The 144,179-nt window shown below is 43.2% G+C and overlaps 1 protein-coding gene across 1 annotated transcript; it reads right to left on the bottom strand.

Moving 5' to 3' along the window:
- Positions 1 to 95,360: 95,360 nt before the first annotated feature.
- Positions 95,361 to 116,939, bottom strand: MTPAP (mitochondrial poly(A) polymerase). Its single transcript, XM_063450801.1, has 9 exons — positions 116,795 to 116,939; positions 115,541 to 115,707; positions 114,072 to 114,293; positions 112,863 to 113,087; positions 101,860 to 102,071; positions 97,405 to 97,631; positions 96,531 to 96,620; positions 96,376 to 96,449; positions 95,361 to 96,003 (listed from the first exon to the last, which is right to left on the bottom strand). The coding sequence occupies exons 1-9, from the start codon at positions 116,928 to 116,930 to the stop codon at positions 95,683 to 95,685; spliced, it is 1,674 nt and encodes a 557-aa protein (XP_063306871.1). The 5' UTR covers positions 116,931 to 116,939; the 3' UTR covers positions 95,361 to 95,682.
- Positions 116,940 to 144,179: the final 27,240 nt, after the last annotated feature.

The raw sequence follows: 144,179 nt of genomic DNA, 5'->3' as shown, positions 1-144,179 counted from the left end.
CGCTGACAAGACCTTGGGGGCTAAGCGGACAACAGTACACCCGAGACAGACTTGACCCTACCCTGACCCCCACATAACAAGTCCAACACCAGCTTTACTGAAGCAGACGCAGGAGGTTTGCCCTCCTCCCCCTCCCCCCGACCCTTAGGGAATGGGATGACCGACAAATTTAAATCATGGACGTGAGGGGGAACCCGGTCGAGGGTGGTGATGCCCCACAGGACTAGACGCTCCGCAGACACGACACCACACACACTGACAATCACGACTGGCGATACCGCCATATAAAGCTCCAAGTCGACCACGCTAACTATACCGACGACAACAACCACACATATTCAGCTAATGATTAGATGATGAAAATAATACTGAAATGTTTACATGCTATCGCTACGATTCACTTACTATGGCCACTTTGACCCACTCTTTTAGGGACCTCCGCGTCCCGTTGTTCATAAACGATTATGCTGTTTTCTACCGCTTTTTTATTTGTACAAAGGCAAACTGGCCAATAAACACACCCAGACCACATAGAGCGATGGCAGCCACTTTCGCTCCACATCCATCTGTATGCCTAACTGCTGTGGATCTGCGCATCCATCATGCCTATTGCTGATGTAACTTGAATGGAGACCTGGGTGTCCCACTGCTATATCGTTTGACTGCCATGTTTGCTTGTTCATTTTGTTGACAGACATTAATAAAAAGTGACTTTACAAAAAATAATGTTGTTGGTAGAAGACTAACTATAAAATGTAGTTTTAGTAAAATGCAAGTTTAACAACCCAGGTATTCCTTTTGTAAAGACAAGGGCTTGTTTCCATGGTTATCGGTAAAATGTAGTCACTAAGCAATCATTTTGCAGATAGTTGATTAATAAAAATACCAACATGTTTTCTTGGGCAACAATTGTTTTTAATGTCTACACACTGCTCACACCCACCTCCACTGGTACCGACCACCACTCAGCATTCAGTTAGTGCAGATAAGTGATGCCTAAATCAATGCAATCACACAGCACCTACTGCATCCCATCCAGATAAATATCATCACCAACCCGTTTAAAGCAAGGTGACAGCACCTTGATAAAACACCTTCTCCCATTTGACTTTTCCTACAGTTATCTCCAATTCAGTCTAATTCTATCTTGCCTTCCTTTAAAGGACTAATTTGTAAGGGATAGAATGACATATTGCCTGTTTCATAATATTTAATGGCAGTAAGTATGGATGTCAGGTAACCAGGGGTGCCATCAGAAATGTGGGGGCCCTTACACAGCTCAAGGTCTGAGCCCCCCGGGAGCCCGCCTCCAATTCTGCCCTCAGGGCTTGCCTCCAAGTCCGCCCACAAGGATGCAGTATGTATAGAGTGGAAGCAGGCAGTGTGTGTTATGGATACAGTGTGTGTAAAGTATGATAATAATAATATATACACAGACACACACACATTGTTTGTAAGCATGTTTTTGTATGGAGTATGTGTGTGAATGTTGGTGTTTGAATTCCACACACATTAAAGGGGCACTGTAGGTACCCAGACCACTTCAGCTCATTGAAATGGTCTGGGTGCCAACTCCCATCACCCTTAACCCTGCAAGTGTAATTATTGCAGTTTTTATAAACTGCAATAATTACCATGCAGGTTTAAGTCCTCCTCTAGTGGCTGTCTACCAGCTACCATAGGAAAAAATTGAATAATGCGCATTAGGTCTCCCCCGCCGGCTGATGTCGGCGGGGGAGGAGCGTGGGTGGAGCCTACGCCAAGGGACATCTGCGCTGGATTCACGTAAGTGTCTGAAGAGGTTTTAACCCCTTCAACGACATGGGATGGGGGCGGGAGGGACGGGGGCACTCCATGATTCTCTAGTGTCAGTAAAACGGGGTTGTTTTCCTGGCACTAGAGAATCCCTTTAATACACACACACTGGCACACATGTAAATACACAGACAGGTCTGGCTCTCCCTTGCTACAAAGGGTCCTGGTCGCGCTATTAAAGGTCCACAGAGCTGGTCTGACTCATGAAGACAAATGCCAATCGTGTGGCCCTAAGTGCATGGACCATTGTGTGGCCCTAAGTACATGGGTTCCATCAGCGTGCGGCTGTAAGGGCAGCAGTAAGGGCAGCTGTAAGGGCAGCAGTTCCGCAGCTACAGATTGGGAATGTGGGGCCCCTTATGTTTGTCACCCCCTGCTGGCATCCCTGCAGGTAACTACTAACCCATCAAGTGTCTGCATTTCATTTTTCTGGGCTGAAAAAGCAAAACACAAGACTGTGAATTTTAACTCCCTCGTACCCCACATCACAGTGACACACCCCACAGTGCGTTTTTATTGCTGTACTGGGGCTCTGTGATACACATACACATCAAACATAACTGAATTATATTGCTATAGAGCTCTATGGTACCCTTATGGAGACAAAAAACTTAAAGCAGCACTGTTTCTTGATGGTGACATTGCAGCATGGGGGGCAAATAAAGGTGAGTTTACGTATCTGAACATGTCCCTCACAGGCGCAGCCATCTTGATCCGGCGGTTCCTCATCGGAACCAAAGTCCCTGCTGTACTCTAGCGTATGCGCAAGAGTACAGCATTGAGGTCTATGGAGCATCCCACATAGACAAAGCCAATTGAAGGAGAAATACAGAGACAAATAAGTCCTTTGTTTCTGTCCATCTCTAGGTTGGAAGTTCAGAAAAGTTCCAACACAGTCAAAATGAGTACTTTATAAAGATTCTATCTTAGTGAAATATTCAGAGAGAGGGGGTGGAAGAGCCGCTTTAACTGTGAGTTTTCATGCTGTAGAGCTGTATGATACCCTTATGCACACAACAAATTATCTGTGAATTGTATTGCTATGGATTTCCGCAATATGCTCATGCATATAACACATTGATGTGATTTTTTTTATCTGTAAAGCTCTGTTATACTCATATACTGCACATTAAACTTTTAGAAAAAGAACACAGCGGAAAGAAGGGCAGAGGGTTTGGGGTCTAAGAAGGGCCATGGATGTGCATGTATCTCAGTAACTGCTCTCACAGCAATCTTCTTCCATTCTCATCGTAACAGAAAATGAAGAGCAAAATTTCTCACTGTCATTTATTTGGCAAGATCTGTTCCGTGCTTGTAATTCTAGCCATTTGAATTAATAAGCAAATGATTAACATTTTCTATGTATAACAGTCCACAGATGTAGCATTACATTTGCTCCTATTCTTTCCCCCATTGTTCCGTATGGCACATGTTAAATACATCATGTGTTCAACGTTGATAGAACACATGCATTTCATAAACACATTGTCCAATTATTACTTTTCAGAAATAAAAAGGCACGTAAAGTAAATTCAAAGCCAGTGTACACATAGATCGGCATTTTTTTTTCCCAATTCAAATCCTTTGCCAAATATATATTTTTTCGGATTTTTAGATAACAATAAAGACCAGATTTAGAATGCATTATATATGGTATTGTTTCCGAGCTAGTTTTTAGTCTAACTCTGCAAGGAAATTGATTGTCTAGATCTCTACCTGGGGAATTGTGCAGAACGACTGGACGGCTAGATATATAAGTTATCGAGAAGAGGAAACACCTGTATCACCATAAGGATACAAAGCAAAAACACATTGAAAGCATAACACACCTGTGTACGTCTGCTCTGAGTGCCAAAGAGGACATAGAAATCGAGTAATTGAGTCAGTTCAGAGCACGAGCAATGAGATTTAATGATTTATTGTTCCTGGGGCTCAAAACACAAGAGAAGGAAAACAAAGGGTTTTATGAAAAGGTACATAAAGAACAAAATATCCTAAAATAGTGACATTTATACAATGGCAAACACTTTCTTTGGTACACTTTTTCATTAACAGAAATCTTTTTTTTTTTTTAATTCTTTATTTTTGCTGTGCAGGTGGTTACAGGTTATTAACAGACACCACAACAGCGTATTTCAAGATGTACAATAGTTGAACAGTGGCATGAAAGTTCGCACATTTTTCTATATTTTTAGCAAGCTTGACTAAACAGCTATATTGTCCGAGTAAGATTGAATAAGATAAAATAAAATAATATATGCTTAACTTGTATAAATTGGCATTTGTGATAGGCATTTTTGTGAAGAACAGAAAAGAGAGTTTGTTGTGCCGTTAAAACAAAAGCTAAGGTCATATAAAGGCTTAATATAAAGGCTTAATAACATAAAACAAAGGCATAAGAAATCGTTTAACGTTAGCTAAATTAAGATAACCACTGGGCTATACCTTCACACCAAGACAAACATAGGGAGTCCTCAGGTCACTTAAACTACAGCCTTAGGTGGAGTAGCAAAGCCATCATAGTGAGCTCTGGAAGTAGGCTTTGCGTTAGAGGACCTGCGTGGGATTGTTTAGCCGATGCCTATTAATGGTAGGTTATTATCATTTGAGGACATAAGTCTAGTGGCCCACGTAGCTTTTCTCACGCAGCCAGGGATTAGAGCGCTTTTTCGCCGGGCCCCACATATAATCCAAGTCTGAGGAAAGTTTTCCAGCGTGTTATTGTTCCGGTCGGTGGGTACCGCCAGCGGGTTTGCGCCAGTGGTGTGGGGACTTCTGCGGTCGATCTGTGGTTTATGCCGGTGGTTGTTCCTGTAATTGCCATACCTTTTGCGGCAAAGTCCTTTACGCGGTTTCCGCTTCTTTGTTCCCACCGCCTGCCCCATGTTTAGGTTTCGCCCTGCTCGTCTCATTCGGCGTTGCGCTGCTGTGGGCGTGCGTGGAGTAAGGTTGCGTTGGCAGGGACCAGTGGGCTGCGGTAGGTCTGCACAGATGAGATGGGGGTGTGGGAGCGTGCGGCTATGCGGGTCCAAAAGTCGCTGCACACCTTGTTGAATCTTGCTTCGAATTGCCTCTGCCATTCCAGGTCTTCTGGGCAGGCTGGCTGTGATGAGGGCCGTGTTGCGGCGGCCATCTTAGGTCAGCCACGCGGTCTGTGGGTATAGCAGGTCACAGGCTTCAGGCTAATCGTTGGTGTGTCCAGTGGGGACCGGGATAACCCCCACCGGTCCAGAGGGGGGGGGGGGCAGCAGGGCTTGTATGTTCTCGTTGGACTACTTGGTCCCAGGCGGGAGATCGGCCGCTTCTCCCAACCGTCGGATCCGCAGTCTCGGTAGGCCGCCGGACCAGAATACCAGCAAAAGTCAGCTAAGTTACAAGCATTGGGGAACTTCGTTGTCCCTGTCAGTAGATGAGGCTTTTGGACTGGTTTGGGTTGCTTTTTTGCCACAATTTTGTGCAATTTGAGTGCTTTCAAGCGTTTAGCTGGCAGGAGCTCTTCGAAAGCACGTCTGGCCTGCTAGCGAGTCAGGCCCCGCCCCCGTCATTAACAGAAATCTTAACTAATTCTTTATACTTCTTTATACTACTTTATTCTTTATCTGGTTAATTCTATTAATTTTACTACAAAAGTTATAGCGTTGGCCAATTCACTTGGCCACATTATACCCCGAATCTAGTAGCTCCATACATGGCTCTTGTATACATGTTGGCTGCTGCAGTCAGCCTAATGCAAACCCGTGTGGAACATACCACGCATACCAAAAAGTAGAGTTAAGCCAAACAAAAATGTATAATAGTTGTAAAATTCAATGTATGACCAATGTGTGCTGTTTATTCACTATATAAAGCTAGATTTCTGGATCACTCATTTCCTGTGCTTTATTTATAAGAGATTGAGAAGGGGAAGGGGAGAGTATGGAAATACATTTAGGAAGACGGGGTAGCAATATAAGGAAAGAGGAAAGACTGATAGACTGATTAGTCCAATGATGAGAGGGAGAAGGTTCTTCATGCAGAAAACGTAACTATGGTGCAGGTTATCCTAAATTTAATTGAAGCTTAATTTTTGGTACTCTACTTGTATAGATTCATATAATTTTTTTATTTGATTTATTTATCAATGGCAGGGTATAACTCTATATGTTTTATTTTGTTACATTTTTAAAATTTATTTTGGGAGATCTCTTTTTAATTGAGATCGTAGTCAGTAAAAATATAATTATTTGTGTTTTAAGGTGCAATCTAACATATAAAAGCACAGTTTAACGCGGTTAATGAAGATGAAGAAATAAAGAAAACAAATCAACTTCAACTATTGCAAATCATTAAATTGTAAATCAAATTAACAATTATTTCAAAGAGACCAAGATCTATCCAACAGTTGTTTGAGAGAGAAGTTGGAACATGGTTTTGGCGATATATTTATCTCCTGCTAGCTCATCTTGGATCATGATGGAATACAATATCCCTAAAGAGAGATGTTTGGATCCTTGGGGTTCAAAGTCCATGTGAGGTTAGACTGTCTTCTTAACCATTTTTTAGGGGTATATACACTACTCATATCACATGATACTATACACATTCTGAACTTGTATTATCCACATACAATATTTACTCTGTATAAAACACTCCTTTTAATATCCAGTGTTGATAAAGTAATTTTGTTTGGAAGATATATTTTTTTCACCTTTGGTGTAAGGGTGAATTCTGACATTGTTAGCATTGCCAGGAATAACGTTAGTATGTGTTAGTAAACATAATTACTCTATTATCTAGATAAAAGGCTCATTTTTCATACAACAGAGTTGAACAAAAGGTTTGTTCTCAATGCCCCACAAGGAGAAAAAAAAATAGAGAAAAACAGATTTTCAAAAAAAGTCAGGTTTATTGTAATGTTTGTTCCAAGTACTGATTAAAACCAAACTGAATTACTAGTTACAATACATTTGGAGCATGCTTCTAAGTGGTAGAGAGTTGTGGCTGGGACCACACACAGTCCCTCGGCAGTTCAGAAGGAAGACAGTTTTATACTCTAGTTCCACAAACCCACTTTATATTATGACAGCAATCATTTGTACCCAACACTACAATGGAATAAATATTAGCTTGAACAGTGATATACTTTAAACTCTGCGAACGTAGAGCGTGATTAAACATGTCACTGTGACAGCTGCTGAAACAAAACACAATTATATCAAAACACAGTTGAATATACTGAATTATGAGGAAAATATGACACAATAAAAAAAACCACAAAGAAAGACTGAACTAAAAATATATATTGTGTTAATAGCATTCCAAACAATTTTGGATAATGTCATGTCTTGGCAATATCAGGATGCTCACCTACCATCTAAGACCTACCTGTTATTCTAGTGGGTGGCTAAAAGTTAGTAAGGGTTAGATTGATAGTTAAAGTTAGAGGTTGGGATAAATTATTTAATAAGTGTAACTTTCATAGTAGAATTTATATTGACAATAAATCTTAAGGGTAAATCTAAGCTCATCCCCAGTCTGAGTCTAATCATAAAATGTTGCTTAATCTGTCATACCAGTCATACACGGAACTGTTACGCTCATGAATTGTCCCTAATAATAACAATACTTCTCACCCCAATCCTAACTCTAACAGGGTTATTTACTAAAGTGATACTTTTTAGAAATTCAAAAGTTATTTACAATTTAAAGAAAAAGTGGCCGCACTAGAACAACCCAACCTCAGGATCTCTGTGGATCATACCTGTAAGGGAGAGCTGTTACTGCACATGAGTTCCAGAACTGAACCCAATGGTTTGTAACAAAAGATTTTGAAAACAAAAGTATAATATAATGTGGCAGGGTTTGTGAGCAGGTTGGAATTAACCTGTCTTCTTGTTGTTACATTTTGTAGTTTGCTGCAAGAAATGCAAGTAACACTATAGGGTTAGGAACACAAATAAATATTCCTGACCCCATAGTGTTAAAAACACCATCTAGCCCCCTGCTCCCCATCCCCCACTAAATATAGTAAACTCTTTATTCCAGTCTGTTGCTGCTGTCTCTGCCCCTGATCTGCCTGCTTGGCTGACATCATCATTAAGTAATTATTTCAGCCTATCACAATGTTTTCCCATAGGAAAGCTATAGTTTGGTGTCGCAATTTAAAAGGGATATTGGGCGGAAATTAGCACATTGATTGAGAGACTTGCCAGGTTTTGGGAGGGTTGTGATATGGGCTTGGAGCATTTCAGCAGGTAGCTGTCCCTTCGTGAAGCTGTGATTAAATAGAGTGGTAATATGCAGTGTCAGGATGTCCGAGAAGTTCTGATAATAGAGGTTAGTCAGTCTGTCTGGGCCGGGGAACTTGTGGGCTGGGATGTGTGTTATACCTTTTTCAGTTTCTTCAGATGTGAACAGTGCCGCCAGCAGTTCTAGATCTGCAGGTGTTATTTAGGGTAGCCCCACTGTACTCAAAAAGGTGTCTATTTGGTTGGGTGTTGGGTGGTGCGTGTTGGGGTCTTTGCTTAGGTTATAAAATTTACTGTAATATGAGGCAAACTCATTGGTTATACCTTGAGGGTCCATTACCTTGCAGCGATTTGCGGAATGAATAAAAGCAATTTTAGAGTTATATTGTCTCTCTTTTAATTTGGATGCTAGTATTGCTCCCGTTCTGTTGCCATGCGCAAAATATTAATATTGAAGTCTGTGAATAGACTGAGTTCATTCATTTCTTCTGTGTTTGTGCTTTTCTGCACCATTTCATTCATTTTGGATTTATTGGTTCGGCAGTTTAAAACTACCGAACACCGACCACCCTCCTGGCTCATTAACTCTAAAAGAACCATCTATTAAGCGCTCTCTGGGCACCGCTCATATAGCCGAATGCCACGTGGAACAGAAAATGGCGGCCATCTTGTTTGCACGAAAGGAGGCAGCGGGGGGGCATGGCCTGACAAGCGAAGGAGACAGTCGCATAGCCTCCGAGCTCCGGCCTTACCGACGACAAAACGAGAACAACAAGGTGGATCCACACCCCACAAACAAACAGGGAGACCCCAACAGACACCCAATGGGCACAAAAACAAAAAAACAAAAACCTGACAGGCCCAGGCCGGGTATGGACATCGGAGACCTCTGGTGCCAGGCCTACAGCATCCACAAGCCTAAGATGGCGTCCCTCCATGGCGGTTGCTCCGACTTCTCCGACGGAGCATCGGAGGAGGAGGATAATGTCCACTCACCACAGAAAGGGCCGCCGGCGACGCGCACAGCACCCGCTTGCCCTGCACCCGACACAACCACAGCCACATTACCCGCAATCAAGGAACTGATAACAAACCTCCAAATAAAAATCTCGGCGGATGTGGCCTTGATTAGAGAGGACCTGCAGGACGTGACATGGCGCATTGGCGCAGTGGAGAATACCTCAAGAGACCACGGACAGCAGATGACCGTGCTGAGACAGGAGGTGGACGAACTCAGACAATTGACCAAAGCACAAGAGGGCAAATTTGATGCCCTGAAAGACAAACGGAGACAGAAAAACCTGAAAATCAGAGGGGTTTCGGAGAACATACCGACAGAAGAACTCCCCCACTTCATCAGGCGCCTCCTAACAGCCATCCTGACCCCTAAACGGGCAAAGACAGTGCCACTGGATGGGATATTCAGAAACCCGAAACCGGCCAAAGCACCACCTACAGCCTCGGGAGATCTGGTGGTACAATTCCAATTTCACAACGACAAAGCAGCGCTGTTGGCCGCCATCAGGGGGCACACGCCCTACAACTTTGAGGGAATGGCCCTCGGATTCTTTGCTGACCTCTCTGGGGGAACGCTCGCCTGGAGACGAACACTCACCTCCCTCTTGCACATGAAGAACACCAGCTACCGCTGGGGCCAGGCCCGTACGCTGTTAATCCAACGAGAAGACACCACCATCACAGTACGCGACCAGCAAGATACAGCAAAGTGCCTACAAGCGTTGGGCCCCCCACCGGACTCACTAAACCAGGCTTCACAGGCTGCAGACAGCCCGAATCCACATGGCTGGGACCCCGCAGTCACCCGTGACTTTATACCCAGAGTATCAGCCTCAACTTCTGGGGCCAAAGCCATGACCTGAATGAACACTAGCCTCACCCCGCTGATGACCAGCTGGAAAGCCGCCACCTCAGTCTAAAAGAGACGCTATCCTGCCTACTGGATCCCGATATGTATCATTTTGTTTTGCCTTTTTTCTTTTGCTATCCCCATGATTTTTTTCCAAACGATCCCTAAGGGAAGCAACTAGGGGTTTAATATACACGCCACACCAAAAGGGGCTCCAGCGCATACTAACCGTCCCTCATATAACACTACCCAGCCTCTACACACACACACGGAGAGATAGGACACCACACACATCACATATATTCAGAATGTATCCCCTACTTGTATGCCGGTCTGCCCGCTGCGGACAAAAAACGCTTACTGCCAATAAGTACTGGTCTCCGACCTCCCTGGCGTTGCTTCCTACTAATTAACTTGTAGACACCAACTGTTACCGCTACTGTTATTAACTTAGTTTACTTTCTAACTCTTAAAACGCTAGATATGCATATACCCACCCGCTAACCCCCTATCTAGCTAAATCACCCACTGGGCCCCTAACGCCCATATATCACACAATAGCCAAAATATACAAGCGTTACCTATAGCGCAACTAGTCAGATAATAGACATGTTTAGCCTGGCAAGAAATGCTACAAACATATTGTCAACTCATATGATGTTTTCCTGTAATATAAAATGTGCTGTCTAACCTGCCACGCTTTGTAATAATGTGAAAACGCTGGTGGAAGCTGTCGTGGCTCCACATGCCCATTGTAAAGCTATGCACAAGAAAAATAAAGAATTTAAAAAAAAAAAAAGAAAGGAGGCAGCGGGACTTGGTCGTCGAGTGTCTGGAACTAAAATCGGACACTCGACCTCCCGAACCACCGCTGAAACTACCAAACGCCTGCTTCCTTTAGTTGCCGAACAGCCAGGAGAGCGCCATTCGGTAGTTTGGTTCATACGAACAAGGGGAGCAATCGCTCTTATGAGCCAGGAGGATCCATTCGGGACTTTATTCATTTTTATGCCATTTACTGAATTGACCGACCGCACACGCTGAATTTGTGGAACTGTTTTGGGCAGGAGACTCATGTGTGGTCGGTAACTTATGACTTCCATACTTTTTGAGAAACCCTGAACCGATCTGGGTGAAATATGGATATGTTGGTCCCCCAGATCGGGGCTATCAGGGGATATGTAATTTGTGGGGATGCCTTGTGTGTAAAGGGGTGTTCTAATTTTTGGGGAAATTGTGTGCCCTCTGCCTGGAGATAATTTAGTTATTCCTTAACTTATCTCAATATCTCCCAGGCAGAGAGAGGGTGGGTGTTACTGTAAATCTGTATGCTGATTGGTTATTGTCTTTGTTTACTGTGGGAGGTCCTCTTGCAGGAGGATTCTCATAAAAGCCAGTGTGGCCTCAATAAAAATCATTCCTGTTACACCCTTCATGAAGTCTAGGCTCATGCTTGGGGAATATTCTACTTGCTGGGGAGAATCATCTTGGAAGCTGAATGTATCTACACTATTCCTCTATCTCCTAACTGCAGTTATAATCACTTATGCTCAGCTATTGGGAAAGGAATAGAAGACTGCAGTACCATAACCCCTGCAGGTCTTAACAAAGTATTTTGAAAATGTAAGCAGTCTTAGACACTTCAAGCTCTCTAAGTTGGGATTGTAGGTTGAGAAGGCGAGAATGTGTACTTAGTGATGGATTTGCTTTATTGTCATGGGTAATATGTGTGATTTCTTTAATTTTTTGCTTTGATTAATTTTTTTCCACAGTGAGATCCACTGGCCTCCCTTTGCTTACCTTGAAAGGAAGCTGTAGTGGAACCTCATCCCTGGTGTCCAAAGGAGCAGCTGTTTGCAGGAACTCCCTTTGTACCAGCTCCACAGCTAGTTCCAGTGCAGTGTCGGAGCAGGCATCTGCTGCACTGCATCCCCGCAAGCAACATGCTCTGTGCATCCCCTGCCACCTGCCCAACTGACTCCCAACCACTGTTAGTCCCTGTTAGCTCCAGACAGTTGTGTCAGCCTTCATTGGACAATGTCACTGATGACAGTGAGCAATGGGGTTCCACTTCTGGATTACCCTTTCATCTCAGGGAAAACCTGAAAAGTTTAAAACAAACCGTGGAATGCAAGAAAGCACTTACATAGTGTGACCTTCGCAGGGTCTCCGGTCAAATCTCAAGCTAGTTTTTGTACATTTGTGGCATTACAGGGATAATCTAAACCATTTGTAAATCAGACTGATCACACCCAAAAGGCAATGTCAACTCTGAATTACTGGCAAGTTTTTTGTTTTTAATCATTTTGAGTTTTTTAATCATAACCTACGTGGGTGTTTCTTCAACAACACTTCCCCGGGGTCTGATCTGTGTCAGAGGAACTTGGGGAGGAATACCATTTTCTCCTACATTTACACATTTTTTACATATTTCGTTTTAAGCCAACAGTATATGATACACATTCCAGGATTATCTGCTTTTCACATGCTAGTAAATAGTAAGGCCATACCCCTCAAAAGACTTCGAACTCACTCGATAACAAAATTCATCATAACTAACTACAACGTACTGTAGTGGTTATGGTGCTTGGTGTGCTATTTTAACATAACTTTACCGTTCTTGAACTCCCCCTTCTAAAAAAACACCTAGATATGACCTTGATTTAATATTAATATTTTCATGTTTTAAAAAATGTTACTATTTTAATATTTTTTATATTTTTGACATATTGATATAATTTTATAAAATAATGAAAAAAGGCTTGCACTCACGGTCTTAAAGCATAAAAAAGGTTTTCTTTATTAGGAGTTATTCCATAAAATCATCAATGTTTCAGCCCTCGTCCGGGGTTTCTTCAGGATCAACCAACAATACTATTACTAATACTGATATATATTTTATATATATGATATATTTTTAAAATTTTCATATTTTGAAAAACATTTTAAAAGTTTTTTCAAAAGTATAACATTTTTTGTAAAGCTTATGAAAAATATTAAATCGAGGCCTCTATATGTTTGAGACACATTGGTTTAATTGTATGCCTTCTTTATTCTTATACTAACACATTTTATACATGTACTTGGAAGGGGGGGATGTTACTTGGCTTTGATGACCTCGGATAGCTAGGTCATTAAAACTGAACAGTAGTCTGTCTCTTTGTCGTACACCTTCTTTGTCAAAAGAAAAACACGTTTTCTCATTTTGTTTAATTTGTAATGATTCCTTCCGTTACCATACAAGAAAGCAGACCAGACACTTTAATTAAATTGAGGCTACATGCTAAAAAATCACTAATTCTATTTGCATATCAGTACATTGTTTCCACCATCATAATATACCATACAATATGCATCGATATTGCTAAAAGCCTTATGTACATGACTATGTAGTGGGTAACGTGTACTGAACTGTCTGTACGAAAAGCATGTGTTTTTGTTACCTTTGTTGATTGGAGCTCCTTAAGAACAATGTATGTCTCTCAAAGAAATGTCCATGTAATGTATAATTCCCAATGTGTTTGTAAATCACATCTTACAAAATAACATAACGATCTTAAGTTGTTTTATATTCGTTGTGGACAAAAGGTTTTTGGAAATCACCTCATTGAGTATCTGGCATTGTCATTAAACTCTCAATAGCCAGTTACTTAATACATTCTGACATACAGGAATCATTTATCATGACATGCAGTGCTAAAATAAATTGTCCAGGTGGACATTGCTAAATAGGAATAAATCTTACCTTTGCCTCAGTTCGAGCGGAACTATGTAGATGAAAAAGTGTTCCGAAGTAACTTTTCTTTTTATGGGTGCCAAAAATTCTGCAATATAACCTTTACACTGGGTACTAAAAGTGTCTGTAAGGCTCTAAAACAATCATCATCCCCTGTAATTAAGTGCTATTTGCTTTAATATTATGTAATCTATTAAATGTTATTCAGAGGTTATGAAGATAGAGAATAAGAACCAAAAAAAAGGAATATCAAAATGTATCTCTTTTGAATCTTGCGCTGGTATTTAATTTAGGCTTTCTTATTTAAATTTAATGCATGATTCTATCACTGGGCTGGACGATAAGTGTGTGTGTTGTGATTATGTGTGTTTATGTATGTGATTGTGTGTGCAGGCCTGTTATTGCATGTGTGGGTCTGTGATAGTGTGTGTGTGTTTCTGTGGTTATGTGGGTGTGTGTCTGTGTGTGGGTGTGTGTATATAAATGTGTATGTGTTTAGTAGATAGCTCCTTTATTTGGTGTCCTTAAATGTAGCAATCCCACAAAAGGATAACAAATAAGGGAGTTATCTACTAAACAACTGAAATATTCAAATTAAGAAAAGGGCTTTTTAACATTTTGATCTTTTAGCTGTTTAGTAGATAATTCACTAAATTGGTTCCCCTTTGTGAGATTTTCATATGTAAAGATACCAAATTAGGGTGCTGTTTAGCAGATAGCTCCCTTATTTGGTGTCCTTAAATATGGCAATCCCACATAAGGATAAGAAATAGGGGAGTTATCTGATAACCAAAGATTGAAGTTAAGAGAGGCAGCCCAAAACAAGAAATCTGGGGGGCTAATGTGAATTATATACAAATTAACAGCACATTAACCCATCCCCTAGTGGAACATTTTAGTGCCCCTCCCCCCCCCCCCCCAGTTTTGACTGCGGTATCTTATGTACCCCTCCACCCTTATATATTGTTCCTAGAGTCACCACTGTGTCTGCACATGTATCTGTTTGTGACTGTGTGTCTGTGTATCTGCATGTGTGTCAGTGTGTATATATGTGTATATGTGCATACATCTCATAATTTCGCCAACACTACACACAAATACACCCATGCATTTCAACACCAACACTACATACAAACCCCACCATTATATATAACCATACCACTGCTTTCAAAATCCACACTACATACAAATGCATACCTGCATTCAAAAGCCAACACCACATACAAACACACACTCTACATTCACATATACATACTCCATACAAAAAACATGCTTACATTCAAAAACACATACACTGCTTGGTGCTAAATACATTTTAAAAAATTGCTGTGTTTTTTAAAAAAAATGAAAGTTGGTGGGTGGGGGGAAGAGGTGCCAAAAATAGGACCCGTCCCAGGTACCAAATGTTCTAGGTACGCCCCTGAGCGCAGGGCTTACTTTTGAATTTGTATTTGCTATTGTATCACACAGCTATGTTACAATGCTGCCACCCACCCTATGTGGTCCTTATTAAGGGCTAATAAGTATTTAGGGGTTTAAAAAAATGCCCTTCTCTGTCTCATTAGAGATAACACCTTATAACTGAAGACAGCAAGGTGGATTGTTAGTGTAGGATTAAACAAGAGGTTTGCCTTTACGTGGCAGATAAGTGTACCCTTAAATTTCCATTGGAGTGATACTAAAAACCTCCAGTTATTTAAATATGCATAAGGATTTGGGATAGTGTGCAGGTAACTTTTAAAAGAAAAAAACAGAACAAGATGCAAACCCAGGGACACACAGTTCATTCTATTCAACCATGTACAGTTACTATCACTCCCCCTAGTGTTGGTTTGCAAATGTGCAACTCATAGTATATGATGAATGAGGTTGTTATACCAATAAATAGATTTTAAATATCTAAGAGTAAGTACAACCCATTTATCTGCAGTCATCCATAATGATTTAGACATAGCTATAATCTTGAGTGATAAATGTTTATGAACTCAAGAATCCACTTTAAAGCATGTTAAGTTTAAAGTGCTTAATTCAAATTGCCAAGCATGGGAAAATAACTTTCACTGCAGTCACTACAAGAGCAGTGTAAAGTACACCGGAAAGCTGTGTACTATAACTCCTATTTGTCTCAGGGATATACTAGGAGTTAAAGTGAATCTATGAACTAACATGTATGGTTTCCTATCAATGATCTGATGAATCCCCTTACCTTAACCTTAAAGGGATTCTCCAGTGCCAGGAAAATATATTATTTTTCCTAGCACTGCAGAACCCTGGAGTGCCCCTCTCCCTCCCACCCCCCATCCCAAGTTGCTAAAGGGGTTAAAACCCCTTCAGTGACTTACCGAAGTCCAGCATCGATGTCCCTGACGTGACGTGACCGCTGACGTCAGCTGGCGGGGGAGACTTAATGCGCATGCACAGCAATGGCGCGCACACGCGCATTAGACCTCCCGATAGGAAAGCATTATAGCATGAGGACGTCCAGCGTCGTATAACACACTTTTCGTGTTCTAAGAACACGGAAGTCCCTCTAGTGGCTGTCTGATAGAGGAGAACTTAACCCTGCAAGGTAAATATTACAGTTTATGAAAACTGCAATAATTACACTTGCAGGTTTAAGGGTAGTGGGAGTTGGCACCCAGACCACTCCAATGGGCAGAAGTGGTCTGGGTGCCTGGAGTGTGCCTTTAACCCCTTAAGGACGTAGGACGGTTCAGGACCGTCATCTGCATTTTTTCATTGCCGACCGACGACAGTCCTGAACCGTCCTAAATTTAAGATGTACTTACCCGATCGCCGTCGTTCCCCCGGCGGCGATCGGCGGTGCTCCCGTTGTGGGGAGACTGCCTGCAGCACAGACAGTCTCCCCATGGCGAATTAGGACCCCTGTTGCCATGTGATCGCCCAACAGGGCGACCACATGGTCACAATAGGTGTCCATGTGTCTGCCTGCAGGGGGACTGTCTGTGCTGACAGGCAGTCTCCCTGCATGTGTAAAATAAAAAAAAAAATTAAAGTTATAGTTAATAAAAAAAATTATTATTATATATGTGTATATATATATGATATATAGACATATATTATACCTATATACTATATGTCTATATATCATATATATAATGTCATGCTAAGTGTATTTTTATATTAATATGTACATATATTAATATAAAAATACACTTATAATTAAATTACACACGTATATATAATATATAATAACTATATATATTGTATATATATATTATTATAAAATACAAATAATAAGTAATTTAAATTAAATTAAACATGTAAAAATTATAATAAAAATTTTAAAAAAATTATATATCTATACGAAATTTTATTCTAACTGTATTTTGATATTAATATATATATATTTATATCAAAATACTCTTAGAATGAAATTGTATATTTATCTATGTATATATAAATAAATAAAAAGAATACGAACTATTCATATGTCCATATACAAATTTACATAAATAATTATATAAATATACGCGTAGACTTCAAATATATAAATATGCATATATATTTAAATTCTACGTGCGTATTTATGTAATATTTTTACATAATTAAGTTATTTTATTGATTGCAATTTAAGGGACCTGCCTGCCAACCCAGGCCAAAAGTCCAGAGAATTTAATTTGCTATCACTGTATTTTACCCTGTAACGTTCTACGACACCCTAAAACCTGTACATGGGGGGGTACTGTTTTACTCGGGAGACTTCGCTGAACACAAATATTAGTGATCCAAAACAGTAAAACATATCACAGTGATGATATTGTCAGTGAAAGTGACTTTTTTTGCATTTTTCACACACAAACAGCACTTTTACTGATGATATAATAGTTGTGATACATTTTCCAGTTTTGAAACACTAATATTTGTGTTCAGCAAAGTCTCCTGAGTATAACAGTACCCCCCATGTACAGGTTTTATAGCGTTTTTGAAAGTTACATGGTCAAATATATGGGTCAAATACTTTTACATTGAAAATGGCCAGGTTGGTTACGTTGCCTTTGAGAGCGTATGGTAGCCCAGGAATGATAATTACCCCCATGATGGCATACCATTTGCAAAAGAAGACAACCCAAGGTATTGCAAATGGGGTATGTCCAGTCTTTTTTAGTAACCACTTAGTCACAAACACTGGCCAAAATTAGCGTTCAATTTAGCTTTTTACTTTTTTCACACACAAACAAATATGAACGCTAACTTTGGCCAGTGTTTGCGACTAACTGGCTACTAAAAAAGTCTGGACATACCCCATATTGAATACCCTGGGTTGTCTACTTTAAAAAAAATATGTACATGTGGGGTGTTATTCAGCGATTTATGACAGATAATAGTGTTACAATGTCACTATTGATACATTTTAAAAATGTATGTTTTGAAACCGCAATATCCTACTTGTACTTCTAGCCCTATAACATGCAAAAAAATAGCAAAAAGCATGTAAACACTGGGTATTTTTAAACTCAGGACAAAATTTTGAATCTATTTAGCAGTTTTTTTCATTCGCTTTTGTAGATGAGTAAAAGATTTTTCACATAAAAGTAAAAAAACATGTATTTTTTTCAAATTTTCATCATATTTTTTCATTTTTAAAAAATTAAATTACATGAGATTATATAAATAATGGTATGTAAAGAAAGCCCCTTTTGTCCTGAAAAAAACAATATATAATTTGTATGGGAACAGTAAATGAGAGAGCGGAAAATTACAGCTAAATACAAACACCACAAAAGTGTAAAAAGATGCCTGGTCGCAAATGTACAACATCGCAAAAACAGTCCGGTCCTTAAGGGGTTAAGTAGACAAGCAGATTTTAGGCAGTGGAGATATATTAGAAAAAAAAAATCTCCAATCATTCTAGTTTTAAATTTTGGCATAAAATGTAAGGTTCTCACCAGTTCCCAACATTCCCAGTATAGCAGATACATTTCGATATCTCACCGAAGATCATTCATACCCTGGAGAACACTTGTTTTAGTAAGTAATTTCAATAATTATCTAGGAGATTTTGGCAGCATTATCCTCTATTCTTCTAAAGAATGAAATACAGTATTTGTTTGTTTATATGTCTTTTCTGCTCAAGTGAGCAATTAGAAATCTAAATACACAGGAAAACAGTTCCTCGCAAATAAAATAGATTTATTGTGTCTGATGATATATAAGAAGCGTGGTTGTTAAAGTTAGTTGATGTGATTGGGTTTACCTAATCTAGCTCATAGCGAAAATGTTAATTTATATATACTTAGTAACTGCTGGATTTAAAGCCACCTTAAATATATGAATGGTAATTCAATGCGATAGCTTTGGTCCCTCTAGAAGAACAAAACTGTCTGGAAAATTGCACCCCAAAGCTTATAATTATAACCTTATTAAAGCAATCAGATTGAATCTAGCAATTATACCAACAACATGCTTAGCTACTTCTAGTAATTTTGTAGACAGTGATGTTCTTTTGTAAAACCACAATATATTTTCGCTCTGTCTTAAAATAAGCCCTTCGTGCTACTCTGCTTATGTTAGATTGCTTTAATTACATACTCTATACGTAGGTCTTGCTTTCTGTTTTGTGTAAAGGCCACACAAAAATCGTACAAGAATAGTGATGTCGCGAACATGAAATTTTCCGTTCGCGAACGGGCGAACGCAAACTTCCGCAAATGTTCGCGAACGGGCGAACCCGGCGAACCGCCATAGACTTCAATAGGCAGGCGAATTTTAAAACCCACAGGGACTCTTTCTGGCCACAATAGTGATGGAAAAGTTGTTTCAAGGGGACTAACACCTAGACTGTGGCATGCCGGAGGGGGATCCATGGCAAAACTCCCATGGAAAATTACATAGTTGATGCAGAGTCTGGTTTTAATCCATAAAGGGCATAAATCACCTAACATTCCTAAATTGTTTGGAATAACGTGCTTTAAAACATCAGGTATGATGTTGTATCGATCAGGTAGTTTAAGGGTTACGCCTGCTTCACATTGACAGACCAAACTCCCCGTTTAACGCACCGCAAACAACCGCAAACAGTCCATTTGCACAACCGCAAACTCCCCATTTGCACAAGGTTGGATACCAAGCTAGCCATGTCCCGTTCCTTGTCCTCACTGATGTCATTGAAGGTCTCTTCCTCCACCCAGCCACATACAACACCAAGGATCCCCGAAAGGTGACAACAAGCCCCCTGTATTTTCTTTTTTAAATGTACACTACTGTTACACCAGATATGAGTTGCACTGGTGTGACACTGTGCCCTGGCAGGCCCTGAAACGCACACGTGTGAAGGAAACTGACTGCTATTATTTCACAGTCAAATTTCTAGATTTTTTTTTAATGTACACTACTGTTACACCAGATATGAGTTGCACTGGTGTGACACTGTGCCCTGGCAGGCCCTGAAACGCACACATGTGAAGGAAACTGACTGCTATTATATTACAGTCAAAACATTTTTTTTTAAATGCAAGCTATTGTGACACCAGATATGAGTGGTGGCACTGGGACCACCTTAAAAATATTGGATATCGCTAAAAATCATGATCACTATAAACTTTCTCTACAAACCTCTAAAACGAACCAACCTACTCATCCATCCGCTATACCATTTTATCCCACCTAGAACTAGTGCCCAGTTAAAATACTTGACTCTTACTTACCCACACTCAGTCATGCAACACACATTGCACCACTACTCTCACTGAATCCGTCTGACTACGGCTAAATTCATCTTCTACATCAGAACACTACTCCTAAGATTGGGTTGTATCCATGTCTCGGGTCTTTCATTTAGAATAGGGGCAGCTTCGGTCTCCTTCAACACTGACACTCCAGTGCATATTATTAAAAGATTGGGCAGATGGAAATCCTCAGTTTACAACCGATATATTCCTCATCCCGAGAAAGAAATTAGGAAAGCTTTTAAAAGTTTGGCTTTGTAAATTTGATGCAATAAGTGTGTTTTTCTTTAATACCTTTTCACCCTCTTTGCATGAACCCGATTTACATATATTACTAATATGTTTCTGAACATATATATTATATTATTCACTCACTCACTCTCTGGGCCGGCCTAAGACATCATGCTGCCTAGGTCCAACGATAAATGACTATGGGGAATAATGTATAATAAACACAGGTTACTGGTTGTGGAGGGATAATGTATAATAAACACAGGTTGCTGGTTGTGGGGGGATAATGTATAATAAACACAGGTTACTGGCTATGGGGGAGATAATGTATAATAAACACAGGTATGGGAGGATAATGTATAATAAACACAGGTTACTGGCTATGGGATGATAATGTATAATAAACACAGGTTACTGGCTATGGGGGAGATAATGTATAATAAGCACAGGTTGCTGGCTATGAGAGGATAATGTATAATAAACACAGGTCACTGGCTATCGGGGGATAATGTATAATAAACACAGGTTACTGGTTGTGGGGGGATAATGTATAATAAAAACAGGTTACTGGTTGTGGGGGGATAATGTATAATAAACACAGGTTACTGGTTGTGGGGGGATAATGTATAATAAACACAGGTTACTGGCTATGGAGGGATAATGTATAATAAACACAGGTTACTGGCTATGGGAGGATAATGTATAATAAACACAGGTTACTGGCTATGGGGGGATAATGTATAATAAACACAGGTTACTGGCTATGGGGAGGATAATGTATAATAAACACAGGTTACTGGCTATGGGGGGATAATGTATAATAAACACAGGTTACTGGCTATGGGAGGATAATGTATAATAAACGCAGGTTACTGGCTATGGGGGGGATAATGTATAATAAATACAGGTTACTGGCTATGGGAGGATAATGTATAATAAACACAGGTTACTGGCTATGGGAGAGATAATGTATAATAAACACAGGTTACTGGCTATCGGGGGATAATGTATAATAAACACAGGTTACTGGTTGTGGGGGATAATGTATAATAAACACAGGTTACTGGTTGTGGGGGGATAATGTATAATAAACACAGGTTACTGGTTGTGGGGGGATAATGTATAATAAACACAGGTTACTGGCTATGGAGGGATAATGTATAATAAACACAGGTTACTGGCTATGGGAGGATAATGTATAATAAACACAGGTTACTGGCTATGGGGGGATAATGTATAATAAACACAGGTTACTGGCTATGGGGAGGATAATGTATAATAAACACAGGTTACTGGTTGTGGGGGGATAATGTATAATAAACACAGGTTACTGGTTGTGGGGGGATAATGTATAATAAACACAGGTTACTGGTTGTGGGGGGATAATGTATAATAAACACAGGTTACTGGCTATGGAGGGATAATGTATAATAAACACAGGTTACTGGCTATGGAGGGATAATGTATAATAAACACAGGTTACTGGCTATGGGAGGATAATGTATAATAAACACAGGTTACTGGCTATGGGGGGATAATGTATAATAAACACAGGTTACTGGCTATGGGGAGGATAATGTATAATAAACACAGGTTACTGGCTATGGGGGGATAATGTATAATAAACACAGGTTACTGGCTATGGAGTGATAACGTATAATAAACACAGGTTACTGGCTATGGGAGGATAATGTATAATAAACGCAGGTTACTGGCTATGGGGGGGATAATGTATAATAAACACAGGTTACTGGCTATGGGGGAGATAATGTATAATAAACACAGGTTACTGGCTATGGGAGGATAATGTATAATAAACACAGGTTACTGGCTATGGGAGGATAATGTATAATAAACACAGGTTACTGGCTATGGGGGAGATAATCAGAGGCGGCTCTCTAATTAGGCGATTTAGGCGGCCGCCTAAGGCCTCGTGCTGATGGGGGCCTCGCGGCCGCCTAAATCGCCTTAGGGCAGTGTGACAGATCGGGTCCTCGGTCAGAGACCGAGGACCCGACACAGGAGGGGGCACGGCGGCTTGCCCTTAATGCCGCCGGGTGCGAGGCCCCTCCTATGCCTGCCCGGGAGAGAGCCAGCCTGTCTGCAGCTCCGCCGAGTGCAGAGCTGCAGACTGAGTGGGTCTCATGATCTCAGCCAATCAGAGCGTTCCGCAGGTTACCACGGCAACGCTCTGACTGGCTGAGATCGCGAGACTAAACTTACCACGTGGTCTGCAACTCTGCACCCGGCGGAGCCGCAGACCGTAAAGGGAGCCCACCGGACCACCAGGGAAACAGCCTGGCCGCCCACTGGACCACAGGGATCCTAAGGTATTTATGCCTCCGCTCCCCACCCTGCCCTCCTACCACCCTCTGCCCCAGCCACCCCACAACCCACCCACTGCCCCAGCCACCACTGCCCCAGCCACCCCACCACAATGCCCCAGCCACCCCACCACCACTGCGCCAGCCACCCACTGCCCCAGCCACCCCACCACCACTGCCCCAGCCACCCCACCACAGCCCCAGCCACCCCACCACCACTGCCCTAGCCACCCACTACCACTGCCTCAGCTACCCTCTGCCCCAGCCACCCCACCACCACTGCCCCAGCCACCCACTGCCCCAGCCACCCACTACCACTGACCCAGCCACCCCAGCTGCCCCAGCCACCCCGCCACTGCCCCAGCCACCCTCTGCCCCAGCCACCCCACCACCACTGCCCCAGCCACCCTCTGCCTCACCCACCCACTGCCCCAACCACCCACTACCACTGCCCCAGCCACCCCACCACAACTGCCCCAGCCACCCTCTGCCTCAGCCACCCCACCACCACTGCCCCAGCCACCCTCTGCCCCAGCCACCCCACAACCACTGCCCCAGCCACCCTCTGCCCCAGCCACCCCATCACCACTGCCCCATCCACCCCACCACCCTCTGTCCCAGCCACCCCACCACCCTCTGCCCCAGCCACCCCACCACCCTCTGCCCCAGCCACCCTACCACCACTGCCCCAGCCACCCACCACCCTCTGCCCCAGTCACCCTACCACCCTCTGCCCCAGCCTCCCTCTGCCCCAGCCACCCTACCACCACTGCCCCAGCCACCCTCTGCCTTCCTACTACCCTGTCACTGTCCTCCTGCCACCCCCTGCCCTGTCATAGCCCCACCTACCACCCCAGCCACCCTCTGCCCTCTTACCCCCACTGCCCCAGCCACCCCACCACCCCCTGCCCCAGCCACCCCACCACCCTCTGCCCCAGCCACCCTCTGTCCTCCTACCACCCCCTGCCCTGTCATAGCCCCCCTACCGCCCCAGCCACCCTCTGTCCTCCTACCACCCCCTGGCCCAGCCACCCTCTGCCCTCTTACCACCCCTGCCCCAGCCACCCTACCACCCTCTGCCCTCCTACCATCCTATGCCCCCTACCATCCCCTGCCCTATCACAGCCACCCTACCACCTTCTGCTCCCTGCCACCCCGTACCCTGTCACTGCCCTCCTGCAACCCCCTGTCACAGCCACCCTACCACCCCATACCCTGTCACTGCCGTCCTACCACCCCGTGCTTTGTCATAACCCCCCTGCCCCAGGGGCACCCTACCACCCTCTGCCCCAGCCACCCTCTGTGCTCCTACTGTCCTCCTACCACCCCACTACCCTGTCACAGCCCCCCTACCACCACCTGCCCCACCACCCCCTGCTCCAGCCCCCCGACTACCCCTTGACCTGTCAAAGTCTCCTACCCTGTCACAGTCCCCCACCACCTCCTACCCTGTCAAAGCCCCCCTACCACCCCCTACCCTGTCAAAGCCCCCCTACCACCCCCTACCCTGTCAAAGCCCCCCCTACCACCCCTACCCTGTCAAAGCCCCCCCTACCATCCCCTACCCTGTCAAAGCCCCCTACCACCCCCACTCTTTTACAGCCCCCCACCCTCTCACAGCCCCCACCCTCTCACAGCTCCTCTACCCTGTCACCCCACACCGACCCAATCACAGCCTTCCCCCACACACACACACTGTCACAGCCTTCCACCGCACACATTGTCATTCCCCACCCGTACCCTATCATTACCACACACACTGACACCCCATTCACATACACTATCACCATTCCAAAACACTTTCAGACCCCACACACTGCCGCCCCCTACACCCAGCCAAACGTACATAACCCCTCCTAATCCTGTCACTCTCACCCACTGCAACCATACAATACTCCTTGCTTTGCCACACCTACCCTATTGCATTAACCCCCCCATCAACCCTGTCTGACTCACCTTCTCTTGCACTGTCACACTCACCCCCCGACCCTGTCACTCATCCTCTATCAGTCTGTCCCACTCACCCCCTTCACCCTGCCACACTCACCCTATTACATAAACCCTTACAATCCTTGCAACACTCACCCCAAACCCTGTCACACATAGGTAGACAATGTCAGATACAGTCATATATACATACACCGGCACTTATGTATACACAACTGCAAGGCTATGTAACCATACCCCTCAGTCATGTATAAACGATTGGCATAATTGCTAATTAAATTTGTTTATTGCAAATTAAGTTAGTTTGCATATTATGCCATAACTACAGTCAGAGAGATCATAATGTGGCGGCACAGGGAGCCGCTACACTGCAAGCCTCTGAACGATGAATACAGAGACTAGCTCTCTGTATCCAGCGCTGCAAGTTCGCACCTTATATACACACAATGCAACCCCTATTTTTAACTTTAGGTGTTAGTGGGGGCCTTATGTTTGAGTTTCGCCTAAGGCCTCACAAAGTCTAGAGCCGCCACTGGAGATAATGTATAATAAACACAGGTTACTGGCTATGGGGGATAATGTATAATAAACACAGGTTACTGGCTATGGGGAGGATAATGTATAATAAACACAGGTCACTGGCTATGGGGGGATAATGTATAATAAACACAGGTTACTGGTTGTGGGGGGATAATGTATAATAAACACAGGTTACTGGTTGTGGGGGAATAATGTATAATAAACACAGGTTACTGGTTGTGGGGGGATAATGTATAATAAACACAGGTTACTGGCTATGGAGGGATAATGTATAATAAACACAGGTTACTGGCTATGGGAGGATAATGTATAATAAACACAGGTTACTGGCTATGGGGAGGATAATGTATAATAAACACAGGTTACTGGCTATGGGGGGATAATGTATAATAAACACAGGTTACTGGCTATGGAGTGATAACGTATAATAAACACAGGTTACTGGCTATGTCAGGATAATGTATAATAAACACAGGTTACTGGCTATGGGGGGGATAATGTATAATAAACACAGGTTACTGGCTATGGGGAGGATAATGTATAATAAACACAGGTTACTGGCTATGGGGGGATAATGTATAATAAGCACAGGTTACAGGTTGTGGGGGGATAATGTATAATAAACACAGGTTACTGGTTGTGGGGGGATAATGTATGATAAAAACAGGTTACTGGCTATGCGGGAGATAATGTATAATATACACAGGTTACTGGCTATGGGGGATAATGTATAATAAACACAGGTTACTGGCTATGGAGGATAATGTATAATAAACACAAAAAAAATAATAATACAAAAATAAAAAATAAAATTAATGCAGCTTCAGGATTAATCTAAATTGTATGCTGTCTAGGAGGTGGGAGGGTCTGGGAGGGAGGGTCTGCTGCTGATTGTCTGGAATGTGTCCGCTGACTGTGAGGTACAGGGTCAAAATTTACTCAATGTTGATGCATAGGGGGCGGACCGAACATCGCATATGTTCGCCATCCATGGCAAACGCGAACACGCTATGTTCGCCAGGAACTATTCGCCAGCGAAACGTTCGGGACATCACTATACAAGAACACATATGAAAATTGGATTGTCCATTTTTCTGCTAACACTCTTGAGCAGAATGTACAATACACCACTCAAATTAAAAGAAGAAACAAACCCCGACACATTTCACCGTTCACGTTTTTGAGACTCTTTTGGGGGAGCGAAGAAGTATTTCAGAAAAAAATTACTTTTGGCACACAAAATGTAATTACCACGTGGGCAAAAACGTTTAGGATAACATTTGCTCACTACATTTTTGCTGAAATGTTTTGGAAAACTGTGATGATATACAGTGATGATATAAAAATTCCTAAACCCTTCAATGAGAAAAGACGCTCCCATTGTCATCATTTTTTAAACTATATTTAGTTGCCTTCTTGCAAAAATTCTTTTTGATGTTAATGTTGTGTAGCAAGCAACGAAATAGAGGATTGCTTACCACGAGAGGTCTTCTGGTCTCCGACAGTATCTAACAAATTCTACAACTTCTTTTCACTGCAAAGCTATAATTATTACACAAGTTATTTGAATTACAGAACTGGAATCCAATGGTCAGAGACGTGTCGATCTAGGCAAACTCAAGGACATGAACAGAGCAAGTGATTACAATGTCCTACAGCACACGTCAACATTGAAAGTTGACTTCAAGCTTTTAAGGAATGGAAACAAGCCACGTCTCTAGATTAAACTAAGTATGCCATGTTTACAGTTGTCTTAATTGAGAGAAGCCAAGATCACGTGAAGGTCCAGTGTTCCATGTGACCTGATGGGCAAACTATTGCCTTGTAAACTGTTCTATTCATTCATTTACATATCTCACTAGAAACCTTTAACCCCTTAACGACCGCTGACGGTTCAGGACCGTCAGCGGTAAAACGTGCGTTTGGACCGCTGACGGTCCTGAACCGTCATAACGGTTTTGGGCTACTTACCTGATCGCCGTCGGTCCCACGGCGGCGATCAGTGCTCCACCCGGTCCAGGGGGGTTGCCTGTCTGCCCAGGCAGTCCCCCTTCGGCAGATCAGGACCCCACGGCCATGTGATCACTCGATCACATGACCGCAATAGGTGTCCATGTGTCTGCCTGCAGGGGGACTGTCTGTGCTGACAGGCAGTCTCCCTGCAAGTAAAAAATCCAAAATAAAGTGTAAAAAAAAAATCTGTGTAAAAAAAAAAAAAATATGTGTATATATATGCTATATATACATGTATTATATCTATATATACCTATATATAATATATGTATATATATCATATATATAATGTCACACTAAGTGTATTTTTATATTTATATATACGTATATAATTATAAAAATACACTTATATTTAAATTACACACGAATATATACAATATATATAATAACTATATATATGGTATATATATATTATTATAAAATACAAATAATATGTTAATAAAAATAAATAACAAAAAATAAAAATAATTTTTAATAATTAAAAAAAAATTATATATATATATTCAGTTTTATTCTAACAGTATTTTGATATTGATATATATATATTTATATCAAAATATACTTAGAATGTAATGATATATATATCTATGTATAAATAAATAAATAAAAATAATACGAAATATACATATGTCCACATACATAATTACATAAATAATTTCATAAATATACACGTAGACGTCAAATATATAAATATGTATATATATTAAAATTCTACGTGCATATTTATGTAATATTTTTACCTAATTAAGTAATTTTAATGATTGCAATTTGAGGGACCTGCCTGCCAACCCAGGCCAAAAGTACAGATAATTTAATTTGCTAGCACTGTGTTTAACCCTGTAACTTTCTATGACACCCTAAATCCTGTACATGGGGGTACTGTTTAACTCGGGAGACTTCGCTGAACACAAATATTAGTGTTTCAAAACAGTAAAACATATCACAGCGATGATATTGTCAGTGAAAGTGAAGTTTTTTGCATTTTTCACACACAAACAGCTCTTTCACTGAGGATATTATTGCTGTGATATATTTTACTGTTCTGATACACTAATATTTGTGTTCAGCGAAGTCTCCTGAGTATAACAGTACCCCACATGTAGAGGTTTTATAGTGTTTGTGAAAGTTACAGGGTCAAATATAAGGCTTGATTTTACTTTTTTTTTTTTATTGAAATTTGTCAGATTGGTTAGGTTGCCTTTGAGAGCGTATGGTAGCCAAGGAATGAGAATTAGCCCCATGATGGCATACCATTTGCGAAAGAAGACAACCCAAGGTATTGCAAATGGGGTATGTTCAGCTTTTTTTAGTAGCCACTTAGTCACAAACACCGGCCAAAGTTAGCGTTTTTTGCATTTTTAACACACAAACAAATATAAATGCTAACTTTGGCCAGTGTTTGTGACTAGGTGGCTACTAAAAAAAACTGGACATACCCCATTTTGAATACCCTGGGTTGTCTACTTTAAAAAATATGTACATGTTAGGTGTGTTTCGGGGATTTATGACAGATAACGGTGTAACAATGTCACTATTGATACATTTAAAATATATATATTGAAACAGCAATTTCCTACTTGTATTTATAGGCCTATAACTTGCAAAAAAAAGCAATAAAGCATGTAAACACTGGGTGTTTTTAAACTCGGGACAAAATTTTGAATCTATTTAGCAGTTTTTTTCATTAGCTTTTGTAGATAAGTAAAAGATTTTTCAAGTAAAAGTCCAAAAACATGTTTTTTTTTTTATTTTTCACCATATTTTATTATTTTTTTTAAATACAATATATGACATAATATATATACTGGTATGTAAAGAAAGCCCTTCTTGTCGTGAAAAAAACAGTATATAACTTGTATGGGAACCGTAAATGAGAGAGCGGAAAATTACAGCTAAACACAAACACCACAAAAGTGTTAAAACTGCTCTGGTCCTTAACGTACAAACATCGCAAAAACAGGCCGGTCCTGAAGGGGTTAATGTTTGCTACATTATACTGAATCACCCTTCACTTTCCTTCTTCACTGGAAACTGTTTAATAGTGAATTTGACTCTCCTAACTTTCGTTTAGTGGACATTATATAATATATTCTTTATCAGGACACTGTAAGTACCACCTCTCCCTTTTTAGTCTAGTAAAAAATATATATACTGACTAACCCTTTTTTTTTTTTTTTTTTTACAAACCGATAAAAATAATATTTAGGTAGTGGATTAGGAGATATTTTTTTCCATATAACAATTTGCTTGTAATCAAAAATTAATTTTGCCTGCCTGGTTTTATCCATAATACGCCAAAGCTCACTTGTAGATATCCTTAATATTCGCCTATTTTTAAGAAGTTCTTGGCACATAAATCTGGTCCTGGGAGAAGTATGAATTCCAGGCTTGATTTAGCGTTATATAACGGGCCATATTCCAAATATTTCAAATGAATGGTAATTGTGCTCACCGAGCGGCACTACCAATAGCTAATTCTTATTTTTGGGCTTTAATAAATCCAGTGAAATTTGGTGTAATCCTTTCTACATCTGTGACAGCTATTTTAATTGAGATTTGGGATTTAGGGCAATTTTAGCTTTTTACAAGTATTGTCAGATGCAAGGAAGCCTGTGATTTTTGTTTAATAGCTAAAGATCAGCAATAGCACGCCAAGCAAAAATAAAATACACTTTATATTTAATGTTAGCGTCAGGGAATATCCTGTATGTATTATATGCATTATTAGTACGTATTTCAATCTGGATAGCATGTATATAATAATGGTAATATTTTGCTCAGTAAGGAGCCAGTGCAGCATACAATACATCTCATGATATTTAGTGCCTATGTAGATATCTGTAATCCTAGATACAATTGTTACACTGTCTTAAAGAAATAAATTGCCATGTCTCTTTCTTTTTATCTGCAATAAACATTGAAACAGTTATGATCGCATGCAGTGCTCTTATTTGCCTGCAGTACTTTTAAGTGGGAGAAGGGTTACTCCAAGATTCCTAATATCAGCACATTAATAACTTAGAAAAACACCCTTTTTCATATATTGATAGGACAGTTTACGTGATTTAGTGCCATTATATTGGCATTGCCAGATTAACAGGCTACCCATATGGGTTTCTAAAGCTACTCTTCCACCCATTGTGATCTCTCAGTGGCGCCACCTACATTCCACGTGTGTAATAAAGTAATGGTACATGCCTTTTTCATCCCATAACAATTTACATGATTTAGAGTATCAAACACTATATACAATTATTTTTTTTTACTATAATTAGGTATAACTTTATACTTAAGTATATATATATATATATATATATATATATATATATATATATATATATATATATATATATATATATATATATATATATATATATAAAATTATGATGTCTTTCTTTTTATTTATTTCTTTTTGTTGTGGAGCAATACAATTAAAGCTGGCTGAGGCAATATAAATCCACACATTATTTATTTAAAAAAAAAAGTAATAACATAAAATGAGCCAGAAATCGTTATAAATAAATATGACATATAACAAAGCGGTGAAAGACTTTTGAGTAAAGTTTGACTTAAGAAGTGTCCCTAGGAGACTCAGCATAGAATATAACATTTATGGTAAAACTCGTAATTATAAGCCATCTAAACAAAAAGGAAATGAAAAGAAATTTAAAAATGTATATATGATTTAGTATGTCACAAAATGATAGAGTGCTTAGAGACTCTGGGGAGTTCTTGTGTGAGCCCATCAGCCCTAATCAAGGTGTGGTAATCCTATCAGGGAGTCTTAAGATATTCACAGCATTGCCTGGTAGGTGTTCTACAGAGGACTGTGCAAACGTAAAAGGATACAAAGATCGTCCATCATCTGCCCAACTTCTCACCTCTTGCTCCATGGAGGAGCTGTTGTCCGCTGGTGTCGCTGCTTCAATTTAAAATACTAACCCTTACCTATAAAGCTCTAAACAACTCTAACCCCTGTTATATTACTCATAGGTATGCCCCTTCTCAGTCTCTCCGCTCTGCCAGTGACCTTCTTCACCGGTCCGCTGCTCACACTCTTATTGCTCACACTCTTACTCGTGCATGTAGGACTTCTTCTGGGCAGCTCCTTTACTTTGGAACAGCCTGCTACCCTGCTAGTCTTCAATCATTTAAGAAGTCTCTCAAAACCCATCTCTCCTAAAGAACCACACTCCACTCTCACCTCCATTTCTGCTACTATTCCACCTTGTTTGTTTGCTCTCCCCCTTGATGCCCTTCCTATCGTGCCTTTATATTCCACAACTCTGGACTGTAAGCTTGTTTGAGCTGGGTCCTCTTCTATCTATAGTTCCTGTATAAATTTGTAATTCTCTTATTTATTGTACATTTTTACCCCTTCATAATATTGTATAGCGCTGCAGAATAAGTTGGTAAACACCAATAATAATAACAAGTTCAAAGCGTGTGCCATACTATTTGCAAAGGCCAGCAGAACCTCTGGACCAACTGTTTATGGAGCTCCTTGGAGGAAGAAGTATTTGTATTTGACTCCGTCCTTTGGTAAACTCTGCTAGAGGCATGTGATGCAGTAGGTCTCTCTTCGTCCTGGAGCAATCCAACTCACTAGAGCCTCACAAGTGAGTTGCAGCCTGCCAAAGGATAGTCTGATATCAGGCAGGTAGGAACCCTCCATCGATGTTTTGGGGGCTAGGGGGAAAATGTAGTTTCAGCACTGTTATTTTCTATATGCTTTATCCATGGCATAAGGCCAATTAGCCAGTAAATGGAGTCGGAGCTCCAGATCACCACATCTGTTCGGTAGCACCACTTTATATATTTTTATATGCTGACAGCAACTGCACCTACTGCTTGTTTATGGTATTTTCATGTAAGATATCTGAGAGTGAAACCACACCTTTTGGTGAACAAATGCGTACATTTCACATCAACTTATTATATTTTATGTTAACACATTGATTGTATCTTATCAGTATATGCTGTAAAAAGTATGTTTGAAAAAAGTTCTAAATGTAAACCAGTCACTATGGAACCCAGCTCAACGTTCCTGCTACTTATTCTACATACAATACTTTTTTCCTGAATTGTTCTTGCCACATTTGACAAAGTAGCATTTAATAAGGTGACACAATATAAAGGATACCGGTCATGCCTATAGCAACATATGTACTTTTGGAAGAGCATAAAATTAAGTCTATTCACCGTGTTTAGCAGGTTTGCTATTAGATGTATAGATTGGGAGAAAAGTATTAGGGGTCTCAGCAATTTGTTTTGCACCACAGTTACTATAACTCTAAAATACTATACACATTTGTATATGATTGAAGACATATTATACTGGCAGTATTTTATGTTATGCCACCTACAAAGCTGAACATTCTAAGGCAGAACATTTCTGAAAGGAGCTCCTACATTTCCACATTCAATCCGTCAAACGGCATTCCAAATACACGTGGAGCATTCCAAAGTGAAAGATAACACATCCCACTGTTCCTTTCTAAACAAGGTATGTGTGGAATTCCAAACCAGATAGTGCCAGTAGACGCCAGAGACAAATGGAACATTCCATAACGTTTGTGGCTGCATTAAAAGATGCACCTGCAAATGTGAGCTGTACCTGTATAAAATTAAAGGGATACTATAGCCTTAGCAATATAAATGTCTATCCTATAGTCTTCTGGTGGCCATTTAGGTGACTGACTCCCACCTGTAAGGAGAAGAAAAGTATTTTATTTACCCTTTCACCCTTGCAGCTCCAGTCTCTGTGGCTGGCATCATTAAGATTGACGATCCTAGCCAATCCAATGTTTTCTCATATTATTATTATTATTATTGGTATTTATATAGCCAGCTTATTTATATAGACAGCTTGGCTCTTTCCTCTGCAAAAGTAAATTACTTCAATACCCTCATAACCACACTCTCCCGCAAACCATAACGACTATTTCACACATTTAACTCTCTTCTTCGCCCTATTGTTCTTCCTCCACCTACTAACTTGACCGCCTCAGACTTTGCAATTCACTTCACTGACAAGATCTCAACAATCAGGGAAGATATCTCTCATCTTTCTTCTTCCCCTTACAATACTTCCCCTAACCTCACTCCCTCTGCTGTTCTATGTTCATTTGCACCCGCTATAGAGGAAGAGGTTTCTGCTCTGCTCCAGTCCTCCCGCCCTACCACCTGCTCCCTAGATTTAATTCCCTCGCATCTCATTCGTACTCTGTCTTCTTCTCTTTCTCTACCTCTCGCTAAAATTCTCAATCTCTCTCCTCTGGCATATTTCCATTGCCCTTCAAACATGAAACTGTAACCCCAATTCTAAAGAAGCCCAACCTTGACCCTAACTCCTGTTCCAACTTGTCCTATCACGCTACTACCTTTTGCGTCCAAGATCCTTGAAAGAGTTGCGTATGCGAGATTGACTAACTCTCTGCTAGACCCGCTTCAGTCCGGTTTCCGCGCTAAGCACTCTGAGGAAACAGCACCAACCAAAGTATCCAATGACCTACTAGCTGCAAAATCTTGTGGTCACTACTCCATCCTAATTCTCCTTGACCTTTCTGCGGCTTTTGACACTATTGATCATCAACAGCTTCTTCTCATCCTCCGCAATATCGGTCTAAAAGATATTGCTCTCTCCTGGTGCTCCTCCTACCTCTCCCAGTGCTCTTTCAGGGTTTATTTCTCTTGCTCTGCTTCTTCTCCCCAACTCCTCTCTGTTGGTGTCCCCCAAGGTTCCGTCCTTGGTCCCCTACTGTTCTCTAACTATAGTGCCTCCCTTGGTAAACTCATTAGCTCCTTTGGCTTCCAATATCATTTCTATGCAGATGACACGCAAATCTATCTGTCCTCTCCTGATCTCTCCCCATCCCTCTTGACTAGTGTCTCTGACTGCCTCTCTGCTATTTCATTCTAACTGGATGGCTGCCCTCTTCCTTAAACTCAACTTGACCCAAACTGAAATTCTGATCTTTCCTCCCTCAAGTGTTTCTACTCCTGTGTCTGTCTCCCTCCAAGTCAACAGTACTACCATCAGCTCCACCATGCAAGCTCACTGCCTAGTTGTTCTCTCTGTCATGCCTCATGTTTAGTCTATCGCCAAATCTTGCCGTTGCCATCACAAAAAACATCATGCGCATCCAACCCTACTTAAGGCCAGATGTGACTAAGGTGCTGATCCATTCCACTGTCCTTTCTCGCCTTGACTACCGTAATCCGCTTCTCTGTGGTCCAACTTGCGCCGTTACAGTCCATAATGAATGCAGCGGCGAGGCTCATCTTCCTGTCCGCCCACACCTCACACGCCTCACCCTTCTGTCAGTCCTGTAAGTTATAGGACTCAATTTAAAATTTTGGTTCTTTCTTTCAAATCTCTACATAATGCTGCTCCCACCTATCTATCCTCCCTAATACACAAGTATGTCCCATCTAGGCCCTTACGTTCTGCTGAAGACTTACGTCTATCTTCTATCCGTACTCCCACCTCTGATGCTCGCCGTCAAGACTTCTCGAGGGCTGCACCGATCCTGTGGAACTCACTTCCCGCCTTCTTTAGATGTTCACCCAGTCTCCACTCCTTCAAAAAATCATTAAAAACCCACTTCTTCATAAAAGCGTATCAATTAAACTGTTAATAGCGCCCGACTGATTCCTCTCTTGCAACTGTCATTAGTCTAATACTATCCTTACCTTTTGTGTCCTTTACCCCACTCCCTCTAGCATGTAAGCTCATTGAGCAGGGCCCTCAACCCCTCTGTTCCTGTGTGTCCAACTTGTCTGGTTACAACTACATGTTTGTTCGTCCACCCATTGTAAATTTACCAAATGAGACAATGACAAAGTGTAACAGGAACAATATTTAGTTGAGGACCCTGCTCAAACGAGATCATAGGAAAGCATTGATATGCTGTGTTAACACAATCAGAAGGACATTTTGAGACTATTTTTTTAACAGCACCTGTAGTGACAGCACTGTATTATGTTAATGTTTATTTCATGATCCTCTTTCAGCAAAATATATTGGTACTCTATTAATAATTGCAATTCTATTCTTGATTATATTTAATGTCTTAAACAAATAATGGCTAACCTGCACCCAGATGTCTATTTATGATATTTTCAATTATGTTGAACTATCCTAAATCCTAACATTTCATTAAATATTATGTAAAGAATTCACATACATCATGGATGCTACGAGTATACTTCCCCTGACAAGCCCTTGTCCTCAGTCATATGTCTTGCTACAATGTATATAAACATACTGATTAGTCTTCAGCATACAAAACACAAAGGATAATATCTATGCACCAGGGGCAGAGGCGTAACTAGAAGCCACGGGGCCCTGGTGCGAAAATTGCCTACCCCCTATACTTTTCACATATAGACACAAGTTCAGACAAACAGATACACATGCAGACACACACACACACATACAGAGACACATACATACCGACACACACACACAGACAAATACATACAAACACACACATACAGAGACACATACATACAGACACACATACAGACACATGCATGCAAACACACACATACAAACACACACATGCAGACACACATACATGCAGACACACATACATGCAGACACACATGCATGCAGACACACATACATGCAGACACTCATACAAACATACATAAATGCAAACACACACACATACAGACAAACACACATACAGAGACAGATACACATACACATACAGACACATACATACAAACAAACACACACACATGCAGACACATACATACAAACACACACATACATACAAACACATATATACAGACGCAAATACATACAAACACACACACATACAGAGACATACATACAGGCATACACACAGTGGTGTATCCTGGTTTTGTGCTGCCCTAGGCAGGACAAAACTCAGGCGCCCCCCTCCCCACGCCACCCCATCCCCCCGCCCCGCTTTCTAAATACACACACACACATTCACTGACAGATATGCATACACTAACAGAAACACACACACACTAACAGACACACACACACTAACAGACACACACACTAACAGACACACACACACACTAACAGACACACACTAACAGACACACACACACACACATACACTCACATTCACTAACAGACACACACACACACACTCACTCACATTAACACTTTTTTTTGTTTTACTTTAACCCCCCCAGCCTCCTCACCTTTGGGAATGCTGGGAGGGGTCATCTTTTTCTCCCTGGTGGTCCAGTGGCTGCTGGGCGGTCGGGCGGCGCTGGCGGGCGGCGGGCGGCTGGCGAGGGAGCACTTCCTCTGAGCTGTCTGCTCAGCTCCCTCGTGCGCCGCAGAGTGAGGCTGGGAGGCGGAGCCGGAATATGACGTCATATTCCGGCTCACAGCCTCACTCTGCGGCGCGTGAGGGAGCTGAGCAGACAGCTCAGAGGAAGTGCTCTCTCGCCAGCTGCCCGCCAGCGCCGCCCGACCGCCCAGCAGCCCGCCGGCATGTCTGTTAGCCGCAAGGCTAACAAGACATTTGCCTTGGGCATTTGGGGGGGCGGCTTTTTTTGCCGCCCCCTGTAAAATGCCGCCCAAGGCAAATGCCTTGTTTGCCTCGCGGCTAAAACGTCCCTGCATACACATGCTAAATGTTCACCATCCTGTTTCCTACCTTTTAGGTGCAAGACGGTGACTTTCCCTTGGTTCCAATGGCTGGCTCAGGCTGATAGGAGTCAAGTTCCCACTCTGACTCCTCTTCTCCTTCCTTCTCATGCGTGGCTCTCTCTGATAGCTGGGAGGAGTGACCTCTGAGTCACTTCCTCTCAGCATCTGACATCATCAGAGAGGTTGTGACGCTTTAATAGCGCGACTGGGCCCCCTGGAAATACTTTGCCATCAAGTGGCCCTAACAGCATGGGCCACCCGATTGGCCCCTGAACGCCGGGGCCAGAGGCATTGCTCGGGGAGGGCTGTGACCCCTGCGACCACGGTAATTCTGCCACTGACCAGAGGCATTGCTAGAGGAGGGCTTTAGCCCAGTATGTAGGGATGTTTAGCACCAGATCTCAATTGTTGGTGGAGGGGGCAGTTGGATATTATTGTTTTTTATTTTTTTCATTTTAAATCATACAGCTGCTTCCTAACGCAGCTGTCTATTATGAGAAGAAAGATTAGTAGTATATTGCTCTGTCAGGTCACTTAGTGGTTGATGTCTCCCAGGTGACTGTCAGGATGGGGTGCTGAGTACAGAACTTTTATGCTCATCCCTCTTTTAGCTAGGTGACATGGTGAGATTGCATTGAATATCTTACTGTGCTTGTTCCTGGCTATGATTTCATTGAGATCACAGAGAGCATCAACAGCACACTGTTCATGGATTTAGAGGACAGGACATAATATAGTAAGGCAGGGATATGTCCTGACATATCTCTACCTCTCTGTCAGTGTAGGGGACTTACAGTTTTCCTACATCCCAAATGTTTCTAGAACATAACAATACTTCTGGGACCTTAGGTTACACACTATTTCATTAGTACCTCAAATACATGCAAAGATTGTGTGTGGAGACCTGCAGATAGGGGCAATTCCATACGGTCTGGTCAACACGTCACCAACCAATGGTGATAATAACAATAAGTAAATGGGTTTAATGAATGTGAATATGGGCTGGTACACATTTTAAATATTCAAACTCTATACGTTTTTTGTTTTTTTTAAACTTAACACTGCTACCATTTTTTTAGATGATCATATTGGTAATTGCCCCAAATGTATGAGAACTAATCAACGTCAACCACTCTCACATGGTCAAGAGAACCAAGCTTCATGGAGCTCCTTGATTTTGTGTAACAAAGGCATGACTTTATCTGGTTTCTTTGGGTTTGTTTTTTGAGGAGTTATCTAATTGCCAGTTTGCGATTTAATGTCCATTGCCCTGCAAACAAAACCAAAACACCTTATTATACAAGGAAACAACTGTAATTATAATCATCCAAAGCCGGGAAACATTTTTAAAGTAAGATCAGTCTTATTTTATTCCCAGAAGAGTGACGCTCAACTCGGGACTGATATTGCAATAACAGCTGCTTATATTTTGCAGTAGTCCATCCTTGTTTAAGTATTGACCTTAATTTAACCCACATATTGTACGGGACTAAAACAACAGATGTTATTTTTATATGTAAATTGTAGTTAATCACAACTGGATTTGTTATGCTTGCATCTACTTTTGAACTGTTGCTCTATCTGGTCGGTGGTTGGGTCTTTGATCATATTGCATAAGAGCTATGCGTTTACTGTGTGTCAGCTCTGCTATCGGGAGTTCAAACACATCTTTCTTAGGGGAGATGATATGAATCAAGATGTTTTTTTGAAAAAAACAAAAGAAAATGTAGCAGACAAAAATAATTCTTATGCGTCACATGAAAAAGCAAAATCTCTTTTTATTTAACCCCTTAAGGACCAAACTTCTGGAATAAAAGGGAATCATGACGTGTCAGACATGTCATGTGTCCTTAAGGGGTTAAACCATTGGAGTACTATTTAAAAAAAAAAAAAAACAATATAAGAAAACAACATTTAGTAGAGAGACAGGTTAAAAAATATTTAAAAGAAAAAGAAAAAAGAAAATATCTTTACAATTTTTGTCATATAAATCATCAATCAATCATTCATACCCATCCTTGAAATTCTTGCATCTTCTTCCCACAATAGACTCTTACCAGACTACTAAGTAGCTGGTGGCCTTCACCCAATCCTAGTTAGCCCATTTTTTTCATGCGAGTGCAGTGCTGAGCTTATCCCATAAACCTCTACTCTAGTTATTCATAACCATGCATTACATTCACTAAATCCCTGCTTTATCCTGTTTATTTGCTAGCTATACATCCCATCTTTGCTATGTAAGTTTTTTTGGGGGGGGTTTAGAATGAAAAGACATTTTCCGCGAATGGGTTAATTAATTTTTTTTAAAATTTAGCATAACTAAATAATTTGGTCTTAAGTGATTCACTTTTCACGTGAGATCACGTGTTTCATGCAAAAATCTGCTACAAAAACAAAATATATCTTACACAATGGATATGCGAAGACTTTAAATATGTGCGTTAAATAGATTGACTGCGGAGGAGATCAGGGATTTCTTCCATAGGTGATTAATCATTACGTGCTTTTTTGGGGGACAACACACTTGCACGGCAGGATCTATTCACAATATGTCTCCCACGAGGGAAGCAAGTAATGTAATATGTTATTCTAGAAAGTTTTTCCATCTAGCAGTGAGGATGACTGGGCCTCATATAATAACATCTGAGGCTGTCTCATAGCTCTTAGGTGTTGAAAAATTATACATATTTTTTTTTAATATGCCCATCATTACTTCACCGTTATAGTATATATTACAGGAGAAGATATTTAAGGAAACTTAAAAACATAAAAATGTCTAGCAGCATTGGCTCCACATAATGGTCAATTTTAAGGGGCAGTTTGGCCTTACGGTAAAGCCTACTTGTATTGAACATCGTTTTCTGTAAGAAATCTGTATATCTTATTTCCGATGATTGATTCCAACTCTAAATCAAAATGGCTTCCTCTTTTGTGTGCCGATGATGTATAATGGTAGGCGACAGAGATTATTTGGTGATATGAACAGAAATACCATATAAAACAAATAAATAATAGTCATTAAGCAATGTTGCTTTGTTAATGAACCCATTGTGTAAACAAAATGTGCGCTAATGCAGTGAAAATGGCCTCAGCCAGTACCAATGAGTTAGGAAATCATAAAGCTGTGACATCAAAAGCCGTGCCGATCATTATTGGCTTTATACTGCTGGTCATTTACCATGGTGTGATGGAGGCACCAGAATTCACGATTAACTGCTATCCATAGAGAAAATGCGTTCATTTTTAATAGTGTGATTGTGGTCAAGTAAGCACCATGGAAGGCGTACTGGCAGCCGTTATTAACATGTAAATAATTATCAAACAATAAATTGTCATTGAGGCTTTATTAAGGAACACAACCAAAAAGCCATGTATGTTAGTTAAGCATTTTATCTGATACACAATGCCTTGTCATTGTCCCTCATTAAAAACGTGATCCAGAAACCATGATTAAACTGAATGCAGTATAGCTCTTCAGGCTTTTTCACTAAATGATAAATCAAAACACCCTGCCAAAAAAAAACAATAAACAAAACTCGAATCCTGCATATTATAAAAACTGTATCATGGCCACACGCATACACAAAGCAATTTTAATGACGGGAAAAGATTGCAACTTTAACATCGGTGACCACAGATTTAGGCCTCAAAATTACACCGTGTATTTCAAATAGATCGTGAGTGGATATACACCAGGTAGAGTGTTTATCCTCTGGCCCTCTAACTGGATAAGCATGACCCTATTATAATTAGAGAGCCCACAAACTCTTTGAGAATGGATGGGATTCCTGATATTTGGGCCTACTATTCCTACTGTCTTAACCAGTACCATCTGTGTTTGGGTTTATATGTTTCCTCGTATATGACGATAAACAATTCAACAATATCATATTGTGTTTGCTTATTGTATTTTAAATAAACAGGCGACTTTGTATTAAATTAAAAAATGTGCTGACTGTGTGAAAATATACAAACTAATTTTCCCTGGGTATTAAACGAATAAAGTATTTCCGCAGCAGCAAGAATACATTTTAAAATATACACATATATATTTTTAATTTACTTTTTTTTTTTAAGAGAGGAAGTATAATTGCCTGAATCATAAAATTGTATCTAAACAATTCACGGAACTTTGAAAGGAAATGGAGAGAAATACAGGTATATTTAGTTTCTGCCTCTGTGAAAAAGTTGATTTTTATGTACTAAGCAGTATTTTTCGTTCTTTATTAATATTGCTAAATATGGGGGCAAAAAATTCAACTTTTTGTATTTGACATCTTTTTCAGAGGCATAAACACTTTATGGTTCTAGACAGGATTCTGGTTTATGGGCCCTCCATGTCAACAGCGAACATTTCTCAAAAAGCTGGATTTGCAGTCGACTCACATGTGGTCCCAGCAGTTATTATTATTGTTATTTTTACAGCGCCAACAAATTCCGCAGCACTGTACAATGGGATACACAGTAATTACACTGCTCTGCGCAGAATAAATATTAAAGTTTTTTTTCCAGTAAACTATGAATTTTGGATTGTTATGCAAAATTAGACCAGCTGTTAAATTATCTACTTTCCCAGTTTGGCTATTCTAAACTAAATTATATTTTTAACCTGTCAGTTTACCTCTTAATCCATAAATTCATTATCTAACAATTCCCTAATTCCACCCTCCTGTGTTGATTGGCAGTTCTATTGTCATGTCCTACTCTAGGTTGTACATATTTGGGGAGCTTTTAAAGTGCTCAAGCATGTGCTCAATGCCTGGAGTCAACCTAGTGCAGCTCAAGTGAATGTAACATTCCGTTTGTGCTGTGCTCTTTTGGGGACTTGATTTCTGGTGTCCTGTAGAAGTGGGACATTGGAGAATATACTCAGGACAGTAAAACGAGATTAGATCAAATTCAGAAATATTGGGAAGCATGGAGAAACACCATGTTTTTGCATTCACATGTAACTGCTACATGCTTTTTTGTACAATGTATGACAACATAGTAGTGTATGCAAATTATACGCTTCTTTAGTAAAATCAAGAAATTATCTGTGCGGTCTTTCTCTCTTTTACAATTTTCTCTATTCTGCATGTTTTGATTTCACATGTTTGTGTTTCCACGATTTCTCCCATTCCAGTCGCTCCCCCGATTTACCTTCTCTCTATCTCTTTCCCCTCTTTCTTCCTCATTGATCAATACTTTGTGTCATATTGCACCTATTTATCTTTTCTCCTCACAGGGTCACAGACGCTCCCCATTTATTAACCCTCCACATTCTCCACATTCTCTTACCTTCTATTTACCTCATCCTCAACAACCATCCTGTTGTCTCTTAACAGGGGCGGACTGAGAACCCTCAGGGCCCCCGGGCAAAATAAATCAAGGGCCCCCTTACAGGCCCCACCCATACTCCGCAGCAAGCGCCACCCATGTCCTGCCTCCATGCACCGCCTCCAGCCACACCCTACACAATCTTTAGACACAAGGAACAAAAGTGCAATAATCCCTTCAAGGCCCCAGTAGAGACTACAATTGAGGGCTAATGGGCCATGGAGGGGGGTCTTTCTAGCAGAGGCTATCTCAGTGTCCTTTAGAGAGTGTGTTAGAAAGAATCCCCTCCAGGCCCTATTAGAGACTACAATGGAGTCTAATAGGCTTGGAAGGGGGTCTTTCTAACAGAGGCCATCTCAGTGTCCCTGCTGGAAACAGTCGCCTCCAGGCCCCAGTAGAGACTACAATTGAGGGTTAATGGGCCATGGAGGGGGGGGAGTATTCTAGCAGAGGCTATCTCATTGTCCTTTAGAGAGTGTGTTAGAAAGAATTTCCTCCAGGTCCCATTAGAGACTACAATGGAGTCTAATGGGGCCTGGAGGGGGGTCTCTCCAACACTCTGGTTCCTATTCACAATATAGCAACACAACATAGCTCGCTGATACCTAGGCCAAGTTGGCTCCTCTTACCTTAATTACTGTTGTTGGCTGGCAGTCTGTGGGCTTGCTGGAAGGCTGTGGGCTTACTGGCTGCGGCTGGCAGGCTGTGGGCTTGCTGGCTACTGCCGGCAGGTTGTGGGCTTGCTGGCTGCGGCTAGCAGGCTGTTGGCTTGCTGGCTGTGGCTTGCTGGCTGGCAGGCTGTGGCTTGCTGGCTGCGGTTGGCAGGATGTGGGCTTGCTGGCTGTAAGCCTAACTGGTGGCCTGTGGGCTGGCTGGCTGGCTACTGGCCAGTGGCCAGCCTGTGGGCTGGCTGGCTGGCCGGCCTGTGGGCTGGCTGGCTGGCCTGTGGGCTGGCTGGCTTGCTGGTTACTGGGGCACTTGGACATTATTTAAAGAAATAATCCATGCACAATAACCACTACTGCTCTGTGTAGTCATTATGGTGCAAGGAGGGCCGGGCCCCCCTCCCAGAGTAAGTAGTCAAACCGTTTAAGAACAGTTTGACAACTTACCTGGGGTCTGCTGGGATATGAGGCTGTTGTAGGGTATAGGAGAAGTGGTGCAATGTGTAAGGGGTGCAGTGTGTGTGAAAGGTTCCGTGTGTGTGAGGGGGTGTAGTGTGTGTGAGGGGGTGTAGTGTGTGAATGTGTAGGGTGTGTGGGGCAATGTGTGTATGAGGGGGCTGTGTATGTGTGTGGCAATGTTAGTATGGGGGGCTGTGTGTGTATGGGTGGGCAGTGTATGTGTGTGTGTGAGGCAATGTGTATGGTGTGTGTGGGGGCAGTGTGTGTGTATGGGGGGCAGTGTGTGAATGTGTATGGCGTGTGGGGGTAGTGTGTTTATGGGGCTAGAGTTCACTCTCACCACTGCAACCACCAGGAATCCCTGGTGGTCACAGTGTTGAGAGTGAACTCTAGCCCGTAGCTCCAGGGCTAGAGTTTACTTTCGCCAGAGCCGTAACGTTGCCGTGGTAACCGCGGCAACGATCTGTGCTCGCGCAAGAAGGACCCAGAGGAGCTGCAGGCTGAGCTCCCGGGTCCTCTCTTCCTCCCTCCCCTGCCGGCTGCCTGCACGGTGCCTGCGGACTGGGGAGGGGGCAATTGCCCTCCTCTTACTCCCCTCTCCCCCTCTTCTTACCCCCCTCCCCCTCTTCTTACTCCCACCTCTTCTTACTCCTCCCTCTTCTTACTCCCCCATCTTCTTACCCCCTCCCCCTCTTCTTACCCCCTTCTTACTCCCGCCCCCCCTCTTCTTACCCCCTCCCCCCTCTTCTTATACCCCTCCCCTTTTCTTACCCCCCTCCCCCCTCTTCTTACCCCCCTCCCCTCTTCTTACTCTTCCCTCCCCCCTCTTCTTACTCCCCCCTCCCCCTCTTCTTACCCCCTTCTTACCCCCTTCTTACTCCCCCTCTCTTCTTACCCCCCTCGCTCTCTTCTTACCCCCCTCCCTCTCCTTACCCCCCTCTTTTTACCCCCTCCCCTCCCTTTCTCTTTTTGCCCCCCCTCCCTTTTTCTTTTTGCCCCCCCTCCCCATCCCTTCTCTTTTTGCCCCCCCTCCCCTTCTCTTTTTGCCCCCCTCCCCTTCTCTTTTTGCCCCCCTCCCCTCCCTTTTCTATTTTTGCCCCCCCTCCCCTCCCCTCCCCTCCTTTTCTCTTTTTGCCCCCCTCCCCTCCCTTTCTCTTTTTGCCCCCCCTCCCCTCCCTTTCTCTTTTTGCCCCCCTCCCCTCCCTTTCTCTTTTTGCCCCCCCTCCCTTTCTCTTTTTGCCCCCCCTCCCCTCCCTTTCTCTTTTTGCCCCCTCCCCTCCTTTTCTCTTTTTGCCCCCCCCTCTCCTCCTTTTCTCTTTTTGCCCCCTCCCCTCCCTTTCTCTTTTCCCCCCCCTCCCCTCCTTTTCTCTTTTTGCCCCCCCTCCCCTCCTTTTCTCTTTTTGCCCCCCTCCCCTCCCTTTCTCTTTTTGCCCCCCTCCCCTCCCTTTCTCTTTTTGCCCACCTCTCCCCTCCCTTTCTCTTTTTTCCTCGCAATCTGTCTGACATATAAACAACAAGATAATGGTGAAATAGATGAGTTATTGAATGCAAACAATAGGCAGACTGAAAAGGCCTGAAGAGTAGGAAAAGGCCTGAAAGTGAAATAGAAGGAGAGGTATATAGATCAAGAGTAGTACAAGAGAGTGGGGCGATTTTAATTAGAAACATACTCTTTAAAATATATATTTTTACAATAACAGAGAGAAAAGAGGAAGGATAGAATAAAAAAAGGAGCTGTGGACTTGTTGGAATTGAACTGGTTACTGTATTTGCTAGATTGTAAGCTCACGGGCAGAGTCTTCCCTTCCTTTTGTATCAGTATGTGTTCATTATTTATCTGTATTCCATCTATTGTACAGTGCTACGGAATATGTTGGTGCTATATAATAATGATAAGTGGTAACTGAAGGAAGATGGAAGGAGAAAAAAGGGATTAGAGGAAGATAAAATGCACCGAAGTTTGAAAACTAAAGACCTAGAAAAAGGAGAATTGAAAACGCATGTGTACAGAGGAGGAATACTGTTTAAAGACGGGGAATGTTAAGGAATGCATAGGATGTACGGAATGTGAGATCATGGTGTGTTTAGCAAAATACATATATATATATATACACACACCCCGGTTTATTATAATAGGCTTGTCTGTCTGTATATTTTTATAACATCATTCCTCGCTCAGCGGTAGTTCTCTTTCTAAATTCAAAGTACACTTAGTAAAACAAAAATGTTGGTCCGCAAAATGATTATTGCAACCTTATTTTTAGAAGTACATAAATTAGCATAATTTCTGATAAAATTTGGTTGGGGCAGTTATGGAATGTCCTGAGCCACCTTTGGTTATGTTTAGTCAATGACTTCTAATAATATTAACTCTCGGAATCGGTGTGTTTACTTTAAAAACAAAAAGGCCTCCCCCAATGTTTTTGTGGTGCAAGAGCTTTGATCTACCCAAATCTAAACTATTATTTGTTACAAAGATTATGTTAAACATTACCATCTGCTGCATTATGATTATGTTGGATTTTAATTAGATTGTTGCAGTATTAAAAACAGTCTTGGTGTGTTTAAATGAAGAGTACCCTACTGTAAAATGCTGTGGGCAAATCTCTTTAACGGCTGATCTATGAGGCTGCCTGCGTATGAAACAGTTTACACTGTTCTCTGAAATGTAATTGTTCATTTGGTTTCAAACTAAGAAGGACAAACTGGGAAGCAGATAGTATGAAAATAGCGTGGACCCCAATGGTATTGGGAAAATCATTAGTGATAAAAAGAAATACACAGGGTAAAAGACCCCTGTCTATTATAATAGTCTTAAATTAGACGGGCAAAGGTTTAAAAATAATTTCAGTAACTATTACTTTACTGAGAGGGTAGTGGATGCATGGAATAGCCTTCCAGATGAAGTGGTAGTGTTATGGTACTTTTTGAAAGTAAACCAAAATGTTCAAATGTCTATCTGTTCCTGTCCAAATCAATAAAATTAAATTGCGTATATACGCTGAAGTAATTAAGTCTGACACACAAGGTTCAGGTTAAAATAACTTCGAGAAAGTTTATTGGCAAGTGAAGAAAAAGCGGGCGCGCAGGCCCTTTTAAGAGGCATTTTGCGTCATCATTGATTATTAGAATATCAGCAAATAAACATCATCAATTGGATTAATTGTTAAGTGTCGGTGTTAGTGTCTTACCTATTGGTTCAAAAATTAAGAGGTTAGTCCCGTGTCCACCCACCAGAGGTGGGATTATTCTGGACACGGGTGGGGATAAGGGGGTCCTAAGCGTCATTTTACACGGTCAATGATATCAGGCTTTATGTCCAGGTGCAAGGTCTCTTATGAATAGAACATTTCATTACTACTGTGTTCTGTGGCCTTCAAACTATACTATCTTACAAATTCTAAGGAGTAACTAGCAAGTCTTAAGGAGTAACCAGCACCTCCTGGTATTTGTCCTTGCAGGAAAACACAGTCTTTGTCTACTGTACTAATTGGGTTGAGAAGTTCAGTCACGTAATGTAGTTTTAAAATGAACAAGTTAAGTCATGAGGACAAAATGGAGGATTGAAGAAGTCAGGTTATGAGGACAAAATGGAGGATCATCACAGTATAAAGTTAAAATGGAGTTAGTACAATAATTCAATACAAGTACAATAAGGATTTTTTAATAATCCCACATCAGTCCCCCCTATGAAATGTTAGATTCTAAGAGATAAAAACTTTATTATGTTAGTATCAGAAGACGTGTTAACCCAAAGGCACAGAAACCCCGTGGCCGCTAGCTAGGTGTTAATGCAAAGTGCAAGTCTGTCCCTAGAGCTGACCCTAATAGGCTAACTCATCCATCAGTATGGCTCTCGAACACTTCACACCCATGGGTATCCCATGGCAGCTAACCCACCACTTCTCCGCACGGGGCCTTTACCATTCACTGACAGATGCTGTCCCTAAGCTAGTCCCTTCCTAGAATTCCTGCACTTTATCAACGAAAGGGATTGTTTGCAGCGGCAGACAGGGTGAGTTGACGTCTTGGAAGTCTTGGTCATCAACTTCGAGATGGGTGAAAGTGGGTGCCGTTTGGTCAACAGTCTTCATGAGGGATTTTCTCAGACATGGGAGGACACAACAAAAGAGAAGAGCAAAAATAAAAAGAAAAATTAGTATAGCCATACCAATCTGCATTAAAGCCTTTTGCCATCCTGTCATCCAACCAAACCATCTTTCCCAGGGATCTTTTATCCCAGAATTCCTTTTTAACTCTTCAGACAGGTCATTTAATTTTTCTATGGCTAATGTAACTTTACCATTAGGGCCTGTGTTTTCTGGGATATATGTACAACATGTCATGGTGTCGGGCAAAATTTTACAAACCCCTCCTTTCTCGGCTAAGATCATATCTAGGGCCATTCTATTCTGGAAAGTCATTTGGGATGTGGCCTGCAGCTGTTCGGCCAACCCCTGGAGGGCGTCTCTGGTGTAATTAACAAAACGCTGTTGGTTGTAATAAATATAATTTATCCAGTTTAAATTCTTGTTTGCGGTAACTATGGTAAAAATTGATTCAAATCCTGCAGCAACCTCATCTCTTGCTTTAAACTCATTGGGTACCCCCCTAGGCACCCCAATGGCATCAATGTAAATGTGAGGGTCAAAACTTCCTTTTACTGGGGCTTCACGTTTAACCTTAGTGTGGCTGGGCCCATGGGTGTTGAGGTGTGTGTCAGAGATAATGTGTATAGGCATAATGGCCTTAGTCAAAGTACACTCCCCCCACCACTCTGTATCCATTCTGGATCTTAACTGTAAATCCCCACACAACCAGTAAATATCTCCTAATGACCTAGTGTGATGCTGCAGTAAACGTACAGGAACAGTTCGATATGTAGCACAATATCCTTCGGGAAAGTTGCCCACAAATTTACCAATCCCATCGTTCATGGCATAGCAAGTGTAATTACCTTTATATATTGTAATACCATCTGGGGGTTTGACATCCTGGGTTAGGAGAGGATACTCCTTTGTCCATGCAATACATATGGACCTGTTAAAATTATAGTGATAGGCAAAAAGGCTTAAAACACATTCTTCTATATCTACTGGTAGGATTAAAGGCACGGTACCCAGGTGAGGCCGGGCACCGCCACACACATAACATGCAGTTCTATTATGCTTATTGGCATTATATTTCATCCATTCTAACCATAGATTTACATCATTAAAACCTGTTTCAGCGGCCATGGTATCTTCAAAAGTGGGGTTAGCAATGGCCATCATGTCTTGAAAGGTCTGGATATGAGGTTTTAATGGGTTAGGGACCATATGGGTGGCCCCTTGCCACTCAGAAGAGTTGCACATATCTTTAAGGTAGAAATGCCCTAACTTTTTATAGGAACCCTTTTTCCAATACATTCCCATCACATACTGGTCTGCATCTGTTGGGCTTGGATGCTCAATGTTAAGAATTAATTTCATTGGTGTACTCCCCCCAGGCTTTCTCAAAGTCATCCTCTGGAGGAGGGATCTACCATGATCATCTACTTTAGATACGGCACTTTTTGGTTTGTAACCCCAGGCAGGCCCGGCATTCCATCCCGCCGCCCCCCAATGATCACAATTGTGCCCCCATTGTTTGTCAACTACACAAACATATGGGTCTTTCGAATGAGGGATATCTCTATAGATGCTCTGGATTTGTGGTGTGGGAAATGGGCATTCTACAATATCACAATAGTCAAAGGTATAAGTAGCCACCTGGGTGCACGATGAATTATACCAGAAGGTGTACCCACTAATGTCTTTGGTAATGGCTACTTGCTGGGCCTCCATGAGGCTAATTAAGGAGAAGATGTACCAGAGATATATGTTTGTGCGATATTCGCTTCCTCTGGGGCAGGAGATTTCTTGCAGTGGGAAGCGAGGATCCAATTTGGCCTACCGGCCAATTTGACGGAGGTTGCGGTAATCAGGAGAACTTGGAATGGACCGTCAAATCTTGGTTCCAGGGTATTTTTCCGCACAAACTTCTTGACCAGGACCCAATCTCCGGGAAGTAGGCTATGGGAACCTGTATCCAATTCGGGATCTGGAATTGAAGAGAAAACTTGGGCATGTATTTTGTTTAAGACACTTGCAAGTTCAGTTACATAGTCTACTAAAACATCGGATTGAAGTTGCAACTGCTGCGGATAATAACAACCTAGTCTGGGTGCTGTCCCAAATAGAACCTCATATGGGGACAGTGAATGCTTCCCTCTAGGTGTGTGCCTAACACTAAATAAAGCTATTGGTAGGCTTTCTGGCCAGGGCATCTTTGTTTCTTGTGACATTTTTAACATTCTGGTTTTTAAAGTGCCATTCATGCGCTCCACTTTACCACTACTTTGTGGGTGGTAAGGGGTATGGAAGGCTAGAGTCACCCCTAGAGCAGTCCAAATTTCTTTAGTCACAGTTGCTGTAAAGGCTGGGCCTTGATCACTCTCAATGACTTCTGGGAGTCCGAATCTACATACAATATCTGTAAGTAGGCGCCTTGCGGTTGTTTTTGCAGTGATATTTGCCACTGGGTAGGCTTCTGGCCAGCCTGAGAACATGTCCACTATTACTAGTGCATATTTATGGGGCCCACTCTTGGGCATTTGGATGTGGTCAATTTGAATTCGCTGGAAGGGGTACATGGGTTTTGCCAGGTGTTTCGCAGGCACCTTAATTGGTCTTCCTGGATTGCATTTTGCGCAAATGGCACAGGCCTTGCAGAAGCTACTGATCAATGTTGTGATTCCAGGTGCTTCATAATACTTCTGTATGAGGGCGGCCATCAATTCTTTTGACAGGTGCGCAGGCCCATGTGCCCATTGGACAACTGCTGGATACAAATTTCTGGGAAGACAAAATTTGAAGTTGTTGTAATATATTCCGTCCTTTTGGACAGCTCCTTTCTTTTTCCATTTCTGGATTTCTTCAGGAGTGACTGCAGCTTGCTGTTTTTGTAAAATTCGCAAATCAGTAGGAAGAGTTTGCAGAGCAAAAATAGGGACTTCTTCTTCTTCTTGTCCGGACACTTCTTCATCCACTTCCTGCAGATCCCTGGCCGCTAGCTTAGCAGCCTGATCAGCCATATGGTTGCCCTTTGCCTCATCTGTATCCAATTTCCCATGGGCCTTGACTTTCAAATGGCCACTTCTTCGGGAAGTAGGAGGGCATCCATTAGCTCCTTGATTGCAGTGCTGTGTTTGACTGGTGTACCGGCGGTGGTAAGAAATCCTCTTGTCTTCCAAATTAGGCCGAAGTCATGTGCCACACCCAGAGCATATCTTGAATCTGTATAGATGTTAGCACGTTTTCCTTCGGAAATTTTGCATGCTGAAGTCAGAGCCTGTAGTTCAGCTTCTTGCGCAGACATTGCTGACGGTAAAGATGATGATTTGATGACTTCGTCTGTTGTGGTTACGGCATATCCTGTGTGATATGTTCCTCCTTCATCGGCATATCTTGATCCGTCCACAAACAGGGTAAAATCCGGATCTGGTAATGGATTCTCATGCACAGTTGGTAAGTGCACCGTTTCCATTTTCATCTGTTCAAAACAGTCATGAGGTGTTTCTGGGTCATAATCATTCTTTATGACCAGGTCTTGAAATTCCTTTTCCAGGAAATGGCGTGGCCATGCTTCTAGAAGGTCAGTTGTTGGGTATTTGGCAATACCATTTTCCTGTAGCTGTTCTTCATTCATGGTGGCCTATAGTTTTGCCATGGGCCCAAGATCATTCCATGACCTTGTCTTCAACTTGGTAACAGGAATATGTGGGATAGCAGTATCCCAATGGCGGTAGAGGTAGTTGAGTTGTTGAGGTAGCTGGACCAGGACCATGCTATTACCTTCAGAGTCACAATAGAAGTCTTGTGCAGTGAGCTTTACATCGGTCCAGTGGTAAAGCTCATCTTCATAGCAAGGTTCGGGAGTAATGTTTGGCTTGTACCACATGGTACAGAAGGCGTAATCCGGGCCTTCGCAAAGAGGTGTCTCATCTTCATAAAATGACAAATGTGGATGCATGACTTTCTTGATACATCCACAGAGCAGGTAAATGTAGGTTTCATCCGTGATAAATCCATAATAGATACCCCCCTCAGGGAGTGGAAGAAGAGTGGATGGATTAAGCACTTGACATCTTTGGATGGAAATGTTGTCAGGCAAAAGAAGATGACACTGTAGACGCAGGTGTCTGGCTGGAGACACGTGCTTGAGCTGGACTTGGTTGATGATAGCAGAAATGTCATGAGGGGCTAGAACAACCAGAGGGTGGCCAAGGACCAGGTCCGAGGTTCTTTCTATGAGCTCTCTTGCAGCAAAAACAGCCCTGAGACAGGAAGGAGTCCCTCTGGCCACAATGTCCAGTTGACATGAGAAATATCCAATAGGCCTCTGGCGGCCTCTTAAGTCATTTGTTTGGGTGAGGACTCCTGTTGCGTGGCCTTGTCTTTCAGAGACAAATAATTTGAAAGGTTTGGAGTAGTCAGGTAGGCCCAAGGCAGGAGCAGAAGCAATGGCACGTTTTAGAGCATTGAAATTGTCCAGAGCTTCATTGGTCAGACAGAACGGGTCAGACTTAAGAGCATCATAGAGAGGTTGCATAAGCAGAGAGGCTTCTGGGATCCATGCTCTGCAGTAGGAAATGAGGCCTAGGAAGGCATGAAGAGATTTTGAAGTCCTTGGAGGTGGAATGTCCAGTACGGCTCTTACCCGGTCCCGAGTAAGATGTCTGGTGCCTTGAGATAGACAATGTCCAAGGAAAATCACTGAGGGTTGGCAGAATTGCAGCTTGATGAGTGAAGCTTTGCATCCCTGTTCTGCCAAATAGGAAAGAAGGCTAATGGAACACTTTTCAGTAGTGGGCATATCATCTCCACAGAGCAGTAAATCATCCACATACTGGAGCAAAACGACTTCTGGGTGCTCAACTTGCCATGGGTCAAGGATGGTACCCATGGCCTTTGCAAATTGACTTGGAGAATTTTGTGCCCCTTGGGGCATGACAGTCCAGGTATATTGTTGCATCTCATGAGTGAAAGCAAACAGGTATTGACAGGATGGGTCCAGTGGGACACTGAAAAAGGCATTGGCCAGGTCAATGACTGTGAAGAATTTTGCAGATGGTGGGACTCCAGAGAGCAGAGTATGGGGATTTGGTACAAGAGGGGTGTCCAGGACGGTAGCTTCATTGACAGCACGGAGATCCTGGACCATCCTGTACTTCTCTGGCTCACCTTTTGGAGTTTTCTTTTTCACAGGAAATAATGGGGTATTGCATTCAGATTTACATTTTATCAGGGCACCCTTCTCTAAGAGTGCCTTGATGTGGATAGAGATGGCAGCAGACTGTGCTGGTTTTAATGGATATTGTGGCTTTCTTGGTAACTTAGCTCCTGGAATAAGCTTTACCACCACAGGGGGAACATTTAGGTGACCTATGTCCTCTGGGCCTGAGGACCATAACTTGGCGGGCACCTGTGTTTTTAATTCCTCAGGGAAATTAGACTTTAAATCTGCTGCTTCTTCACGGGGCTGTTCTAAATGCAGCATCAGAGGCAGGGAACACAGGGCCAAGGTGTCTGATACAGATAGAGGTGTAAACATTTCTACCTGTCCGTCTGGGGTGAAAGTGATGGATGCTTGTAGACGTGATAGGACATCAGCACCTAACAGGTTAATTGGGCATGTGGAGGATACCACAAAGCGAGCAAGCAGGCTAGAGCCAACTCGCAGTGGAGTTGTTAAAGGGCTATGTCTTGGTTGGCCATCCACTCCAACACAAGAGACGTCAATATTGGACAGGAAGGATGGGTCTGGCAGGTCTTGTTCTCGCAGAACGCTACGGGCTGCACCTGTGTCAACTAGAAATGTGGTAGGGTGGCCTTCAATGGGCAAAGTCACTGTGGCAAGTGGCCCCCCTTTATCCCCTGTAGACACTGCCATGACAGGGGTCACAGACACAGGCTTGCCAATTTCCTATTCATCGGGTTCCTCAACTATTGGAACCTGTTTGGTGGCTTTGGGAGCCGGGGCAGGCTTGGGTGGTTTTCTGGGTTCCCTTTGCTCCCTTTTAGGTTCTGGACAGTCATTTCTAAAGTGTCCCTTTGCTCCACAATTAAAACAATGTCCCCCCTCCTCCGGTCTGGGTCCTCTTGGGACTGGAGCGGAGCGGGATACCATGAGAGGAGCTGAAGTAGGTCTTCTTGGGGTCTGAACAGATTCCAAACCTCTAGCAACTAAAAGCAGGGTATCCAGGGGAACAACCTTATATTCAGGGCGTGCGGCAATGATTCCCTTGCGTATAGAGTCTTTAACGCCTTGGACAAACGCACCTGACAGCATTTGTGAATGAATTTTGTCAGTAAGATCAAACCCCAAATCCGTGAACATTTGATACAGTCTTGCATGAAACCTTTCCACTGATTCTCCTTTATCTTGAATAACATCAGTAAGGCCAGCAGCCTGATCTGCAAGTTTGTCCTTAGCCCATTCTCTTAATTGGGTGCAAAAGGTTACCCCGGAAGGGTAATCAACATCACTGGAAAGCAGATCTGTACTGAGGTGACGGGCCATGCTCGGCCAATATGCATCCCCTGCTTTAATAGCACAAATGCTCAGTAAGTCACGCCATGCGGCGGAATAAGTCTTTTGAATTTGAACTATCCCTCGGTAAAAAGGCATAGGCTGTTTTTCTGGGTCAGGGAGCGATTTCATTAATGCGCTAGCTTGAGTAGGGTTAAAGGCAACATACTTAGGAGGGGTCCGCTCTCCCCGACCCTTGTGTCCAAAGGGATCATCGATAGAACGATGAGTTGAGGCTCCTGCAGCGGCTCCTGCAGCCTCCAACGAGTCCTGGGATAACCTATCCTCTTCTCCCTCATCTAATTCTATGATCTGAGCTCTCTTACGGGCAGGGCCCGAGTAAGGTGACAGGACCGGGGGATGAGAGGGGGTCCCGGATGCAGGGGTGGCTAGTGGATCATAACTAGATAGGTAGTCACCGGGAATTACTGGCATCAGGGCTGTACTGGGGGCCGCCATATTGGTGGCTGGAAAAGGTACTGTAGTAGGGTTAAGGGAAGAAGTGGCGGCCATGTTGGATGTGGGCACATCCGGGGCAGACTGTGCCGGACTGGGCATGACCGGAACCTGGGGAGTGGCTTGGGGAATGGGTAGTGGATATCCGGGATAGGGCAGGGCCATGGGATATGGGAAGGGGTAGGGCCAGGCTGGGGAGGGGAAGGAGGTGGGGTATTGAACTGGGGTGGAGATGGGAGGGAACGGAGAGGGATTGGTAGGGGTGAGTGTAGAGGGAGGAGCCGGGGCAAGGGTGGAGGAGGTGGTTAGTTGGGCGGATGAAGAGGGGAGGGGATCATTAACGGAGAGAGAGTGTAGGGAAGGAATGGCAGATGAAATATTAGGGGGAGGTACAGCAGGTAGCGTAGGGATGGATGAGGATGATGGGAATGTTAGAGACGGGGAAGGGGAAAAGAAAGATCCATCAGAATTCAGGACCGGGCAGACAGGGGAGGTGACGGGATGGGTGTTAGGAGGATCGGGAGTGGGGAACATAGTCAGCTGGCTACCACCTACGGCTGACTGAACCTTGGGGATAGATATCCCCTGGGCGCCGTTTTGGGGCGCTGGCTGAGGGTAAACCCCAGCAACACAGTTATTATGATACACAAACAATTTCACACCTTTGTGATTTATCTCTTCCTCAACCCAACCTTCTAACTGAATAGCCTTCGCTACTCTGTACCATGCTTCAGCAGTCTTTAATAAACCATTATCTGTAAGCTTGCCTTTCATTTCTGCCAGTAACTTGCGCCAACTTTCTGGTTGCAATCTTCCACCCGTTGGTACAGTAATTTTACATACTTTTGCAATCTTTTCAACACCTTTAACCATCTCCTCACCCTCTCTGTTTTCTACCAAATCACATGCTAACCAGCCCTTACTGGGCTTGCTTAAATCCTGCCCCATAATCCCTTTACCCCTATACCAGCGTCCTAGATATAGAGAGAGAGAGGGAAAACTGAACAAGAACGTCTACAATGCTCGACTGCCACCCGAGAACCGTGGGACTTTCTCAGGTGCGTCTTCCCAAAACGTAGACTAGTCACTGAATCCGCCTACCCGGGGTGGTAGACACGGATTGGAGCGAGGTGAGAAGTGTGTGACCAATCACTTCTCTTTTAAGAGGAATGGGAGTGGATAGTATAATAATATAGGAAGTACAGAAAAGATGAAAGGCAAGGAAAATCCTTAGAGACAGACACAGGAGTTCATGAGACTCCTAATTAGACAAACAAGACAACAATACAATTGAAATACAGTGCATGCATCACAGTTCAAATGAAATCAACAATAATCCCTTTCCTTTACTCGTGTGCTTACTCCAAAGTCACCTCCCTCAACCCCGTAGTGTCTCCGCTCGGAGAACGACTTTCGTAAGTCTCACTACCAGCGGCCACGGAAAACAACTGACACCGGTCCGAGTTCCGTCAGCCTCCCTCTACACAGCAGTCCACAAGAATGTGGCCACCTCTATCCTCACTCCCGTAGTGCCCCTATAAAACCCACTTATAAGTCTCACTACCACGTGATGCGGAAAACAAGCAATACCTACTTGAATCCCCCCAGGAAACAGAGTCCTCTGCCACAAGACTAAGCCCCCCTCACAAATAAACAGAAAGATTCCCTCAGCCTCCACACTTGAAGCTGCGGGTTACCACGTGCACAAAGAAGCTAGCTAGGCTCTCAAAGTGACACAAGAAGGATCACAGGAAATTATGAGTCTACACAAAATCCACAGTTCCAACACCCCTCTTTTTCCTTACAGCCACAGCCACGAGGCTCCTAAAAGAGGTAAACAGGTAAAGAAGACCCCCAGGAACGTATCCGCAGGTCCACCCCTCCTTTTCCTTACAACCACAACACCGTGGTTCCTAAAAGAGGTAAACAGGCAACAGAGACCCCCAGGAACGCATCCGCAGGTCACCCCCCTTTTTCCTTACAGCCACAGCCACGAGGCTCCTAAAAGAGGTAAACAGGCAAAGAAGACCCCCAGGAACGCATCCGCAGGTCAACCCCCCTTTTTCCTTACAACCACAACACCGTGGTTCCTAAAAGAGGTAAAACAGGCAACAGAAGACCCCCAGGAACGAATCCGCAGGTCCACCCCCCTTTATCCCAAAAGAGGTAAATACAAACAGATAGACACACACACTGAAGACCCAGGCAAGTCCCCTCAGGTCCACCCCCCTTTATCCCAAAAAGGGGAAAACAAGCAAGACAGAACCCCAGGCAAATCCCCTGCAGGTCCACCCCCCCTTTATCTCAAAATGGGGAAACAGGCAAACAATTCAAACACACCCAGGCAACAGATAGACAAAAATGCAGGTAAACAAGTGAGTAACGAGGCACCGGGCAAGATATTACCTGTCTTTGATGTCCTCCCGGGAAGCAGTCACAGACACGTGGACGGGTCAATCAAAGGGGCCGGAACATACCGGTGGCTCTGCAGAAGTCTCTACCGTGTACCTGGAGGTGATCAATCTCCTTTCCTTCCCCCCGGATTCCTCCGTCCACCCTTGTCTTCCTTAGGACGGCTCACCGGCCGGACATAGCCCGATGCCCCACGTTGGGCGCCAAGTTGTTATGGTACTTTTTGAAAGTAAACCAAAATGTTCAAATGTCTATCTGTTCCTGTCCAAATCAATAAAATTAAATTGCGTATATACGCTGAAGTAATTAAGTCTGACACACAAGGTTCAGGTTAAAATAACTTCGAGAAAGTTTATTGGCAAGTGAAGAAAAAGCGGGCGCGCAGGCCCTTTTAAGAGGCATTTTGCGTCATCATTGATTATTAGAATATCAGCAAATAAACATCATCAATTGGATTAATTGTTAAGTGTCGGTGTTAGTGTCTTACCTATTGGTTCAAAAATTAAGAGGTTAGTCCCGTGTCCACCCACCAGAGGTGGGATTATTCTGGACACGGGTGGGGATAAGGGGGTCCTAAGCGTCATTTTACACGGTCAATGATATCAGGCTTTATGTCCAGGTGCAAGGTCTCTTATGAATAGAACATTTCATTACTACTGTGTTCTGTGGCCTTCAAACTATACTATCTTACAAATTCTAAGGAGTAACTAGCAAGTCTTAAGGAGTAACCAGCACCTCCTGGTATTTGTCCTTGCAGGAAAACACAGTCTTTGTCTACTGTACTAATTGGGTTGAGAAGTTCAGTCACGTAATGTAGTTTTAAAATGAACAAGTTAAGTCATGAGGACAAAATGGAGGATTGAAGAAGTCAGGTTATGAGGACAAAATGGAGGATCATCACAGTATAAAGTTAAAATGGAGTTAGTACAATAATTCAATACAAGTACAATAAGGATTTTTTAATAATCCCACATCAGTAGAGGTTAACACAGTAAAGGAGTTTAAGTATGTGTGGGTTAGGCATAAGGCTATCCTAACTATAAGGTAAGGCCAGGGACTAATGGAAGTATTTAGAATGTTGGGCAGACTAGATGGGCCAAATGGTTCTTATCTGCCATCACATTCTATGTTTCTAATCACTATACTGAGAATTGATGGGAATTCCAATATATTTCAAATTAAATATCAAATTATCAGAACTTGGATCTTAGCTGACTTGGAGAATTTTTACAGTTCAGCTATTTTAACCTTAAATTCACAGTTCAAAGTGAATTTTAAATGTAAAGCCAACATAGCCTAAATGGAAAAATGTGCCTAGTAGGCTGTGCTTCCAGTTTGGATATATTGGTTTGAGATTTGCAATTTGCTTTGAATTCTGAACAATTCTCACTTAAGTTCTAGAACCCCTTCACTACCAAGTAGTTTGCATTAAAAAAAAAACACCTCCAGAATTGTAATATTTTGGATACCCGTCCCAATTTCAGGGGACATTCCCTGTTTCAGGGTCCTGTCACCATATCACAAATTTGTTCCCTGGTTTCCTGCTTTAGGGGACTCCAGGGAAATGTCTCCAGAAAGCATAGCGCAAGTGCATCATTAGATCAAACAGCAGTTTCTGCACATCCAGCCCTTAGTGGATCCCTTGCATGATTGGCAGTCTACTGTATAAAGCACAGATGGACTACAACCAATAAAAACGTAAGTGATGTTATCGTATGTAGCTGCATCATGGGAGCAAAATGGGAAACGCCACAGGAGGGGAAGGGACAGAAAGGGGAACTTTCTGGACAAAACTATGTTTTTTCTTTTAAAAAAAATCAAACGAGATGAATTAAGAAAACAACTGCATAACTGATTGTAATCAGTGTCCAGTAATCTGCAATTCACAGCTTGCATAGGTGGGTACATGTAGTATCCCTTTACGTTTTACATGGGGGGGAGTGTATTCTGTAACCATTAAAATGGAGTGAACTGGAAACCGAATTGTGAAATACAGCCTAAAAAAGCCAAACTGCGACTATAAGTGAATCGGAGAATTTTCCCAAATATGCGATTTTTTGTCTAATGTGTTTTTTTTAGAATTTTGGTGCTGACTAGTGATGTACCGAACTGTCCGCCGGCGAACAGTTCCCGGCGAACTTAGCGTGTTCGCGTTCGCCGCGGCGGGCGGACACATGCACAGTTCGATCCGCCCCCTATTCGTCATCATTGGGCAAACTTTGACCCATTGGGCAAACTTAGACACATTCCAGCCAATCAGCAGCACTCCCTCCCTTCCACACCCTCCAACCTCCCTCCCAGCATCCATTTTCGATTCATTCTGAAGCTGCATGCTTAGTGAGAGGAGGGAAAGTTTAGCTGCTGCTCATTTGATAGGGAAATTGATAGCTAGGCTAGGGTATTCAGTGTCCACTACAATCCTGAAGGACTCATCTGATCTCTGCTGTAAGGACAGCACCCCAAAAAGCCATTTTTAGGGCTAGAACATCAGGCTGCTTTTTTTTATTTATTTTTTCTGTGTAGTGTAATTGCAGGTGCCTGCCTGCCAGCTTCTGTGTGAGGTTCACATTGGATACTGTGCCCACTTGCCCAGTGCCACCACTCATATCTGTTTTTACAATAGGTTAAGCTCTAGATTTAAAATAAATATTTTATTTTCACTGTAATAGAAGAGCAATTGCCTGCCTGCCAGCTTATGTGTCAGGTTGGATGCCTTGCCCATTTGCACAGTCAGTGCCACCCAGTGGCGGATCCAGAGCCTGATCTCGGGAGGGGCACTTGTAGATTATTTTAAAAAAAAAATCCTGGCACAATAACCACTACAGCTCAGTGTAGTAGTTATGGTGCCAGTAGTGCCAGGATCCCACCCCAGAGTAAGTAGTCATACCGTTTAAGAACAGTTTGACAACTTACCTGGGGTCTGCTGGGATATAGGGCATAGGAGAAGTGGTGTGTGTTAGGGGTGAAGTGTGTGTGAAAGGTGCAGTGTGTGTGTGTGAGCGGTGAAGTGAGTGTGAGTGCGTAAGGGTGACAGTGTGTGTATGGGGGCACTGTATGTATGTGTGGGGCAGTGTGTGTATGTGGGGCACTGTGTGTATGGGGGGGTCGTGTGTGTGTGTTTGGGGCAATGTGTGTATGGGGGCAGCAGTTTGTGTAGGGCACTGTGTGTGTATGGGTGTGCAGTGTGCAGGGCAGTATGTGTATGGGGCAGTGTTTGTGGGGCAGTGTGTGCATGGGGACAGTGTTTGTGGGACAGTGTTGTATGGGGACAGTGTTTGTGGGACAGTGTTTGTGGGACAGTGTTGTATGGGGACAGTGTTGTATGGGGACAGTGGTTGTGGGGCAGTGTGTGTATGGGGGCAGTGTATGTGGGGGCAGTGTGTGTATGGGGGCAGTGTTTGTATGTGGACAGTGTGTGTATGGGGTCAGTGTGTGTAGTGTTTGTATGTGGGGCAGTGTTTGTGGGGCAGTGTGTGTATGGGGTCAGTGTGTAAGGGGGAAGTGTGTGTAGTGTGTATGGGGCAGTGTTTGTGGGGCAGTGTGTGTATGGGGACAGTGTGTATATGGGGACAGTGTGTGTATGGGGAGAGTGTGTGTATGGGGACAGTGTGTGTATGGGGTCAGTGTGTGTATGGGGTCAGTGTGTGTATGGGGTCAGTGTGTGTAGTGTCTGTATGGGGTCAGTGTGTGTAGTGTCTGTATGGGGTCAGTGTGTGTATGTGGGGCAGTGTGTGTAGTGTTTGTAGTGTGTGTATGTGGGGCAGTGTGTGTAGTGTTTGTAGTGTGTGTATGGGGGCAGTGTGTGTATGGGGGCCGTGTGTGTATGGGGGCAGTGTGTGTATGGGGTCAGTGTGTGTATGGGGTCAGTGTGTGTATAGGGTCAGTGTGTGTATGGGGCAGTGTGTGTATGGGGTCAGTGTGTGTATGTGGGGCAGTGTGTGTAGTGTTTGTAGTGTGTGTATGGGGGCCGTGTGTGTATGGGGGCAGTGTGTGTATGGGGTCAGTGTGTGTATTGGGTCAGTGTGTGTATTGGGTCAGTGTGTGTATGGGGTCAGTGTGTGTATGGGGGCAGTGTGTGTAGTGTGTGTATAGTGTGTGTATGGGGCAGTGTATGTGGGGCAGTGTGTATGGGGGGGAGGGGAGGAGGGAAGGGGGGCTTTTTTAATAAAAATAAAAAAAAATGTATTTAATAAAATATATTTATGCCCCCCTCATGGGGGGGAGGGGAGGAGGGAAGGGAGGCTTTTTAATGAAAAAACAAAAAAAAAATGTATTTAATGAAATATATTTATGCCCCCCTCCCTTCTTACCTTTATTGAGGAGGAGGGGGGACATTTCTGGATCCCTGGTGGTCCCAGTGGGGAATCCCTGGTGGTCCAGTGGTTCCAGTGAACTCTAGCCCGCGCTCCAGGGCTAGAGTTCACTCTCGCGAGATTTGGAGCGTTGCCGTGGTAACCGCGGCAACGCTCCAAATCTCGCGAGAGGAGGACCCGGAGGAGCTGCTGGTAACAGCTCCCGGGTCCTCTCTCCCTCCCCTGCCGGCTGTCAGCACAGTGCCTGCGGACCGGGGAGGGAGATCACTGATCACTCTCCCCGATCCGCAGGCACATTGCAGGGCTGGCGCTTGGGAATGTCAGCCCTGCACTAGCCGGCAGGGGGGAATCTCGGGGGGGGCAATTGCCCCGTTGCCCCCCCCCTGGATCCGCCAATGGTGCCACCACTCATATCTGTTTTTACAATAGCTTAAGCTTTAGATTAAAAAAAAATAAAAAAAATTCAGTGTAATAGAAGAGCAGTTGCCTGCCTGCCAGCTTCTGTGTCAGGCTGGATGCCTTGCCCATTTGCACAGTCAGTGCCACCACTCATATCTGTTTTTACAATAGCTTAAGCTTTAGATTTAAAATAAATATTTTTTTTTCACTGTAATAGAAGAGCAGTTAGTTGTCTGCAAGCGTCTGGGTGTCAGGCCTCCTTCAGCGTGTGCTCTGCAGACCTGTGCCAGCGTACTTTGACAGTTGCCAATCATATCTGGTGTCTCTTTAGCGTGCTTTTACAAAGAAAAAAGGTTTCCAGTGTAAGCTAATAGCAGCCAGTCAGTGTCCTTCAAGCGGCTCTGTCAGGCCTACAGTGTGTGCTCTACAGAACTGTTCAAGTGCAGATTGCCAATCATATCTGGTGTCTCTTTAGCGTGCTTTTAAAACCAAAATTTGTTTTTCACTGTTATAGATTGAATAGCAGTTACTTGTCTTCAAGCGGGTGTGTCAGGCCTACAGTGTGTGCTCTGCAGAACTGTTACAGTTCACATTGCCAATCATATCTGGTCTCACAGTAGCTTGCACGCATAGTACCACTAATCCCAAAAAAATGACAGGCAGAGGCAGGCCACCCCGCAGGGGCCGTCGTGGTCGTGGTGCTGTGATTCCCTTTTGCCCTAGAATAATGCCCAGTTTTCAGAAGCCACGTGCCCTGAACTTGAAAAGTTCTGAGGACATAGTTGACTGGCTAACACAGGACACCCAATCTTGTACAGCCTCCGCTCGGAACCTTGACGCACCATCCTCCTCCAGCTTAGCTTCAGGCACCTCTCAAGATACCACTCACCCGCCTGCCGCCACCACCAAAACTAGCACCACAGCCGCTTTACTTGGTATGTCAGAGGAGTTATTCACACACCCGTTTGAAGAAATGAGTGATGCGAAACCATTATTGCTAGAGGATGTAGATAACAGGGATATGTCTCAGGCAGGCAGCATTAAACACATGGAGGTACGGTGTGATGATGATGATGTTGTACCCGCTGCTGCTTCCTTTTCTGAGTTGTCAGATACAAGCGAAGAGGTTGATGATGACGATGCGTCCATGGATGTCACGTGGGTGCCCGCTCGGCAAGAAGAAGAACAGGGCGAAAGTTCAGATGGGGAGACAGAGAGAGGAGACGAGTTGGAAGCAGGGGGGGGGGGTCGTCGCAAGGAGCTAGTGGCACAGTCAGACAGCATGCATCGGCACCCGGGGTCAGCCCGACAGCACGCCAATCAACGCATGCTGTGTCCACCACCAGAATGCCGTCATTGCAGAGCTCAGCAGTGTGGCATTTTTTTTGTGTGTCTGCCTCTGACAACAGCGATGCCATTTGCAACCTGTGCCAAAGGAAACTGAGTCGTGGGAGGTCCAACACCCACCTAGGTACAACTGCTTTGCGTAGGCACATGATCTCACATCACAAACGCCTATGGGATCAACACATGAGTACAAGCAGCACGCCTACTCTAAGCCGCCATCCTCCTCCTGGTCCAGCATCTTCAGCCACATCAACCACTGCTGTCCTCCTTGCCCCCTCTCAACCATCCGCCACTCCGTCTCCCGCCTTGAGCAGTTCCCGCTCATCTGCCCACAGTCATGTGTCTGTCAAGGACATGTTTGAGCGTAAGAAGCCAATGTCACCAAGTCACCCCCTTGTCCAGCGTCTGACAGCTGGCTTCTCCGAACTATTAGCCCGCCAGCTTTTACCATACAATCTGGTTGAGTCTGAGGCGTTCAAAAAATTTGTAGCTATTGGGACACCGCAGTGGAAGGTACCCGGCCGGAATTTCTTTTCACAAAAGGCAATCCCCAACCTGTACTCGATTGTGCAAAAGGAAGTCATGGCATGTCTGGCACACAGTGTTGGGGCAAGGGTCCATCTGACCACTGATACCTGGTCAGGGCAGGTATATCACCTACACTGCGCATTGGGTAAACCTGCTGATGGCTGACAAGCAAGGAATGCGTGGCATTGCAGAGGAGTTGGTGACACCGCCACGACTTGCAGGCAGTCCTGCTGCCACCTCCTCTACTCCTCCTACTCCATCCTCTTCCATAACCTCCTCGGCTGAGTCCTCTTGTGCTGCTGCGTCTTGCTCCACATCAACGGCACCCCCCCAGCTCCCAGGTACTATTCCACATCCCGGTTACGGCAGTGTCACGCCGTCTTGGGTTTGACTTGCTTGAAAGCAGAGAGTCACACCGGACAAGCACTCCTGTCCGCCCTGAACGCACAGGTGGAAAAGTGGCTGACTCCGCAGCAACTGGATATCGGCAAAGTGGTGTGTGACAACGGAAAAAAATTTGATAGCGGCATTGAAGTTGGGCAAGTTGACACATGTGCCGTGCATGGCACATGTGTGTAATCTGATCGTACAATGCTTTGGGCATAAGTACACAGGCTTACAGGACGTCCTGAAGCAGGCCAGGAAGGTGTGTGGCCATTTCAGGTGTTCCTACACGGCCATGGCTCACTTTGCCGATATCCAGCGGCGAAACAACATGCCAGTGAGGCGCTTGATTTGCGACAGCCCTACACGTTGGAATTCAACACTCCTAATGTTCGACCGCCTGCTCCAACAAGAAAAAGCTGTTAATGAATATTTGTATGACCGGGGTGCTAGGACAGCCTCTGGGGAGCTGGGAATTTTTTTGCCACGTTACTGGATGCTCATGCGCAATGCCTGTAGGCTCATGCGTCCTTTTGAGGAGGTGACAAACCTAGTCAGTCGCAACGAAGGCACCATCAGCGATATCATACCATTTGTTTTCTTCCTGGAGCGTGCCCTGCGAAGAGTGCTGGATCAGGCCGTAGATGAGCGTGAAGAGGAAGAGGAAGAGTTGTGGTCACCATCACCACCAGAAACAGCCTTATCAGCATCGCTTGCTGGACCTGCGGCAACGCTGGAAGAGGATTGTGAGGAAGAGGAGTCAGAGGAGGAATGTAGCTTTGAGGAGGAGGAGGAGGAGGAGGAGGAGCAAGACCAAACACAACAGGCATCCCAGGGTGCTCGTTGTCACCTATCTGGTACCCGTGGTGTTGTACGTGGCTGGGGGGAAGAACATACCTTCAATGACATCAGTGAGGAGGAGGAACGGGAAATGAGTAGCTCGGCATCCAACCTTGTGCAAATGGGGTCTTTCATGCTGTCCTGCCTGTTGAGGGACCCTCGTATAAAAAGGCTGAAGGAGAACGACCTGTACTGGGTGTCCACGCTACTAGACCCCCGGTATAAGCAGAAAGTGGCGAAAATGTTACCGAATTACAACAAGTCGGAAAGGATGCAGCATTTGCTAAATAAATTAAAAAACAGCAATTTTACTTACCGTAAATTCCTTTTTTCTTTGTATAGTGGCAGTACTCACAGTTGGGATGTTCCTTCCTATCTGGGACAAGAAGCTCCCCCTTCTTCCGGTTTTTATGCCTGTGCTCCGCCTGCTGCCTCCATAAATCCTGTATGCCCTGTACACACGCCAGTAATAAAAAAGAACCCAAACGGAGACAGAATCATGCAAAATTCATTTAATCTATACAAAAAGTGGAGGGAAAGCCAGTACTGCCACTATACAAAGAAAAAAGGAATTTACGGTAAGTAAAATTGCTGTTTTTCCCTTCGTATAGTGGCAGTACTCACAGTTGGGATATATCAAGATCCCCGTAAAAAAGAAAGGGTGGGAACTCAGCAGGCCACAGCTTGCAACACCTTACGCCCAAATTCAGCCTCAGATGATGAGAATATGTCCAGCCTATAATGCTTGATAAAGGTATGCAATGAAGACCAGGTAGCCGCTTTGCAGATGTCTTCAGGCGAAGCCGCAGCTCTTTCAGCCCATGAGGTAGCCATAGCCCTAGTCGAATGAGCCCTCAATGGAAATTTTAGGGGAATCCCTTTGGAGCGATATGCCAACCTGATGGTATTGGTCAGCCATCTAGCTAATGAGGGTCCAGAGACAGCATTACCCACACATTTGCCTTGAAAGTAGATGAAAAGATGATCTGAGGATCTAAACTCCCGAGTTTTATGAAGGTAACATTTCAGGGATCTCCTAACATCAAGGAAATGCCATTTCTCTTCCAGCTTAGACGTGGGCGATTGACAAAAGGCTGGCAGAACAATAGGCTGGTTGATTGCAGCACTTGAAATAACCTTAGGCAAAAAAGAAGGTCTGGGATGTAGAACTACTTTTTCTCGATGAAATATGGTGAATTCCGGCGAAGAAGATAGAGCTCGGATCTCACCAATTCTCCTAGCGGAGGTAATTGCCACCAGGAAGGCCGTCTTGAGGGTAAGGAATTTGATGGAGACTTGAAACAAAGGTTCAAAAGGAGGTTCACAAAGGGCTTGAAGAACCAGAGACAAGTCCCACGTAGGAAAGGAAACCAGCCTGGGAGGCCTCTTCAACCGTATGGACTTAATAAACCTTCGAACCAGAGGGTTAGAAGCAATATCCTGAACCAGGAAGTGACTAAGCGCAGAAATCTGGCCCTTGAGTGTGGATACCCCTAGGCCGGCTTCAAACCCATCTTGCAAAAAAGAAAGAATTTCCGGAACTGAGGCATTGGCCGGATCAGAATTCCGGAGACGACACCAGGTTCTGAACTTCATCCAAACCCTGAAATAGATTCTTGAAGTAGACGAGCGGACAGATGACAGCAAAACGTCACATAGACGGTCAGAAAGACCCTGACCTTGGAGTATCATCCTTGCAGCAACCATGCCGTCAGGTGAAACATTGACAGAGTTTCTTCTGGAAGCTTCACGTTCTCTAAAATGTGAGAAGAGACCGGGAGGTGCCAATGAGAGATGGCCATGTTTTCTACTTCCGAAAACCAACTTCTGTTCGGCCAGAAGGGCAGGACTGCCAGAATTCTTGCCTTCTCCCATCTTATTTTCTGAACAATTCTTGGGATAAGGGCTATAGGCGGGAAGACATAAGCCAGATCGAAAATCCAAGGGAACGATAGACCGTCTAGGACATCTGGGTAATCTTCTGAATGAAGTGACGCAAATCTCCGCACCTTTCTGTTCCTCCTTGTTGCCAACAAGTCCATCTCTGGCCTGCCGAAGCGTGCAACCAGCTCCAGAAAAACTTCGTTTGATAGAGCCCAGTCTGCTTGAGACCAATGTCTTCTGCTGAGGTCGTCTGCAATCACGTTTAGAGACCCTTTGATATGGGTAGCTGATATTGCGCGAAGATTCGCTTGGGCCCAAGACATTATGTGGTAGCAAAGATCTTGAAGAGCTTTGATCTTTGTGCCCCCTTGGTGATTCAAGTAGGCCACCGTAGTGGCGTTGTCCGACTGAATCCTCACCGACTGATTGGCGATGAGAGAACGGAAGGCAATTAGGGCTTCCCAGACCGCTTTTAACTCCCTGAAATTCGAGGAAGCGCATGCCTCTTCTTTGTTCCAAAGCCCTTGATGGAAATGAGAGCCTAGATGAGCGCCCCAACCCTTCTGGGAGGCATCTGTGGTTATTGTAATCCATCGTTTCAGAGCGAACGACAGGCCCTTTGAAATGTTGTCTCTTACTTTCCACCAGTTCAGTTGTCTTTTTACCGTGTCGGATAGACGGAATGGGGCGTCCAGATCTTCCTGTTTTCGCGTCCACTGGGACAGAATGTCCCACTGTAATGGTTTGGATTCCGCCTTTGCCCAGGCGACGGGCGGTATTGAAGACGTTAGGAGGCCTAGCAACCTCATAGCATCTCTGATTGAGCTTAGGTTTCTTTGCAGCTTTGATACTGCTTTGAAAATCCCCACTTGTTTCTTTTTTGGAAGAAAAAGAGATAGGGACTGGGAATCTATCCGAAGCCCCAGGAATACTAAACTCTGGGACGGGGTTAATTCGGACTTTTCCAGGTTCAGGATCCAACCGTGATCTTTTAAAACCTTCATTGCAATCTCTAGATGAAGTTCCAGCAGTTGCCTTGACTGTGCCTTCAGGAACCAATCGTCCAGGTATGGAACGATTGCAATACCTTTCAGACGCAAAACTGCTGCCACGGGTGCCAGAATTTTTGTAAAAACTCGAGGAGCCGAAGATAGGCCAAAGGGAAGCGCCTTGAACTGCAAATGGAGAATCCTTCGCCTTCTCGTTAGAACTGCAAATCTGAGAAACTTCCTGGAAGGTTCTGCCACTGGAATATGCAGATAGGCGTCTTTTAAATCCAACTTTGCCATGAAATCTCCCTTTTGTAAAATGTGTGTTACAGACAGAATGCTCTCCATACGGAACTTCTGGTATGGTATGCAGGTGTTGACTTGCTTTAGGTCTAGGATCGGACGAAAGGATCCATCTGGTTTTTGCACCAGGAAAAGACGTGAGTAGACTCCTTGAAATTCCCAACCTTTGGGTACCTTCTCCACTACATTTTTTCTTAAAAGGATGAGTGCTTCCGTAAGCAGGGCCTCTGATTTTACCTTTGAAGGATAGCTTGACAGAAGGAAGGATGGTCGAGGACTTGAAGAAAACTTTATCCTGTAACCTTCTGAAACGGTTCTTAAAATCCACGCATTTGAAGAACTTTTTCTCCATTCGTGGGAGAAGAACCGAAGGCGTCCTCCCACTCTTTTGGCGTCAAAACTTCCTCTTTTTATCTTGTTTGTTGAATTCATGCCTAGACCACTGGCTGTTATTGCCACCCTGTTTGTGGAACCTGCGAAACCGCCCTTGGTAACGAAAGGGCCGCTGGTTCTTGTACTGGAATCTCTTATATCCCTGGGCTCTTGGTTCCAGCGGAAGGGCTTTCTTCGTATCTGACATTTGTTTAATAATGTCTTCCAAAGGGGTACCAAACAGCTTGTTCCTCTCGAAGGGTAATTCACATAATGCTGCCTTCGATGCTGAATCAGCTGTCCATGTACGAAGCCAAAGGGCCCTCCTGGCTACTGATGATAACCCCATAATTCTTGCTGAGAAACGAAGACACTCTTCAGCAGTATCCGAAAGGAATTCATTGGATAGCTTCAGCAGGAACATGAGATGGGAAGGGTCCATATCGGATTTTCCCATAAGGGAATCTTCCAGTGCGTGAAGCCAAACACTCTGGGCTCTGAGCACTGCTGAACCCGCAATTTCAGCTCTGCACTGAAAGCCTGCGGCCTGGTATATTCGTCTACATGAAGTTTCGGCTCTTTTGTCCATAGGATCCTTGAGGCCAGAGACTTCGCCAATAGGTATAGTGGTCTTTTTAGATAGTTGGGCAATTTGAATATCTACCTTAGTAGTTTGAACAGTAGTTTAAAATGTTTTGAAATGAACGCCCGCCTTTCAGGATTCTTCCATTCCCTGTGAAGGAGATCCAATATTTTTGGAGACATAGGGAAACCTTTAACCTTCACATTGGTAGGTTCCGTCTCTTGAAAAGCCGCACTCACTTCTTTAATGAATCTTTTCAATTCTTCTGGTGGAAAACCCTCCTCCACACTAGAAGTCAGGCTGGAAATATCCGAAGGGGAAGAAAGGGAACATTCTCCAGAAGAGACGTCCGACTCAGAAGGGGATCTATTCCTCCTACGTTTTTTAGGCAATTTCTCTTGAATTGCAGGGTCTTTCTTCATGGTATCCTTAAAGGACTCAAATGTCTGGGACAAATTTTCCTGAAACCAGCTCAGGAAGGATGTCATATCCGATTGTTTTGTTTTTTTAAGTAATTCAGAAGCGCACTGGTTACACGTCTTTTTACGACATCCGTCAGGTAGAGGAACAGCACATTCCAGACAACTTAAGTGCTTAGACTTGCTTGTGGCTTTTTTGGGCACAGAAGTAGACATCTTGTCCTTATCTGCCTTGTCCGGAGCTATAGGGCTGGACATATCTGTAAACCAGAATAAGGAAGCAATTAATAAAAATTTAAAATTTAAAATTTAAAATTTACGCATGCATTATAATAGGCGATAAAGAGGAGAGTTTAAATAGTTAAACCTCACCTTTATCCACCTGAGATCCGTGCAGGAGGGCTGGTGACACGGAGAAACCGAACTGTACACCCACCTTTGGGGCCAGAAGGGTTTAGCACAGCTTATATACCTATTTTGAATTTCGCGCCAAAAAACTCCGGATCGCGCATGCGCCGTAGCGCGATACCGGGTCTGGTGGAACGCAACGCCACCCGGGCGTGCGTTCCACTGCTGTGCGCATGCGCAAGTCCCACGAGGAGGACCGCCCGGGAACTCCAAAGGGGAAGCCACATAAAAAGTCCTACCTGGTCTGGTTCCGTAACGCCAGACCGGAAACCTCTCTGCCACTCAGCTCCCACCCGGGGAGCTATCGGGCGCACACCTCCTCGATCAGCAGCCTGTGCTGATCGCACCATCTCCACCAGCTGGGGAACCTGTCCGTCCCGTTATCGGGACAAGAAGAACTGGCGTGTGTACAGGGCATACAGGATTTATGGAGGCAGCAGGCGGAGCACAGGCATAAAAACCGGAAGAAGGGGGAGCTTCTTGTCCCAGATAGGAAGGAACATCCCAACTGTGAGTACTGCCACTATACGAAGGGAAAAGTATGCTTTACACAGCGTATAAGATCCTCCTCCCACGACCACGCCGGCAAGGACAGGACGCTTTAAAGACGTGTTGTTGATGGAGGACATGCGAACCTTTTTAAGTCCTATGCATCGCCACAGCCCTTCGGGATCCACCCTCAGAGAGCGACTCGACCGACAGGTAGCAGACTACCTCGCCTTAACTGCAGATATCGACACTCTGAGGAGCGATGAACCCCTTGACTACTGGGTGTGCAGGCTTGACCTGTGGCCTGAGCTATCCCAATTTGCGATAGAACTTCTGGCCTGCCCCGCTTCAAGTGTCCTGTCAGAAAGGACCTTCAGTGCAGCAGGAGGTATTGTCACTGAGAAGAGAAGTCGCCTAGGTCAAAAAAGTCTAGATTACCTCACCTTTATTAAGATGAATGAGGGATGGATCCCGAAGGGACTGACACTGGGCGATACATTCGATTAAAAAAGGCCTGATGAGATGAGCTGCCTTGGGCTAAAAATGGTCCACACGCTGCTGTATTTTATTTATTTTTTTAATTCTTTATTTTTGCGGTGCTTTGCATGACAGTAAAACAGTACATTGCAAGTCAGAATTTCCAGTATATAGCATCAACATATTTATCTTGCATCTTGTGAGACTGCACCAATTATATAATTTTATAAAATACAAGCAATAACTTGGATCCGGGTCATTAACCGCTTAACCTGTGTTATTTGTGTGTTTGAGTCGTATATTCGGTGCTGGTATCCGCGTTCTGTGTGTGAAGTAGTTATGGAGTATGTGGTGCCTCCATGGTTATGACACTTGGGTGTGCCTGTATGTGTCGGTATGGTGTCCCGTGGGCATATTGATGGGTGTGTACTAGTGAGTGACTTCTGAAGCGTGTGGGCTGTCCAGTGCTGCCTCCTGCCGTGAGTGTGGTCTCTGCCTCACGTGATCGAAACTCCTAACCTAGGGAGTCGCGCGGGGGGGGGGGTCGTGGTAAGAGTGTAGCAGTCACTCCATTAAGCGTTTGTGGTATGTCTCCGTCTTAGGTGTACCAGTCGTGCGAGAGTGGGTCCCGTTGAGCCTGTGGTGTCAGTCAAGTACGGTCCATGTCAGGGTTAGGCCTGTCGATTGTTGTACGTGTGTCAGTCTTCCAGTAGGGATCGCAACAACATAAACAATAAACCGTTTAAACGTCCTTTTGTAACTCAGGTATGGTGTGAAGTTAGATAGGTTTCTCCTGACCTATGCTTTTGTATGCAATTCTTGACTCGTTTTAGACTTCACAAACCCTCGAGCTTAAAGCTCTACACCCACTAAGAGTGCAGGACAAACCCTAATCTTTGCAGAATAATGTACGTTGCCATATGGACACTTTGACGGTAGGTAATGGGTCGTATACAACCTGTACCTTTACTATGCTGCCCTCTTAAAGGCCGGCTACTGTTCAGTATTCTAGATTAGTCATCTATATAAGGTCAGCATTTAATGGGCTTTAGCAATATATACATTTTGTCAGACCATTTAATCTTGTTTTTGTAGCTTGAAAGTAGTGAGGTGTGTTTATTAAATTTTAGTGCCCCTATTCAGCCTTAGGAGGGTAATGTCCCCTAGTCATGGGACACTGAGCTTGGCTTTAACCTCTATCAGATGTTTGGAGACCTTACAAACTGAAAGCCACCGGCTCAAAAACAGGGTTCAGGAGAAAGAACAAGGTAATAAACAATTGTGATTTTCGCATTGAGTGTACGAACTGTAGGAATTATGGTAACGTTTCCAAAACGGCACTTGGTTACCAAAATTGGGCTCACAAAAAAAAAATATATATATATAAATATATTATTGCCCCCAAGAACAATGGGGTACTATAAGAAATGTTAAACGTTCAATGAAAATAACTTTGCAGCAGGGCCGGACTGGCCCACCGGGATACCGGGAAATTTCCCGGTGGGCCGCGGCACCTGGGGGCTGCTCAGGCAATGTATGTGCCACCGGGTGGCCGGTCCAGTGGCACATACTCTGAGGGGGCCGGCCGGCCGGCCGGCGGCCGCATTGCACGCTGGAGCAGCCAGACCGGGGGGCAGCCTCGCCAGTATGGCAGGGGGAGTATGGTGGGGGCAGGGGGAGTATGGTGGGGGGCAGGGGGAGTATGGTGGGGGGCAGGGGGAGTATGGTGGGGGCAGGGGGGAGTATGGTGGGGGCAGAGGGAGTATGGTGGGGGGCAGGGGGAGTATGGTGGGGGCAGGGGCTGTAGAAAGGGGCTGAAAAAAAAAACGTTTTGATTTAATAAAAAAAAAAAAAAATGCTACAAGTTCTTCCCCCACCCCCTCCCAGAGACTTACCTTGGTCCAGGAGGGAGAACCTTACCCTTGGTGGTCGGATGGGATGGGCTGCACTGGAGGCTGGAGGCTGGAGCTGCAATCAGGACCGCTGGGGAGTCTGGGAGCAGTAGAAGTCCCGCCCCCTTCTGACATCATCAGAGGAGGACGGCTGACTTCACTGCCAGGCTCCTGTGTGCTGGATGCAGGGAGAGAGGTGAGATTAAAAATCCGAGTCTCCAGCCAGAGGCAGGGGATTCGGATTTTTGCGCCCCCCTTCTCTGGCGCCCTAAGGCGGCCGCCTGTGCCGCCTTATGGACGCGCCGGCCCTGACTGCACCCCTCACACATTGCACCACTGCTCCTATACCCTACTACAGCCCCATATCCCAGCAGACCCCAGGTAAGTTGTCAAACTGTTCTTAACCCCTTAAGGACCAAACTTCTGGAATAAAATGGAATCATGACATGTCACACATGTCATGTGTCCTTAAGGGGTTTTAAACGGTTTGACTTCTTACTCTGTGAAGGGGTCCCGGCACTCCTTGCACCATAACCACTACACAGAGCAGTACTGGTTATTGTGCATGGATTTTTTTCCCCTCCCGGGATCAGGCTCTGGATCCTCCAATGGTATATGACATGTATATTAATGTGTGTATTAGTTATATACATATATATACATACAGAAATATATGTTGTACCTTGCACACAAGCTAACCTTCTTTAGCAAATAAAACTGGGTGCATTACCAGGGCCAAATGTCCATAAATCCAAAGTAAATGGCTGCACTCACGGGTACTTCGTTTTAAAATATAACTTTTATTCCAGTTCCATAAAAATCAACGTTTCAGGTGGACTTTCATCAGGATTCAATCCTGATGAAAGTCCACAAGAGGGACTGAAACGTCGATTTTTATGGAACTGGAATAAAAGTTATATTTTAAAACGAAGTACCCGTGAGTGCAGCCATTTACTTTGGATTTATATATATACATACATATATATATATATATATATATACATACATATATATATATATATATACATATACACACATATATATATATATACAAATATACACATATATATATAAATATAAAAATATGCCTTTTATATTTACACTAACATATTTAAAATGAAGCGCGCACCCACAGGACTTCAATATAAATAAGATAACGTCAATTTTTTACAGTTGTGCCGTACATACATTCACTATTTCAGTCCCATTACCAAGCTTTCCTTAATATGTCAAGGTAGTTGGACCGAAACATTGATTACATGCACGTCTGCTTAAAATAAATCAGCACTTTTGTTTATTTTGAAGCCTATGAGTGCTTTTCTTTACGTTGGAGTAATAGTTTTTAATTTTAAGTTCTCTTTTCTAACTCTGTATCTGCACACTATGCTGGCGCGATGCATTATGGGGCTGGTAAATATTTTTTTCCAGGGCTGCTTTTAATTCCCAGTCCGGCCCTGCTTTGCAGTCTTTAGACCTGAGGTAAAGGTGAGCGCTGGGAAGGTGTCCCTACTGTGCCTCATTGTCAGCCAGTCCCTTGAGGCTGTCTTGGGTCCGAGGACCAAGGGCTTCTGTTCCGCGGTACAAACGTTGCGGTTCGCTCTGGGTCCCAATTGGTAGTAGAGGGTCTTGAGGGTGAGTTGGCGGTCGGTGAGTCCAGTCCCAAGGCCTGTATTATTGTGGGTGCCTCTTCCATGGAGGCAAGTGTGAGTTGGAATCCGTTCTGTGGTATCACCAGGGATCCGTGTGCCCCCCATTGATAGGTGATGTCTGCTGCCCTCAGTCTGTTGGTGAGGGAGCTGAAGGTTTTGCGCCACATGAGGGTAGACTTTGTAAGATCCTGGAAAAAGGTTAGGCTAGCGCCCTCAAATATCAGGGTGTTTTACCTTTTAATGCAGACATGACCTGAATCTTGTCGTGTACATTTGGGCACCTGAGTATCACATCTCTGGGTGTGTTTGAGCGTACCTTTGAGGACGTAGGCAGGCGGTAGATCTCCTCAGTGACCATCTTCTTGACCGTGGTGTGAGGCAGAATAGTGTCCAGAAGGCGCCTTGTGTAGTGCGGTAGTTCATCTGGCAAGATGGCTGCCGGGATGCCTCTAATTTTTATATTAGTGCGCCGATGGCATTCCTCCATGGTTGTCTGCTGTGCCATTATGGCTCTTTGTTGCGCCTGAAGGTGGTGCATTGATTCTTGCAGCTCAGCTAGGTGAGTTTGCATGTCTGTAATGTGTTTTTCATTAGTGTGTACCCTGTTTATAGTGGCAGTGATGTCCTTTTTGATGGGGGCCAGTTCTGCCGCAAGGATTTTATGGAAGTCCGATAATAGGATTTTTAAATCATGCCTGGATGTTTGGGTCATGTCTGCTGGAGGGTCTAGTTGGTGTTGTGGCCCTATGTGGGCTTCTGAGGTTGTTTCTGCCTCCGGTTGATCCGTGTGTTGGTAGTGGGGCGCCGTACGCGGCGTGTCCGCGGGAGTAGTTTTAGCCGGAGCAGGCCTTTGAAGCATGGTCCCTATGTCCCGGTTTTGTTCTATGGCTTGTGGGCGCTGTGAGCGGCGGCCCATGGCTGGTGTGTGTGCCGGATGGTCTGACCTTTGGAGGGAGGCTTCGTCCCGCGCTTGTCGCGTTCCGTAGCCGCCGAGTAGTTTCTCCAGGTCTGGGATTGTGAGCGTGGGGTAGGCCCCAACCTTCCGTCTCCGCTTCTGCTGGGTGGAAGCCACAAAGAAGGGCATCGATCGGCTCGGGAGTAGGTAGGGAGTCCAGCTGGGGGCTGGAGGAGGTTGGATCGGCTGAGGGTGTTGGGATTTTTAATAGATTGTGCCCGTTTACTGGGGAGCTTGTCGAGATGGCGTCAGTTTAGCTCGCTGGTTAAGCTCCGCCCCCCACGCTGCTGTATTTTAGCTCTGAATGACATTTGACTTGCGTGACTTATCCGCCACCAACTACGGTTCAAGCTGCCATGTTTTAGGGCACTTTCTGCCTGTGAAACAAACATCAATTTTTCTGGCCGCTGCTACAGCAGCGGCAGCAACAATAACAAATTTTTCAGGCATGTGTACATGCCTAATTTTTAGGCCCACTGGTGCAGCACTGTGACCTTGCTCGGGTCCCAGGTGTGCGGTTCCTAAAATGGCTGCCATATACATGTCCACTGATAGGAGACGCGGAAGGTATTAAACTGATATGAACATTTACTAAACTCACCACTCCGAGTGCTGTTATTTATTTAATTTTTTTGTGGTGAGGCTTTACAGGACAGAGTGCTTCTCCACGGGACATGTTAACTCACGGGCAGCTGGCTCATCAAGGAACCAGAGCAGCTTGAACGAGGTGACCTTGCTCGGGTCCCAGGTGTGCGGTTCCTAAAATGGCTGCCATATACACGTCCACTGATAGGAGACGCGGAAGGTATTAAACTGATATGAACAATACTCCACTCCTATCAGTAGGTCCGTCCCATTGTGATTTATGCCCCCCACCCACCGCGCAGGGATGGGGGCCGGGGGGGAGGAAAGTAGGCCCCCCCATTGTGATTTATGGCCCCCACCCACCGCGCAGGGGTGTGGGCCGAGGGGGGGAGGACAGTAGGTCCCCCCATTGTGATTTATGGCCCCCACCCACCGCGCAGCGGTTGGGGAGGACAGTAGCTCCCCCCAGTGTGTATCATGGGCTTTGAGGACAGGTGTCAATCCATACCTGCCAAGTGACCCTATGTAGGGGGAACAGTCTCTATTCTGCTCTGTGTCAGTGTGTATCATGGTCTCTGTGGACGGGGAACAGTCTCTATTCTGCTCTGTGTCAGTGTGTATCATGGTCTCTGTGGACAGGGAACAGTCTCTATTCTGCTCTGTGTCAGTGTGTATCAGGGGCTTTGAGGACAGGTGTCAATCCATACCTGCCAAGTGACCCTATGTAGGGGGAACAGTCTCTATTCTGCTCTGTGTCAGTGTGTATCATGGTCTCTGTGGACGGGGAACAGTCTCTATTCTGCTCTGTGTCAGTATGTATCATGGTCTCTGTGGACAGGGAACAGTCTCTATTCTGCTCTGTGTCAGTGTGTATCAGGGGCTTTGAGGACAGGTGTCAATCCATACCTGCCAAGTGACCCTATGTAGGGGGAACAGTCTCTATTCTGCTCTGTGTCAGTGTGTATCAGGGGCTTTGAGGACAGGTGTCAATGTTAGGTGATTTCTGCCCTTTATGGATTAAAAGCAGACTCTGCATCAACTGTGTAATTTTCCATGGGAGTTTTGCCATGGATCCCCCTCCGGCATGCCACAGTCCAGGTGTTAGTCCCCTTGAAACAACTTTTCCATCACTTTTGTGGCCAGAAAGAGTCCCTGTTGGTTTTAAAATTCGCCTGCCCATTGAAGTCAATGGCGGTTCGCCCGGTTCGGCGGTTCGCGAAACTTTGCGGAAGTTTGCGTTTGCCGTTCGCGAACCGGAAATTTCGGGTTCGCGACAACACTAGTGCTGACATTCATCACAGTGTAATGTCCTGAAGTGTGACGCAGAGATGTAAAATGGGAAGGGGACACTAGAAGTTTACTTGCAAAACTAAGGCTAAACTAGCCGAGCTGTCACTAAAACTAAGTTTGAGAATTGTTCAATAAAAAAAAAGTTTATAATTTTTTTTTCCAGCTATTTTACAAAAATTTTACCATTCAGTTTTCCATTCAATATGTTAAACTATTTTAGCAGAGTATAACATGGCGCTCATGTTGTATCCATTGTATCAGGTTTTCATCATTTTTCCTTCTATTGGTTACTTTCCACTTGATCTGTTAAGCAAAAGAGGGGAATATTATGTATGTGTATGTATATATTTTTTAAGGTCACTGGCTTGTATTTCTGGGAGGAGTTTGACCCAGGGCTGGTGCGTCCTATAGGCTAAGTAGGCACCTACTTAAGGAGGGCGCCAGCAGTGGCTTTACTGCTTGTCTGGCCACTCCCCTATCAAGTGGGATCGATTATATATAGCGGGCCGCAGCAGCTGCTGGTCGCGTTAGGGGGCTCTAGGGAGCACTTGCTTGTAGACTAGTGCCCAGGAGAATGTTGCATTCACCACAGCCTGCTAAGTCAGAACCCCTCTCCCAGTCAATCACTGCAGCAGCGCAAGGGAGCGTCATTCACTTGCTCCCGCTCTTGCCCTGTACGTGGGGACAAGGGAGTGGGAGAATAACAGGAAATGGGGCTTGTGGAAAAAGTGTAGGCCGCTGGGCGCAGTAAAGAAGACAGGAATGAAGAGCAAAGTGCAATGAAGGTAAGAGAGAATGCACAGTGTGTTTTATAGAATGTGTGTCAGTATATTTCAGTCAGTATGTTTGTGTATGTCAGTCTGCATGGGTCTGTGTGTTTATGTATGGGACTGTGTGTGTGTTTATGTATGGGTGTGTTTGTGTGTGTGTGTGTATGTCTGTCTGTCTGTCTGTGTGTGTGTGTGTATGTATGTATGTATAGGTGTGTATGGGTCTCTGTGTGTCTGCATGGGTTAGTGTGTGTATGGGTCAGTGTATGTGTATGGGTCAGTGTGTTTGACTGTGTATGGGTCAGCATGTGTACGTATGGGTCTGTTTGTGTGTATGGGCTTCTGTGTGTATAGGACAGCGTGTGTCTGCATGGGTCAGTGTGTGTGTTTTTATGAGTCAGTGTATGTCTGCATGGGTCAGTGTGTGTGTGGAGGGGGGCCAGTGTGAGCGTATGTGTGTGGGTCAGTGTGTGTGTGTGTGTGTGTGTGTGTCTGTATGGGTCAGTGTATGCAAGTCTGCATGAATGGGTGGAACGAAAAGGGCAGCAAAAAATGTATCGCCTAAGGTGGCAAAAATCCTTGCAAAGGCCCTGGTTTGACCTATATAAACCCTATCCCCATTCCGTCTCAGGACATCCGACCCACCTCACCCCTTATTTAATTTATTTAATCATTTATATATTTATTCACTCCTCGCCTTGGTGGGACCTCTTTTATTTAGGTCTACCTGTGTGTTGGTTACGGCACACCACAACCGACTTGTCACCACCAATTCATAAACACGTCCCACGTAAGCAAGTATTTATTAATCACTAAATGGATCGTTATTGTGGAGTTGACTCCGGTACGTGCAACAGGTCTGTTGGAAAGTTTTTTTTTTTATCAGTACCAGTTTTGCACTGTAAGTTTTGCCACGTATGAAATAAGTTCCCTGTGTGTGTCTAAGCTTACAAGGAAATCTGGTCTGTTTTAAAATATGAGAAATCATTTTTGTTTAAAGAGCATTTGTGTGGGGTATTTCTTATGTATCCACACACATAAGACTGTTTATATGACCTTCTCTGCTTCGAGGTGTGCAAACCCGTACTGACGTAAACTGAGTTTGCTGATGTTAAAGATAACAAATTCTCGAGTCAGTGGAAAGTTAGGTTTAAGCTGTGTGTAAAATTTATCTTTGCATATGGTCTAAGAACAGAGACTATATCTAATTTAGGTTTTCTGTAAATCTTTTTTTCGACTTTTTATATTAGAAATTGAATTGTTAGACATATGGTGGGAATAATGTAATTTCTAGAGGTCAGGGTTAAAAAAAAAAAAAAAAAAGGATTCTGTGGTGGCGATAACGTGTTAGGAAAGTGTCCTGCAATTATAAGACTGTGAGGGACACCCAGAATATTTAGTGTATATTAAACGGACACTACACAATATCCAAGGAGGTGTATATCAAACCGACACTACATTAGGATTATCCACAGAGGACACATACTCTGAATGTGATGCAAGCCCTCACAAAAAAATATTCATGTTAAAGGGACACTATAGTCACCTGAACAACTTTAGCTTAATGAAGCAGTTTTGGTGTATAGAACATGCCCCTGCAGCCTCACTGCTCAATCCTCTGCCATTTAGGATTTAAATCCCTTTGTTTATGAACCCTAGTCACACCTCCCTGCATGTGACTTGCACAGCCTTCCATAAACACTTCCTGTAAAGAGAGCCCTATTTAGACTTTCTTTATTGCAAGTTCTGTTTAATTAAGATTTTCTTATCCCCTGCTATGTTAATAGCTTGCTAGACCCTGCAAGAGCCTCCTGTATGTGATTCAAGTTCAATTTAGAGCTTGAGATACAATTATTTAAGGTAAATTACATCTGTTTGAAAGTGAAACCAGTTTTTTTCCATGCAGGCTCTGTCAATCATAGCCAGGGAAGGTGTGGCTAGGGCTTCATAAACAGAAACAACATGATTTAACTCCTAAATGACAGTGAATTGAGTAGTGACATTGCAGGGGAATGATCTATACACTAAAACTGCTTTATTTAGCTAAAGTAATTTAGGTGACTATAGTGTTTCTCTAAAATCAGTTTTTTAAAGGACCACTAAAGTCACCTAGGTCACTTTATCTCAATGAAGAAGTATTGGTGCAGTTTTCCTTTAGTTCTAACCCTGCAATGTAAAACATTAGTTGTTTTGTTTAGAAACTGCTATATTTACATTGTAAGGTTAAAGCGGCACTGTCGAACTGCCGAACTTACCTTTCCTCATTCTCTTCCTCTTCTCCCCCTCTCTCAGGATCTGTTATTCTTTTCTTCCTGTCTTCTTTAGTTTTCTTTAAAATCATAAGACAAAGTAGGGACTCTTTGCCTTATGGAGGATTCCTCCGCTTGACTAGCGGAGGAGCAAAGTGTGCTTCATTTCCGTTGGTCAGAGCAATTTTCCCATAATCCTTACCTTTCCTCTGTGATCTCGCTATACTTCCTGTCATTTTAGACGAAACTGACGAATTGCGTTCTAACTGAATGAGAACAGTATGTTCGTTTGTTTTAGAACTCAATTCGGCACTTTGTTCGGATCGGAATTTCATTTGAATGAATAAAACTCCGATTCAATTTGTGCCGCGGCTGCATCTTGCAGCCGCTTAGTAGATAACTCCCTAATTCCCACGGTATCAGGGAGTTATCTACCAAAAGGCTGAAAGACCTAAATTGGCCTTTTAGCCACATTTACTAATACTAAGTAAAGATTACTTAGTATTAGTAAATGATCTGCTCCTACTCGCTATACCGCAAGTAGGGGCATGTCTATTAAACAGTGAGCAGCCTGTGGATGCTCACTGTAAACAAAAACAAAAATTAAAAACCTATTGGCCCCCACCCCTGAACGGTGGGTGGGAGTCATAATGGAATATCGGGGCGGGGGGTGGGGGCCATAAATTACAATGAGGGGGACCTACTGTCCTCCCCCAGGCCCCCACTCCTGCGCGGTGGGTGGGGGCCGTAAATTACAATGGGTGGGACCTACTGTCCTCCCCCCCAGCCTCACCCTTGAGCGGTGGGTGGGGGCCACAAAGATAATGAGGGAGGGGACCTACCGTCCTCCCCCCGGCCCCCACCCCTGCACGGTGGGTGGGGGGTCATAAAGATAATGAGGGTGAGTACCTACTGTCCTCCCCCCGGCCCCCACCCCTGCGCGGTGGGTGGGGGCCATAAATTACATTGAGGGGGGCCTCCTGTCCTCCCCCTGACCCCCACCCTTGAGCGGTGGGTGGGGGCCATAAAGATAATGAGGGGGGAGGACCTACCTTCCTCCCCTCGGCCCCCACCCCTGCGTGGTGGGTGGGGGCCATAAATTACAATGGGCGGGAACCAACTGTCCTCCCCCGTGGCCCCCACCCTTGAGCGGTGGGTGGGGGCCATAAAGATAATGAGGGGGAAGGACCTACTGTCCTCCCCTCGGCCCCCACCCCTGCGCGGTGGGTGGGGGCCATAAATTACAATGAGGGGGAACCTACTGTCCTCCCCCCCCCGGCCCCCACCCTTGAGCGGTGGGTAGGGGACATAAAGATAATGAGGGTGAGTACCTACTGTCCTCCCCTCGGCCCCCACCCCTGCGTGGTGGGTGGGGGCCATAAATTACAATGGGCGTGAACCTACTGTCCTCCCCCCCCGGCCCCCACCCTTGAGCGGTGGGCGGGGGCCATAAAGATAATGAGGGGGAAGGACCTACTGTCCTCCCCCCGGCCCTACTGTCCTCCCCCCGGCCCCCACCCCTGTGCGGTGGGTGGGGGCCATAAATTACAATGGGGGGAACCTAGTGTCCTCCCCCCCGGCCCCCACCCCGGCCATGACAGTGCCGCTTTAAAGCATCCCCCAGTGGATGTCACATGACAGCCACTAAAGGCGCTTCCACAACTCTAACCGAGTAAAACTTGGTCACATGATTTAGTGCTTCCTACAGTATGTAGCATTAATACACTGCAAGATTCTTCTCTAAATTATCCAATTTCCTACTTGCACTGGAATTGTGCAAACTACAAACTAGAACTTTTTATGTGCTGTGTACAGCAAAACATGGTGGATCTGGCAATGACAGCAGCAACACACTATATGAAGGATATTGGACCTCACAAACATTCTGAAAATCTGTGAATTCCTTTTCTAATTATAGAAATGCTTTAAAGGAACTCTTTAGTGTCAGGAACACAGACATGTAGTGCTAGTGTGGCTGTTTAGCTCCACCTCCATGGCTGAGAGCATCGGTCTTGATGAACTCAGCCAATCCAATGCTTTGCGCAGCAAGACACCATGCTGTGCCAATCAGCATCTCCTCATAGAGATGCATTAAATCCATGCATATATATTGGGAACCTTTAATACCTAGTCACCATCACTGGAAACATGAATTACTCCTATGAAAGTCACGCTGTGCCCATTGTAGGTGAAGGGTGTGTGTAATGTTTGTGTATTATTTATTTATTGCTAATTGTTTGTGTGTTCTCCTGTCCTGTTGATGCTTGCTACCAACTAGGAGGATTTGGCTATGGAGCCTTCTGTTGGTTGCAGCAACAGCTTTATTCACTAACTGAATAGCAAGGCTTGCTCATTTTCATATTCAGGTTGATTTGCATATTGCTGATTCTGCAGGCAGGAGAGATAGTTTGTGTTAATTATTATCTTCTCCACCCGCTTACAAATATGTCATGTGTGTTATAATAAGTTGCTGTATGTCTGATATTATTTGGTTATTTGTATTTTATTTAAGCTGTCATAGCAATCCACATGTAATGAGTCTATGGGCTAATCCCGAGAAATATAAAGTTTTGAATGTCAGTTCCTTTTGGAACTCGTGTAGTGTGTGGAGTTTTAGGGATCCCAGTAATGAGTCTTCAGACTTGTTGGCAGGTTGCAGGATCCCTCCAGCTCTGGGATAAATCAAGAGAGCTAGGCATGTGTCCTCAAGTGCCTTTGTAAAGGCAAGAGCAAGCACTAAAAGCAAAAGGCAGAGGGGATGATACCTGCTTGGAAGGAGAGCTTCTGCCTGGTCAGGTGAAAAAGACCCCAGTCAAGCTTTGGTGACTAGGACAGGAGCGTTCCAGGGTCCCTGCAAGGGGCTAGGAAGCGATTGGGCAGAGGTACTTGGTCGGAGTACAGGAGCTCCATCACAACCTTCATGCAGAGTGTGGAGACATTCAATTCCAGGGCTGCACACTATGCAGCACGGGACTAGGAAGCACCTCTTGTGGCCCTTTGAGTGACTGCCTATAGAGTTGTTACTAGGCAGCCTTCTAAACTCTGCCTTTTCTCTGAAAAGGCAGCATTTACAGTGCTCAACTTCCACGGGCAAGCTATGGACACCAGAACCACTACATTAAGCTAGTTGTTCTTGTGACTATAGTGTCCCTTTGGGAGCTAGGTCCATATGGAAACATTATGTTTGTCTTTAAGGTATAACCAGGATAATGTAAAGGCATTACTACCAGTTTAAGGAATTCAGAAAAACTTTGTATATGCATGTGGTTTACACTCTGATAAAATTACATTATATTTCAGACTAAAATTATATACGTTTGGCCTAAATAACTGTATTTTTGTATGCTTAAGGTTATACTCAATACATTGAGAGGTCGCTCAGTGCAGGGGCAGATGTGTAAAATGTCCCTACTGAAAATGACCAGCACCCTGCAATCATCCAGCTTAACTGGCCTTAAATATCCCTGAAAGGCAAATGTTTTTGGTGTTTTATATATTGTATGTTGGGACAGAGATAGGTATTAGGAACCAAGGCAGGGCCTAATGATTAAATTCTGAGTGATCTTGCTAGTAAGTATCTGTCCAGAAATGAAACGCAACTACCCATGAAGTTATACTGCTTTACATATGTAATTTATGGAATAATTCAAATTGCTTGCTACTGAAGCACAGACATGTTTAGTTAAGGCATGAAAAGCAGAGTTTTAAATTTGCGTTAGAAAAAGAAAGCTGATTCAGCAGTTTTATGCAAAGCAGGTGACATAACTGGCACTTAAACAAAACATGTCAAGGAATCAATGAATCAAAATTTGTAATACATTTTTAAATGATAAGAAAGTTTTTAGTACAAAATCCATCACTGTCAGACTGAGATTTTGAATGTTAACGTTGTTCTGCCATTTTTGACAGAGAGGTACAGTGCCCTCTGCTGTTACTATTATTAACTGCATTTACAGTAAATATATATATATACACACTGCATTTAAAAGAAGAAAATATATATATATTATTATTCTTTTAAATAGTCTTTTCAGGAGCAAAAATTGTATAGGGCGACTTTTCTGGTACACTGCTTAAAGCATTATGATGATGTTAATTTTAACCCTTTATTTAAACTTAAAATATATTTACACATTTAGCCCCTGCAGGATCAACATACTGTCAGGACATTACCTAGCAGGGGAAGGTTCCTTGCTCAGGTTCTGAAAGGTGGATAAGGAACAATGAAAGACTTTGACCTAATCATAATCTGGTCCTTACAGAAACAAGCAGAAGAAAAACAACCCCCCCCCCCCCCCCACCCACCCACCCAAAAAAACTCTCCACCGCTACCCCAGCAAATTCATCAGTTTAAAAAAATTAATTTGCATTTTTTGGTATTCCCTTTATTATTTGGAATTGTAATAAAGAAGAGAATAGTTTTCAATTATGATAACATTATTTAATTATGATAACTATATTTAAAAGAAGAAAAACGGGGGCGAGGCCTGTGCAGCATGGCGGACGGACGCAGCCTGCAAGAGCTCTGGGACAAAGCGGAGTATATGGCTAGTCTTTGAACTCCAAATCCCGGAAACAAGCAATAGACTAGCCGTACCTACTACCGGGGCACCGTGACTCAGTACCATAAAGAGCTCAACGTTGAATCCTGCAGTGACAACCAGGAGGCCTAGTGAGAGCGCTGGGCGGGAGACGCGCCCAATCTCCCGAACCCACGTGGAGCTGGCACTTCACACACCTCACAGAGCCCCGTGTCCCCCCCCCCCTTTGGGCCGGCGGGGGTTATCCCGGCCCACCACTGAACTCCCCAACCCTAATTTGCTGAGACGATCGGCACCCTGGACTCTCACAAAATGACGCATGCCATGTGCTCGCATGAAGTCTGTGACATGCTCATACCCTTCCTGGAAAGGCTGGACAAACTGCTTACGGACTTCTGGGCCAAACTTGAAGGTCGATTTATGGCAACAGAGGGTGAACAGCTTACTCACACCTTGCCCTTGACTACAATGCCGGGAACTCCTCACACCCTCACACAGGCAGAGGCCTCTCTAAAAGGGCCAAGTACCCAAAGTGAGCAGCGGCTCTACAAACGTCATAAACAGCAGCGGACCTGGCAAAGGCACATCCAGCGACGGCACAGAGGCCAGTCTCGCAAAAGAAAACAAAGGCCAACTCGGAAGCAGCAGACGGAGCGTCCCAGGAGGGCAGCCTCGGTGACACAGCACGCAGCGCCTCCCGCAAGTACATTCCTACCAGGGAATCCGCTTTGCGCTACTACTCTCACTTCACAGCCCTCACTCTTCAATGGGGTGCCCCTCAAAATGTGGGACTATGCTCTGCCACCCCAGGGAATTGGATGAGCGGGCCACAGTATCTTGACCCCAGCCCTCAAACGTAGCAACTAAGGGGGACACCCAACTTATGCTTATAGTTTACCTCACATTTTTGTTCATTATGATTGCCCAATAGCACTTGAGTATAATGGCCGCCCATCAGAGCTTTACAGTACTTAGAACACCTGTGCTGCAGAGGGCTTATCTCCAGTTGTGTCTCTCTTTAAATTTGCCCAGCATGTTGATCCAATCTACTATTCAGTTTGATAATGCTACATGATACCACCCTGCAATTATAAGCCCTCAACTGTTTGCATTGATCTTATCTGGCTTCACCTTACTTGTGTGCAATGTATTGGCAGGATGGGGAGCGGGGACCCAGTAGTCTTTCCCTCTTGACCACCTAGCTTGTTAACCAACAATTTATGTGTGTGCCAGTTTTTTCCTATTGACAAACCTAGCATATAACCTCATGCACATACTAGTCTTGTACTCACTTGAACGGCACTTATTGTCAGTTTGAATCAATTGTCATGTTATCTGTTTTTCTAGACCTAGACAATATTGTTACTCATTCTTGTTACCTTTCTAACACAAAAAAAAAGTGCAACATATCTTGTTTTTTTGTTTTTTTTTACCATGTACAACATCTGTCATATCATTCATCAATATTGCCTGGTGTAATTAACTCTGCACTTTGAAAAATAAAGAATTATAAAAAAAGAAGAAAAACTCCAACAACAAAATTACATAGTCTTATATTAGAGGGGCAAAGGTTTAAAAATAATATCAGGAAGTATTACTTTACTGAGAGGGTAGTGGATGCATGGAATAGCCTTCCAGCTGAAGTGGTAGAGGTTTACACAGTGAAGGAGTTTAAGCATGCGTAGGATAGGCATAACTCTATCTTGACTATAAGATAAGACCAGGGGCTAATGAAAGTATTTAGAAAATTGGGCAGACTAGATGGGCCGAATGGTTCTTATCTGCCGTCACATTCTATGTTTCTTTGTAACACAGTCTCTATTTCTGAGTACAATGATTTTCCATGTAAATACTGGTCCTTACAGACCTTTTGTCAAAAGTAAAGTGTGACTTGCTTAACTTCATTAGTTCTATAGAACCCAACTGCTACTAAAAGGGTATATTGTCTTGACATGGACCATTTGTCCTTAAAGGGACACTGTAGTCACCAAAACAACTTTAGCTTATTGAAGCAGTTTTGGTGTATAGATAATTTCCCTGCAGTGTCACTGCTCAATTCTCAGCCATTTAGGAATTAAATTACTTTATTTATGCACCCTAGTCACACTTCCCTGCATGCGACTTGCACAGCCTTCCTAAACACTTCCTGTAAAGAGTCAGCTAATGTTTATACTTCCTTCATTGCAAATTCTATTTAAGTTAAAATGTATTATCCCCTGCACTGTTGATAGCTTGCTAGACCCCCCAACAGAATCATTCTGTGTATGGTTAAAGTTTACTTTAGAAAGCAGGCAATAATAACTTTTAAAGTAAATTACATCTAATTGAAAATGAAACCATTTTTTTTTTTTATGCATGGTGTGTGTCACAGCCAGGGGAGGTGTGACTAGGGCTGCATGGACAGAAGCAAAGGGATTGAACTCCTAAATTGCAGAAATTTAAGCAGTGAGACTGCAGGATCATGATCTCTACACTAAAACTGCTTCCTTAAGCTAAAGTTGTTTTGGTGACTATAGTGTCCCTTTATCAGTTCAAGTGACAAATACAGATAATAGGTAGAGACATTTATCTCCATTATGCTACTCCATTACGAAAAGGTTATATACCGGCGTGCCCTGGGCCAGCCAACTATGTTAGAACCGCCCTCTTTCTATATTTAACAAGCTATTCACCTTGCATCCCTTATACATGCAAATAAACATGGTAACATACATACTAACACCCACTAACATAAACAACAGTATGTTTAAACCTCTCTCCTTCCCCTGAAGCTTACCTCTGTTGGCATAATGGGTGATGAGTAGAGAAAGATCCTATGGGGCCCTAGGCTGGTTACTAGTTTGGGCCCCTACCTCTTCTTTCTTCAAATGGTTAATGGGGACAAACAAATTCATGGTTCCGGGGCCCCTACCTAACCCTTCCCTAGGCAGCTGCCTATGGTCACCTTATGGTTAGTCCAGTTCTAGTAAGGAGAGGAGGCTGATGTGTCTCTAGTGTCTAGTCACAGGGGTAGAATGTTGTGAACAACATTTCCCATAATGCCCTTACAGTCATAATGCTGGCAAAGCATCAGGGGAGATGCAGCGACATCTGGAGCGCTGAAGGTTGCCTACACCAGGTAGTGGTAGGGGAGCCAGAGAGCTATGCACTGGTAGAGCAAGTTCCTTCCTGCTTCTCCCTTGGGCTGCACTTCACTCCTTGTCCTGGCATCAGTTGCCCTAACATCGCAGAGCATAAAGATGGTCAAAAAAAAAAAAACTAGCGCAAAAAAAAAATTCCATGTTCAGCCATGGTGGGCTCCGCGCAGACTGAGCTATGCAGGGCGGGGTAAGGCTTATAAAGCCTTGCCACGCCCTGCAATTAGGCTAAGATCACTCTGATTGGCTGGTTTAAGCCAATCAGAGTGCTCTTTGTCATTTTACACAGCGTGGGAAAATTCCAAAGAATTTTCCCACGCTGTGTAAAATGACAAAGAGCACTCTGATTGGCTTAAACCAGCCAATCAGAGTGTTCTTAGCCTAATTGCAGGGCGTGGCAAGGCTTTATAAGCCTTCCCCCGCCCTGCAGAGCTCAGTCTGCGCGGAGCCCTCCATGGGTGAACATGGAATTTTTTTATTTTTTTTTTTATTTTTTTTTTTTTTATTGCGTCGGTTATTATGGCTTTTTATTTGCCCTTTTTTGGGACTGAAGAAAGAAGATTTTAGAAGAAAGAAAACATCGAATGTTTTTTTTTATCTCATTTTTTTTTTTTTTTTTTACAGGTTTTTAGTTAAAGGTCCCCCCCTCATTATTTTAAGGGTGAGGGGGGTAGGTAGGGAGATAATTTTTTTGGGGGGGGAAGGGTTAACTAGGGTCCCCCCCCCCTTTGTATTTAGGGCACCCACCCACCGCTCAGGGGTGGGGGCCGGGGGGGGCAGTAGGTCCCCCCCTTATTGTTAGTTTTAGGGCCACCACCCACCGCTCAGGGGTGGGGGCCGGGGGGGACAGTAGGTCCCCCCCTTATTGTTAGTTTTAGGGCCCCCACCCACCGGCTCAGGGGTGGGGGCTGGGGGGGGGCAGTAGGTACCCCCTTATTGTTAGTTTTAGGGCCCCCACCGACCGCTCAGGGGTGGGGGCCGGGGGGGACAGTAGGTCCCCCCCTTATTGTTAATTTTAGGGTCCCCACCCACCGCTCAGGGGTGGGGGCCGGGGGGCAGTAGGTCCTCCCCTTATTGTTAGTTTTAGGGCCCCCACCCACCGCTCAGGGGTGGGGGCCGGGGGGGACAGTAGGTCCCCCCTTATTGTTCATTTTAGGGCCCCCACCCACCGCTCAGGGGTGGGGGCCGGGGCAGTAGGTCCCCCCCTTATTGTTAGTTTTAGGGCCCCCACCCACCGGCTCAGGGGTGGGGGCAGTAGGTCCCCCCCTTATTGTTAGTTTTAGGGCCCCCACCCACCGGCTCAGGGATGGGGTCCGGGGGAGGGGGCAGTAGGTCCCCCCCTTATTGTTAGTTTTAGGGCCCCCACCCACCGCTCAGGGGTGGGGGCCGGGGGGGACAGTAGGTCCCCCCCTTATTGTTAGTTTTAGGGCCCCCACCCACCGGCTCAGGGGTGGGGGCCGGGGGAGGGGGCAGTAGGTCCCCCCCTTATTGTTAGTTTTAGGGCCCCCACCCACCGGCTCAGGGATGGGGGCCAGGGGGGGGGACAGTAGGTCCCCCCCCCTTATTGTTAATTTTAGGGCCCCTACCCACCGCTCAGGGGTGGGGGCCGGGGGGGATAGTAGGTCCCCCCTTATTGTATGATATGGATGATGGGAGTGGATGGATGATATGGATGATGGGAGTGGATGGATTTGGGGATGGATGTGGAAGTGGATGGATTTGGGGATGGATGTGGATGATGGGAGTTAATGGATGATGGGAGTGGATGGATTTGGGGATGGATGTGGATGATGGGAGTGAATGGATGATATGGATGATGGGAGTGGATGGATTTGGGGATGTATATGGATGAAAGGAATAGATAGAAATAGATAGATATGGATAGATAGAAAGAATTAGATAGATAGAAATAGATAGATAAAGATGAATAGAAAGAAGTAGAAATAGAGTGTGTATGTGTTTAACAATATTTATTTAAAGTGTGTGTGTATGTTTAACAATATGTGTGTTTGTATGCAAACACTATATATAGAGAAATCTCTATATATAGTGTTTGCATGCGAAGTTTGGAGTAGGAGGAGGGCGGGTATAGAAAGCGAGCTGAGCTGTCAGACAGACAGCTCAGCTCGCGAACGCGCATTCCGCGCACATGCGCGGTAAATCGCTGAGTTTCTTCATAGGGCGGCTGTCAATGGTGCGAAGCCGTGCATGCTCTCTGAGAAGCGTCCTATTGGGCCCCGCGATTTTGTCATTTTGACGAAAAAGGGGGCGCGGCCTGGCTGGGAGCTCGGCACTGGAACGGAGGTACGTTTTTAATATAAAAACGCTCCGAAAATTATTTTTAATAAATGAAAGTTCATATAAAAGCAAGAAGGAAGGCTGGGGGAACTGTCTTTCTTGCTTTTATATGTTGACTATAGAGTCCCTTTAATGGTTTTGTGCAGTGAATTTATAAATGGTTAGCAGAGCGAAAGCCAATGCAAAGTAGGAAATAATTTTTACCAACGGGTTCTATCATGGATTCGAGAAGTGCAGATGCAGAGTCCAGACCTCCCTCCCTGCCTTGGTTTGCCGGCCTATGACCGTAAATGGCATCCATGGCGTCGTACCACTTCCAAGTACTTCGACTGTTTCCACTACGGCTGTTGGCATCCTTAATTTTTTTATATTGGCCTTTCAGCTTTTCAAGCTTTGCCCTACACTGACCCGATGTCCGTTCAAATCCCTCAGCTGCCATCCGCTGAGAAACATCTTTATACACCTTTTCATTTCTCACTGATCCATCAAGCTCACTCTGAATAACGCTATCGCCAATTATAGTTAGGAAAGTGGATAGTTCCTGAGCAGACCAGACCTTGCTGTTGTTTGCAGGCATCCTTCTCCTATTATCTGGACTAAACAGCGACGTGGTGTTTGTATCGCGCTTGCCTTTGACATGAACATTGACGTTTTTCTGTCCGCCAATCAGTGGAATGTATTGTGTGACGCCAGTAGCTCTGCCCTAACCATACCATTTCCTATGGTCCTACATCTGAAGGGGGACCATGAATGGTGCGGTTTGGTTCGGTTGTATGGGCCACTTTCATAATGGAAACACTCAAAATAGCATACCGTACCAAACCGAATTGATCCGCTCAGTGGAAACGAGGCATATATAGGTTGAAGTTTTTTCCCCATTAGTGTCTCACAGTATATCAGTGCTAACAATGACAGCACAGATTTATGCGGCCATGGCACAGTGCAGGGATCTCCCTGAATGAAGCATAGACTACTAGACTGCTCTTCCAAGAGATGTCCATCCACATGGAAGAGAAGTAGTAATCCATGCTGCCTGTGGCTGGGTGAGTTGCAACTAAGTTTCAAAGCTCCAACTGCCTGGTAAGTAAACCGTTTTTTTACTCCTTGATTTAATAAAGCAAAACTGGTCTGGTTCTATATCAGGACCTCCCTAGGTGCCTGCTCCTACTGGACTATAACTCATATCATGTTCAATGAGACTCTGGTTGAGGGTAGTGTGCATTAAAATACACAACAGAAGTAATATCATGGTGAGTCAATCACTTGCTAAACAGCTTAAGCAGAATATCATTGCAGTCAACCTCATCCAATATGAAATTAATGGCCAGAAACAGATTAAGAAAAGAATACTGCAATACCTAGACTAGACAAGACACCAAACACCCTCACTCTTTACTGCTATAAAATAGCTCCCCCAAAAGCTGTTGCTGCGTTACTAGTTAGCACTGTGCAAAATTAACAGAGTTTTTAAAAGCAACTGGCAACTGGATTGCAAAATACATCACAGTGCTACCAAAATTTATTAAATGAAATACTCCAGTATAGACATATTAAATCAGTGACCTTTTCTCAGTGTATCCTTCTCTTAATCAGGATTAGAATTCTACAGCTCTACATAGCAAATCACCATTGTAATGGATGCACAAATTAAACCAGCTACAAAACATGAATTTGTTTATATGGATCGCTAGATCTCAACAGAATTACCCCACTTTAGGAGAAGAATTTGAAATGTGGATTTGCGCTCAGGACGGAGAGAAGCATTTTATTGGGCAAGCCCAGCACTAGTAAGATACTAAGTAGTGAGCAAAAAAAAGGTGTGCTGCCAAGAAAAGTAAAGCTTTTAAGGCTTGAGAAATATAGTTGTGCACATTTTAGTAAAATCATTTTCTTTTGCATTGATTCATTATCTATGCATTTTTGGGGAATAGATTCTCTCTTTAACTCGTATTCTTTGTATTTTGCTTTTAAGCGGAGGCCCTTCCCAGTGCAGAAATAACACTTCCACATTATCAATGTCGACCAACTTGGAGGGCACTCATTGACAGATTGTTGAAACAAAAAAAATGCTTCTTCCATTCCTTCCTTTTTAACTTTGTAGCCCTCTCCTGCACAAATACATCTTCATACTGTATGTATATACTTTAAAAACCGATGACCAGACACCAAAAACAACCCAAACTATATGTTCTTGTTTAGCTGATCTAAATTTTATATGATTTTATATAGTGTCAAGATATTTGAAAGTGCTTTGCAATTTCATGTGAAGCCATCATACATTTATTAATGGGTCTCTCTAAGCACCATAACAACTTTGCATTATTGAAAACGTTATGGTGATGCGTAGTCATCTGCAACCTATCACAGGGTGGCTTATAAATGCAGATATTAAATAAAAAATAAAAAAAGACTGCATTTATAAGCCTGCCCATGGGGGCATATGCATTAAAAGAAGCCCATTTTACTTCCTTTTTTTCAGAACCAGATCCATCACTCAGGAGATTGCTACACACAGTCCACAGTAAAAATAAAAACAAATTAGACGAAGGTTAAACACAAAACACCAGACCTTCATGTAATGTGTTTTGTCCACTTAAATGAACAATTGTTATTTTTCAATTAACTTAAAGATATATTTATACAGAAGGAGGGAGCAGAGCCTAGGAAGCTCCTCAGGGGTATCCCAATATGGAATGAAACAGACACACAAAAGGAAAGTATATGGTGTAGTAGTCAATTGTATATGGGAAGACAGAAAAAAAGAAATGCACTAACAGTAAGGTCTCCTTAAAGGTGCCTGGGTGGTATGATCTCCACCTGGGGATACGGTGTGGGTCTTGGTCCGATGATTATAAAATATTAACAGAACAGATACCAATACAGTGTAATATGCTGATTAATCATAGATCTGTTATGATGCTGTTCAGACCCCATAAACCAGAATAAGAGGCTCCTGATTGGTGGAGTCTCATCTCGGTCAAAGAGGCCTGCCAGGTGAAACATATTAACAAATTTGAAACAGAATGCACTTTTTTTCCCTTGTTTGTTAAAATGTTGTCTATCGCATCCTTTTAAATAGAAAATTGTGTTTTCACTGATCCTTTCACACACTGGTTTTAATTTTGTTTCTGTATTTGTTTCCTACTAATATATGCAGAATGTTTTTTCTGTAATTGGCACACTTAAGTGATGGATTATGAATTTGCCCCAAGACCTTCAGTGACTTGAAATACTCATATCTATAGTTATCAACTGGAGTGAAATATACAGAAAGTGGAGAAACCAATTTAATATCTCAAGCGATAAACCAGACTTGTCCGGGGGGCGGAGCCAAGCTACTGCACTGAATGGCCGCACGCCATCTCAGCTCCGATCAAAACAGCCACTTCTACCCCTAATACACCGGCTACACTCGACATACCGGACACAAAACGGGTGCCAGGGCAGCTGGAGCAGAGATGGGGTGGAAAATGAAAAAATCCAAACCCGACAAGCTGCGGCAGCAAGCGAGTATTGGCGACCTCTGGAAACAGGCACAGGACGCAATGGGCCTAAACATGGTCGCCCTCCAGGATGACTACTCCGACTTCTCGGACGATTTTACAACAGGTCCTGAGGTAGAGCCTACACCAGCACCAAAAAAAATCTCCACAGGTCTCCCCCACAAGCTGATTCATCCCCAGTCACAGCAGCGGTATTGAAAGACCTACTCGCTGGGGTCCAGCTCGCTCTTCAGACCAACATAGCCCAGATACGAACGGACCTGCAGGGCCTGACAGGCCGCATGAGCTCCCTGGAACATGGCGCGAACCAGAATGCCAAACAAACACAGCAGCTGCAACGACAAAATTTAAAATTCTAACACCAGTTAGCGGCACTGGAGGACCAGAGGAGAAGCAGGAATGTAAGGGGCATAGCGGAGGAAACACCGGAGACTGAGCTGCCCCACTTTGTACGGCGGCTCCTCTCAGCCCTCCTGACACATGCCAAACAGATGATCCCCGAGGGGATGTTCCGTCTCCCACGGCCAGCTAAAGCTTCAAGTACCTTACCCAGGGACCTACTGGTTAGTTTCCCTAATAATAGGGATAAAATGGCGGTGATTAATGCTACAAGAAACTAGACCCCCTACGTGTTTGAAAATATGTCACTCTCATTCTACACAGACTTGTCACGGCCCACAATGGCCTGGTGCCGCTTTCTCCAACCCTTCACATCTTTACTCCGAGCACAAAACATCACCTATACATGGTAGGGCCCACAAGCGCTACAAATCATCCATGGCAATTCCCAGCACACAGTCAAAGACATGCAGGGCGCACGAGACCTCCTCCCTACTCTGGGTATACGCCAGGAACTCCTACCTTCAAGAGGATCGCAGACAACCACCATTTGTTCCACGACAGAACGACGCCGCAAATTATGCAGACGTTACGACCTGACGGGACATGAGGAACATAGGGGCAAAAGGGACTAAACCTGCATCCCTACGGACTTTAAAGCCCAAAACAGTTTAAAACAAACAAACTTCCTCTGAAAGTGTTATATATATATATATATTTTTTTTTCTTCTTGTTTTTGTTGTTGATGTTTGTTTCAAGTGTAGTTTTCGAGTGTACACTCTTTATCACACAGCAGCACGGCCACAGGTTATGGTGGACCCGAATTAAGCAGCACCCCTTTTCTCTCAACATGGGGGCTGTAAATTACTAATACTCCCTAGGCACCTACAGCACCCGAGACCACACAGCGCCGCATACAACCAACACACAGGAGTCAGGCCACTAAGGCACCAACCACACCCTCCCCCCAGGTTACGGGGCAGTTTAATTCATCTAAAGTGTCACGAGACATGAGTTCCTAGCTCCATGTAAAGCACACATCATTTACAATGTCACCGTCCGCACTGGACACATAGTAAGCTGAACAACCACAACAAGGGAGCGCCGGTAGGCATCAGCGGCACACCGAGCACACCTACTATAGCATGATCCTAGCCCACACACCACGAACTACACATCTCCACTACACATAGGTCTGCAGGATATTCGATAAATAATTATAAAATTGCAGTTCAAACATAGGCCATGTAATTGATATATGCTGACTGTTTTATCACGCTTGTTACAGCGATCGTGGCTTTTCAAGCCGACTTGTTATACCTTGCAAATGAAAAATAAAGAATAAAAAATAAATTAAATAAAAAAAAGCAGACTTGTTCTAATACGCTGATTGCTCTGATGAGTTTAATCTAAAACGAAAACTGAGTGAAACAAAATCAGACGAATACATGAAAGAAAAAAAAAAAAGGAAATGAAATGAAAAAACACCCAACATGTTTATTGTGTTTCAAAAATATTCTGCTGGGCTCCAATATAAAATATTACAGATTTTACAGGTTATGGAGTTTCTTTTTTTTTTCTTCTAATATTGTCAGTTCAATCCACATGAACTCCATTCGTTCCCTATTTTTCCAGGCTAAGACGATAACTTCATCTTTTGTTCAGGAAACAGACTAAAAGAGGTACCAATGTTTCAAAGAACGTTCTTGTAAGTCAATCCTTTTTCTGGACTTGGCTTGATGACAACAGACCAATGTTCTATTAGCTAGTGTCTTTCCGTAACTACCTAGTTTTGTCCGTATTCTTCAAAGATTCCAAAAGACCTTTAATCCGCTCACTTGCAAACCCTTTCCTCTTCTTTCTCTTGCCCTTCCCAATACCCTGAGACACTGAAGGAAGAAATACTGCAGCTAGACCCCAGGCCTGCTTGTCTCTTTCTGAGGAAGTGTTCCGCTGTTCTTGCAGAACCCAGGCACTTTCGCGGGCTAAGGCAATAAACCTTTCCAGCTGGGAATGGTTAACGTTTCTGCTAACGTTTAGGGTCTGTTCAAAAGGATTCTGGATGTACAAAGGAGATGAATCTGGTTTGTTCTGTTCCTTTCCCTATAAAAGAAAAATGTAGAATACATAAAAACAGTAATCTCCAGGTTATGACAGAATGCTGCAAATGACTGTAGCAAAACAATCTATACATATAAAATTCAGAGTATTCAAGCTTAGGGCACAGATATGGTCAGAACATTCACCCATATAATTACAGAGGCTGAGCCTTGTAGATGGATAGGAACATATAAATATAAATGCAGTACTTGTATTTGGGTCATACCAGTAAGAATCCAATAGCAAAAACATGCACATTGTATTGATCAGATTTTAAGGGATAGAGGCTGTTAATCATGCTTTTTTTATGAATAAATAATAACATATTTTCATAGGACATTATTATTTACATATGGTTTACTATGAAGAGTTTACCTTTCGGATATTGATGCCATTTTTGATAAAATCGAAGTTTCCATAAAATTCAAGGAAATCACAGAGCAGCACATCTATGGCAAAAGAAAATCATTTTTACATAAGCAAATGATGGAGTCAAATGACAACTGAATTTTACAAAATGATCAAATTACCTATAGATTCAGAATTTTTTGAGGGCGGAATCTTGTTCAGATCGCTAACAAACGTGCAATCATTGCCATCAACAATAAACTTGTCTTTCCCTGGCCAAAAAAAAGAAAGAAAAACAAAAACGTCCAATAGATTAGAGAAAATATCTAGCCACATACCAACATTTTTAAAGCAGATATTTATCTTGGCAAGAATTAGCTTTGGAATAAATTATTAAATAAAAACTGTTAATTGTGATATACAAGTATACTGCAGGTCATGCTTGAAAACTGGAGAAACAAACAGAGATGCAGTGAACACAGTCACACATTTTGGGTTCTGACCAAGAGGCAGTTCCTAGACAGGGCTTAGAATTTGAAGTCATATGCTACTAGGAAGGTCTTATAAGTTACTTGTCTCTGCAAGCCATAGCACACACAAGGGTACATTTTTACTTGTCAAGGCTGAATTTTCACTTGACAATGTCAAGAAGAGAGGGCACACTACCTTTGCTCTCTCTGCCTCCTGCTTGTTAAAAAATATAATTTTATATTAGGGTTCAACATTTTATGTCCTATGCCATTTGTCAGGCCTCTCTGACATAGTGTATGGCTATCGTGGAATTCAAATGTTGAGCCCTGATAGAGAGATTGTAAATATAAACATGGTTGCGTTTAAGCATGGATATAGAACTAAATATATACAGAACTTGGCCAGTCATTGCAAATAAAGAATTTCAATAAAGGTCCTCTCAATACACATATAATCATGAAAATCTGATTTAACTTTGAGCACCATCTGTAATATAGGCTTTAACAAAATATAATAGTCCATAATGTCATAATAGCCCAAAGATGGGCAGAGAAGTAGCGGTCTTGAGATTTGATGCTCCCTTACCTGCTAGACTTTTCAGTTGATCCAGTGTTGGGATGACTGGAGGGTTTCTCTTCTGCAGGAAAAACAAGACCATCATGGTGAGGGAGAAGTTTGTTATCCAGGCCCCCGGAATGGCACTTGTAATTCCATGAACTCGAGCCCAGCATCTCAAGGCGAACACCAGAGCTCTGACTCTATTATCGTAATTCCCATATATGTAAAGAAGCTCTGAACTCCTCAGCGCAATTCTATTGGGAGCAAACAAGGTTCAGATGGGTTATGGCATTTCTTTTAGCAATTAGTATGAAGATCAACCAAAATATGGCAGTGCCTACTGTGAAATTTGTGCACAACTTGTGTGTTTTTATTTATTCCCCCTCTTCGCTCCAGGATGGTCTTCTCGGAGCAGCCAATTCAATCCTCAAAGAACAGCACAGGGAGGCAGAGACCATGAGTGTCAAACGTCATGATCCACCAATAAAGCTTTTCATTGAAACAAATACTTGTCTATGAGAAGTCTCACACTCAGTGTGAGGAAGAACAGTGAGGAGGGTACAAATTTCACTTGAAATTGGCACTTCTATGAAGTAAGCTAGAGGGACCCTTAAAGCACTTTAGCAAACTGAAGAGAATCTTAGGAGTTTGGAGTGTTCCTTAAATGCAACACAAACTAACCAAGGGAAGTTCTAAAATTAAAATGCAAAAAAAGTCAAACAGATTACATACATCACATATACATCTATAAACTGACTGCCTTGTCCAAAATTATATTTTGTTTCTCCATTCAACGCCAAGGACCTGGTCTTTCTAAAGTATGAGTCAAAATGCAAAACACCCACATTTTTTCATCGGTTGGTCACACTTTAAATGTGTCCACAACATGAGGGAAAAAATGAACCCAGCATACATATATCAATATAAGGTGCAGGTTTGTGGGAACCTAGTAATGACAATTTGAATTTCTACTGTAAAACTGCACTACCAAAATCAGACAAGAGAGGGACTCAGAGGTACAGAAAAAAAAAAAATGTAAAGTATTTATCTGTACACATATAGAATTTAACAGAGCAGTAATCATTTAGCAGATTTAAATTATATTTATATAATTATTTGTGTGTGTGTGTGTGTGTGTGTGTGTGTATATATATACACACACACACACACACATAAAAAATAAGTTACATAAGTAACTATTATTATAGCATTAAGAAAGTGGGGTGATCAAACCTGTATTTGTAATGATTTGTGTTTTTTTTATTTTTTTTTTAATAGGATATTTTCAAAATACCAATTAAAATTATGGTAAGGACTAAGAGAAGCATATAGTGAGGGGGGGGGAAAAAAAACAAAAAACAAACCTAAAAATCGAATGCATGCAACAATAAACATAAAATTGAATTATCTGGAGTGATAAGAAAATAGGCATTTTCCAATAATATTTGTATATACAGTTACTTAAATGTGACTTTATTTTCCCATAAACTGAACTTAAAGGGACACCATAGGCACCCAAACCACTTCATCTCATTGAAGTGGTATGGGTGCACGGTCCCCGTCTCCTTAACCTTGCAGCTGAAAACATTTTTTAAACAAACTGCAAAGTTCTCATTGCAGTGTTAAGACTGCCTCTATTGGCGGCCTACCAGAAAACCTTTAGAGGTGCTTCCTGCTGATTCACAGAGTTTTATGCAAAATCCCTATAGGAAAGCACTAAGTCAATGCTTTCTTATGGGGAAAGCCTAATGTGCTTGCAGCGCTCGACATCCATGGACATTAAGATCCTGCTTGCGATGATGTCAGAGGAGGGTCCTTGGCGCTGGAATAAAGTGAGCGTTTAAAGGGTTATTTAACCCTTTGAGTGCCCCCAGATGGGCGGCACGTGGGCAGATGGGGCACTATAGTGTTAGGAATACAGCTTTGTGTACACTATAGTGTTCCTTTAAAAAAGGGGATACCGTATATACTCGAGTATAAGTAGAGTTTTTCCAGCACATTTTTTGTGCTGAAAAACCCCAACTCGACTTATACACGAGTTAATGTCTGTATTATAGCAACTTACATTGCCATAATACAGACAAGGACCGCCAGGCTCATTACAAGCCCGGCAGTCCTGTTGGGGGCTGCAGAGAGCTCTTACTTACTTTTCCTGCAGCTCCTGTCAGCTCCCTTCTCTCACCTCCGTTCCGGTCAGCTCCACTGTCAGAGAAGGTGAGAGAAGAGAGCTGACAGGAGCTGCAGGAAAGGTAAGTTACAGCTCTCTGACAGCCCCCTCCTATACAGCCCATCCACTGGACCACCAGGGAATGAGAGCCCCCCCTCCCTGGCCATGTATCAAGCAGGGAGGGGGGACGAAAATTAAATTTAAAAAATTAAATTATTAAAATTTTAAAAAAATTAAATACTAAAATATTTTTTTTTTTAAATATTAAATTAAATGTAAAAATAAAAATGCCCTCCCCCCACCCAGTTCACACACACACTCTGCATTCACACAAACACACACACTCTGGATTATATACACACAGAGTGTGTGTATATAATGCAGAGTGTGTGTTGTATTAAGTGTGTGTATATAATTATAAAAAAGAAAAAAAAAAAATCACAGAATTTCATAGCCCCAAGTTTTACCCTCGACTTATCCACGAGGCATAGCATATTTCACAATTGTTGCTCACAAAACTGCACTCGACTTATACACGAGTATATATGGTACTGTTTTAATGGTATATGTTACTATTCATTTTTGAAAGGAATCTAAAATAACAGAAAACAGACATGATAATATACCTTGTAGTGTCTATTAATTGGTTTCCACATACTATTTAGTTTTCTCATGATGCCCATATGACTCAATTACTTTTTATGTTTCCTGCAGGTTCAAGGCTATATAATCTGCTGTTGCATTAACCAGAAGACTGTGCTTCTCCCACTAATTAGCATGGGAAACTTACTGAGGAGACATGTTTAACATTACATATCCACACAAGTTCAGTGTTTCTCCATAACATTAAAAACGATTAAATTCACAGCACAAAAAGTAAGTTTAGGTTTGGCACAATTCAAGCAAGCAATCAAAATAACTGTACTTCTACAAATTATCCTGAATATATAAAAATGACAGTGAATCAATGGTAGAAGGACTCCCAACGCATTCTCCATGGGTACATGAATCACAACATTATTTAATATGGCCTTCGAGAGAAACGTCACACAGAGAAACGTTTGTTCCATCACGCAGAACCTTTGCCTAACAAGCTTCAATGGTCATGTAAAATTAGGTTCAGTGATGCTTTTCAAAGCAGAAGATAAAAAAATATATATATTTTTTGAAAAAATAAAAAATTGTTGTTGGTAAAAAACAAATTCTACGGGATTGCTACACTTCTTTTCGTAAGATTCCTATTGAGAAATTTCCAGTAACATAAATATACACACACTTTATTTATTTTTTTAAGCAATGCCAGATTTAGCACCATGTGAAGGAAAAGCAATAGACTCTTATTAAATGTAACACTTATAGATACACAGATATAGAACATAAAGTAAAATTATAAATGCCTTTTACGGCTCTTAATAAAACCAGAGTACTGGTAGTTATCCATGCTCCACAATAAAGATAATAAATACCTGAAGGCTTATTATAACCCTATTGAGGAGGGGAACCTTTCACTTACGGAGCACTGTGATGATGGCCCCCTGACTTTGTAGTAAAACCTGAAATAAAAAGTTTTACTTACCTTGAATCCAGCGCTGCATGAATCTCCCGGAGCTGGACTTCGGCGCCCTCTGTGGAAGTCACTGGGGTTACGCGAGAAGCCAGTCTTTGCAGGATTGAACCCAGAAAGTCAATATAATGACAGTCAGATTGACAGTCACTAAAGGTGTTACCAGCCAGCAATGTAAACTCTGCCCTTTTCTGAAATGGCAGCATTTACAGCGCTAAGACTGGATGAATATGCTATAAACACCAGAACCACTACATTAAGCTGTAGTGGTTCTGGTGACTATATAGTGTTCCTTTAGAGACAGTTTGACACTTACTTGTACATACTTTTCTGCGAAATTACTAGATATGGGCGGCCATTGATATGACGTCACTCCAGCTTCGACATCACTAAACAGTGCACGATGGAGCAGAGCAAGAGGAGCTTGGAGATGATCAAAGCAAATTTGTGAAGCCCTGATGTACAGAATAATTTGTTCCCAAAAACAAAATAATTTTACCCGAAATTCAGAGTGACATTCTTGTTGTTTCCAAAATTTAACGCACAAGGTTAGACAGTGGCTCAGGCCAGACGTCCAACAGACACAGTTGTCAAACCACTTGTATGTTTTAATACTTTACTTTTGGACGGCGCCAGAGGACTCCTGACACCTTAACACTACAGCTCACTGTAACAGTTACAACTCTATCACCCATAAGAAGTTGTTTTATTGCAAGGACTATTACAGTTCTATATGAAACAATAACCTTACCGATTATCTGATGTGAGATCACACTGGAGGCCTGCAGGCTGGTGAGTAAATCGTACTAGAGGACATCGTGCATTTAATATTTTTTGCACACCAGTACATCCAGGTCCAAAATTATCTATGCATTCACTGATGACCGAAAGAATCCTCTGCGTCACTACCCTTCCAGATGGAACATGCTTCATTAGATACTCCGAAGTAAAAGAACCCGTAGCCTGAAACACACAAAAATAACAATTGCAATCTTCTGAAATGAGTATCTTGTGTTAACGGATTTCATTAACAAAAAAAATTGTTTCATCACAGTACACCATGCTCAAAATTAGCACCTGGCAAACACACGTGGGAAGGGGAGTTTGTCACACTGTATAATCCCCTAAATATTAAAAGATGGTTCTAAAAACAACATAAACACTTACCATCTCCTTACGGTCAGTTATTAAATATTACATTTTAAAGCTATATACACTTATTTTCTGTTTTACTTCCTGGTCACCATATCCTTCGGTGGGGATTATACCATCCAAGCTGATTATACTAGAGCAAGCTTCTGCTCTAGTAAATGTGAGTACCACATTCTCTATCTGTACTTTTATTTATTTTATCTGTACATACTATACTATTGGAGTTCTCTTTTTTATTCCTTTTATAACACCACCACTATTGGAAATTTGGAGTTATCCGCTGAGATATAGATCCTTAGACGGGGATTGTTCCATCCAAGCAAATTACGGTAGAGCTCCTGGAAAGCTCTACCAAATGTGAGTGTAAATTACCCTAATTCACCCCATTATTTCATTTTTACTTAATACTACACTATGATGTTTTCTCTCTGTTTTTATTTCTGAGGACTTACAAAAATCGTTAATTTTTATGTACGTATATTTTATATATTAATTACCATCTGGGGCGCGGTTCCTTTCCTTTTTTTTATAATGCATTGTATGACTGCAAACAATGCGTTGTTAGTCTCTACTGGCTAGCTGAAAATTAGAAATGTATTTCTGCAGCGAAGAGACAAAGTAAACATCACATAAATATGTCAAATATGTGATTTGTAACGCTTTTAAAACAATACAATTGCTGTCAATTTCGTAAATACAATGCATGGAATAACATGTATCTACCCATCTTAAGAGGGTCCTATTACATATAACTTTATGGTTCACTTTCTCTTCTAAATTAGTCAATAATTTTTTTTTTAAAAAAATCAGAATGCATGCAGTGCATTCTGGGTGTACAAACACACTGACTTATTCACCACCCACATACATCCTACTGCAGGAGACTATAAAGAGCAAACTCATGTGTCTGTTTGTTTCAACATAATGACCTTTTAAAGTCTGATCTTTTACATCATCAAGTACACGTCAGATATTAAACTCTTGCAGAAGGTCGACCCTCTATAACCTGCAATGCAAATCAGTACAGGGAGACTTTATATTTACAGACGTCAGAGAATCTATAGGTTTAAATTATATCATGAAAAAAAAAAAAAAGAGGGAAGTGATACATCACAGTAGAAACTCATGGTTTACTTCCTTAAATTAAAAAAATTAAAAAAGTGGATGAGGGCTGCATGCATGCTAAATATCTAGTGATTTCTGGGAATCATCAGTAATGATCAACATGGTGAGCAGAGTCCTTCTGACGATCTAAGCGCACATGACCTGAACGGAAAGCTAGAATCCCCACAATTGTAGTATTGGGTTCATACTCAAATCAATACCATAAAATACAATTAGAAATTCTTCTTTTGGATCGAAACAGGTTTTTATATTGACATAGCTACTATAACTTTTTGATGTAAATGCAAGCCAGATCAGTAATTATACACCTTGGATTGGGCAATGTTTGCTAAACTGTCACGTTCTGCAGGGTAGTCATCTACCCTGCCCTGCAGAACGTGACAGTTTAGCAAACATTGCCCAATTAAAAAAAAAAAAAATGCAATATGCAGGCTGATCCCAACAATTAAATAAATGCAATGTGAAATGAATACAATGCACGCAAACAAAAAGGTTACACAGTGGCACGTGAATCCTAGATTGTTGATTTAGGGTACTACTGGTAAAGAAAGTTCCCTAGCAAGGAATTACTAGACAAAAATGGAACATGGTGTGCCATCAATTAGCTGCAATTTAACAAATTGAACTTTAGTCACTAAAATAACTTTAGCTAAATGAAGCAGTTTTGGTATATACTCCCTGTAGTCACACTGCTCAATTCTCTGCCATTTAGAAGTTAAAGGGATCAACCAATATTGATTTGTTAAGAGCAGATACTGATAATCTGTGAACTTTCAGGGCGATATTACCGATATTTTGTACATTTACCATATTTATTTTTGCAAATTTTTTACATTTTTATTAAGTGGTAAATGCACAAAATATACATGCCAGACAGATTGTTTTTGATTAGTAAATGCAGTGTGTGTGTGGGTGTGTGGTGAACGCAATGTGTTTGTTTATGTAGTGGATGCAGTGTGGGTAGTGGATGCAGTGTGTAGTGTGTGTGTAAATATGTACGGTAGAAACTGCCCTCCTCCCCACCCCTTACCTGTCTTAGTGCCCCCTCATTCCCCTATCCCTTCTCTTTTAGTGCCCTCCCTCACCCCAGTACCTTAGTGTCCTCCCTTAATGTTCCTTACCACCCCCCTTCCCTGTCACATAGTGTTCCTTACCACCCCCCCCCCTCCCCCATAGTGATCCTTTACACACACCTCTCTCTCTCTCCCCCCCGACTCCCGGTAGTGTGGTCGAGCAGAGCACACCGCGGTACAGGAGAGTCAGTCTCCTGTACCCGGCCGGACTGACAGGAAGTGCTCTCTCAATGAGCACTTCCTTTTAGTCCGGCCGGGCACAGGAAACAGAAGTTCCTGTACCGCGGTGCACACTGCTCCGCTCGGCCATGCTGCACAGAGTGCCTGGCAGGAGGGAGCGCTGTGCGCCCACCTCCTGTCGGTCACTCGGATCTAGTGCCCCCGGGCCGGTGCACCCCAAGGCTTCGGCTACATAAACATAAGCAAAAAGTAATTTAAAGGGACACTATAGCCACCAGAACAACTCCAGCTTATTGTGGTTGTTTTGGTGAGTATAGTCGGTCCATTCAGAGAAAATGCAGTGTTTACATTACAGCCTAGGGACACCTACAGCCTAGGGACCACCAGCCTAGGGCCACTAGAAGTGCTTTCCGCCCCTGGTCCTCCTCCTCGGTTGAGATCATTAGAATAGACAATCTCAGCAAATCCTTTCTTATGAGACAGCATTGTGATTTGCTGATACCATCAATTCGGATGACGTTATCCAAGGAGGCATATCAGAAGCAGAGCCAGCACCAGCAGACTGGAATAAAGGTAAGATTTTACTATATTTAGAGGGGCAAGATAGTGTTCATTTAACTCATAAATGGCAGAGAACTGAGCATTGAAACTGCAGCGGCATGATCAATACACCCAAACTGCTTCATAAAGCTAAAGTTGTCTATAGTGTCCCTTTAAAACCTATGCTTGCAATATGGGCAACTTTATTAGTAAACCTAATTTGATCTTATACAACATGAGTATCAATTGTGAAAAATGTACACACATTTCTGTACCACAAACAAAATAAGACTGTTTTGTACATGTATTTAATATCATGCATTCAAATACTCAACAATGCAACCATAACAGAAAATGATATTTTTTGGCCCTGCAGGTAAATTAACATGCAAACAGAAGGAATTAACAAGTTCTACAACTTACACTTTAACCAACTACCTAATCCTACTGGCATTATGATCCATCCATGTGAGATATCATTAACTGTATACTCTTATGCATAGGTTGGCTAACCAACAGGTAGTTATTGCAGCTATAACAACTACAATTTCCATGATTCTTAGCTAGACAATGAGTTGGTGCTTGCTTAAAAATCACTATCACAATGAGGTAGTCAACTATGACCACTTAAAAAACAAAGCTAAATTCAAAACTAGGGACTACTTTCGAAACCTGCAGATCAGGGATTCTGCCCACACACCGGAGATCCAAGCAGCAGCGAAACAAACGCTAACATTCTTCGAAAAGCTCTGCAATGAGGAAGCGACCTAGACCAAACTTATCACGCTCTTTTACCAACACATTAGCTCAGAGTCAGGGGAATGGGGAACCCTCAAATATACAGATAAATGGGAAGACAACCTGGGAGAGGTTCTAGAGGGAATAGACTGGCAAGATATCTGGGAGTGGGATACGGCTGTACAGTCTATATAGGGAACATGCAAGGAAAAAAAACAATAGTGTGATACAGTATATACAGTGAAAATGTGCGCTTAAATGGATGCACTCACGAGATAGTAAAGGTAAAACAGCATTCAAGGTGCCTCCCCAGGGAATATGGGGGGATGCTGGTATCCTTCGGTAGTGTCTAGCAGCCAAATGGGACACAGGACTCCAGGTGAGTAATGGTAGAAAATATTTGTAGTTTTATTTTCTTTAAAAGGTGATACAACACCAAGCAGATAAAATATAAAAGTGCAGCAGTAGGTCCAACGCGTTTCGTTCAACACAGGAACTTCATCAGGGACCGCACAGTAAAAGAAATCAACAGCAATATTGCAGATTGTAAAAAAAATACACATCCTACTCACCCTAACAATAATCACTATAAATAGGGCTAATCCCAATGTCCCATTGGTCCTAAGTGTGGGGGGTGTCCTCCGGGCTGCTCTCCATTGGTCAAGGGATAATATCATCCAGCTGATTCCATTTTCGGCATTACAATGCCCAGAAAACGAGCGCGTTTTTTTCATACGCCGGAACCGGAAGTAGACGTTTTCTTTCACTTCCGCGTTCCACATGCGTTCCACGTGCGTTCCAAGGGCAGTCCGCACATGCTCAGTGGGTATTACACAACTATCTCAATCGAAAACATCCTAATGCATTTAAAAAAAGCCCTTAAAAGCTCAAAACATAACTAAAGGTGCAATTAATCTCTAGAAAGAGAAAAAATAAATTAATATATGATATACAAACATAATTAGTTACTTTAGTGAACTTGAAATGTGACAAAATTAAACATTATACTTCTGGTGTCTGTAATTCTATGGAAATAGCAAACACCTTCTCTGCAAATCTATTTAAAGTGACAGACTCTTCATAAATTTCTATAAACCTCTTCTTTATTGAGGATATTGTTATAATAAACCCCTCCATAGGTTTATTTTAAAGTGACACACACCTTATCTCCAAAAACCTGTTTGAAGTTATAGATTCCTCCGTGAATCAGTAAAGGTGACAAGCACCTATTACAAAATTAACCAAGTGACTCATACCTGATAGGCTAAAAAAAATAATCAACTAAAAAACCATAACCTATATATTTTACAAATGTTCCCTAAATATTATTAGTTAAGGACATTATAAATACCTGATTAGTACACATAACTGTATAATATAAACTACGTTAGTAATTATTATTGTTTCATATATGCTATCTTGATCTGTTTTTTATCTTAATTATATTCTTTGGTTTCATACATATGCACCAAAAAATAGATCACTCTCATTGTCCCATATCATCAAAAGAAAAAGAAAGGAGAAAAAAGTTATCCCCAGGCCAGAGGGAGTCCACATTAACATGTCCCTAGTAACCTATATGATTGATTGGTACTCCTTTGTCTAGAGGAAGGGTACTCCCTTAAAAAAGAAATTATAGAGAGAAGAGTAATCGTTACGGTTACTCCAAAAAGCACACAAGATCTATCCCAATATTTAAGCCCCTGGGTTCCAGGGTCTTTAGCTTGTGTATCCAGAAGGTTTCCCTCTGGGATAGCTTCTTAACTCTATCTCCTCCCCGCCAATAGGGCAGAACATGCTCGATCCCCATACATCGAAATTCTTTGAATGAAAAAGAAGGACAGCTGGAGCAGTGGGCGGAGACTGAATGAGTAACAAGTCCCTTACGTATATTGTTCAGGTGTTCCAAGATTCTAACTTTAAAAATACGTTGTGTCCGTCCCACATACTGTTTGCCACACGGACACTGCAGTAAATATACTACATGGTCCGTGTGGCAACTAATTGGTGATTTAATCCCAAAGGATTCTCCAGTTACACAACTGCCGAATTCCTTGGTTCTTTCCATATGGGCAGTGGTGCAAGCTTTGCAGCTATTGCATCCTCTAAAACAACCTGAATCGGGAGGTACATTAGATCTGTTGGTTTTAATCGCATAGCTGGGCGCTAGCATGTTCTTAAGGTTCTTATTTCGCTTGAAAATCACTGTTGGACGTTCAGATAGAGAACTGCCCAAAATGGGGTCCTGTTGTAAGATAGGCCAGAATTCAGTTAAACTTCTTTTTATCTTAAGATGATCGGTATTGTATTGAGTTACAAAGGAAGATCTAAAATTACCCCTCCCTCCTGTCCCCGGTGGTTTGTCCTCCAAAAGTTGGCTTCGTTCTAAAGAGCCTATGGAGCGGATCTCTTTCTCTAGGGTGTTTTTGTTATAGCCCCTCGCACACAATTTGTTCTTTATATGTGTGGACTGGGTATGGAAATCATGTGGGCGGGAACAATTGCGCTTAAGTCTAGTGAACTGGCTACGCGCTATGCCTTTAAGCCACGGTTTGTGGTGGCAGCTACGTTGGTGGACGAAACCATTGCCATCCGTTGGCTTGAAGAAACATTTAGTATGGATTTGGCCCTGATCACAGAAAATTTCGAGGTCCAAAAAATGGATCCTGCTCTTGTTCCACTCAGGAGTAAAGACAAGGTTGAACAAGTTGGAATTGAGATAATGAACATAATCTGAAAAGCTGTCAGAAGACCCCTTCCAGATGACGATCACATCGTCAATATAACGCCGCCAGAGCACCAGGCTCTCCCTCCAGTCATGCCCAGACCATACGAAGAGTTCTTCCCATCTCCGCATATAGGTGTTGGCATAACTGGGGGCGAACCTGGTGCCCATGGCGGTACCTGTTATCTGGAGATAATGTTGATCGTTATCTCCAGATAACAGGTACTTTCTTTTTCTTTTCTTTTTTAACGATCAACATTATCTCCAGATAACAGGTACCGCCATGGGCACCAGGTTCGCCCCCAGTTATGCCAACACCTATATGCGGAGATGGGAAGAACTCTTCGTATGGTCTGGGCATGACTGGAGGGAGAGCCTGGTGCTCTGGCGGCGTTATATTGACGATGTGATCGTCATCTGGAAGGGGTCTTCTGACAGCTTTTCAGATTATGTTCATTATCTCAATTCCAACTTGATCAACCTTGTCTTTACTCCTGAGTGGAACAAGAGCAGGATCCATTTTTTGGACCTCGAAATTTTCTGTGATCAGGGCCAAATCCATACTAAATGTTTCTTCAAGCCAACGGATGGCAATGGTTTCGTCCACCAACGTAGCTGCCACCACAAACCGTGGCTTAAAGGCATAGCGCGTAGCCAGTTCACTAGACTTAAGCGCAATTGTTCCCGCCCACATGATTTCCATACCCAGTCCACACATATAAAGAACAAATTGTGTGCGAGGGGCTATAACAAAAACACCCTAGAGAAAGAGATCCGCTCCATAGGCTCTTTAGAACGAAGCCAACTTTTGGAGGACAAACCACCGGGGACAGGAGGGAGGGGTAATTTTAGATCTTCCTTTGTAACTCAATACAATACCGATCATCTTAAGATAAAAAGAAGTTTAACTGAATTCTGGCCTATCTTACAACAGGACCCCATTTTGGGCAGTTCTCTATCTGAACGTCCAACAGTGATTTTCAAGCGAAATAAGAACCTTAAGAACATGCTAGCGCCCAGCTATGCGATTAAAACCAACAGATCTAATGTACCTCCCGATTCAGGTTGTTTTAGAGGATGCAATAGCTGCAAAGCTTGCACCACTGCCCATATGGAAAGAACCAAGGAATTCGGCAGTTGTGTAACTGGAGAATCCTTTGGGATTAAATCACCAATTAGTTGCCACACGGACCATGTAGTATATTTACTGCAGTGTCCGTGTGGCAAACAGTATGTGGGACGGACACAACGTATTTTTAAAGTTAGAATCTTGGAACACCTGAACAATATACGTAAGGGACTTGTTACTCATTCAGTCTCCGCCCACTGCTCCAGCTGTCCTTCTTTTTCATTCAAAGAATTTCGATGTATGGGGATCGAGCATGTTCTGCCCTATTGGCGGGGAGGAGATAGAGTTAAGAAGCTATCCCAGAGGGAAACCTTCTGGATACACAAGCTAAAGACCCTGGAACCCAGGGGCTTAAATATTGGGATAGATCTTGTGTGCTTTTTGGAGTAACCGTAACGATTACTCTTCTCTCTATAATTTCTTTTTTAAGGGAGTACCCTTCCTCTAGACAAAGGAGTACCAATCAATCATATAGGTTACTAGGGACATGTTAATGTGGACTCCCTCTGGCCTGGGGATAACTTTTTTCTCCTTTCTTTTTCTTTTGATGATATGGGACAATGAGAGTGATCTATTTTTTGGTGCATATGTATGAAACCAAAGAATATAATTAAGATAAAAAACAGATCAAGATAGCATATATGAAACAATAATAATTACTAACGTAGTTTATATTATACAGTTATGTGTACTAATCAGGTATTTATAATGTCCTTAACTAATAATATTTAGGGAACATTTGTAAAATATATAGGTTATGGTTTTTTAGTTGATTATTTTTTTTAGCCTATCAGGTATGAGTCACTTGGTTAATTTTGTAATAGGTGCTTGTCACCTTTACTGATTCACGGAGGAATCTATAACTTCAAACAGGTTTTTGGAGATAAGGTGTGTGTCACTTTAAAATAAACCTATGGAGGGGTTTATTATAACAATATCCTCAATAAAGAAGAGGTTTATAGAAATTTATGAAGAGTCTGTCACTTTAAATAGATTTGCAGAGAAGGTGTTTGCTATTTCCATAGAATTACAGACACCAGAAGTATAATGTTTAATGTTTAATTTTGTCACATTTCAAGTTCACTAAAGTAACTAATTATGTTTGTATATCATATATTAATTTATTTTTTCTCTTTCTAGAGATTAATTGCACCTTTAGTTATGTTTTGAGCTTTTAAGGGCTTTTTTTAAATGCATTAGGATGTTTTCGATTGAGATAGTTGTGTAATACCCACTGAGCATGTGCGGACTGCCCTTGGAACGCACGTGGAACGCATGTGGAACGCGGAAGTGAAAGAAAACGTCTACTTCCGGTTCCGGCGTATGAAAAAAACGCGCTCGTTTTCTGGGCATTGTAATGCCGAAAATGGAATCAGCTGGATGATATTATCCCTTGACCAATGGAGAGCAGCCCGGAGGACACCCCCCACACTTAGGACCAATGGGACATTGGGATTAGCCCTATTTATAGTGATTATTGTTAGGGTGAGTAGGATGTGTATTTTTTTTACAATCTGCAATATTGCTGTTGATTTCTTTTACTGTGCGGTCCCTGATGAAGTTCCTGTGTTGAACGAAACGCGTTGGACCTACTGCTGCACTTTTATATTTTATCTGCTTGGTGTTGTATCACCTTTTAAAGAAAATAAAACTACAAATATTTTCTACCATTACTCACCTGGAGTCCTGTGTCCCATTTGGCTGCTAGACACTACCGAAGGATACCAGCATCCCCCCATATTCCCTGGGGAGGCACCTTGAATGCTGTTTTACCTTTACTATCTCGTGAGTGCATCCATTTAAGCGCACATTTTCACTGTATATACTGTATCACACTATTGTTTTTTTTCCTTGCATGTTCCCTATATAGACTGTACAGCCGTATCCCACTTCTGCTTGTGGTTCTATACATATATATGATCGTTTTGTGGTGGATAACGATCTTGGGAGGCTACAGACTAATTGAAGTTAAGTAATCGATATTTAACACTCAACAACGTAGTTGTTTTGTTTTGCTGCAAGATATCTGGGAGGCCTGCACCAAGGTGTCAATGTATGTCACGCTCCAAGAACAGTGCTACAAGACACTCTATAGGTGGTACACGACACCGGTAAAACAATACCACATGAAATTATGTGGCGACAAAGGCAGCTACATACACATGTGGTGGCAATGTCCAAACGTGAAAGCCTACTGGGAGAAAGTGGTTACCCTCAGCTCCCGGGTTATGCAGATAAGGATGACACTGGACCCATGGGGCTGTTTGTTATTCAGACCCACAGAGGGATTTATCCGACATGAGCAGAAATTACTTAATATGATATACCTGGCAGCACGGAGGGCATTGTAACAAAAATGGGCTAGCCCAGACCTTCCTAGCATGACCTTAGTACACTTAAAAATCAGAGATAACTATACTATGGACAAGCTAACTGCCCAGGTCTGAAATACCGTCCCAACCTTTACTAAAGTATGGGAGTTGTGAGAGCAATACAACGAGTCAACATCAGACACGTAAGAAACGCCCAACCACACACATACCCCAACCAAACCATACCCTAGCACCTTCACAGAGGGAATAAGATATGTTAGACATCTCAGAGCCTTTAACTTTATTTTCGTTGTGCCATTTCTTCTTTTCTAAACATTTTGGTAATTATTACCTACCCTAATGTTCATATTACCGTTACAAAAACTGACCGAATGATACTGCTGGCAACTTGACCAATGTCGTACTGCACGACTCACCGAAATTCTTGTTAAATATACAATATGCTATGACTATTACACTTATGATTGACGGCTTCTGCGTAAGCCATGACATAAGAATCTGCACTACTACTCTGTCAATGCAAAAATAAAGTTAAAAAATAAAAACAAAAAAAGAAAATCACTATCACACACCTCATTATATTTCAATATGACAGGCTTCGGAATCCCTATTTCTTTGCATGGCAGTACAATTACTGTTCGACCAAGTGCTCCTAAACTTACTACTGATATCAAAGTTTTCCATCACAAATTGATTAATACTCAAAGAGTGACCACATTAAAAAAAAAAAAAAAAAAAAAAAAAAAAAACTCTTCTTACCTTTCCAGTACTACTTTTTCCAATGTTATCCAAATCCAAAAACAAGTCTAAATCACAACCCAGTTTGCCAAAGGAATTTACAGTTGAGCCAAAGGGATCTACTGTGGCTTCTGGGAAGTAGGCTGTAGCAACATCCTTTATCAAAGACGACACAAGGAACCGAAGGCGTATATTCTCATCTGTTAGCTGGTATTCTTCTAGGAGTGTATAGACTTGCTCATTAATCTGAAAGAGTGTGAGTGATTAATATAGAAGAACTACCACAACAAGAGGACAGTCTTAAATTAGAGGGGCAAAGGTTTAAAAATATCAGGAAGTATAACTTTACTGAGAGGGTAGTGGATGCATGGATTAGCCTTCCAGCTGAAGTGTTAGAGGTTAACACAGTAAAGGAGTTTAAGCATGCGTGGGATAGGCATAAGGCTATCCTAGACTTAAGATAAGGCCAGGGACTAATTAAACGTATTTCGAAATATTGGGCAGACTAGATGGGCCGAATGGTTCTTATCTGCCGTCACATTCTATGTTTCTATACTATACTAAACAACCTGAGCAACTTGAAGAAAAAAGGAAGGATATATATATATAAAATCAGAGTTCATAAAACAATTATTTGGGAGATCCAAAGATTATGTGCTATGTATTTGTTTTCACTCAGTAGTTGTAATGCAAATATGATGTACACCATGGCTCACTTACTCGTATCTTCTTTTCTGGTTTTGGTGTAGAGCAAAATGTACAGCTATGGATGACATTTTGCATGTACTGTTCATTATCAAAAACAAAATGAGTTTGGAATGTAGGTACAACATATTAAAAATGGACACGACAAGAGCTCCGGCTTATTGTGTGCTCACACTGTGCGACGCTCTGAGCAAGGGGTTATTGCAGGATTGGCCATGCTTATTCGCTTTAGGCCTTGAACCACTGCCAAAGCACAGCTGACCATTTTACATCGACAACTGTCACAGGGGACCTGTATCAACACCACTGCGAAAAATTGGTTAAAACCGATTAAGCATAGATGTATTCAGAATTGTTAAATCCGGTTATAACCCAAGTGCCCAAAACACAATGCATGCTGACATCATACAAATAATTTGGAATGAAGCCTCAATGAGACAGGGTGGCTGCGGATATGCATTATTGGTTTGTCTACAGCTAAGGGGGCAAAATAAGACTGACAACAAGATAATACATTTAGCTTACATCCTGGGCCTTGCACAACTTCTGAATTAATTCATTTATAGGAACTGCAGATTGTCGGAGGCACTGAATGGATGTTCGATCTAGAGCACGATCTGATTTGAGAGTGAGAAGTCTAGATTTAAATGGAACAACACACTCATCATCTCCATGTGGGACCCTAGTTGCAGCTCGAAGAGAATCTATGCTTTCTCTTTCCACAAATTCCACCACTGCATGAATGCCCTTTAAAACAATAGAGAAATTAGGAGTTAGAGGGAGCGAACCATTCTTTTACAAACACATATGATGAAAAAGAGATGCCATTAAATAAAATATATTAGTTCATCAAGTAAAATAATTGTATAAGAGTACAGTTCAAGTAATACTTCAGAGGGAGTGCCCATGAGGTTGTAATTTGCAATGAATTATCGCACTATACCTGTATGGGAATCTGTGGAATAGAATCCTTATTTTTTGTATATTAACCTATATCTGCGGTTTTGTCCAATCTAGAAAACATTGATGGGCCAAGAGCATCAGCTGACAGGCTTTCCGTTCCAAATTTCAACAAAATGTATACTGCTATCGCAGAAGTGAAATTCTGCAGCAGTATTATGGAGAGGTGCCCAGGCGTGCTTGCAGCAGATTCAGTTTGTGTTAAGCCACTTTAAAAGGGGGATGGCGCCAGTAGCCTGCTCTAATCATAACCACTAAAACTGGCTGTAGTGGCTAAGGCATTTATAGTGTAAATAACCTCACTGGAACAGGAAACAACAGAGCAGACTGTACAAAATGCACTGCAGATAACTTGCAAAACCTTTCAAAGAATGTACTACAGTAATATGGCTGTCACCCCCAAGGAGTATTTAAGAATGATACAAATCTTCATAAAATACACAGACTGTTAGGAGTTCACTAAAATTTCAAAGCAGTCAAAAAATATAAGACAAAATAGGGACTACTTTGTCTTTACTATTTTCCTATGCCTGATAAAAAGCAGAGCTACTGCCGTCAAGTTTTGCAATTGACGCAGTGAAGAAAAAAGGCATGGTCCATGGAGGCTTCTGCAGGATCCTCCATATACGACAGTGTTGTGCTCTCTTTCATTCATGTCAATAAACTAGAGACATTGACTCCTGGCATGTGAAGCACCAGGTGCTGAAGAGGATGCAACAAATGAAGAGGGAGGCAGCCGTGAAGGACAGCTTCAGTAAGTAAAACTTACCTGCCACTGCACTTCACCCGGTGTAACTTTACAAAAAGCAGTTAAGCCTCATGGTGTTTCCAACATTAATTATTCACCAGGAAAAAATACAATTGACGACCTGTGCACAAATTCATTGAACACATTACTGTCCTGAAGAATGATCTGTTCCAAAAGTTGTCTAAACAGAAGCAACCATAAAAATGAATAAAATTTAGTTTAGTTTTTTATTATTAGTTATACATATTTGACATGTCTGGTTGTATTCAGTCAGAAGAATACTTACATAACTTTCATAAAAGAAGTGATTGGCTACTTTCCCATGCGGAGATAAATATTTCATAAACTTGTTTTCATTAAAATAGGGGGGACAGCTAATAAGAACAGATAGATTTGCTTGTTTATGTCGTTCTCTCTGGATATCTGTGAATGTTTTCCTTGTGACTTCTTGATCTAAGAATAATAAAAAATAAATATATTTAGCATTATTAATCAGCAAAGTCAATGAATTACAGTTACATTTTACTACACTGATACAAACTCAACATCCTTTTGGATCAAGCATCAGAAACTGTCAAATCCAAAAAGTAGTGTTGCACACAGGTAATTTGCAAATATTGCACCCAGGAGCACCACGGCAGGGACCGCAGTCACTCAGAAATCTTTAAAATCACTTACTCCAAAAAAACAAACAAAAAAAAAACATACAACGTTTCAATGCCAAACCTTAATTATGTATACCATTAATCATTCCATATAAATTATTAAGAATTTATGCCGAACCATTGTAAGTCATTATGCTCTACAGATCTTAAAAAAATCTTTTCCTCTATTGCACCACACCGTGATGCCTTTGGAGTAAGTGATTTTGAAGCATCCGAAACTTATAGAGGACTCTAGCAGTACATCATTTAAACTGCCTAGAACAGGGATAGGCAACCTTCAGAACTCCAGGTGTTGTGGACTACATCCCCCATAATGCTCTTACACCCATAATGCTGGCAAAGCATCATGGGAGGTGTAGTCCAAAACATCTGCAGTGCCAAAAGGTTGCCTATGCCTGCCCTAGCAGATGGAAAACTTCAACCCCCATAATATGCTGCAGGCACAAACTAAAAGACTAGTGGCTACAGAAAAGACCATGCTTCAACTAACATTAAAGGGGCAAGAACAAATTAAGAGAACGAAAACCTTACAGCCTTATGGCTCTCAAGGCGTCATGGGTGTTATAGTTATTAAAAAACAAAAAAACAGGAAAGAGGTTTATATGTTTGGCAGCCCCTGGCCTAAAGTGGTGATTACAATATGTGGAGGCCATTAGCACTGACCTAGGTCCCATATTGTAGGGTTCACCATATCCCTGAACCCTCACTCCAACCCTGCACTTCTATATAATTTGCTTGTGTCTACAAGGTAAGGCTATGACTGACACACACTGCATTGGAAGTTAAGTCATTGATTTCCATATAAGTGTCGGTCACCAAACCATGCTCCCATTGTCCTGGTCTTCAGGTAATGGACACCGATAGGGAGCACCTACCTGCCACTGTGGCCTCTTCTGCCGACACCTTCAGCCGATTTCCTCCTAAAGTACTCACTGCCCGGTTGGTGACCCTTGTCAGGGAACGCATTTTCATGCAGGACGCCATGACAGTCGAAATAGCAGCACCGCGCATGCGCGCGACTTCCTGACTACAGAGTTGCAGAACGACCAAATAAAGTCCAGTATCACACTAGCGCGTATACACTGTGTTCGAAATGGAATGCTGGGAAAACCTCCTCCCAGCTGTTGCAGAACTCAACACCCTTTGATGCTTTGCTGCCATTGAGGCTGACAAAGCATTATGGGGCTTGTAGTTCTTCAAAAGCTGTGGAGAGTTATACTTTTTTTTGTGACTCTCTGACAGTAGGCAGAAGCTACCTGCAGCTCAAAAACATGTGTGTGTTTTTAAATGTGTTTTATTTGTGAAGCTGTGTGCCTGTTAATGCAAGGACTGAGATCACTTTGCACAGTGCAAACACAACCAGTAGGGTACTTGTACTGCACTGATTGAGAATCTGGGACTTCTGAGTACTAACATACAATCTATGTTACTCTATTGATTTGATCTCCCTCAGTGTCAACTTCTACCACTGTTTCACATACCTTTCAACCAGGGCTAGATTTAAAGGGTTATTCCCACTACGTATGCATTTAGAAGTGGTCATGCTGCTTGGAGTCTGAATGTGTAGCTTTCTGCTTAAAACACTGCACATACAAAGATATCTACTGTTTTGTGGGGGCTAGTTGGACCCCCCCCCCCCCCCCCCCCCCTCGAGATGTGATGTAGACAGCCCGGAACTCTGTTCTGGACTGACTAATGTCAAATCTGTGTAACAAGGACATCTGTCGTTAGCACACACTGACATGGTGAGCTTCTATCCTTGTTGGTATCGTGGGGGAGAAGTCCTGGGCTGGAAAGGGAAGCTTCAATCTTCCCTACTTTCCATATTACAGCCCTCCTACATTTGGTTCTTGAATTTTTTTGTTTTAAATCCCCAGCCTCCCTCGTCCATCACCCACTCCCTCCCCTATCATCCTCAATAAGAAGCATTAGATTGGACCTTGGAGAGAGAAGAAATGATGTCAGACGGGGTATGGAACCAGTTGGGGACTTTCGCCGGGTGCTGGATTTCAGATCATTTTTAAGGCCAGGGGGGGCTGAGTTGAAAGAGTATCTGGAATTAAGAGTTTTTAACAATTCTGCTATTTTGACCTAAATTTGAAATTCACTTTGAATTCTCACTTTAGTGAATACCTCTGACTGGAAATTACAGAAAGGGGAATGTCTAAAAACATATATTCATAGCTGGAAAGTGAAATCCCATAAAGAAGAGGAAAGCAGAGAGATTCCTTTGATAAGTCAATAAATAGGCTTCACTTAAACTTTATTCGTAAATGTATACAGTCAAGGTATGTACAGATGTATACAGTCAAAATTCTCACCCTTCCCCTCCGTTGTCTAATGTCAAATGATTCTCATCTTGGAAGAACTTCCTATATTAAAGAAAACTTACAGGTATGTCTCAACTATATTGTCAACTGAACTGGGTAAATAGTTACCCTAGAGAAGAACAGAGCGAGAGTCTAGTAACCTCATCTATAATAGACGGTTACCATAACATATATATAAGCAAGTCTAAAGACAATGTCAGAAACCTGGTAACAATGTTTCTATTCATCTCCACTAGGGAGTTGATTAACCCCTTAAGGACACAACTTCTGGAATAAAAGGGAATTATGACATAATATTTTCGAAATGTGTCCTTAAGGGGTTAATACAACAAAATACAAAATAACACGCTATCCTCTTTGTCACGCAGCTATGTCAACTGGAGTCCTGAGTAGATAGAGACTAGTTGGCTAGAGTTCCTAAATACACATAAATTGCTGTATTAAGAGACAGTTGTATAATCAGGGTATCTAAACCAAAAGAGTATTCTACCCTCCGTTAGCTACAAATATGATGCAAACAAGTCTATGAGCCGAATACCATAGGTATGTTCCAGTTTCCATCTGCTTTAACTCCACTCTACGCACCAGGAACCCACCTGCCACCTGTCTAAAGCAAGGCTATATGAGCTAAATAGTCTCCAATAGGCTAAATATGAATAAAAAGAGTCTCAAGTTGTTAAATAACTATTACCTCTGAGCCTATAGCGCCTACTTACCTAGCTCACAAACACATCGCCAGCCTAACTAAGAAAAAATAAAAAGTGTCAAATCCTAACTTAATCGTATCTAGATAAAGAGAAAAAAAGAAAACATAAAACACACCCAGTGCACTTTCCAGAGACAAAAATGCACTTTAGTCTGGGGCACGTTGTGTGCATTCAGAATACACATTTATATTCCTAACACTAGTGTTTCTTAAAAATGTAGAAGTTATAAAACAAATATCGCAAGGATTGAATTATGGTTTATAAGGGATTCTCTAAGTAACAAAACAACTTTATCTTAATAAAGGACTTTTGGTGTATAGATCATGCTCCTGCAGTGCCAATCCTTAATTCATTGCCATTTAGATGATAATTCACTTTGTTTATGTAGTTATAGCCACATCTCCCTTGGCTGTGACTCACACTGCTTCCATGAAAAAAGGTTTCATTTTCAAACTTATCTTACATCACAGTGTGTTTTACTTCCAAAGTTTTATCCAGTGTTCCTTTGGTGATTCCTTTAGATTTGTTACCTTGCCCTAATTGTTCCAGGATTGCCTTGATTAATATGTCTATTTGTAACTATTTTTCTGTGTATTATCCAAATCGACGCTTGTATATATGACCAGCATTAGATATGCATTTAAAAAAGTGATCTTTGACCCATATGCACTATGTGATCTATGAGATTTGCTTACAAATTAATTGTGAGCTATAGATGTTTCCGGCTCCTGACCATTTCAGGAGGTCATAAAGTATGTTCACCTGTTACACAATGGAATGCTAAGCTTTATAAGTAAATTGGAAAAATAAAAAAAATCTATTGTGCTCAGAATCAAAAACAAGAAAGGAAATAATAAATCATACCCCATGCAGTCTGTGAAAGACAAAAGGGGAAGTTTTATAAGTATTTATTCAGAAGAAGACAGTTTTTCCAAGTAATTGTTCCTAAGAACCCGTTGACACTTTTTTTGATGTTATATACTGAAAGGATTGTTAAAAAATCTTTTACAAATAATATATATTTTTAAATTAAAATATAAATAATAGAGACAATAATTGCTTTGGGTAGAAAAGTGAGAAGTAATTTGAGAAAATAATACTTGCTGAAAAGATGATAGATAGATACCTGACGTAAATGAGTAAAAGTATGTATTTGGGTACACAAAACAATTAAGTAAATACATTTGTCACTAATACGAAATTTCATAATGGGTTATATAGGTAGGTTCTAACAGTATTTAGTCACACCATCACTAGAAAAGCCAGGCGATTTTCCCCTAGATTATATTACCCCACGCAAAAATTTTTATTGATATAAACCATGATTCTGCTAGAAAAACTATTGATGAATTACAATCTCACATCTAAAATATATCACCTTGTTAACAGCTGCTAATGAGCCATTTGTGAATCTCACCATTCTGATACATTTGTACAGCACTACTATTATTGGGTCAATGTAAAGGAGCCCTATATGTTATGTTAAGCACTCGAGTTTCAGCACTCCCAATCCTAATTATTTACACTTTCATAGAATCACTGGAAACTTAGCTCATTCAGAATCTCAAAGGGCCTAAAATAAGGCTATTCATTATACAAAATCTGTATCATTTAGAATTTATTATCTCCTGCTCTGTTAATTATTATTATTTATAAAGCGCCAACATGTGTATTGTCTATTAGTGAGGATAGGTAGGTCGGAGCAGGATTGTGTAGAGATTTGTAAGCAAGTATCAGGATCTTAAATTGAGTCCTATATCTTACAGGAAGCCAATGTAGGGAACAGATTACAGTAGTCAAGACGATAGAGAACAGCGGCATGGACAAGCACCTTAGCCATATCAGGCATTAAATAGGGGCGGATGCGCTCTATGTGTTTGATATAGAAGCATCAGGATTTGGCGATTGATTGGACATGAGTGGTGAAGGAGAGGACAGAGTCAAAGAGAACACCGAGGCAGCGAGCCGGCAAGGTTGAGCTGATGGTAGCGCCATTAACTTGGAGGGAAACAGACAAGGGAATGGCTTGAGGGAGGGAAGACCAGAAGTTCTGTTTTAGACAAGTTAAATTTAAGGAAATGAGCAGCCATCCATTTAGAAATAGCAAAGAAGCAGTCAGAGACACAAGTCCATAGGAACACCAACAGAGAGGGATTGTGGAGAAGAGGCATAGCCAGAGAGAGAAACATGGAAAGAGCACTGGGAGAGGTAGTATGAGCACCTGGGGAGAACAGTTAATGACCTTTTAGAGCCTGCAGCATCCTCCTGTGTGTGATTACAATTTGACTTACAGTGTTAATAGTAAGGTAAGTTAAGATCTGATTGAAAATGAAATCATTTTTGTCATGCAGGCTGTGTCAGTCACAGCCAGAGGAGGTGTGGCTAGGGCTGCATAAACATAAACAAAAGTGATTTAACGCCTAATTGGCAGAGAATTCCGCACTGAGACTTCAGGGGCATGATCTACACACCCAAACTGCTTTATTAAGCTAAAGTTGTTTTAAAGCCTACAGTATCCTTTTAACCCCTTAAGGACCAAACTTCTGGAATAAAAGGGAATCATGACATGTCACACATGTCATGTGTCCTTAAGGGGTTAATGACATGCTTTAATTAATTATTAAAAAAAAAAAAAAAAAAAAAATTATACAAATAAAGGGAAAAATGAAACCTGCAATATCATGTAGTGAAATAGATAACATAACAGTTACTCTTTTAGACTAATAACTCACTTGTCACAAATTAACATCATCAATATATTTAGCTGTATGTAACCTTCAACTTGTGACGCAATTGAAAAAAGTTGACATTGTTAGTTTATAACTAAAACATGTTAGGTCCAATTTTAATGTAATAATATTGGACTTTAAGGAGTGATCGCTTTAATAAGTCTTGCATTCTAATGGCCAGAATGTCAAAAATAGGTTAATGACCATTTATCAATACTGGATTGTACTGAACCCCTAAACTCAGCAGGATAATTTTATTTGTTAGTGTATCACACATCTTTAATCCCCTGATGTAAAAAGATGCCGTACAAAATCGTTTTTGTTTTCTCAATATATCCAGTGCTGCAGAATTGTTTGTCTTGTTTCGTTTTGGTACGTACAGCCGGTTTCTTTTCTTTTGTTATGTTTTCCAGGAACGTTCTCTATGCTGATGAAGGTACAATATTATTTATACAAGATAATGTGACGTAAATCAATTTTGTTCTTTCAGTAGGTCATTGAATTTGTGCATTGAATTAATATTCCTGTTTCCTGGTCTCATTCTATGTGTGAAGTTTCTTTTGCTGTCGTACAAACTTAATTGTTACTTCTGCAAAAATGTTTTTCCAGTTGCATATTTGATTTTCCACTTATTGCAGAGCACCGGAGCATGCTATTTTGTAAATAGATAGCTGATGGTTAAAGGAACACTCAGAACGCCATAACCACTACATTGTGCTGTAGTAGTTATGGTGCAGGGAGTGCCTTGGCTGTTTATGGAAGGCTGTGCAAGTCACATGCAGGGAGGTGTGACTAGGGTTCATAAACAAAGGGATTTAACTCCTAAATGACAGAGGATTGAGCAGTGAGGCTGCAGGGGCATGTTCTATACACCAAAACTGCTTTATTAAGCTAAAGTTGTTCAGGTGACTATAGTGTCCCTTTAAGGAACAGAATTTTACAAGGCTACTTAAAATCACATATCTAAGCAAACAAATGGGGGCGTGGCCTGCAGTCCGACCGGCATGGACGTGTGAGTCCCGAGCTCCTCGCCACCTAGCTAACATAAGCCGCACTTAGCCCGACAGCTTACCTCAATGGGCCGCACAAAGAAGCCGGAGAGCCAGCAGACCCCCAGGGCAGCACCGCCGACGCCGTCTGTGGGACCGATGGACGGGTTCCTCCAAACCCCGCAGGGACCGAGCCGCGAGGCACATGGCTCCAAGATGGCGCCCGTTTCCCCAGCTTCACCCAGCTCGGAATCTGAGCAGCTCACACTGGCTGATATCGGAGCTGAACTCAAGAGACTGGCAGCTAACATGGTGACAAAGGCTGACATGCAGTCCCAGACAGCCACCCTCACAGCTTCCCTCACATCCGCGGTCACAGCACTGCGCACAGACCTGGAGGAGCAAGGAGGCCGCATCCAGACCTTAGAGGCACAGGCCCAGGCAGCGCAGCACCAATCTTCTGCAGCAGACACAGCCCTGACAAGACAGGGTAACATGCTACTAACACTGCACAGACAAGTGGAAGACTTGGATAACCGGAGCCGCCGCTCAAATATCCGGGTAAGAGGGGTACCGGAGAGTGAGGGGGTGGAGAACGTGGAGGAGCTGCTTACTGCACTCTTTCTCCAAATCCTGGGGACATCAGCGCCGCCAGACATACGTTTTGAGCGGGCACACAGGGCCCTAAGACCTAGAATAAGAGATGGGGACCCCAGAGACATTATCTGCTGTTTGCACTCATTTCCCCTTAAAGAACGCATCATGCAGCGGGCCAGGACCAGACCCTCTTGGCGTTATCAGGAGGCAGAAGTCTCCCTATACCATGACCTCTCCCCTGCCACATTAGAAGCGAGACGCGCTCTCAGACCAGTCACCACAGCGCTGAGGGAACGCAATATCCCATACAAATGGGGCTTCCCGTTTAGCATCCAAGTGAGACACCAAAATGAATGGGTCACCGCACGCTGGCCAGACGAAATACCGCGCTTCCTCCAAAGGCTAGACCTCCCGCCCATAGCGGTTCCAGACTGGATACTGGAGCCGCTGGACCGGGAACCCAGGCCCCAAAGACAACCACGATATGCACGGAGGGGCCCTAGAGAGAACCGGATGCAAGAGGCGCCCCCACACCCAGCTAACCCGGAGGAATAGTCGTCCCCCGATGACATCGACCCCGACACTATGACACAGCTCGACAGTCGGTGGTCTGAAACACGAATAGTTGCCCATGGCGTTTTCCCACTTTTTACCGCTTCCAGGTCCAAGACGTCCAGCACACCGGAGTTTTTGGGGTGACCACGCACCTTGTGCCCTTCATGCTCTGGGGTGGGGATTGGGAGGGATGTAATACCTTGTTGACTACGGGGAACAGATCCGATGGCCCCTGATTTGCATAGCCTACCTATCCACATCCAATCCCGCACTGTATCACCTGCTCACGGCTTACGGCCCAAGGGGGGGGCACCGACTCAGGACTACTATTGGGAGGGGGGAAAGCTTGTGATAGCTACATGGGAAGCCCACTAGGGCTGATTATCCTTGGGCCGGTCCGTCTGATTTACCCTACAGCCATTCCTCCCCTGGGACAGCGCAGGAAACCGGTCCGGTGCTACACAGCCTTGCTGACGGAGATCCCACGAGTAGGAGGACTCCTGCCACCAGGTTTGGGGGGGGAAGGTGAACATTATATGAACAATACGTTTTGTGACTGGGGGGGGCACAGATGGGAGGGCGGGACGCTCAAGATAGAATAAATGTACATGGGGGTTGCCATGAGTCCAGGGGGCTACAAGAAACCAAGTTCTTAGATCGACAACTCTTAAAAGGGACGTTGGGAGAGGATAGGGCCTGGGACCCCTCCACTAAACGCTTGATATAGTAGGACCATAGACATAAGGGGGGTAGCCGGGGGTTAACGTCAGCGACCCTGCCCCAAACCCAACGAGCCCAGAGGGGGTTCTACGCATACTTAAAAAAAAAAAAAAAAAAAAAAAAATGATAATAAATAAATAAATAAAAAATATATATATAATTAATTTAATTAAAAAAAAAAAAAAAAAAAGCTAAAGTTAAAAAAGTTACACAGTGATGGGATAAGGGGGAGGCACATGCGTAGTATAGGGGACATGGGGAATGTAGGAGAGGATCCATGCTCCTCTCATTTTATGTATGTTATGTTGTGCTGTCCATGTGGGGAGGAAATGTTATACGGTATATGATATGCTTTTTGTACAGGTTGCCAAGACACCAGACACGTCAGCTCCTCTTTTGCGATGAATGGTAATGCACTCACCTCCCCCCCCTGACTCTGCCCAATACCCTCTGGACGACATGACATCCGCGGCACACCGGGATCTCGCCCTGCCCTTGCTCCTGAACCTAGACCTAAACTCCACCCGAAACAGCTGTTAGCCTTGGTCGCTAACCCCTGACCGTACATGCATATGACGCCCCTGACCACTAGTCTGATTAGACGCACTAAACTACCCAACCCTCCCGACAATCACCACTCAACCCCCAGAGGGTGTAAACGAGCCCCAACTTTATTCCGCGGCCCCCCTCCCCATGTTAACCCGGGAGGGGAGACATACTGGGGGACTCCACGGACTGACATACCACTCTCCGCCCCCACACGTTACCCCCCAGACTTACAACGAATAATGGCGATAATGATAATCTCTGACGACCCTAGATAGGGCCCACTGACTACACTTCCATGGGCATTACACATCCACACATTCACGTGGTGGTGGCACACCTGTTAGGTAATCTCGGACTCCTGACTCTAAAACGATATCTAGACGACACACCCTGATTGGGTATTTACAAATAAGGACACAACCACTAACCCCCGACAAGTTCGCGTGAACAAACTCAATCCACGGAGAGTTGGTAGTTGGCGGCCGTTGGACATCCCCCGACAGGCCCGACTGCCAACTGCTGCCGTGGTCACGCGAACCAACCCTCCTAGGAGGGAATTTCGACACCTATCTTTTGGTGCCGTAACCGTCTCTCCATAGGGACGAATAACTCATCTCCACTCTCTTACCCCCCCCCCCCCGCCTGCACGTTCGTGCAGTCAGGAATCTCTTCACACTCCGACTTTATCACATCTCTATTCCCTACTCTATCCTTCCTGTGATTCTTATCCAGCCAACCCGCACCTACCTCCCCCCCCCCCCCCCCCACCATTGCCACAGTGCCCACGGAACTCACACGGGGTACTACTCGGCAGCAGGCTTTGCCTGGAAAGGCGCACAAGCAATAGAAGACCACAACTCGCTACTCGCGCACGACACGCATGGCTTACATTCCTGATCCTCTACGAGTTACGACCATGAACTGCAGAGGCCTAAATATACCAGAGCGCAGATCGCAATTACTTCGAGAACTAGCCTCTAGACATATTTCGGTCGCTTTCCTACAGGAAACGCACTTCAGAGAAGGACATGCTCCACAGCTGAAAAGCAAACACTATCCCAACACGGCCCATAGCTATCACCCGACTGCTCGTAGGGCAGGCGTGGCGGTCCTCATCCACGCTAAACTGCAGTTCAGGGAAACGGAACGAATGGCCGATCCTAACGGCAGGTACTTATTCCTTAAGGGCGATATCCAGGATCGTAGATACACATTTGCGACACTCTATGTACCGAATACCAACCAGTCGCACTTCATACGTAGAACCATCTCCAAACTCTCCTCGTTCACGGAGGGCATATTGATAGCTGGCGGAGACTTCAATGTACCACTCATCCCCCTACTGGACTCATCCACGGGTCACAGCTGCATCTCCCAAGGAGCCCTCCGTAGTATACAGACATCACTTAAGAACCTCAGACTGGTGGACTGCTGGCGTGCAATGCACCCAGCAGACAGGGAATATACCCACTACTCCGTGATACATAAACGCTACGCGAGGATTGACTATATCTTTCTCCAGCAGGAACACCTCGACGCCATCCAAAAAGTAGACATTGATTCAGCAAGCTGGTCGGATCATGGACCTGTGACCCTCCAATTGGACTCCCCCAGAGTGCGCCCGTCCACATGGGCGTGGAGGCTGCAGGACTCTCTGCTTTTAGACCCTGCGGTGAAGGAACAGATCGCTGAGGAACTTACATCCTATTTTACATTAAACGCCACAGACGAACTGCCCGCGACGACTATATGGGAAGCTCACAAAAGTGTACTCAGAGGCACGTTGATGCACCTGGCCTCCAAAAAGAAAAGGGAATCTCGAGCACATGTGACGGAATTACTTACACGCATAAATGCCCTCGAACTACAACACAAACGCTCCCACCTTGAAGAGACATATAAGGAACTCCTGGAAGCCCGAAGATCACTGCATACCCACATAACTAATCGTTATTACGGTTCCTTACAACGCTCGAAGGCCTTCTTTTACCAACACGCCAACAAGGGGGGGAGGCTGCTGGCCAAAATGCTAAAGGGACCCCAGTGCGTGACCCAGGTCCATAAACTACGACTACCAGACGGCACAACCACGCAATTCCCGGATAAAATAGCCTCCGAATTTCGCTCATTCTACGCCTCGCTGTACAACACCCCTGGACCGACACTCCCGGATGCAATAACACACAGATTAGACAAAATAAAGGACTACATCGCGTCGCACGTGGGGACACGGCTGCAGCAAGGGGAGGCAGAGATGTTAGACGCACCGATCACAGAAGCAGAAGTGGCGGGAGCGATTAAGGCTGCCAAGACAGGCCGTGCACCAGGCCCAGATGGCTTCACTTTAGACTACTATAAGAAATTCCGATCCATATTGCTCCCGAACCTCACCAACGCGTTCAACGCCCTGATAAACGGTGCCCAGTTTCATCACGAGTCCCTGGCAGCGACTATAACAGTCCTCCCGAAACCGGGGAAGGACCCCGAACAATGCAGCAGCTACAGACCAATCTCACTGTTGAATGTAGACGTGAAGCTTTTTACCAAAATCCTATCCACCAGGATTGGGGGTATACTCCCAACGCTGGTCCACGCAGACCAGACGGGGTTCATCCCAGGAAGGGAGGCAAGGGACAGTACCCTTAGAGTACAGTCCATCCACCACCTGGCGACGAGGTCGAACGACAAACTCCTACTATTGTCCACGGATGCGGAGAAGGCGTTCGACCGGGTCGACTGGACGTTCCTTATGACCACACTTCGAGAAATGGGCTTTGGTGAAAACATGCTGAAATGGATCGATGCGCTATACCGCTGCCCCAACGCGAAGGTGAAAGTGAACGGGGCACTCACCGAATCCTTCCAGATTCATAACGGGACGAGACAGGGATGCCCACTCTCTCCCATGCTCTTCGCCCTAGCTCTTGAACCGTTCCTAGAGGCAGTGCGCAACTCAGACGACGTCCCGGGCTTCAAAAACGGCGTTACAGCACACAAGGTAGCTGCATACGCAGATGACCTCCTATTTTTTATCACAGAACCGGAAGCGACGATGCCCCGCCTAGTTGCCATGCTCACAGCCTACGGGGAGGTTTCAGGATTCAAACTGAACATGAACAAATGCGAAGTACTCAACATTAACACACCGCCTACCCAGGTAAGCGCGCTGAAACAACAGTTCCCATTCCGATGGTGCACAAACCGCATGCGATACCTAGGCATAACACTGACCAGAGACTTAGGCGACATGTACCGGACGAATTATGTACCGCTGATGCAACGAATACAAAAGGATCTGAAGGCATGGGCATACCCCCACATATCATGGTTCGGGCGGATTGCAATACTAAAGATGAATATTTTACCGAGGCTACTATACTTATACCAGACAATCCCGCAAGCCCTACCGACAGCGTATTTTACATCACTCCGATCTGCGATGGGGAAGTTCGTTTGGAACGGGAGACAGGCACGGCTCCGACATGAGACCTTATGCTTGCCCCGAACGCGGGGGGGGCTGGCGCTCCCTGACCTCCGCAAATACCATCACGCGACAGTCCTCCAACGTGTACTGGAGTGGCATTCCCAACCGGCACACAAACAATGGGTCGACCTAGACAAGGCCCACATAGGCCCCTCCTTCCTGACATCCATCTGGAACTCAAGGAGGCTGCCAAGAGCGACTCTGGAACCGACCTCCACTGTAGCACAGACACTGAAAACGTGGGATACCATCAGGAGAGCACCGCATGTGTCTCCAACGCCGAGCCCGATGACTCAGATCCAACATAATCCTCTGATAGGAGGGGGTCTGCCGACGACGGCTCTGTCCTTCCTGGGAGAGGGAGAATCATTCCCCATACACAGAGTACTGAACAACGCAGGCATAATCCCCCTGAGGGAACTATTAGAGGGCAACCAGCCCACCAGCCTCCAAACCTTCCGTTACATGCAGCTCAGATCGTACTATCAGACGCTCCCGGGCAAGGAAACGCTACATCGGGACTTAACATGGTTCGAAACACTCTGCGACACCAAATCCACCCTAGATAAGTCGATTTCACTGTTGTACCAACACATGCTAGTGGGACACCTCACCAACAATGACCAGTTCCGCAGACGCTGGGAACGCATGCTTGATACATCCTTCACCACGGCACAATGGGATAAGATCCTCATACTGCACCATAAATGTTCGTCAAGTTCCCAATATCAAGAAACCAACTATAAACTTCTCTCATTTTGGTACAGAACGCCTGATAGCCTACACAGGATATTCCCAACTATACCGGACACATGCTGGAGATGCGAGGATGACAGAGGCTCGCCGCTACACATATGGTGGGACTGCCCACTCATTAAACCATTTTGGGAAGAAGTACAACGGAAAATAAGGGAAATCTTGGGAACGGATGAAATCCTAACCGCGGAGGCGGCCCTCCTACATTCCACAACAGACCCCATAGGGGCATACAGGAGAAGCATTCGTAGACACCTGCTAAACGCGGCCAAAGCGCTGATTCCACTATACTGGAAACAGACGAATATTCCTACAATTACGCAATGGACGGAACGAGTAGAAGAGATATATAGAGCAGAATCAATACAGGCCACCCTTCTGGGTCTCGAGGATAAGAATATGGAGAGATGGCGCCCGTGGCTGCTTTATGTGGCAGACCAAAGCTCAGACAGGAACGTTCGTCTGCGGACCCGAGGAACCCCGCACCCACATCCGAATGGAGATTGAGCCAAGCTACGATCCACGCGATGCCATGGGCACGGGCAGTGGAAACCCCCACCCACCCACCCCACCCCATCTATCCCTCTTTTCAAACCGCTGTCTCATCTTACTGCCCCCCCCCCCCCCCGCCTCTGTATCTCCCCCTTCTATCTCTCACTTAACATGCCTTTCAGTACTCGGACAAAGCTCAGTGACTTAATCGAAAAACAGAAGTAGCTCGATACAACCCGAGATTACTAACGGTTGCTTCACACACTTGCATTCACTCATCAGATTAGAGACACACACCTCAGCCACGGTTTCACAAAACACGAACATGGAACAACCCCACACAGCAAATGACCACTAAATATGACCTGACTATCATAACCGCCTTATGGGAAAAGCGAACCATAGGCGGATTGACCGAACCCGAAATACCCTACAGGCTGATATAACATTCGAACTATCAGACTACCTAATGCCTACGCCACACCTTGGTCACACATGTGCCTACTCTGACGGGTTAAGCTTACTCTCGCACCATTCCTTTCTAATGCACATCGCGTCCCAATTGTTATCCATACAATATTCACTGGGAACTGCATGTTACCAATACTATGATTACCTGTTCAATTTAAAGTTACTTGTTATTATACACAGTTCAGGACACGTTCCGAAATGTCTGTGCTGAACGAAGTCGTTTTAAACTTAAAAGCAGACGAAACTCAAGCCAATTAGGCCACATGACGACATTTCATGCTTGTCTTGACAAAAGCTTTATATCGGACTTCATGTCAATGTCACTTGTTTATCCTAAGCTTTATGTTACTGTTATATGTGTTTCCATGAGACCTGCGTGTCTATTACGTTATATCTTGACCATCCTGCTGTAATTTGAACCGAAGACACTAATAAAGCTTGTTGATCTAAGCAAACAAATATGTGGATTCAGTTTCAACCATATGGCCATATTGTGTTAAGCCGACCATTACGTCACAGTACCCCAATATCGGTGTATACTTCACTAAATTTAACATGGGAGATTTACATGCTAACTTGCAATACTTGCTTACAGTTTAAACTGCTTCCAAAGACTCTCCTCAATGTATGCCTTCCTGTGGTCACCCTGGACACACACCCAGAACATGCATTTCTCAGAAATGGCGCTGCTGTAAAGACCAAAATACAGATTAAGCAACAGTACACACACGCAATATACATAAATATATTTTTTTAAATGTATATTTGGAATCCAGACCAGATTCCTATTGGGTTAAGCATGCCACCCATTCACTATAGGTGCACCTGTTTTACATTACAGGTTAAAACTAAAGGACCACTGCACCCAGACCACTCTTTTCAGATGCGGTCCTTTAACACTGCTAACCAAGCACTTACATTCTAAATATTATTAAATCAACCAACTAATTGAGCATGAATTGAGAAAATCTCTGTATGGAACCATTTGCATGTAACACAATCAAGTGAATAAAAGGGTGTTGGATATAACTTAGGAATAAAACATTTATTTAATCAACCATGTACATCAAAAACATAATCAGACACAACGAAGTTTGCAAGCATGCCATCTTTGGCTATTTAAAGGACAGATGTCAGGTTTTATTTAATTTAACCTGTATTTTTATAATTTTATTTAAGGTTCCACCTCTTTAGCTTATTCGCTTTTGTGGGGTGCAATCACGTTTTTCATGGGTCTATACAACAAAACTACATAATTAAGCTAAAGTTGTTTTGGTGACCATAATGTTCCTTTGTGTTAGGTATACATATAAAATATTAAAACAAAAGTCATTTCTGTCCTTTAAAAAAATAAAATATATTAGTCAGATCAGCATCCTGGACCCCCCTAAAGAGACATGGGGCATAAACACAAGAAAATAGCCCAGTCGGAAAGCTCCCTGCTCTCAGACATACGCAGGTCCTTTGATAGGCCGCAACAGAGAGCCCAGTCCAAGATGACGCACGGGAGACCACGAGGCTCCAGTGAGTCAGAGGACTCTCAGGGAGAGGAGAGCTCTGCAGCCTCGGGGGCTCCAAGTGGAGTCTACCAGAAAGCAGACTCGGATGGCAACGCATCTCCATCAACAAAAGGAGATGTTAAGAAGCTCCTATTGGATCTCCGTGCAGTCTGGAGAGCTGACCTGGCGGGTGTGCAGGCAGAAATTGGAAGCTTAACCAGACGGGTTGGGGACGTTGAATCTCATGAGGAGGAGCAGGAGTGTCAGCTTACAGAGACCCAATCCCAGATGACAATAGTCTCTATGCAAGTTCAGCGACTTACCCACAGGAGCTTCACTCGAAGTGTGGCACCACCGGAGAAACATCAGGATACGAGGAGTACTAGAGATGGTGGGCCTGGAGGGTCTGCTGCACTTCACCAACAAGGTAGCGGGAGTACTTTGGGTGAAAGAAGTCAATGGAGCCTTACCAATAGCATCAGTATTCCAGATTCGGAAGGACCTAACCGCCCGTGCGGAAGCACCCAGAGATGTCATTGTCGTTTTTTGCGATGTATCTGTTAAAGCAGCCATCATGTCTCGTTCCAGAAACCACCCCACCGTTATTGTGGAGGACTGTACCGTCAAAATGATGATCTGCCATTCTCTTTCCTGTTGGATAGGCGAAGATTCATGCTCGTTACCAGACTGCTAAGGGAGCACAATGTTAGATACTGGTGAAGAGCATCGGGAACTTTTCTGGTACCCCATGGAGACACAGTGCTGACACTATCAGCGGAAAAAGAACCAGCGGCTCTCCTGAGCGCCTTGAGGTTGCCATCTATAACACAGGGGTAGCCCCAGCAAAATACAGCAAATACAGCCTTCAGTCGGGAGACAGGAGCCCAAGATAGAAATGGGGACCCCCCGTAGAGCTCTCCGCCTAGCTGAGTGAATTACGGGGTGCCTAAAGGCCAAATAGGGGTTAATAATATATACCTATCCCATACCTTCTGTTTGCTAGACCACTAGCTGCTTTCGTTATTACTGTTTGCCATATTGTTAAGTTAAAACTTGATTTGATCGTTATTATAATTACTAATTTCCTACCGTGTTGGGGAAAGTAAAAGGATGAGAGAGGGGAGACAGCAGGTATACTTGTTGGTGTTAGACCAGGGTGTATAACTCTGGTTGCCAAAGGGCCGCCTCAGACAGCTGAATTTTAAGCCTCCTTACATAGAGAAACATCCTAGGGCAGGAATAGCCTAATGTGTTAAAGGGGACCCTGAATGCACTTGATACGTGTGAACTTGCAGCGGCAATACCTACAGCATGGGGTTTCAGGGTTATGAGTGAGCATTTTGCGTGGTAGCCACACGGGAGTAGAAATATATCTGAAAGCATGAGCGTAGTATGAATGGGGACGGTATGTATGTTCTATTAGTCACCTTTTATTTGCCGCTTTATATATGCCATCATTTACTGTACTACAATGTGATATGATTTATGTTTAGCTGTATTACCAAAATGAGTGGAAGCATTCCACATCAAAATAAAGAATAAAATATATATATATATATATATATACAAAATACAAAAAAAGTCTTGCACTCCTACCAATAAAGATTTTAACCCGGTGCTTGGTTGCACAATAGATACAAAACCAAAAAAGACCAGCACTCTCAGGATTTGCAAAAAATAGAAAAATATTACTTTACTCCGTAGTCAACGTTTCAGCACCACTTGTGTGCTTTCATCAGGACAGGACAGCATACGGTATGCTGTCCTGATGAAAGCACACAAGTGGTGCTGAAACGTTGACTACGGAGTAAAGTAATATTTTTCTATTTTTTGCAAATCCTGAGAGTGCTGGTCTTTTTTGGTTTTGTATATATATATATATATATATATATATATATCACAGTGGAGCAAAGACATAGCATAAACACTAAGTTTAATTTTGGTTCAGAAGTTCCATAATTGCTCACGTCAATTGAGAACAGATATGTAAAGGTATGTCTAAAATAAGAGGACCGGAGGAAGTAAGAATACAGGTTTTAGTCTGTTTCTAAATATACTGCAAGATGACAAGAGGAAATAGCAAGTGGGCCGAGTGATTATCTAGGGTCTACCACAAAGCAGAATGGGGAACAACAATGAAATAAGAGAAGCAGAAAAACCAACAGTAAAATTAGAGATATTTAACAACTACAAACTTTCTAATTACACATTTTATGAAGGACTGGACTGGTCCCCTATAATGAGTAAAAGGACACATCATTCCCACACTAACTGTTATCTCATTTATTATATTTTTCTGGTGTATACAGATAGCTATGAATGGATTTATAGTTGATACATCTTGTTGTCCAGTTGTATGCTCTGTGGTGGAGTTTCCTTGGTTTGTCGGTACAAGCAATGTGTTGTTGTGAATCAGAGTGGAAACGTAGGACAGAATGTCGTTCTAGGAGATCATGGAATTCTTATGGTCATGTTCCAAAGACCTGAGGAGATAGCAATGTGGGTGACTTTCTGATGGTCAGTTCAAAATGATGCAAAAGATATACAACAAGTCTAACAGAAGAAAAATATTTCATGCATAGTTTTGTTCTCATGTAAATGTTTCTAAGAAGTAACCTGAAAAACAAGCATGAAATCCTGTGAATTAGTGGATAATAATATGTTAAAACGTGAAGAATGAAAGTCAGAGAGCGACTGACTCGCACTGATCTCTACTTGTTCCAAGACATAAAGAATGGAACTAGGATGGGGAGGTGGTGAATAAAAGAGTAATAATGTATAATGAGCTTCCCATAGTCACCCAGGTCCTCTAACTCCAAATACAGTACTTGGGCATTGCCTGTTATCTAGAAGTGGTACTCAGTCCTAATAATCATCAATACTCGGTCCACAAATTAGATCGTGGTGGGAGTCTGTTGGTATTTCATTAAATTATCTCCATTATCTTGGTGTGTGCCCTCATTATTAGTCTATATTAATAAACAGAATACTTTAGTATTTTTTCCTGCAAGTATTTAAACAGTATTTTCTGTATTCCCTGCTCTCAAAGAAATATAGTTTTTATTGTCTACTTTAATTCCCACTGCTGTACATTACAAAATGATAGCTATTAAGGATGGTGCCATTTTCAAAGGTTTTTTTTTTTTCAATTTTGTGTGATTCTAATATTGAGAAAAAATACCCCAAACAAAATGATTCCACTATTAAAAGATTAGAGTAAGGCCCTTTCTTATAACCATGGGAATATCCGTACTCTAAAACGTAAATGCTCTACTTTTTACAGGGTTGAATTTCTCGTTCTGTGGTTCAGTTACTTAGAACTGCATCCTGCACACTTTAACACAGAAAACAAATATATTGAGTGATAGATTGTATTGACCAAATGCTTTTCTTTGAAATGACTTGCTTCTAAGAAAGAATAACAAGCCTATGCAGCCAATGTCACTTAGTCGGCTTTCGCAATGTTTTCCTTTCTAGGCTTCCCCAAAAAAACGGTTTTGAATCAATAACGGAACAATATTCCTCTATTTCATGAAAGTAACAATTTCACGGCAACAGTTATAAAATTAAAAAAAGAAGCAAAAGTATGGATTCAAAACATTTCTGGAATCAAGGTAAATACACACCAACTCGTATACTCATGGTAGAAGCAATACAAATGAATAGAGAGCATTCTATTACCAATCCTTAGTATTTGCCGGCAAACAAACAGGTTAGGCATTGTGCAAGCTGACAAAGCATGAACAGAGACAAAAAATAAACAGAAGTGCAAAACAGGCCAAGGTCAAGGAGTGCAGAAGTCAGGAAAGTCAAATAGCAAAGCTTGGGGAAACCAAATAGCAAAATGAGTAAGGTAAGCACTTATTGTTCAGCAAAGAGCACAACAGGTCAGTGGGCTTGTCTTAAATAACCTAGAATAGATTCCTGTTGGATGGTGTCAGAATTTCGACACCAGAATGTAATGTTGCTACCTGCTGTTGTCGGAAATATTAGAAGTGCCAAGAGTTGTGCGATCTGCACAACGTCAATATTTGTTCCATAATGGCACCCAGAGGGGGCAGGAGCTACGTCACCATGGAGCTCCTAAAATCAGCTGCCCGGTCTTCACATCTTACTCTTTTTTTAATCCTAACTGAAATGTTATGTGGTGACCTAACGTTACAAGTTCCCTTACAGGCCCTGAGAACCATTGATTAATGTAAATCTGTGCGTTTTTTGTTTTTACTTTGTTTTTGTCACTTCCTAATTTGGTATTGGAGGTTAAAATCTCATATTCATCTTTGTACTGATAGCGGCTCCACCTCTTACAATGATTCCAGGAAGCTTCATACACTGAGGCCTGGTGTTTTTATTTCTCAGAGCCTTTGCCTGTCGTTGCTAGTGTTGTGTCATGTCTGCTTTCAATTGCATTTGTGTTTTTGTATGTACTGTTGCCATTTCAGTGCAGGGGTGTGTTTCTGTTTGTGTGTGTGTTTGAATGCAGGGATATGTTTGTGTGTAGTATGCATGTTTGAATGCAGGGGTGTGTTTGTGTGTAGTGTGTGTTTTACTAATGCTGTTACAGGGCTCTGTTAAAGAGTGACTCGGCCTCTCAAATCCCACCATCACCCGACCACCACTGCTTTCTCAGAGCCTGGGGGAAGTGAAGTTTAATCGCTTCCTCCCATCACAGCAAACGCTCGGGTAACCGATAGCTTTGCCACAGACTGTATTCAGGGGCTCTACAGGCGGTGTGTTTGACAACCCTGGACTAGAGAGGTGTCCGTCTTAGTTGTGCATGGAGAGAGGAAGTCAAATTTATTCTTTGATGCCTGAGAGACATGAGGCAGGCTTATAGCTGCAGCAATTTCTGCAAACTACTGCAGTTATTAACCACTCCCAGCAAGGTCATAAGGTGCATGTACTCTCAGCATCATAACCTTTGCAATAAAGCAACGTTGTTTTGAAGCTTAGGGAGACTCTTTAGACTACACGAATACCCTGTATCTCCACTGCCACTTGATCTGCTGCATACTTCTCAAGTGTCCCTATTTAGGAGGGAGAGTCTCTATTTTGGGCCCCTCTGTCCCTCTTTTTTCTCCCAATGTCCCTCTTTTCTAAGAGTTCAATATTGTTGGTGTGTCTGAGGGTATATTGCTACACAGCAATAATACTCACGTTAACATGTCTTTAACCCCTTAACGACCGTGGACGTACCTAGTACATCCACGGGTAAAATGTGCGGTAAACTTATACTTATCCACGGCGATCCCGGTTGGGGGGGACTGCCCAAGCCCTAGCAGTCTCCCTGCAGCAGCTCCGGCCCTCCAGGACCATGTGATTACTATGTGATCACATGGCCGCAATAGAAGTCTATGGAGCTGCCTGCAGGGGGACTGTCTGAGATCTCAGGCAGTCCACCTGACACCTTAAAATGAAAAAAAAAAAAAGAAATCAAACATGTCAAATATATTATACATATATAATGCATATATATGATTTTATTATAAGTGTACTTTGAGATATATACAAAAATATCTCAAAATACACTTATAATATAATCATATATATGCATTATATATGTATAATATATTATAAAATGCTTTAATCATTTTATAATATATTATGCATATATAGGAAATAAAAGTGTGTGTGTGTGTGTGTGCATACACACACGCACACATTTTAAATTTATATATATATATATATATATATAATTTTTATTTTTTTATTTTTTTTTATTCTTTATTTTTTCAGTGCATTGAGATATAACAAGCTGGCATGCGGTACCCCAACGGCAGTCCTCATGCTGTTCAACAGATATAACATTAGGGTTTAGGTTAGTACTTGCACAATTTTTATAGTATAGGTTAATTCACTTAAGGAGCATTGCGTTTTTATATTCAGACAATGGTAAACAAGCTAGGTATATATATCTAACTGCGAATCATTCTTCATGGCTAAGACTCTGCTAAATGTTATTTATATAGGAACATACAATGTTGTTCTATGCTTAGTATACGTTTTGAAGGTTAAGAATGAGCTGTTGCATGAAAACTAATAGCATTAGTACTGAGCTTGTAACATAAACAAGGTAGGTTAACTATGTAGCCGTGGTGCTATAAGGTAGGTAAAGTAACTGTGGTTAAGCCATAGTTTAGTAAAAACAGCAGTAGCTGGGTGAGTGCTAGGGGATATGTCGACAGGGTGACACATGGCTGCGCTATAGTGATAGTCAGGCCTATGGTAATATTACAAAGAGAAAAAATAAACATAAAAGATGAACCAAACGCTGTAATAGATGGTCTTGTGGGTCCATTTGAGGCATATGAGGCTGGGTGTCAGCAAATACTTTGAATTAGGAGTGCAGGCCTGTGTTTAGAGTCCCGATCAGCTCACGCCTGTTCTCGTCGGAAAATGATAAACAAAGGGTTAGGAGCTTTTCTGGCTAGATTTAGTAAAGTAGAGGCAGGCGGCAACTGTGGGGTTCTGCCATCGGTCCTGTTAGCCAATGCCCATGAGTGGGGGGTCAGTAACCCAGGAGTGCAAAGTTATCGGGTGTCGTGGTCCTAGCTGGGGCCAGTGGGGCTGGCTGGGGCATTTCAGGAGCGGGACAAGCGCTGGCATACCTCGCTCCCCTGGGAGTGTGTGGCCATCTCCGCTCGCGCGGAGGCTCGAGGCTCGGGGTATCTGTATAAAGTAGCTGCGTCTCGCTGCAGGACGTATCCATGATGCCACCTTTAATTCAGCTTGGCGGTGAGTTACTCCCCGGCTGTGTAAAGCCTCCCTGAGGCCTGCGCAGAGCCAATCAAAGGTTTCTAGTGAGGACTTGTGTGTCCTGATGCTGATGCTCCGCATTTCGGGCACTGGCTGGGTGGCCCTTGTGGACAGGCTGTGTGGATTTGTTGCCCCACTTTGCTTCACCTCCCTCTTGCCTGCTTTAGAGATGTATGTGGGTGTAGCAGGCTGCTGCTGCGTACCATGAGTTTTGCCGTCGCTTGCGTCCGCCATTTTGGAGGCCCTCACCTCCGGTCTGCTTGTTTCGACTGTCGGTCCCGAGTGCAGGCGTACAGCCGAGCCAGCTCCATGTGGCGGGGACCGGGATATCCCCCCCGGTCCGTAGGGGGGGGGGGGATGCTTAGTGCTGGCTTGTGGCCCTGTATGGTGAGCGGGAAGCGGCCGCCTTCCCAGCCCGTCCGACCTTGTAGGCCTCACTCCGCCGTTTCGGTTCCCAGGCATGCTGTGTGGCAAGTCGGGTATCCGCATGTGTGTGCTGGTTTCCTCAAGCTTTCTGGACACTGTATGTGGTTCTTTCTGCGGTTCACCCCCAGATATTAGGCAGTAAACCTCCCGATCGGCTGGAGCTCGAGCAGAGCACGTCTTGCTCGCTTGCTTGTCAGGCTCCGCCCCCCATATATAATTTTTTAAATGTAAAAAAAAACATTTTATTTATTTTTATTTATATATCTAGTTTTTATTGTCTACTTTATTTTTGTATAAATCTAGTTTTTATTGTCTACTTTTTTTTTTTTAATTTTTTTTTTTTATTCTTTATTTTTCTTGTGCAAAGATTGACAACAGGCGTGCAGAGCCACGACAGCTTCCGCAGGCATTTTTCATAATATTTCAAAGCATGGCAGTCTAGACAGCACATTTTTATATAACATGAGGAAAGCAGGCAATTAGACATCAATGTTTGATATGTTAGCATGTTAGGTTAAACTTGCATATAACAAAGCTAGTTGCACTGAGGCTTAGACTTATATAGTGTTACATTGTTGAGGAAAAAGGCTTTTACGTTTAAGGTGTAGGTTGCACGTTGTCAAATATTTAAACAAGCTTAAGTTGTCCCATTAGATAGGACTAGTTAATAAAATAATGCATGAGTGGTTACAGTAAACACACGTAAGGAACTACAGCAAAAAACTCTGCAAGAGGTGCAATAATGTCATATTAAAGACTGTTACTGTACGATTAACTAACATGCAGAGAGCAGTGATACATGAAAGCTTCATACAAGTGTGGATTTTTCCACCCCAGGTGAACCCCCCGATAGCCAGCTGACAGTCAGTGGTTTAGTGCCATGGGACCTGCCTTTAAAGAATGGTAGCAGCGTAGGGACGAGAGCTATGGTACTGCCATGTTAGACTCAGTCCAGGCATATGGCAGGGTGATAGTCTCCATGCGGTGTACTTGCGGTTTAGTCCTGTGTTTGCCACTGGTGGGCGCCAGGTCCCTGCAGCCATGTTGGTTGCCGAACTGGACCTCGCATGTGCGGGCAATCAGTCGTCCGTGTTGATCGGCGTCCGTGCGGTGCTCTGAGGGGATCTGCTTACAGGGCTTCAGCGCAGGGACATCTGCTTTCGGTGAGGGGACTCGTTCTGCAAGAACGCTGAGCCTGTGTTGCTTCAATGGTGCGTGTGCCGCTCGACGTGTCTCCGGCTCCTCCACTCATTCAGGGTCTGTGTGCTCTGTTGGTCCGGGTGCGGTAGGTGCCGGTCTGGGGATTGAGGTTGCTTTTGTTTAGATGCTTTCCCCTGGTGTCGAGCCAGCCCCTGCCAGCCATCTTCTTGTGGTGAGTCAAGTGAGGAGAAAGCGTCGGTCTTCCACCCAGCCACGTGGTCTCCACCATTTTAGTTGCGGCCCCTGGGTGTTGGTTTGTCCTGGCCATATGTGAGGCCATGGGGTGCGGACCGGGATCACCCCCACCGGTCCAGAGGGGGGGAAACGAGGCCAGGTCCACCCAGCTTCATGCTTCTGGCATGGCCCTATTAGGCAGGACAGCGGGGCGGTGGCCGTCCACCCCGCTCACCGCCAGAGTAGGCCTCATCGTGGGCGACAAGGATCACCCCTCCAAGGGACTAAAACAATCTCTGCAAGCCTCACCTCGGTTTGGGTGAGCCTCCCTGCAATGTGATGTAGCTGTCAGTCGTCAGGTCGTTGCAAAATTCTGAGTTTTATGCTTTAATTGTGGAAAGATTGCAGGAGCTGCTCTCTTGTGCGACTGTTCAGCTTGGCGGCTTGCCCCGCCCCCCTTCTGTCTTATTTTTAACTAGTTTCTGATGCTCATACTCTGCGTGACTTCGCGCAAATGTGGAATCTCTTGTGCTATCTCTAACACTAGTCCTGTTTGTAGGGTGGGACAAAAAGAGGCCTAGTGAGTATGGTGCTTTGAGTGTTCTTTAAACGCTTTGTGGTGAAGATAACCAATTAATTACAATAGGTTTTATTTTTATTTTTTTCATCATGCTCAAACAGTGAAGGAGGTATGCCGTCTTAACTCCCAGGCCATCCTGATAGATGAGGACCTGTCCCCTTTCATCTCTCCACAAAATGATCTGTCCCTCTCACCCCTGCTACACCTATGAATAAATAATTTTATCGGAAAAACAAACTTAGATTAGAAGAGCAATACAAAAAAAAATGCTTGGGAATTGGACCCAATAACCACACACCGTTTCGACCCCTTGGGGCCTTTGTCAAGCTTGGATTGTTTTCTACAATTATTCTAAATTAAACAGACTGTGCAATAAAGGAAGTGTAAACATTGGATGACTCTTTACAGGAAGTGTTTAGGAAGGCTGTGCAAGTCACATGCAGGGAATTGTGACTAGGGTTCATAAATACCAAAGTGAATTAATCCCTAAATGGCACAGCATTGAGTATGAATACAAAAAAAGACCCATTTAATTTTAATGAACAACAAAGCGAACTAAAGTTCTCCACATTATTTGGAACATGTAAACATATTTTGACCTCCAAGATATCCTGGAAAATGATGAGCAGGGCTGGTGCTATCATTAGGTGAATGAGGCATTCACTTGGAGCTCCATCTGTGCCCCTTCATTGCAATTAAGGACATTGTGGTCAACAACTCTGGTGAGGTCAGACTACTATTGGCCCTCCCTTGTGATTATGGACAAAAAGGATTATTTACAGTCATCTCCAGCCGCGGGAGTACCAAACACATGTTCACACTGGACCACCAGGGAATCTTCCTGACAATCCCACAGTTACCTGTGGAGTTCATTGTGGAGGCAGTGCAGCTCCTGGTGACTGTTTGGTGGGGAAGCAGGGACTCCTTTATTGTCTACTTTAATTCCCACTGCTGTACATTAAAAAATGATAGCTATTAAGGATGGTGGCATTTTCAAAGGTTTCTAATATTGAGAAAAAATACACACAAATATATATATATATACACACACACATTTTACATATATATTTAACTATTAATTTTACATAGTAATTAGATTTTTATTATTATTATAATTTGAGGGACCTGCCTGACAACCCAGGCAGACAGACCAGAGAATTTAATTGGCAAGCCCTATATTAAACCCCATAACTTTCCAAAACAACATATACTTGGGAGACTTCGCTGAACACAAATATGAGTGTTTTAAAAAGTAAAACTGATCACGACGATGATATAACCGGTAAAAGTGCAGTTTATGTTTTAAAAAAATGCAAAAAATAAATAAAATCGCTAACTTTGGTCAGCGTTCGTGACAAAGTGGCTGGACATACCCCGTTTTGAATACCCTGGGTTGTCTACATTTGCAAATATTATGCCATGATGGGGTTAATTCACATTCCTGAGCTACCATATGCAGTGGTGTATTTTGGATCTGTGCTAACCTAGGCATGGCAGAACTCGGGCACCCCCTAATTTACATTTGCCACACCCCTTTCTGTCAAGGCCACACCTCTTCCTGTTAAAGACTAACACACACTTTGACTGACAGACACACGCTCTCAGATACACTGACATACACACACACACTCACTGATTTGACACAATTTGACAGACACGCACAATCACTGACTCACGGACAGACACACACAATCACTGACATACACACACAATGATGCAGACACACACGCACACAATGACGCAGACACACACACACACTCACTCACTGACAGACACCCACACCCACACACTGACAGGCATACACAGTCACTCAGACACACACACACACATTCATTTGCATAAAACATAGTTTATACATGTAACATGCTCAACAGCCTCATTTTTAAAGAAGAATTCCCACAGGACAATAGGCTAAACTAATTTTAAATGAGGAATCCAATGTCTAATGCAAACAGATAATGCTCCAAGACAGCAGCTTGAGTTGAATCATGTGTGTAAGAGGGTTTCCCCATTCCTGGTCCATCTAGGTTACAGTTGACAACCATCTTGTCCTGCCCAGACATATTTAATCAACGTGTGATAATAGGTGTAAGGCTCAATAATGCTCATTTGTCTCAGGTGTTGATCAGGATAAGCCCCACTGATAAGCCCTACTGATAAGCCCCACCAGAGGTAAGGGGCAGTCAGGACTCTTGGCAGGATATTATCGGCCTCCGCTGTCTAAAATGGTAAAGTAGGCTGCACTGGAGGTCTGTAGAGAATGAACGCATGGTATCCGGGAGGGAGCGCTGATTTCTAAGCTCTCGCTGCTCAGCTCTCTCGCGTGCTGATATCACCAGTAAAAGTGCAGTTATGTTTAAAAAAAAATGCAAAAAACAAATAAAAACGATAAGTTTGGTCAGCGTTCGTGATTAAGTGGCTACTACAAAAACTGCACATACCCCATTTTGATTACCCTGGGTTGTCTACATTTGCAAATGATATGCCATGATAGGGTTAATTCCCATTACTAGGCTACCATATGGTCTCAAAAGGCAACATAGACGCAGCAAACCAATCTGACAAACTGAAATGAGCATCCCCAATATTGACCCTGTAACTTTCCAAAACACCATAAAACCTTTACATGGATGGGTATTGTTTACTCGGAAGACTTTGCTGAACACAAATATAAGTTTTTCAAAACAGTAAAACATATCACAGTGATGATATTGTCAGTGAAAGTGAAGTTTTTTGCATTTTTCACACACAAACTGCACATTCACTGATGATATCATTGTTGTGATACTTTTTACTGTTTTAAAACACTAATATTTGTGTTCAGCAAAGTCTCCCGGGTATAACAGTACCCCCTATGTACAGGTTTTATAGTGTTTTTGAACGTTACAGGGTCAAATATAAGGCTTGATTTTCCATTTTTTTCCATTGAAATTTGCCAGATTGGTTATGTTGCCTTTGAGAGCGTATGGTAGCCCAGGAAGGAGAATTACCCCCATGATGGCATACCATTTGCAAAAGAAGACAACCCAAGGTATTGGAAATGGGGTATGTTCAGTCTTTTTTAGTAGCCACTTAGTCACAAACACTGGCCAACATTGGCATTTATAATTGTTAAATGCTAAATTTGGCCAGTGTTTGTGACTAAATGGCTACTAAAAAAGACTGGACATAACCCATATTGAATACCCTGGGTTGTCTACTTTAAAAAAATAGGTACATATGAGGTGTGATTCAGAGATTTTTGAC

This window comes from Pelobates fuscus, chromosome 4 (assembly GCF_036172605.1).
Source record: "Pelobates fuscus isolate aPelFus1 chromosome 4, aPelFus1.pri, whole genome shotgun sequence".
Classification (NCBI taxonomy): domain Eukaryota; kingdom Metazoa; phylum Chordata; class Amphibia; order Anura; family Pelobatidae; genus Pelobates; species Pelobates fuscus.
This window is presented reverse-complemented; position numbering and strand designations above follow the sequence as displayed.

Bases quoted from the DNA above. Each gene is read 5' to 3' on its own strand.
- MTPAP (XM_063450801.1), bottom strand. From the start codon at position 116,930: ATGCGCGGTGCTGCTATTTCGACTGTCATGGCGTCCTGCATGAAAATG. The intron at 102,072-112,862 runs GTAAGAAGAGTT...TGTGTGTTTCAG, and splicing joins GAAAAAGTAGTACTGGAAAG to GCTACGGGTTCTTTTACTTC. The intron at 96,004-96,375 runs GTAAACTCTTCA...TTTCTTTTATAG, and splicing joins ATGGCATCAATATCCGAAAG to GGAAAGGAACAGAACAAACC.